The 128,812-nt window shown below is 39.5% G+C and overlaps 4 protein-coding genes across 9 annotated transcripts; 3 read left to right on the top strand and 1 right to left on the bottom strand.

Moving 5' to 3' along the window:
- The first annotated feature begins 7,382 nt into the window (after window positions 1-7,382).
- LOC108877751 (thyrotropin receptor-like) lies at window positions 7,383-19,336 on the top strand. Its single transcript, XM_018667896.2, is given in 11 exon segments — window positions 7,383-8,184; window positions 8,277-8,348; window positions 9,126-9,200; window positions 9,590-9,664; window positions 9,794-9,868; window positions 9,966-10,043; window positions 10,266-10,334; window positions 10,415-10,492; window positions 10,705-10,893; window positions 15,019-16,099; window positions 16,182-19,336. Coding segments are annotated over 11 exon segments (2,163 nt in total). The 5' UTR covers window positions 7,383-8,020; the 3' UTR covers window positions 16,389-19,336.
- A 10-nt stretch (window positions 19,337-19,346) lies between these two features.
- pomk (protein O-mannose kinase) lies at window positions 19,347-30,317 on the bottom strand. Of its 3 annotated transcripts, XM_051078262.1 has the most exons (4): window positions 28,936-29,041; window positions 27,414-27,555; window positions 23,187-23,468; window positions 19,347-21,251 (listed from the first exon to the last, which is right to left on the bottom strand). In XM_051078262.1, exons 3-4 carry the CDS (start codon window positions 23,454-23,456, stop codon window positions 20,481-20,483), a joined length of 1,041 nt encoding a protein of 346 aa, XP_050934219.1. In that variant the 5' UTR covers window positions 23,457-23,468; window positions 27,414-27,555; window positions 28,936-29,041; the 3' UTR covers window positions 19,347-20,480. The 3 variants fall into 3 exon arrangements, with proteins under 3 accessions (XP_050934219.1, XP_018523415.1, XP_018523414.1); XM_018667899.2 differs by lacking the exons at window positions 27,414-27,555; window positions 28,936-29,041 and adding an exon at window positions 29,774-30,317; XM_018667898.2 differs by lacking the exon at window positions 27,414-27,555 and having other exon boundaries at window positions 28,936-29,134.
- On the top strand, window positions 29,425-70,509 carry pam (peptidylglycine alpha-amidating monooxygenase). Of its 3 annotated transcripts, none has more exons than XM_018667894.2 (27): window positions 29,425-29,548; window positions 31,406-31,561; window positions 31,652-31,787; window positions 37,900-38,023; window positions 38,812-38,869; window positions 39,300-39,387; window positions 40,043-40,134; window positions 40,511-40,594; window positions 41,660-41,708; window positions 41,959-42,026; window positions 43,646-43,726; window positions 43,814-43,890; window positions 45,603-45,706; window positions 47,127-47,320; window positions 49,994-50,053; window positions 53,352-53,627; window positions 57,299-57,428; window positions 58,686-58,802; window positions 58,937-59,009; window positions 59,292-59,502; window positions 60,899-61,102; window positions 61,683-61,798; window positions 61,904-62,000; window positions 62,152-62,202; window positions 63,098-63,346; window positions 65,962-66,021; window positions 67,576-70,509. In XM_018667894.2, exons 3-27 carry the CDS (start codon window positions 31,693-31,695, stop codon window positions 67,752-67,754), a joined length of 2,937 nt encoding a protein of 978 aa, XP_018523410.1. In that variant the 5' UTR covers window positions 29,425-29,548; window positions 31,406-31,561; window positions 31,652-31,692; the 3' UTR covers window positions 67,755-70,509. The 3 variants fall into 3 exon arrangements, with proteins under 3 accessions (XP_018523410.1, XP_018523409.1, XP_018523411.1); XM_018667893.2 differs by having other exon boundaries at window positions 63,098-63,355; XM_018667895.2 differs by lacking the exon at window positions 53,352-53,627 and having other exon boundaries at window positions 63,098-63,355.
- Window positions 70,510-84,403: 13,894 nt separating this feature from the next.
- Window positions 84,404-111,052, top strand: LOC108877809 (endophilin-B2). Of its 2 annotated transcripts, XM_018668005.2 has the most exons (11): window positions 84,406-84,782; window positions 86,384-86,525; window positions 89,705-89,833; window positions 92,225-92,358; window positions 92,537-92,629; window positions 94,318-94,380; window positions 98,997-99,020; window positions 99,147-99,236; window positions 101,517-101,617; window positions 106,232-106,454; window positions 108,189-111,052. In XM_018668005.2, exons 1-11 carry the CDS (start codon window positions 84,720-84,722, stop codon window positions 108,294-108,296), a joined length of 1,170 nt encoding a protein of 389 aa, XP_018523521.1. In that variant the 5' UTR covers window positions 84,406-84,719; the 3' UTR covers window positions 108,297-111,052. The 2 variants fall into 2 exon arrangements, with proteins under 2 accessions (XP_050934212.1, XP_018523521.1); XM_051078255.1 differs by lacking the exon at window positions 94,318-94,380 and having other exon boundaries at window positions 84,404-84,782.
- The last annotated feature ends 17,760 nt before the right edge of the window (window positions 111,053-128,812 follow it).

Raw genomic sequence — 128,812 nt, 5'->3', positions numbered from 1 at the left:
TTGGCTCCAGCCCCCCCGTGATCATCAAATGATAAGTGGTACAGGTAATGAATGGATGAACACTAACTCTGGCCAACACCAATAATTATCGCTCTTCTTGTGTTGCTCCCCCTAATGACTTTTTCAAACATTTTTGTTCTATTTTTTTTTTTTAAATAATCCTTATATTTCTGTCCCCATTTCAAAATGTATTCATTTCTGTGTGACTTTAGTTAATAAAGTAGTTCCTTATTTGGTATTTTACATAATAGCCCATTTTATTTATTTATATTTCATTCATTCACTAAATTAATTTCATTTTCCTTTTAATTATATTTTACACAAAGTGCCCCTACACAAGAATTGCCTATGGCTGCTTTTCTTTAGTTGTATTCATATTTTGATAATGGACAGCAATCATGAATGCACTCTCCACCTCACTAAATCTTGTTTTGTAGTGTTTTTCAATGCACGGTTTTCTCTTCAGAAACCTTTAGAGACATCTGTGTCCAGCTCTGTGCTCTCAATCCACTCTTCTACATCCAGCCTGATTTTTTAACATCTCTTTTGTCTTTCTTCAGGTCACTGTCTTAGCCCACTGGTATATCTCTCCAGTTTTACCAAAATAGTCATTATCTGATAGTACTCGCAGGGGAACACAGCTATGTTGTTTAGGAGAGAAAAAAGAGACCCAACTCTGTTGCCATCTAATGTATAGGCAGTCTCAGAGCATTTATGTAGTTGATTAATCTAATAACATCTATAATGCGCTCCAAGACTGCTTCTGTGCATTTGTTGTCTGTGAGGGAAAAGCTTTGAAGAAAAGCCTCAACACAACCTTTATGCATGTTGCTGTTCTCATGCACTTTCAGTGTCTGGTAACAATGCTTCCAGTCTACTGTTCGCTAGTCTAGACAGCAGCGTTGTGTTGATCCTATCTTCATGACTGAAGGGAAATTTTTGAAAACTATCAATTTCAGTGGAGTGTGGCTGGACTCTCTTCTTCTCCAGAGTGGAGAGGCAGGGGGCAGGAGAGTTGTGAGTACCGCTGTGTTGGAGTTGGGAACGAGAGGGTTGCGTATTTGCTACTTAAAGTTAATGAGGGGAAAGCCCGGGCTGTTGTGTGTGCTTTATACACCAAACAACAGCTCGGAGTACCCAGTCTGCTTGGAGTCTCTGGATGGTGTCCTGGAAAGGGTTCCACCTGGGGACTATAGTTTCTGCTGGGGACTTCAATGCTGACGTGGGTAATAATAGAGAGACCTGGAGGGGCGTGACTGGGCCTCCATGATCTAAACCTGAGCGGTGCCTTGTTACTGGATTTCCATGCTAATCATGGATTGGCCATAACATGTTTGACCATAAGGTGGTTCCCAAGTGTACTTGGTACCAGAACACTGTAGACCTTAAACACAGGACATTGTGTTGTGGAAGTTTAGAAGTACACAGCTAGGCAGTGGATACATAGAGAGCCACTAGAACCTAGTTAGTCAGTCTCTCTGGTACTAGTGCTCCAACACTGGAGTGGTGGTAGGCAATGAAGAAGTAACTATGAGGATGTTAAGCAGCACCATAAAAGTTGTTCATATGACTGACCATGAAAATTGCCCTGTCCTCTAGCTTCCCATCATTCTCCTGCCATTTTATGGAGCTGTGGTGCACCAACAAGTCAAGCTGGTAGTGAGAGAGCAGATGATGTCTATGGAGAGATGAATGTTGATGTAATTCCTCATTTGGGAGCAAAACATGCAGAGTAGACTGAGGCCAAAAGTCCAGAACTGCACAAAGACAGAAAAAAGCTCAAAATAAGTTGATGATGTAGTGCTTTATGCACAGCAATTAAGAAATGTACTCCAGACACTTGTTTATATACAAAGACAGGGAAACACTGTTCAATGGAATTCAGATGGCATATGAGAAATAGGTGGTGGAGATCCTGTAATGAACATCAATACCTTTATAGCTTGTAAATTTCAGCAGACTCACTCCAGAAAACCTTTTTCTCTTTGGACTCACATATGACAAGTCATTTGGACATGCCCCAGTATAAATGCCACAAATTAATTGTCAACAACAATAAATATTTATCATTGCATTAATTTCAGATAATTACATACAGACGGGAAAAGAATAGATGCATTTCTACTCAAAAGTAGCAAGAGTGTTGACTCCAAATAGAAGCTATAGCCCACCTGTGTCAGTGTGCGACACTGTGCGCAGTTTGAGGTCTGGTAACATGACACAAAAACAGCAGTGTTTCCCCTCCCATTGTCTTGTTTATTTCAAATGACCTTATACTACTTGAAACATTATTGCATGACCTCTGTAGATGTGTGTTTGTTAATATCTGGATGTAAGAGTATGCTTTTTCTGCCATGGAAAGTTAAAATGTGTTAAGTAGGTTCATACAGTCATTAATACATTTAATAATACATTCTTACCTTTACTTGTAGTAGTTTCAGTTGGAGTGTGGCAGTGGTGTGTGTGTGTGTGTGTGTGTGTGGGGATCACCAGAGATTCCAAAATCTCTGGTGATGAAGTCACTGAAGCGATGCATGTGTATTGGCCATGTGATAGACTGGCAGCTGTTTTACGTTGTGTCTTGCCTCTCTCCCAGTGTATGCTTCAAAAGGATAAGCACGTTGGAGAATAGGTGAATGACTTATTGTCCATAGCAGCTCTGACAATTGTGTATACTTTTTTGTGATGTGGTACATAAACATTGCACATGAACATGTTTTAAGCAAAATGTTTGAGAAGTGCTTCTGTTGTAATTGTGTTTCTGTTGTAGGTTTGTATCTGCAATGACATCCTCAACTCCACTGTCTCCAGAGTCCAGGACTACTCCTGCAACTCCAGGGTCTCCTCCATCAGAGATGTCAGCCCCCTCTCCAGCCTGGCCATCTCTGTCCCGTCAGTGGCTTTAAGCCCCTCTGGTGAGGAGGAGTGCCCTCTGCTGTTGTCGAACACCCGTCAGCTACATAAATCCTCCATCCGAGATGAACAGAAGAGGAGCTCTGCCCACTACAACCACGGTCATGTGGCACATAGCTTACCACCCAGCCCACTGTTTACTATGGAGAATGTTAACTACCAAGTCATAGGTGACCATGACACCACAGCTGCCAGCCAGGAGATCTCAGCATCACCTGGAAAGATAATTCATACAAACAACAACATCAGTAACTGCAGCACCAAAAGAGCAGTAATCACCAATGATCATGTGCCTCATAATGTGGTATCCAGTGGTGACAGCATGCTAGTGAGTGAAACAGAGGAGCCTAAGGGGGAACACACAGCTTTCCTTCTCACAGATAGCACTACAGCCCTGTTGCTCAGGGCTATGGACAGCAGCAGGACTAACCCAGCATCATCAGATGATGACATGCAAGTCAAATCATCCAGTTCCACCACCTAACAAGATCCAGTTGCTGTGTAAGGTAAAAAAGAAATTGCTGAGAATCCTTTATGGTGAGAAAAAGATGAAATAATCACTATTAAACCTTTATTTTCTATAAATTATTTGCCGTGTAAAGACTTTTAAAGATAAATAAAAAATGAAACTTTTATTTTAGTGATGTAGTGAATAAAGAGTTTTATATTAAAAAAAATACAAATGTGTTCATGTCTTGTAGGTAAAGTGCCATACACTAGTATGAAGCAACGGTTCACAGTATATTTCAGTGCAGAAAAATATCAATGGTGCCTTTCTGTTTGGTATGCTTAAGAGAACTGCAACATTGCATACTGGGCCGTATATTCATCATCTTAATCTTCCAGTTAACGATCAAATAATAACATGCTGGCTGCCTTTAACGTCCTGAAGTTGTAACTGCCCACTGACATGGCAGTTTGGAATTAAATCTTATGTGTTCAAGGTGCATGCTATGTCCTTAAATGCTGTGATGGAACACTGAGCAGTTGATGTGGTTTCCTCTGTAGCCATTTGACCTGACGGGTCATTTATCTGATGACCTGTGTACTGATTCTGGGCTTCAAAAACACCTGGACCTGGACTGATCTTTATGAATAAATGATGAATCAACTCATTACCTGCAGTTGATGAGAGATGTTAGAGATCATAATGTTTTTTTCATCTCTGGACTGCTATGCTATAGATAACCATCTAATCTGGTATCCTACTGGTGAAAGAATATTATGACTGTTAGGAAAAGGTGCAGTCAGTAAAGTCTGGCTCTTTAGTGTTACTATTAATGTCACTTATGGGCTTAATGTAATCCCATAGATGAAAAAATTGTTGAGATTTGATCTGCATTTTCACGTTTACAGTTTCAGTGTTAAAGGGGTACTGTGATGTAAGGGTCAAGCTCAGCGCTACATCCTACATTTCTCATTGTGCTTGAGATCCTTTTTGAAACTTTCATTTCTTTCTATGCTGGCAGGTATCCACATCATCACTGAGTACAAACTGACTCAGTTAAGGTGGTGCTACCAAAGACATGACTACTAGAAAGAAGACCAGCAAATATATTACTGATTGCATCTTTAAATTTAAGAATATCTACAAAGTGTGTGCTGAATGAAAGACTGAATATATGGTTCATTTTGTCCTGTGTAAAGACATCCATATGTTCCTGAGTAATGCATTTTGTGGATTAAAGAAATTCCGAAATATATACATGATGGTAAACTGCTTTGTTCAGTCATATATCTGTGGTATGATAGGCATTTTTTTTTTCTAAATTTGACTTGTTACAGTTTCCAAAGACAGCGTGTATGCACTTATTTTTTCAACTATTACTGCTTGTGTTCACATGTCCAGTCTCATTGTATGTGTGATTTAAAACAAAAACAAAAAACAGTTTTGACAATGTCTGCTAACATAAACATAATTTATGAAACTCTGCCAAAGACTGTCACCTTAGACTCTAGAATAAACAGACTTATGAAAAATAAATTAAAATAACCATTATTGCGCTCTGTAATCAGCTCTAGTTTCTTAAAATGTATGTATGTAGAATCAGCAGCTGGCTTAGCCTATGAGTAAGTATGATGATGTGCTGCCCCAGTGTTTTCATGGTAGCCATACTTCTGTATTTTATATTTACACTGAGATTATTTCTTATTTATTTGGTAATTCTTGCTAATTACAAGCATTAATTACTATGACAGTATATGGCATTTCTATTTTAACAAACATGATTTAAAAAATCTAAAATATATATAGCCATCTATTGCACATGGTTATTAGTGCTAAATAGAAAATAACTACTTTTAAGTGTCATATTTTGTCACTTGTATGCATAACATAACTCACAATGTCTTGCCTTTAGGTCTAGGAGTGTCTTCAAATCATGTAAATACACCATGAAAACCTTCAGCGCTGTTGTTTCCTATTAAATATTAAATCAGTTCTGTGTTTTGTGCCTCACAGTGTCAAAATATTTCTGGTTAAAAAAAAAAAACACTTTGCCCCTCTGCCTTATCACTGAAGAATACATTCAAAATCAATCTTGTGCAGCTGTAATGATAAAGACAGTTTATTAAGTTTCACATTGATCTCACATAGTTAGGGTTTTAGCCCATTGTTATTATAGTGGCAATATCAGAAACTATAATGATGTATATGTACGTAACACATTGTGATAGGAAGTCACTGTATTTTACAGTTAAAACATCTATTTCTACTAATACAAATTAATACTCTTGAATTACGCAAGTAATGTCCAATGTGATCTAAAAGGGCTGCTAGATATGATGGTGTTTTGTTTTTATTCTGGATGGAGATATGCAGAAATATTGTAATCTTTCCAAATACAGATTATGTTATGTCTGACAGCCCCATATGTTAAATATTGTTTCATTTTGATTATTGTTTTTGTTCTGTTCATTCATGTGCATAAATAAAGTAATTTGTGAGCACAAATTAGTAATTTGTTAGTAATAACATAAAAAAACCCCTGCTTTTATGGCCTTTAGGTCATCTTATCTGATGATTTGCTGATACATCATTAATTAATTGCAAGTCACTGAAAGCAGCAAAGTAATTTGGAATTGTGGAATTATTTGCATTAATGTATAAGTTTGTCTTAAAATTTGGTCAGATCTTCATTTCAGTTACAGTGATGAACAGACACAATTTATTTGAACTCAAATCATTCTATTGTCCTTGTTGATGTTGAATATGTCATTCAAACATTCACAGAGTAGGTTGGAAAAAGTATGTGAACTGCCTGACTAATGAAACAAAGCAAACCTGGAGTCCAGTCAATGGAACCAGGCTGGAGGTTTGGGTTAGAGCTTTGTCTTGAGAAAACACTGAAATATTTTAGTGTGCTATTAACAAGAAGAATCTGCTGATTGAATGAGTCATATCTCACAAAGAAAATATCTCAGTATCAAAAATTTGTATCAAGAATTGCTGATTTGCATAAATCTGGAGGTCAAAAAGTAATCTCTGAGAGTTTAGACATTTGTGGTGCACAGAGAGAAACTGCTGCTCTCCAAAAAGAACATTAAATGTGCCTGATTTGCCAAAGAGCTGCTTTACACTGCACAATGCTACTGCGAAAATGTGAATAATGAAACTAAGGTTGAATCATTTGGGAAGAAGACATAGCAGTACGTATGGTGTAAATAGAGCTCTGCATAGCAACATGAAATCATCATTCTAACAGTGAAATACAGTGGGGGAGCATCATGATTTTACTTTGCTGCCTCTGGTCCTGGACAGCTCACCATCGCCAAGGAGAAAGTTAATGAAGGTATCATATAGAATAATGTCAGGGTGGCTTTCCACCAGTTGAAGCTCAGCATAAGGTGGGTGATGCAACTGGGTAATGACCCTAAACTCAAAGTTAATCTGCTACAGAATGACTTCAAACAAAGAAAATCCTCCTCTCAGACTGACCTGGACAGAGCCTTTGCCTTAACCCAATAGAGATACTGTAAAATGAGATACTGTAAAATGATTTAAAGATAACAGAAGACAAAGCAGTTCTGTAAAATTCTTCCTTAACGCTGTACTGGTCTGAACCAAATTTACCAGAACCACTTGTCTGTCAAAAGTGATTTGACCAGTTACTGAATCCAAGGGTTCACTTACTTTCTTTACCAGCACTGGGAATGCATGCTCAGTAAAGACACTAAGGATTATAAATGTGTGTTATTACAGTGCATTAGGAAAGTATTCAGAATTAAGTTGCAGCCTTATAAAACAAACAAACAAACAACCCACCCCCCCCAACATCTTTTCCTCCCATTAATCTACAAGCAATACCCCATAACGACAAAGCCAAAACAGAATTTTAGAAATGTCTGCAAATTTATTAAATTGAAACTGAAATATCACATTGACATAAATATTTAGGCCCAATTTACAATAGTCATGAACCTCTACCATGTTGGTAGCAGTATTCCACTAGTCCTCATGGGGCATGAAACAGCCACATATTTGAGCATTCAGTATCAAAGTGAAATACCAAATTCACACTACGCAAACAGGTCCCTAACAATACCCCACTCAACGCAAGTAGTGTCTCATTAGCGTACTGCTGCTAATCCTAAAGCTAACCCAACTGATACACACTACACTGATACACACTACAGAGTTTTGTGTGTATCAGTGTGAGGATACTGGGGCCGAATGGCCAGTCTGCTCATGAGGTGCACACTTTCAATCTACTAAAACCTCTCCCAGTCCCACATAGAGCTGATATTCTAATCAAAGGCTAAAACAAATCAGCAGCATTAGCTAACAAAAAGGTTTGATTTGATCAAGTATTACCAAAAAGATGATTTGTTCTTACATCAGTGGAAATGAATTAACACCAATCCTATTCATCTACTAACAGGTCACATCATAAAGTGAGTACCATTGGTTGCTGACACTAAAGAAAGGAGGTATTACACAAGTAGATGATCAACATATGTTAATCCATTTTATTTTGAAGGTACCAGAAGTGCCATCTTGCTACACTTCCACTTCTGGCCAAAATCCAGGACCGCCCAGTCTCTTTCTAACCACTCTCACTGTGCAGTGTAACCGAGGAGTCTCCACCATCAGATCACCGCTATTACAATGAAGGCTGATTTGAATTTGCTTTTTTTCATCTTCATTACTGTCAAGGTCACTCTCCCTCTAGAATATTGTTCAACTGATTGCCATTGTGACTGGAACATCCACAGTGTGTCATGTTTTGGAGCTGAGGTCATGCCTGTTTTCCATTCCAGCACACAGGAGGTGTAAGTAATCACATTTTTTCAACTCTGATTTCAGCCTGTGACTCTATTGAATTAAGACTGAAATAACCCAAGGCACTTTCTTCCTGTTTCAGATGGCTTGTTGGGTCAAAACTTTCTTCTATTCCTCAGAATGCCTTTGCCAACTTGAACAACATTTCTCACATGTAAGATTCTCTTTTTTTTACCCAACACTAACCCCTTTTTTCCAAACCAGTGTAATTAGCAAGAAAAGAAAATGTCGCAAGAAAAATAAACAATATCAACATTAGTAAAAGCAGCACTAAAAAGTACCTCCACCAAGGCTGTCTGTCTGTCTCTATCCAACACAGTGGAACTCTTCATAGGAGAAAGAAGAAAATTACAATTACTGTACAAAGCCAAAAAGCCTCCTATATGCTTTCTTAATTACCATGCTACCTTTTGCTTCATAAAAAAACCAAACAAAACAAAAAAACCTAAAAAAAACAAAAAAAAACAAACAAACAATGCAAGACCATTTTGTATTTTTATCGTTAACCTAAGATACTTTGTTCACTGAGCTTTGATCTTACATGTGTTCCAAGTTGGGTTCAGCTGCACAGATTGTTGCAAATTGCTATTTTAACTTGATGTATCTCACCTGTAAACTGTGCCTCATAAGATTTGGTCATTATCATAATGCATGTCTCCAATACAAAAACACTCATAGCCCTTGTGAACCCAAAGTCATTCAGATTAAGGTATTACCCTTCTTAATTAAAAACTATAGAGGAAGGCAGATAGGTATGGCAGACCTGGTGTGAATTTTGTTCATACATTAGAGAAAATTATAATATAATTATAACATTCTCTTGTTCTTACATGAGGCTCAATGAGTGTAAACCACTGCAAATCTAGAAATAGCATTAGTCTCTAGATTCTATTTTTTATTGTATTTTGTTTGTTTGTGTGTGTTTTTTCAGATACATCTCTGATGATGATACTTTAAGATATCTTGAGAAGCATTCTTTCCACAACCTGTCCAGGGTCACCCACATGTATGTAACCTTTTAGCAGTGCAACCTCATTGTGATTAAAATGAAACCTGCTGCATATGCCACCATAAACACACAGTGTAGTCTTTAAAGAAGTCTCATATCATGCTGCCTCTGTCATACAGTGATACTACCACAATACTGACGACAATGCCATATCACATTAAGCTATTGAACATTTCACAGTAAATAAACTGTTCAGAACATTATGTGTAATGGCCAGACTAGCGTGAATTAATCTGTTGTGAACATTTTTAGACAAAGATGCATGATGAAACAAAATTACTTATGATAAGTCAAAATGATAAAATGGTGAGTCCAAAAATCTGTTTTAGTGACTCAAAACTTTGAGATCGCAAAGTGTGTGTATATGATGTGTGTGTGTCCAATAGACAGCTAACTGGGATGAAAATACTGTCATACATTGACCAAGAAGCATTTAAGGATCTGCCTAATTTAAGGTACCTGTAAGTAAAATCTAATTTTCTTTTTTATAGTCTTAGCATATCAGAGCATATATTTTCACAAGAAAATGAAGTTAGTTCTAAAAGTATCCAGCATGAACTGGTTGTTGACTGAGATATGTTTCAATACAGTGGAATCACCAACACAGGTCTCACCTCCTTTCCTGGGCTACAATATATTCAGTCCAGCCAAGAGGATTTTATATTGTATGTAGCATTCAAATATACCTAACTGCAGTATCTTTGCTGATATTTATGAATTTTTAAGTGGTGTAAAATATTTCATGTTTTACCCTTTTAACAGGGAGATAGTGGAGAATGCCTTCATACAAGTCATACCGGCTAATTCTTTCTCTGGAATATCTAAGAATGCTCTGACCATGTGAGTAAGATTTAGTTGGTCAATTGTTCGAATGTCATTGTCACTGACCCATAGGCATTGAAATGACATTTAAAGTTATGGCCTCACTTCAAATTGTGACTAACTGAAGAGTCAGCCACAATTTAACAGTAGACGTGGAGCTGATATTCCTCTTTTTGGAATAAAAAATATTGTATGGAAGGTTCATAGAATATTCTCCTTTCTCTCCCCCCTACTTTTTAGAATGCTGAATAGCAATGGCGTGAAAGAGATCCAACGTTATGCCTTCAATGGTAGCAGACTGGAGGAAGTGTATGCCATTTTGAATTATTGCAGTAAAACAACAAAACAGACATTTGGTCACATTACTTCATCTATTCTCCATCCTTCAGGTATCTTCACAGGAATGTGGACTTGGAACAAATAGATGAATTTGCATTTTATGGTGTGATTCACGGCCCAACTCACTTGTGAGTAAATTACATGTACAGAATTTGCTACAGAAATTAATGCTCTTCAGAACACAGAAAAAATTATTTGCTTTACATTTTCTTACATCAAATAATATTTTTGCATTGGCTATCTTCATTTGCCACTGCAGCACAAAATGAATTTGGGTACAGGAGCAGCTTTAGCTTTGTGTCCAAATGAATGAAACTTAACTCTTTGTCTGTCTTTGCAGAGACCTTTCAGAAACCAAAGTTAGCTCTTTGCCCTCAAGAGGTATGGAGACCATTGAAAAGCTCCAAGCTAAAAACACTTGGGCCCTCAAAGCACTGCCCCCCCTTAGGGCCTTTTTCCATTTACAGAGTGCTGAATTGACCTTCCCAAGCCATTGCTGTGGTCTAAAACTGTTGAAAAGATGGAGAGGGTAAGTAAGAGAATAAAGTGTTGTGAAATATTTTCCCACTGTGGTTTCTTTCCCTTGTGTATTTGTCCTTTACATACCAAACTACCTCAGGCCCACACTAGTGTATGTACAGGTATGCTCAAAAGCTAAAAAAAGTCTATAGAGTGATTTCAGTGAAATGAAAACAGAGTTAGTTTTTCAGCATTGTAATTATTTTACATTTAAACATTAGACTGAAAAAAAAATCATGTGCACTATTGATTTCTTGTAGTCACTTTACTAACAGAGTTTCAGTCTTCACTCTTCAGATGTTCAGTTTTTATTGAAAGTGTTTTTGAGAGGTGTTGATCCAACTCTATGATAATTTTTGAGGATGTAGCATGTGGTGCTGTTGAGTTGTACTGTATTATTCAGAGATGTGTTTTTTTATTAGCTTACCCTCATGTTATTGCACACATCTGTCTGAATGTAACTCTGTGAGTCATGTGCACCACAGTCATCCACAATTTGCTCTTAATCCAATTTGGGGTGCACACCTCATGACAGTGTAAGTTAACATAGAAGTCACAACTGAAGGATACACCATCATTATTTTTGCATTTAGCATGTTGCCAGACCCAGCAAGCACATATTGGTCACATGACATGGCAAGTGTATTTGATTGAGGATACTTGTCATGGTTACCAAGTGGTGCATCAAATCAGCAGCTTCATCTCTGCTGCAGCTACTGATTTGGCTTTCTTACATAATTGTGACTTCATCCTGTGACTTTTGTTTGCACAGTAATCTAATGTGCTTGCACATTTACTATGTGATATATGGTACTGCTGTGTTCTTGTGTTGTTGCTGCTTGTGTGCTTCCTGATCGTAATTCATTAAAAGTTAACAGAAGTTACCAAATGCGGACTATGAGAGGAGTCATGTCCAAGTTTAACCCCCTGACAAATTTTTCCTTTGATGAGGAGGGACAGTGGCCAGACTGGAAACAGTGCTCTGTGAGATTCAGACAAAGAGGAAGGTGCTGTGCAGGTTAGCACCTTAATATATGCCATGGAGAGTAAGTCAGAGAACATATATCACTTGCTTACATTCACTGATGATGATCACAATAAAGAAAGAACTTTGAAAAGTACTAGGAAAGCTAGATGAACATTTTGTGCTGTACATACGTGTGCAGAGGCTGGGAAAGAAAGCTGAGACTTTTATCAGAGCTTTGTATTAACTGTGAAACACTGTGACTTCAATAAGAGCAGGGATGAGAATATCAAGCGAATACTCAAAAAAGATGTCTCACAGAAGCTGCAGCTGATGCAAATCAGCATGCAATAGCCCCTTTTACGCATCCTATTCAAGAAGTATTACACTGTTATTCCAGTCAGTCAATTTATACATGGAATCGATGCTGCAGCCTGACATGCACCTCCCTAGACATGTAATATCACAACACAGTAAAGCAGAACCCACCCTGTGGTGTAGAGGGTGAAGAGAAAGGGAGAGAGGAGGGTTCCCTGAGGAGCCCCAGTGTTGATGATCATTCTGTCTGACATACAGTGCTGCAGCCACACATACTGTGGTCTGCCAGTCAGGTAATCCACAATCCAGGAAGAGGGGGGCATCCACCTGCACTCCTGTCAGTTTCTCATCCATCACAGCCAGTCTGATGGTGTTGGATGCACCAGAGAAGTCAAAATACATGACCTTCACAGTGCCAGTGGGCTTAGACAAGGTTGAGCAGATGATGATGTCCTTAACTCCTAGTCGGGGCTGGTAGGGGAACTGGAGGGAGTCCTATAGTGGTCAGACTGTGGGCCAGAGTTGATCCAAAATGAGTCTCTCCATGGTCTTTATGATGAGTAAAGCAGATGGGTCATCAAAGCAGTGGAATGTCAAGTTACTGCTGGGCTCCACACCAGTTAAAATTGACACAGGAGCTACTGTGAGGAGACTTGCGGTCCAAAAGACTACTAGAGCCTGAAGATATTCCATTGGATAGCCCAGGTGGTGAGCTGCAGTGCATAGGACAAATCCAGAGCAAGGAAAGACTCACCTCACTTCTCATGTCGTTTGTGTACGCACTGCGAAAAGTTTAGTCAGCAGGCTGCTGTCTGTTAAATTGGATCTTGTGAGCAGAGTAGATGAAATGTGTGCAACTGGAGGAAAGCTACAGGCATATGGTGAGCTTGATTCTGTGAGAATACAGTTTAGGCAATGCTCAACCATATGCTGTGCACATAGTTAAATGCTTACTCCTCCCTATGCTGCTAAAGGTAATGGATTAGCTTCTGAGGATGGAGACAAATGGCATCATAGAGCAAGTGACGCAACCCACTGATTGGTGCATGGCCATGGTACCCATCTTGATCAGTCGTTTCTCCACTTGATGTAGGTTTTTCCAGATCCAGACAGCTGTAAGCTCACCAGTTTCATTTCACTTTTTGGTAGATTCATTTTCAACTGGCTACAGAATAAGCGGCACACCTGAAATCTTTTAGAGGTAAATGATGAAGACCCTGCAGGAGGTGTTCAAGGATGACATCCTCATCCATGGGGCCTTAGAGGAGGAGCATGACAGCCGCCTAAAGAAGATAAACAGTGCATAGAGATGACAGTTTTGAAGTTCAGCTGAGAATAGTGTTCCATCAAGCAGAGTCAGCCATGGTTCTTTGGGCATCTCATTGATTGGTCTGGCATCCAGCCTGACCCAGACAAAAGTGGAAGTTATTCACCAGCTGTCACCACCTGCATACATGAAGGAGTTATAAAGGATACTGGGAATAATGTATTATCTCAGAAGATACTTCCCTAACTTAACAAGCTGCTGTATGAGCTCCTGAAAAACAAGAATGCAAAGAATGCACAACAAACAGCCTCTGAACACATAAAGGAGCTGTTGACAACTGCAGCAGCACTTCCTTACTACAATGTGAACAAGTCCACTGCTGTGTCAGCTGATGCAAGTAGTTGTGGATTCCTCTCAGAGGCAAATACACGCTACACCCAGATAAAAAAGTTAAGTCTGGCTGGCATGTGGGCATGCAAGAAGCTAACTAACTACATGGAAAATTTTCATAGCCTGCCGAGAAGAGGATAGGTACAAAAAAGCTTAACAGGCTCACTACTTCAACTGCCGTCATGGAGCCCTTACCTGCTCCATGATCCAGAGATGCTGTATCCTCCAAGTTGGATCTTGAAAAGTCATGGTCTTTGCCAGCAGTGATCTCAAGCAAGAGCACTACTCTGAGATCCTTCTTCATCATGACTCAGCAAAGAGCAGAGCTGTGGCAAAACCACTACACACATGACAGCAGAACACTGTTCAAGACATGCAGCATTGCAGACAAGGTGCCAGCTTATGGACAACATGGGAAAGAAAGAAGAGAGAAACTACCAGTGGTGGTGTCCATTTCTAAACCCCTCTGATGCGCGCCATGTAGTGGAGTATGCTGCAAACCAAATTTTTTCATAGGATGGTGAAAGCCTGACCTGCCCTACTCTGCCTCTGATTGGCTAGTACTTGTTGGTTGGGTTAGTTAGGTTTGGGCATGAGGATAGATGATTGGTTAGGGCTGGGGTAAGAATATCAGGATAAGTTTGTCAGAGGCAGAGTAGGGTGGGTCCTGCCTTTGCTTTGCCACCCTTGGGGGAAAAAAAAGACTACTCTGACTATGGTGATTATTATGAGATTCAGTTATTCTTTTTCCATAATGAGATTTTTTTTTTTTTTTTTTACCTGTTCTTACCCTTTTTCAGTCTATATTAGAAAATAACATCATAATATTATCAAAATTCTGCTGTTTTGAAATAATGTTCTGTTCTAATGTTCTAATGAAACTGTCTATTTATTGATATATTTGGATGTGAAAATCCTTTATGCTATCTATATACTATGTATACTCTGTATCTGCATATTTAATATTTGTAAATATATTATGCTTGTTTACAATTAGAGGAGTTTGTTGACCTCACCTTCATAGGCTCTCTTTATATATTCATGATGATGAAGGTCTGAGGACTGACACCTTGTTAACAGTGACTACAAGTGATCAAGGGCCTTTTTCCCCTAATTGTTAGTTTTTGATCTTGGCCACCATAAGACTGAGTAGTAGTTCATTCTCTGATCAATTATCCTTATTATCTGTGTTAAAGACACTCTGAGGCAGTTATTTGCAACCTGACCCGGATTGCTTTGGGGAAACGGCAGGAATCCTCTTCAGCTCTCTCTAAGGGGCATCCGGGACACAAACATCTGAAGGACAGCTTTGGTCGTCCAACTGCTGGCACTACAAATCACAATCATTACTCCAGTGGCCCTATTTATCCATCTGAACAGTCTGAAATTGAGGGTCTGTTTTATGTGGATTTACCTACAGAGGATCTCAGTGAGGGTTTTGACTTTGCACTGTGTAATGAACTTCACACAGATAATCATGAACCCTTGTGCACCCCCCTGCCTGATGCCCTGAATCCATGTGAGGATGTGATGAGTAAAGGCTTCTTGAGGGTGTTAGTCTGGGTGGTTAGTCTGTTAGCCATATCAGCCAACCTCCTGGTGATGTTCATCCTGCTGACCAGCCGGCAGAAGTTGTCCGTGACCCGTTTCCTCATGGGTCACCTGGCATTTGCAGACCTCTGTATGGGGATATACTTACTGTTCATTGCATCTGTTGACCTCTACACACGTTCCCATTATTACCATTATGCTATTGCCTGGCAAACAGGGGGTGGTTGCAATCTAGCAGGTACATTATCAGTATTTGCCAGTGAGCTATCTGTGTACACATTAACTTTAATCAGCCTTCAGCGCTGGCATGCTATCTTCTATGCAATGAGGCCTGACAGAAAAATTAGGTTACGCCATGCAGCTGTGCTGATGCTGGTCGGCTGGTTTCTATGTGTGATTCTTGCACTGCTGCCACTGCTTGGTGTCAGCAGTTACCAGAAAGTAAGCATCTGCTTACCCATGGACACTGAGACAACTGCTGCCCAGACCTATGTGGTCTCTGTCCTGATGATTAATGTTGTTGCTTTTATGGTGGTATGCTTATGTTACCTTCACATCTACTGTATGATGCACAATCCCCAGCACCAGTCCAGCAGATGTAATACCAGCATGGCCAAACGCATGGCTGTTCTCATTTTCACCAGCTTTCTGTGTCTGGTTCCCATTTGCTTCTACGGCTTGTCTGCAGCTTTCCACCAACCACTGATGACTGTCACAAATTCCAAGGTGTGACTTCCTCTTTATCTAGATTTTTTAAATGTCTTTTAATGTGTGTAACATAAAGGCTGATCTTTGTCTTCCCCCACAGGTGCTGCTGGTGCTTTTCTATCCTCTCAACTCTTGTGCACACCCATTTTGTTATGTTATCCTTACAAAGGTATTTCGCCGAGACCTCCTGATGTTGCTGAGACGGATGCGACTGTGCCAGTAGCAAGCACACTTCTATTGAACCCAGCTTGTTAGTATTACAACTCACATATACAAAGAGATAGTGTGTACTCTGCAGAAACGTTGAAGTATGGGAATCACCAGGCTAGAGGATGCTCTAAAATTGTTTTTGAAATTTGATTAATTTTTCATGTAGTTTTGAAGAGCAACAATTGTCCTTATACATGAATGCCACTGTAAATACTAACACTATAGCATATGATGCCCTGAGAACTCTTGAACCATTAATTTCTTGTATCAGTATACCTGAATACCTTGATAGAGGTGGTTGTTTGCCATTCCAAATTGATGAAAACATGTAGGTAACAACGGCAAAAGCTTAGGCTTCAGCTGGAGGGGAAAAGATGAATGCAAATGTGTCTAAAATTGCACAGAATATGTAAAGATCAGGAGCACTCTAAAATAATAGTGTGAGAGAATTTTCAAACAATCACTTCCACAATCATGTTTTGTCAGGTTTGTGGAGGTGTGAGCCATGTTCTGTGCATACAATCGAGTACAACTCCATGAATGCCCTCAAGGAGAGAAAGTCTGCAATTGTAATAAGATAAAATTTAGTTTTAAGAAAGCTTTAAAAGAAGACATTGAATTTGTTTGACAGCTGAGGGCCCAGACAGCAAAGGCCATGTCATCTTTAGTGACAAGTGGAAATTTCGGATTTGTTGCCAGAGAATTGCCAGAGAATCTCAAGCAGCGATCAAACTCATGGGGAGTTAGCAGATCACAGATAAGCTAGAGTCTGACCATTCAAATTTTAAACACAAGCAGTAAAATCAATTCAGGTAACCAGTGAAGGGCAGCAAGCACTGATGTGTGGTCACTTCTCTTTGAATGTGCTAAAAGCCTGGCAGCAGCATTATGCGACAGCTGTAATCTTTGGATATTTCACCTACTTATACCAATGCAATGTAAAGAACAACGCCAATAATCAAGTCTGGAGGAGATAAAAGCATAGATAACCTTTTCTAGATCTGCAGATGAAAGGAATGACCTGTTCTACACCTGTGGTAAATTCAACTAATTGGACAGCACTTGGAAAGACAGATCTGTCTATATAAGGTCTCACAGCTGACATTGCATATTAGAGCAAAAACCAAGCTACGAGGAGGAAGGAACTGTCTGTAGAGCTCAGAGACAGGATTGTGTCAAGGCACAGATCTGGGAAAGGCTAAAATTTTTGTTTCGCTGAATTGAAGCTTCTCAAGAGCACAGTGGCCTCCATAATTCTTACATAGAGGAAGCCTGAAACAACCGGGATTCTTCCTAAAGCTGGCTGCTGACCTGGACAGATCGCCAGTCTATCGCAGGGCTGACATTTAGAGACAAACACCCATTCACACTCAGATTCACGCCTACAGACATTTTAGAGTCACCACTGAAACCAACCTGCTATGGATTGTGGGAGGAAGCCAGAGTACCAGGGGGGAACCCACACAGGCACAGGGAAAACTTGCAAAAGCCCAGGACAAACAGGGGTTTAAACCCAGAACCTTATTGTTGTGAGGCTCCTGTAAAGCTGTCAAATTTGATCAAGAAAGGTGGGGGGGCACCTAAGCTAAATTTCTAGAGTTATAGCAAAGGGTCTGAATACTTGTGTCAATGTAATACTTCAGTTTTTCAAAATATCTCAAATCTTGCTTTTGCTTGGTGATTGATGAGGGAAAAAAATTATATTTGAAAAAAAATGAAGGGGTGTGAATACTTTTCTAATGCACTGTACTGTTGCCTATTGTCCATGTAGCAATGAAAATCAACATTATGTCTGCCTATGATTTATCCCAGGAATAGAATGCATGTAGTACAGGGGACTGAGAATAGACCCCTGGGGGACACTACAAGTGGAGCACGAAAGGAGGAGGAGTCTTCCAGCTAGAACTTGTTAAGAGCCAGATATGAGATGACGATGAGATGTCTTACAGATGGCTTATTATAACATCGTGGTCCACACAGAGTCAGAGGCTGAGCTGTCGTCTAGGAGAACTCAAATAATGCCTGTATCAGTGGCATGCAATAAGTCATTGATGAACTTGACCAGAGAAGGGTCAGTGCTGTGCACAGAGTGAAAATTGAGATTCAAATCCTGATTCACCTCCAACTTTCTAAAAATAAACAGCGATAAGACTGAAATCTTATCGGCACCAAATCCACTCTATCCAAAGTTGACAGCTTCTCCCTCACAATTGACAATTCCCCAGTTTCCCCTTCCTCCCAAGTTAAGAGTCTGGGTGTCATCCTCAATAGCACATTATCGTTTCAATCCCACATCAGTAACATCACCCGGTCTGCATACTTCCTTCTACGCAACATTAATCGACTCCGCCCTCCCTCACCCATCATGCTGCCTCCATCCTTGTCCACAGCCTCATCACTTCCCGCATTGATTACTCAACTCTCCCCTCTTTGGCCTCCCTCAAAAGTCCCTCCATAAGCTCAACTGGTCCAGAATTCAGCCGCTCGCATTATCACCACAACTCCCTCATACCATCACATCACCCCCATCCTTCAGCAACTCCACTGGCTCCCAGTTAAACAACGTATTGAATTCAAACTCCTCTTGTTTACCTTCAAAGCCATCCACAACCTTGCCCCTCCATATCTGTTTGACCTCCTACACATTACCACCCCATCCCACTCCATCAGATCTTCCTCCTCCATCCACCTCATTGTGCCCTCTGCCCATCTCAGCAGCATGGGGAGCACAGCTTTCAGCCGCTCTGCTCCCCAGCTCTGGAACTCTCTGCCACCAGCCCTCCAAAACATCGACTCTCTTCTGGTTTTCAAATCCAGACTCAAAATTCATCTGTTTAAGATTGTCTACTCACTTTAACTATTCTCACTGCAACCTCACCACCCTACATTTCTTTTATATTAATTTTATCCATTGTTATGTTATGTCATTGTATGTTAATTTTATCCATTGTTGTTTTATTGCTTATTGTACAGTGCTCTTGAGTGGCCAGAAAGGCACTTATAAATAAAATGTATTATTATTATTAAAATTAGACTGAAATAAAAAAAAAAAAGAAATCAGTTGTGTGGAGACATTTTTTCCCCTAAAATCTTACATATAATGGGTCTAAATTTATTTAGAACAGAGGGATCCAGGGAGAGCTTCTTTAGGAGGGGGTACACAGTGGCATGCTTACAGCTGAAGGGAAAAATGCCAGTAGACAGAGAGCAATTAAGTGCAAAGTGCAACATGATCTGCATCAAAATTAGTAAAACACTAGAAATATTTTACAGATTAATAGTTTTGCATGCTTGTTTTCTGTATTTTCCATAGTGTCCCATAGAAGGATTACTAAAAGGAAAAGTAAAAGATCCTGTCACTCACTCCTGTTATCCCCAGTAAAGCTCCAGGCTATTACACTTTGTGAACATTTTATTCAATGTTTCAGCAAGGCTATGCAGAGACATGTCAAAGTAAGTAAAAGTATTCTTGACCAAAAAAAAAAAAAAAAAAGATTCACTGACAATACATGCCTTCCATCAAAAAGGCCAACATAAAGTGCATATCTTTGTTAAAGCTACTGGTATAACAGAGGCATGGTGGATGAAAGTGTTTTTTATGAACAAACAATATGAGATATGACTATACCTGACCATAAAGGAGATGGTAACACCGAGGGTCCATTTACCCTTTACTATTTACTGCTGTATTGTCCACCAGTCTGTTCTGGTACTGTCAGAGGAGAAAGCTGAAGTTACAAATACTGTGATGAAACTTGTCAAGTTTCTCTTTTTTTTGCAAATAAAGTTTTTACTTAGTTTTTATATAGCCTGCCAGCGCAAGTTCAAAATTTTGATTGGATATACCTGGTGGTATAAGAAACCAATCTCCTAATGAACACAGCTGAGAAGATTCTGGCAATGGCCAATGCAACCATTCTCTGATCATTTTAATTATTTGTTTCCAAGAAGGAGAAACAAAGAAACAACAAATTTAACTGGTGTATAATAACACCTATGGAGATCTGACCACCCAATATCTGCCAGCATATTTTCCCATTTATCTGTTTCTATGTTGGAGTTCAGATCTCTTCACCATTCCTTGAATTTTCACAGTTACCACACACACCACCACCACACTATAATACTGTAGCTGCAACTTCTATGAACAGAAAAGAAATACAAATATGGAACATTGTGAGTCATTATTCTACAGTATGTCTCTAAAGCCAGCACTGTCACGCACCATGCTGCTGTAGACTGATTTGTACACCTTTAAAACATCCAGAGCTGAAGGGCGGAGCTTAGGATCGTCCTTCTTACACTCCTCATGGATCTGAAAAAGATGGAAGTGGACTAAATCTCCTCCAGGTACCCTTCCCATCAGGAACCACGTAATGTCTGGGATCTTCCATATATCTGTCTTCTCATCATATTCAGGCATGAGATCGTCTGAAAATGGTTTCCCTTTGTCTCTGAATGGCCACAGCTGCTCTGGGGCCACAAAGTCCCCAGTGAGCTCGCGGTGGCCACATTTCACTAACAAGCCTCGGGATGGGTCCACCTGAGGCAGTGCATCCAGATCGTTCACTACCAGGTGAAAGTCACTTGTCAGCAGAAACTGGGAGAGTGTTTTCTCCAGGCTGTTGGAATCGCACATAACCCGCCGCCCAGCTGGGCTGTTATGGAGGTAATGAAGGATGGAGACATAGTCCATAGACAGCCTCAGGCGTGTCTGCCATGTGTTATGTTGCTGGTGCTGCTCTTGTGCAAATACAACGTCCAAGTTAAGCAATGAGCCATGTGGGTGGTGCTCTGTGACCACACTGTGGTCTTCAAGGCAAAACCCCACCAACTGCACCACCTGGGGGCTCTGCAAGGCCTGTAACATGGACAGTCCATGGAGAAAGTCCTCCAGGTAATCCACAGAGGACAGTTTGGACACAGCCACCTTCTGAGCTTGCCACTCAGCCAGATAGACCTGCGGAAAGAAAAGTGGATGCTGAGGCTAATAAGTCAGAGTTAAGGCTACACAGGACATACTGACCAGTACAAATGACAATGGTTTTCATGCAACATTTTTGTATTCTTATCTTATTCTTAAACTGTACATAATTGCTGTAAATGGCTCATTTCAATCTGTACTTCAGGAGGAGTGAATTCATAAGATTAGAGATTAGATCAAGTACAACTCGGAGTTATGCCATGTGCAAAAGTTTGCAGATGACACTGCTATCGTGGACTGTATCGGGGTGGACAGGAGGAGGAGTACAGGAAACTGATCCAGGACTTCATCACATGATGCGACTCCAACCACCTGCACCTCAACACCACCAAGACCAGCGAGATGGTGGTGGACTTCAGGAGGCCCAGGCCTCACCCGGAGCCTGTGTGCATTAAAGGTGACTGTGTGGAGTTTGCACAGACGTACAAATACCTAGGAGTGCTGCTGGATGATAAACTGGACTGGACTGCAAACATGGATGCTCTGTGCAGGAGAGGACAGGGCTGACTGTACTTCCAGAAGCTGGATTTCTATCAGACTGTTGTGGCGAGTGCCCTGCTCTACACAGTGGTATGCTAGGGGACGTCTGGACAAACTGATGAGGAAGGCGGGCTCTGTTGTGGGCACAGAGCTTGACAGCCTGACATCTGCGGCAGAGGGACGGATGCTGAGCAGGCTCCTGTCGATCATGGACAATCCACTACATCCACTGCACAGCATCATCTCCAGACAAAGGAGCAGCTTAAGTGACAGGCTGCTGTCACTGTCCTGCGCCACTGACAGACTGAGGAGATTGTTCCTCCCCCACGCCATGCGGCTCTTTAATTCCACGAGGGGGGGAAAACGTTAATGTCAACTGCTCTGATGGACTACACGCTACATACATACACACACTGTACACCATGCACCTTCAATATGGCATTCTGTTTGCACTGGACTTGAAGTTTCTTCACTGTGTTTTTTATTAGCAGTGTTTTAATTATTATTCCCAGTATTTACTGCATGCCTTCGACCTTTTATTTTATCTTTTAAGTCTGTTGATGCTGCTGGAACTGTGAATTTCCCGTGCGGATTAATAAAGTATCATACCGATGATAAGGTGTCATTCTGCTTCATTCAAGGATCACAACAGTTGTGACTACTCTGAGAAGTAACTGGTCAGGTGTGTGGAAGTGAGAAAGTAGAGCTTGAGTCTCTCTCAAACCTAGCCTCTTTTTGATGCTTTAAACAACGTTTTGTGCCACTTTTTATGTGACAGTTACTCCAAACAGTGACCTGCATAAAGTCTAGACTTTTAGAGTGTGAAAATTATCCTGACTACTGAATTTAATGAGTTGTCATATGCCCACAAAACAAACAAACAAACAAACAAACAAAAAACATGTTGTCAATCCTCTCAGTAAAGTGGTAGCCATGATGCACATCACACTGAATATTAATTTTAGAAGTAGGTTGTTTTTTTAGTTCTATCTATTTTAGTGAAATTTAGTGTTATACTTTGGCACTAGTCAGTCACACTCAGGAGAGATTTCTAAATAAATAAGTGAATGTGACAAGTTCTATGGAGTCACTGGTACACAGCACTGAAAATCTTGTATTAGTTTGTTTGTGAGATTTCTGCATGTGATAACTGTTCACAGAAAAGAAATACAAATATGGAAAATCACCACAGAGCTTTAAATCAGCCAATGCAACTAAATAAAGTATACAGTACTGGCCCCATTGTAAGACAACCCCAATGCAGAACACCAGTTTTTTTAAGAAGAGAACTTTCTGAAGATAAGGAAACAACATAGAAGGATATAAATCCTGCATTAGAATAGGAATTGGCTTGAGGTTGTCTGTAGATGTCCTTTTTTACATTGCACACCCAATAATCTCAGACAACCCACAATTGAAAAGACCATCTACCTTCTTAACAGCTCCCTGGCCAATCAGCTTCAGCTTTCGAACTTCTGCATTTATCTGTGAACACTGGAGCCAAGGGGTGCAGTTCTTCATTGTCGCCATTTTAAAATGTCGAGGCACACAGCCTACATGAGAGGACACCAGCTGCTCATCAGTCTGATACACAGAGTCCAGATATAGGTAGATCAAGGCATTGCTGAGGAGCAAGGCGGCAAGGCACACGACCACCACCGGAAAACCTGTGGAAACAGTACTGCTACTGTTCCAACCCATGGTGCTCTGTATCTGAAATGGAAAGAAAAGGTATAAGAGGATAAGTACACTAGGTGCAGCTCAGAACAGGCAAAAATAACTTAAGACCAGACTGAAAAACAATATTATGCTGCTTCTTCTGGTTAAATGCTTCAAGCCTGTTGGAATTTTTAAACAAATGGATCTCTGCTTGAAGGCTGTCCCCACCAACTGCCCAGTGGAGCCAGAAGAAGTCAATGCCATCAAAGGGACACCCAGAGTGGGCAGATGGTCCTGTTTCCATTGGGGTAGACAGGCAAGATAACATTCTCATAACTCATACATAGGACACATCAGGACAATATGCACAACCACACACTCAAATGACATTGAGTTAGGGCTGGGCGATAAAAGAAAATGATATATATTGTGATATAACTTTTCCTCTATAGATTTGTAAGACAATAATATAATGATGGCAGCACTCTGCTTGGCTGTGGCTGCACTGGCTCGTGATAGCATCTGAGATTTAATAACCCAGTAAGTTCACATAGTTTCACTGTGAATCTGCAGCGTGGTCACTAAACTAAATCAGTGCACGACCATCAGGAAATACTAGTTTTGGGTGAATCCAGCAGTTTAGGACTCGTAGATGCAATTACTGTGGACCTTCTATGTAGCCTTGGAGTGCCAAGCCGGCTACAACGAGCGGCCTACGAAGCAGCGAAGCCTCATATCAGCAGTGCACACCAGTGGAGGAGATGGAGACAGTGTGACAGAAAGCGGGAGCGGGGATGTTGAGTGAGGCTAACAGCTGAGCTAAAGGCTAACCCGTGTAGAGTGTCACTTCCTTCCATCCTGCTTTTGAATGTCTGCTCCTTGGAGACTAAACTGGACTACCTGAAACTGGACTTATCAACAAACATGCTGGACCTGGCCTACAGCAACATCAAAGAGGCATTCAGGACAGCACCCCGCCCCCACCTTGGCTCCTCAAACCATCTTTCTGTGATGCTAATTCCAAGCCCCTGCTGATCAGGAGAAAACCCACTATGAGGCAGGTGAGGGTTTGGCTTGCTATGGAAGCATTACAGCAATGCTTCGAGTGCACAGACTGGGACATGTTCAAGGCAGCTGCTACGGACAAGCATTACACATGGGTGGATGAGTATACTGAATCTGTGTCTGCGTACATACAGACGTGCATGGAGGATGTTAGTGTGATCAAGAACATCTCCACACGGGCCGACGAGAAACTCTGGATGACCAGTGAGGTACGAGCAGTGCTGAAAGCATGGAACACCGCTTTTGAATCTGGCCACATGGTGGCACTTAGAACAGCTAGAGCCAACCTGAATCGTGCTATAAGAGTTGCAAAGCGCGCTCATGGTCAGAAAGTGCAGGACTTCTTCCATGACCCCATGAACACCGGACAAATGTGGGTATTTGAGTCATCACAGACTATAAAGCTACTCCTTCCCCCTGCGAGAACAACATCAACTTTTACAACGATCTCGGTAACTTCTTTGGGAGGTTCGAGGCACTCAACACCACTCCTGCGAGGAAATCTATTCCTTGCCTGGATGAGCAGTCACTGAGTCTGGACACAGCTGATGTCCAGAGAACCCTGAGGAGAGTTAAAACTTGGAAAGCAGCGGGCACCGACAACATACCAGGACAAGGAATGTGCTGACCAGCTGGCTGGGGTTCTCACAGACATCTTCAAAACCTTGCTGAGCCAGGCTGTGGTACCATTATGTCTGATGTTGGCCACAATTATACTGGTGCCCAAAAAACCCACAATCTCCTCCCTCAATGATTACCCCCCCCCCCAGCACTCACCCCCATCATGATGAAGTGCTTCGAGAGGCTGGTAAAGGACCACATTGTCTCCAGACTCCCCCCCACATTTGACCCGTACCAGTTTGCTTACCGTCCTAATCCACAGAGGACGCCATCTCCTCTGCACTCCACCTGAGCTTAGAACATCTGGAAGGGAAGAACACGCACGTGTGGATGGTGTTTCTGGACAGCTCGGCATTCAATACCATCATCCCACAGGATCTGGTGAGCAAACTGGCCCCATTTGGTTTCAACATCCCCCTGTGTAACTGGCTGCTTGACTTCCTCACCAATAGACCTCAGTCGGTGAGGGTGGGCAACAACATCTCCAGTGTCATCTCCCTGAGCACCAGCTCCCCTCAGGGCTGTGTCCTGAGTCCGCTGCTGTTCACCCAGATGACCCACGACTGCTGTGCCAGGTCCACTACTAACCACATCGTGAAGTTGCAACCAAGGAGATCATCGTCGAACTCAGGAGGAGCCAGCCAGTCACATACCACTCCTCATCAATGACACAGCAGTGGAAAGCACCAAATTCCTGTGGGTGCAGGTAACAGACACTCTGAACTGGTCCCATCACACCGGAGCTCTTGTAAAGAGAGCTCAGCAGAGCTCACACTTTCTGCACCAGATGAGAAGAGCACACCTCCCCCCTCCAATTCTCACCACCTTCTACAGAGGCACTATAGAGAGCATACTGACCAGCTGCATCTCTTGTCTGGTCAGGAGCCTGCAGTGCCTCTGAATGGAAGTCTCTGCACAGGGTGGTGAGGACATCGGAGAAAATCATCGGGACTGCACTTCCTCCCATCCAAGACATTGCAAAGAAACACTGCCTGACCAGGGCTCATAACATCAGCAGAGACTCCTTACACCCCCACCATGGACTGTTCTCACTTCTGGCCTTTGGTAAGAGGTTCCGCAGCAGGTTCAATTACAGCTTTTTTCCACAAGCCATAAGACTGCTGAACTCAAAGTGAAATCCCCCCATCCCTTCCTCACACACCCACACGCACCTACACGCTCCATGCAATAATAATAATAACAACAATACACATGTACAATATATTTAATATATTTCTGTTTTTATAGTATTTTATACAAGTATGCTTTTTTTTGTTTACCTATTTATTTTCTTGCACCATTCCATTTTATGTACAACATTTTCTGCTCTGCACTATTTGAAGCCAATGCAACATAATCTCCTTCTGAGGTACACTGTGTGGTGTAAATCTGAATGACAAATAAAGTCTGTCTAAGACACGGTTGACGTTGATAGAACTCATTCCATCTATGTTTTGACAGACAACAGGAAAGCCAATTATAATGAGAATGTGCCACGCCAAACCAATCATGTGGCTAGAATAGATTCCAGCCACAGCAGGTTAGGTTGACGCACACAGCACAGAGTGCAGGAGGAAGTGCACTTGCTAATGTTTATTTTCATGTCTGGCCAGTTAGATTTAATCAAAAAAAGAGAGTGTAAGAAAAATAAAAACTACACACAGGGTCAGGGAGTTCATCTCTTCTATAAGTATGCATGGTTACTGAGGACATGGGAGGAGTTTTTACTACTCTGATATTAGGTATCCAAGTCCAAGCAGTAAAGCATCCAGTATGTTGGTTATTGATGCTGATTTATGAATGGGAAGGATTATTTGGGAACAGAAGGAAATAGTGCCATTCAGTTAGTGTAGTGTGGATTGATGAGTATATTATCATCTCCTAGGGCTGCATGATTAATCGTATTAAAATATAAACCCAGAGAGAGCGAGTGACAGCAGCTAATGACAGTGTGAGGCCAGATGTTGTGTTAGGACAAATAAAAACGGCTAAATGAATCCAGAAGAAAACCCCGCTGATGGCACTGTGCTTGTGACGAAAAACAATTAGCTAGTTAATTCTACCATTTTCTCTTTTTCAATTCTTTCTCTCTCTCCCTCTTGGCTCAACCAGGTATTCTGTGACTTTATAATATTTCAGCAGCGACAGTAATATTCCCATGGCGGGTTGCTCCTACAAAATGTGTATAGCAAAAACACTGCAGACAGACTCCAGTTGGCCGGTTTTAACTCGTCTTATCACCGGTAGTTTCCACTTTAGAGGTGTGGATTCTCGTGGCGGGCGTGCAGTTGTCAGCATGCATGTAGAACTCACCTGACACTGGAGCGGAGAGAATCAGAGTGAGTCACAACAGAAGTCATCTCAAGGGACTTTTCATATAGAGCAGGTCTAGGCCGTACTCTTTAAAATGTGGTCTGTCCTATAGCAGGCACTAATATATCTTCTGTTCCGCTTCCTTGTGTGTCGGGTAAATTAGTGCAAAAAAGATGGTGAAAAAAAATCATGAGAATCATTTTTTCCAGAATCATGCAGCCCTACTGACATAAATATATGCAACAGCTTCGAAAGTTAGCAAGTCTAGCATCAGTGAAATAAATACACTGTAGACTTGGTCATAGCTCAGTTATCTCAGTCGCTTTTAACTTGTCATATCAGCTTTAGCTGTGTGTGTTCTCACAACGGGCATGCAGCTGTCAGCGGAGAGAATCCAAGCGAGTCACATTGACTGCATCACGCTGTCGTTTTGCCCTCCATTTTAATCAATTATCTAACTCCACAGTTAGCTTTGTGATTTGGTCATTTTAACACCAGATCTGGTTGTAAAGTTTATAGCCTGTCACTCTGTTGCTCCTGCAGTGCCCTGTGTGTGAACTGTGAGGCAGCTAAGAAAAAAGCATGCATCTTGCACGGCTCTTGGCACATGGTGACATGTATATTCTGTTTATTTTGTTTGGCTCTTGTTTCTCTTTCTTCTTGGTTTCATTAGTCCCTTTTAATTTTAATTTAATATATATTTGGTGTTGGTTTGTGTGCTGCTGCTGTAACAAAGCAATTTCCTGTCAAGAACCAATAAAGTACCATTGTATTCTAACAACTCATCCACTGACATTCTGTGAGTTGAATCAGGGTATTCTTGACTTATGCATCAAATAGCCGACATTGGGGTAGCCCTAAAATTGAGGTGGTACCTTCACATCTCACTTAGGAATAACCTTTAAGTTTGACAGAAATAGTGATTTGATTTATATCATGATATATGTCGATATCGACTGATATGAAACATGGTATCGTGATATGATGTTATCCCATATCGCCCAGCCCTACAATGAGTGAACAAGACAACCCAAGTAGTCTGAAGCTGAATTGACAGACACATTTTATGTCAGGTGGTAATCGACGGAGACAGTCTGACTGTCAAAACAGTTTTGAGACAACTGTAGTACATTTCAAAATGTAATATAATATTGACATTTCAAAATGTATTAAATATTGACTTTTGTCACATATTTGGAACAAAAAGAACTCCATACTATTGAGTCTAATTAAACAGTGATGACTCTAAACGTTCGTGCAAACTTCATACCGTTAATCATCGCTGATGAACCAGGCAAAGGAGATTAAGTTGATAGATAACATTGCTTTGCTTCAGAAATTACAGTGACTGAGATCTTTGGCTTTGGCCGTGTGCGGTCCTGTACGGGGTATATTGTTCTGTTCTGTGCAGGCAGGACTCGGTGTGCACAGCAAGCTAACGTCCAGCCAGTGTAAAGCAGTAACACGGGGAAAATGATAACTTAACAACCTCAAAATTATTTACAGACATTTACTCACATACCTGCCGCAACACGGGTTCACATGGTGTTAGAGTCAACGGACGCTTTTTGACGACAACAATCTGTCCACCACTAGCATGAGTACAACACACGAGCATGGGATTAAACCAGCTACCAAATAGTCGGATGGAGAAAACACTTCCTGTCACGTTCACAGAATAAAAGCCTCATAATTTAGCTCTCGACGAAAGTAAGCATGGTATTATTTTGCATTCGTTTCCATATGTAATTTGTGAGAATATATACATATTTAAAAGGCCTGACCTGAACTACACACACACACACACACACACACACACATATATATATATATATATATATATATATATATATATATATATATATATGTGTGTGTGTGTGTGTGTGTGTGTGTGTGTATGTATATATATATATATATATATATATATATATATATATATATATATATATATATATATATATAGAGAGAGAGAGAGAGAGAGAGAGAGACGTGTGTGTGTGTGTGTGTGTGTGTGTTTACGTTTACAATTTTTACTTTGAAAAGGTGGAAGTGTGGATGTTACAGAGTCTAACCAACGACGCGCAGGTTATCACGTAAGTGCAGACGATTGAAAGACGTCCAGCAGCTGCGAACAGGTACCATTTTCTCATCAAAACACGTCTGTTTCTCTTTCTCTTTAGCTTTTTAATTTAACGTGAGCAACAGACATCTTCACTGAAAATGATTATAACTTAGATTCGAGGCGGTGTTAAACCTGTCAACACATACACCAACGCACAAGATGGCTAACGTTAGCTCATGTACAATACTGATAAGACAATTAAAATGACAGTGAAGGAGTTAACCAAGTTACAGCAAACCTGTAACCGCTTTTTATCATCACCGTCTGCTTGCCTGGAGGGGTCTGGTGTGTGTCTCTGTACCGTAGCTGAAGGCTTAGCGCTAGTTAAAGATGGCTATTTTCTCTTGTCGCTTCCTGTTAAGTTCAGGCGTGACATCTGTTTATCCTTAACAGTCTTTGCGGTATAAAAAACAAAAACGCCATTCATTTTCAACATATTCACATTGATAGCATTTAAACACGTTCTGTGCTCAGGAGTACTTTTATCTCCATCTTGGCCTATGCAGATTTTTCATTTTCTTCCCTATTCCATCTTTATGCTATTATTGGCATTGACTAGCTGTTACTACAATAATGAAAGCGACAGCAGTGCATATCGTAAAGCTTGAATGTTAAGGTGGTTATAAATTGAGTGTCAGGTGGCTCTAAGAACGTGAAAATGTACAATCAGAGACCCTGCTGAAATACGTGCTGTGGTCCATGAGTGGGATGAGCCCTGTTTCCATAGTTTCATTTATTTCCTCAGAGGGCTTTGATGTCAGAGCAACACTGCCCGTTCATACTCCTCCTCTTCCTTGTTATTTTCACCTTACTCTGTTAACAGCGATGAGTCACCAAGCAAGCTCATCTCAATGATTTTTCCTTTGCCGTTTATAAGCATCATCTGGGTAAATGTTTCACGCAGCAGCATGCACGCTGATTTTGCTTACTGTTTATACCGTCGCTGCTGACGGTTAAATACCCATAGGTGTCTTAGCTCATTACAGTATTTTAGTAACAATACAATAAACATGGCTGATATATAACATATATATGTTAGATTTTTCTTTGATTTGTGCATCAGTGTGAAAAAAAAAAATTTATTAGATATTAAATTTTCTGGATTAGACAAAAACAGATATTCCCTTTGGCCGTTTTATCCCTACACAGGTTATCATTTTATTTTTCAGTAAAGTTACAGTATTACAGAATGAATATTGCAATACAAAGGATTTTACTATGTTTGCTAATATCATCTATCATTTTCATGCCTGACCAGTTAGATTTATTCAAGAAAAGAGAGTGTGAGAAAAAGAAAAAGTGCACACAAGGACAGGGAGTTCATCTCTTCTATAATTATGTATGATTACTGAGGACATAGGAGGAGGTAGGTATGGTAGGTTAGGTATGCAAGTCCAAGCAGTAAAGCATCCAGTATGTTGGTTATTGATGCTGATTTGTGAATGAGAGGGATTATTTGGGAATAGAAGGAAATAGTGCCATTCAGTTAGTGTTGTGTGGATTGATGAGTATATTATCATGTAGCATTGCAATGTGTCTTACATGTGTAACATTCACGTAAATGTTCAGTGGAAATGGTCTTAAAATCAAGCAGGCGATAGTTCCTAAAGTTTCATGTCTGACTAAAACCTGTTCCAATGAGAAGGAGCATCATACATAAAAATTGTGTGTCTTTCTCAGTGCACACCTTAAGAACCAGAGAGACGATGGGGGCTATAGTTAATATGGTATATTTTGAATGGGCTAACCCTATTAACAACATGTAAATAAACAAAATGCATTGACACAGTCTGCTGGGTTCCATGTCTGTGCTGAATATGCTGTCACATCTTCTTGGCAATTAATTTTTAACACATACTCTTTTTTTCAGGTGGTTGCCCAGACAGACTTTTGAACCATTTACCTGCTTGGAGGAACCAAGGGTAAATTGCAGTCCAACATGCTAGAGGAGTGAGGTCCAGCAGGGATACTACCTTTACCTTCCCTTATATCTCTTCTCCTCTACGAAGCTGAGCAAAGGCAGCGGGTGAGACAGGCACTCTCTTGTGCAGTTTATTAACCTAGTCTTTTTCCGGGTTACAGGGCAGTGCTGACATCTACTGTTTCACATTTGCAGCCCAGACAGCAGCAGGAAAACACACTGTGACAATCACAGGCATGATGGGAGTCCCTGTGCTCTGTGTTGTGGTGCTAGCATTCATCTGTCAGAGCCACAGCCTGGAATTACAAAACCTCCTGTACGGGTCCAAAAGGTAAGAAAAAATAGATCATTTTGCCTCGGATAGAATGAATTGGAGATGAAAAATGTAGTTTTGGAAATGTTTTAGCCATTTACCTGTTCAGAAATATAATTGACCTTAAATCTTTGTTCTTAGTCATCCCTCTTGTTGAGATAAATGCAAATGTTAAAATGGCAAATTTTTGTAAGCCAAGAGTCTTGTAACCTTCTGTTATCCACATCTCTACCTTTCTGCACATTCATAAATAACCAAGGATGATAGAGCTTCTAGTTGTTCAAATTCTTGTTTGCAACAACTGTTTTGGACAGATGCAAAACTTGACATTTTCCACTCAAGTTTAATTCAGATGATGATGAATCTGACCAAGCATGCTCTCTTCAACTTGCTGTCAAACTACTCAGTTCCCTGTTTGAATGTGCAGTCAAATTGGGTAGCGATGTTCACAAGATGTTCACAAGAATAGGACCGGGGGATAGAAAATTAACATTACTTATATACGGTGCACGAAATGTGTGAAGTTTACTTATATGATCCATGCACAGTCGGCATGCTTGCAGTGGACTCAGATTTTAGGCTGCATGGAGACATCCACACAGGGTCAGCTCAAACCCTTTGCGGATCTAGGGTCTCATTAATAAAACAGGGTGTAGGATCTATACTAAAAGTGTACGTACGCTGAAAAGCTGAAAATGGCAAATGCCACATAAAATCGGATTATAAAACCATGTGTTCTCCTGGAAATGTGCGTACGTGGATCAGGCTTGTGTCCCACCCTCTACACAACCACATTTAATCATAAATGGTCACTGCAAAGCAATCACAGCAGCTACTGAGAGGAGGTAAAAGAAGATTTTTTCTGACACAGAAGTCGAGGTTGTTGTGGGTGAGGTGGAGGTCAGAATGGACATATTACTTAGTGATCACAGAAAAGGGTCACAAGCAAAAGTAAAAACTGAGTGGCAACATGTTGCTGCTACGGTTACACCTGAGCTCACATCACTGGAATTTAACAGAGGCTTTAGGCAAAAAATTCTAAAGACTGTACGTTGTTAATTATATCACACACCTGTCGGCTAATTCCTCCTGGTGACAGCCATTTGCCAGAAACCCCAGAGTGCTAGTACCCGTATTTGTACTGGGATGGCGTGGTTCCATTGGGTCGGTTTGTCTAATCCTAGAATCCAAATCGTATTATTATTTTTATTATTATTATTATTTATCGAGGGAAATCTTTGTGGTGCCTGAATGTGCGTTCCCTCCTAATTCTTCCATTCATGTAATCTCCTAGCAGTGTCAGTGCGTCCATCAGCATACGCATGAGTGTCACCGTATTTATATGTTTACAACAGTCAGACTGATCTTTTCATGCCTTGCCAAATGATCATGTCAATCAGTTATATCCCCCACCCTGACATATCATTTGAAAATCAAAGTTGGTGTGAACACAGTTTCTTTATTTATGGCTCAGTACAAGTGTAAGTATAAGTAACACTGCTGGTCTGAATGTTTATGATAAGCTGGATCTATAATTGATGTCTGATATTATGCCAAATTAAACGTGTTAAAGGTGTCATTATTCAATCTGGTTTCAATTCACCACATTACCATCTCCCTTACCAGTTTCTACTACGTATGCATGGGTCAGAGTTCCTGTACAGGTGTGCACATTCTTCTGTCAAATTTGTTTTTATAGATCACAACTTTTGAGAGGAAAGTTGCGTACACCTCTTTCAGGCCCTATTTTGTGCTTACGCAATGGTTATATATGAGACTCCTGGGCACATTTACAGATGCATACAGAGCCAAATAAACGTGAATTGGCCTTTGGAGAGGTGCTTGACATCCTAAAGGCCTGTTCTTCACTTTTCCCTCACATTCAATCCCTCCCAGTAACACAGGAAACAAAAAAAGCTCCTTCTTTCCTCCTTCTTCTTGGGGCGGACTGTAGGTAGAGCAGTCGCCCACCAATCAGAAGGTCGGTGGTTCGATTCCCGCTCCTCCAGTCCGCATGCCAAGTATCCGCATGCCCCAAATGCCTCCGATGTGTGTGTCATCCGTGTGCGAATGTGTGTGTCTGTGCTAGACTTACTTGTTCCACCTGTTAACATCCTAATACATCATGTTTGGGTGGGGATTAAAAGTCTTGCTGTCGCTGTGTCTTAAGCAAAGTGATCCAAGATGCTTTCGCTTCAAGTGACCATGTATAGCAGTTATACTGTGGTGATGAGTCATTTCAAATTTGCAGAACTTGGGTCTCTGTATAGAGCACTCCCACACTTTAGACAGCAACAGCACTGTTTATATAGAACAAGTGCTGTATGAATGTTTGCGTGAATGGGGTGAATGTGTCTGTAGTGTGAAACGCTTGGAGTGGTCGAAAAAGACTCGAAAAGCGCTATATAAGTACAGTCCATTTACCATTCTTTGACAAGCTAGCAGCCATTTTTAGCTTGATCGCAACAGCAGGGACAGCCCTTGAAATGCAAATGTCTGTGAATGGGTGAGTGACAAGAGTCAGCTTGCTGTTGGACTTTTCCTGGTTGCCGGTACTAAATCATAATGATTTGGTGCATAACAATTCTTATACATCATCACAGAGTACATGATGGTGTCACCATCTGTGTGTTTGCGTTCTTGGAGGATCCACTCCACATAAATTTGTGATTATTTTTACATGTGGTTTGTTTTGTAACAATATTTCATTGCTGGTGGGCACTGAAGGTTTAGTCTCTAGTTTTTCTTCCAAAGACTGATTTTCAAATTGTGTGGTAGAAGATAATCCACTTTGTTAATGGTGAGTGCTGTTGCTGTCTAAAGTGTGGGAGTGCTCTATACAGAGACCCAAGTTCTGCAAATTTGAAATGACTCATCACCGCAGTATAACTGCTATACATGGTCACTTGAAGCAAAAGCATCTTGGATCACTTTGCTTAAGACACAGTGACAGCAAGACTTTTAATCCCCACCCAAACATGATGTATTAGGATTGTTAACAGGTGGAACAAGTAATTTATGCACTGCTAATGTTGCACCATGCGCAGGGCTCCAGACTAACTTTTTCCTCTTGTAGCACTGGCACACCTTACTAAAAATTTTAGGAGCACCAGCTTCTTAAAAACAATTTGCTATTTGCAAATATTAACCAGCACGCCGTGGCAGTGTTAAATGTATTGGGAGTCTGTGGACAGTTATTGCAAATATCGCTTTTCTAAATTCTTGATGAACAGTGTGGTTTGACTAAGAAAAGGTAAAGGACAGTAACTTTGACTTTTTGTTGAGTAACAAGCATAGTCCTCATCAGCTTGAGTTAATACTTGTGACGGGCAGTTTATCATTTATTAATCATAAATGATAAACTGCCCGTCACAACCCGACCCAACCATAGAACAGGGTTGGGGGCGTATTTGCAAGTCGCACTGGTGCTCCTACTCGTAAAATTTAGACGCACTGTCTCCAAAATGGTCTCAGAATGCGACTAATTGGTCGCAATCTGGAGCCCAGTAGAAGGCCTTGATGAAGCCAGAGACCTGAGGAAGACCCCCTGCAGTCTATGCATGTATTGGTGATACTGACGTGGATTGGGTTTAGGGTCCCAAACCACTGGGCCGCAATCAGAAATCTTCAGCCAGATTCAGGTGTTCAAAAATTATCAGGAGACGGCAGTATCCAGCAGCAGAGTTTATTTGTCGACAAAGAAACCCAAGAACCGTTCAAAGTGCATAGATGATACACTTGAAGAGCTCCAAACTGTACTGGCTCATGTTCCTCTTTTTATACAGTTTTGGCTGTGGCTTTCCACGCCTCTCTGGTCATTTTATTGGTTTGTTAAATATACACCATTAAAACATTGGTTGGTCTAATTGTCCATCCTTGGTCACCTCATTAAAGTACGCTATTAGCTTATCACCCAAATTCCACTGTTTTCTGGAAAGCACTTGGGCTTTTCTTCACTCCAGCTTACATGGTCATGGCAGGGCAGGCCCTGTCCTCTTTTGGCCTGTTCCCTCTCTGCTTTACACCATTATGTTCTGGCTTGTCCTGGTTGTATTTTTAAAAAGTTATCTTTTTAGTAAGTTATCTTTTATTTTTACACTATTATTTCCTAACTCTTCCTTGTATCATTTTTTTTAAATTATTTGTCTTTTTCACACTTTAATATGGATTACACAAAGTATGCATTGTATGCAGTGAACACTAACATCTACTCTCACATGGTGAAATTTAACACACACATATCACATGTTTTCTTTGAATCGTACAGTAAATATTAATAATACCATTTCCACACAATAGCTTATTGCAGTATTCTCTCTTTTGAGGCACTTCACTTTTTGCACTTCACATAGCTGTCGACAAATTATACACTACAATACAACACCTGTCAACTTCACCTAGGTGTGAAGTTTGGCTTAAATTCAAATTCTGGCTTATCATTGGACAAAACCCACCGGATTCCCTGTGACATGGATGTGACACCACCAGGTAATAAGAGTTGACTAATCCTACTCCACCGTGCTTTTTTCCTGTGTGCTGTCATTGCTGCAATAGCTGAAACTTTTTCCTTTGTCCATTCAACTTTTTTTTAAAGGAATGGAGTGTTATGAAATTAAATTTCACATGAATAGCGACATTGGAAATTTGTTTAATGAAAAAACTGCTAGTGTGTTGAATACTTATTTCCCCCACTGAACATAGCCCATGAACTGTCCTTTACCAGTTAAAAAACCAGTATCAGGTCTGACAAATGCCAGTTCGCCTGCCCTGTTGCTGTGTGGTAATAGAAGAGAGTTCACCATATTCCTCTGGGGAGAGTAGAATCTCCCTTCCTAGGTTTTGCACGCTCCTTTCTTTTTCCTCACTAACCCACAACTACACACACTTGCCATTTTCTCAAGTGGTAGATCACGTTGACCCTTTGGTTTCTCACCTCTTGCGGTTGAGTCCACCATCTTGAACTCTGCAAGACATCCCCAACTACGTGATCTCAGTCGCCATCTTCCCTCTATCCTTCTCCACACACACACATGCCGTGTGTTACATGTATGCTGGCTTGCCTTGATTGCTTGTTGTATAGTTGCGGTCTTCTGCCACAGCATAAATTGCCATATGCTGGATTTCATTGGAACATAATTAAGTTTGCCTTTTCAATTGTGTCCAAACCACACAATTCTACCCCTGATTCCTATGTTATGCTGTCAGTTTATGTTGTTTATCCTGCAGAAAGTCTCCACTCTGGGCCTCAGATGTGCTGCGATGTCCAGGTGGTGTATAACGCATCAGAGTTCATCCTGACCCATTGGACCTTGGAGCTCCTGCACTATTGGCTTCAGATTGGCTTATTTCATTGCAGCATTTACTTTCTGCCACATTTGGCAGTTCTAAGCAGCTGCACTACCAGTTTCCTGCAGTTCTGTATGGGATACTCCGTGTGTCACTCTCAGTTGATGAAGTAACATTGATATTGGCTCTTGCTCTGTTGTATTTCTTGCTCTCCAAAACTCCCATTCATACAAGTATGGCTCTATGAATCCATCGCATATAATAATTTCTTCTTGTGTGTCATTAATTCATACACCTCGTATTGATCAGACTGTGTCCCAGACATTGTACATTTCGCAAAGAACTTATATTACAAAAAAAGGTTGCAATATGTAGCATAACATATGAGGGAAGCAGTATAAACAAAACCATGTCCAAGCATGCACAGTGCCTTACAGGAGCTACTCTGAAACCATTGTTAGTCTGTGGACCTGTTGTCAACCAATGCAACAGTGACATAGTTTTGGGACAGCAATAGAGCTATATGGCACAGAGGAACAGGTTCTGGATACACAGAATATTTGTGTTAATATTTGTGATTAGGATAAATTCATTGTTGTTTTTGGGTTGGTTTATTTAGTGCAGCAGCTCAGTGTATTGTCAGTGCTTTGGACTGTCAGCCAAACACATTCTTTAAATGAAGAAGGGCTGGTAGATATGAACTTAAAATGTATTATATTTTTGTATTTTTGTACATATAGATTGTTGTGTCTCCAGACAAGACAACCTTATACTGCTGTGTTTACAATTTATAACTGTTATAGAGCTCAAAGTAAACCACTTTGTTCCTATATTCCTCCCAAAGGTCTCAGGAAAATGTCTTGTTGGATTCCAACAACTGTGTGTCCAGGACTGAGCAGCAGCAGGTCCTCACAAACTCTCACAACTTTTCTGTGCATATTCGGATGCCTGGTGTTACCCCAGATGGGGTAAGTCTGTTTCTTTGAAACATATTCCTCAGAGGATATTATGAATTCTTTGACTTAAAGAGTGTACTCATCAATAGTCTGAAACCATTAATCCATTAGTGAATCTATGAACATCTGTATTTATCTTGATAATTGATTAATCATTCATTCAATCAATCATTTCTTCTCATAATAAACTGAATATCTTTGTACTTCAGACTGTCGGTCGGACAAAAGAATAAGACATTTAAAGATATCACTTTAGACTCATGTAGCATACATTGTACATTTCGCAAATAATGAATGGAATTGATAATGAATGGAAATAGTAATCATTAATTGCAGCCCCAGATGGTGTTTGTTTCTCTAGGAGAGTTGGAATGATTCAAATATCCATCTGAACACACACTTTGTAGGGAGCTTTTATGCACAAAGTGCTAGTGCTGTGTGAGTTTTGTGAGCTCAGTTTGAGTTTTTGTTATCTTACAGTTAGTTTCAACTACAGAAATGCTTCATGGGGCCCAGGAACCATCTGATGAATCCAGGAACCTTACCTACATTTGGACCAAAGAAAAAAGAATGTTTTTATTTCCTCAGCCATAGTTTGCTGTTCTGAATGTCACCCATCTCTCAAATATCACACATGTAAACTGTGCTCATAACTTTATTTTTTACTTTATTTTATTTTTGTTACTCCAGATAGTCTAAAATGAGTGCACCATAACGTTGTGCTGTTCAATAGTGCAAATGAGTGACTGTTCTCTATTATTCAGTAATGAATATCATCATTGTTTTCTTAAATGTTTCAGTCGGACACTTACCTGTGCATGGCATTTCCTGTGCCAACTAATCAAGATGCATATATTGGTGAGTATATCTTCTTTAAAATATTTTCAGTAGACAAACATATGGTATATAGACCTGTTCTAAGTAGAAGCAGTAAAAAAGTAATAGTATTTACATTGTAAAGGTAAAAGAAGCAGAATAGTGGTGGCAGCAGAAGTCCTCTTGTGGGATATGACTGCTGACTTAAATATAATTTGAAGTGGTGATTGTCTTTCTCCCCTTCTCCAGTCAGTCTGTGATGATGACACTGTGGTGTCTAAATGTTAGTCTCTTTGGCATATGTTTGTTCTTCAGTGAACTTTGCTGTTCTTGAAATGAGGGGCACATGATGCAACCCAGTATGTGTCTGAATTTGCTTAGACAGCAAATCTTCATACTCAAAAAATGTTGAGTAATTCAGTGCAGTTCTTTAAGTATGAAATATTTTAACCAGAGTGCTTTTCTTCCTCAGTGGACTTCATACCTCATGCCAGTATGGACACAGTCCATCACATGCTCCTGTTTGGCTGTCAGACTCCTGTCTCCACCAGCAGCTACTGGTAATATCCAACTTGAAGTCACAGCTCTGTGTCTGAAAGTTTTTTTTTTTTTTTTCCATGCATAGTAATCACTACAGTGGACAGCTATAAAAAGCTGTTTTCTTGTACATGCATGTGTTTTGATGCTAGAATTGCACATCAGCCAACACATGTTGCTCCAAACACTGCCAACCACTGGCCATTACGATTAATCATCTGTCCACATCATGCATCACTGGCTATATTTCAACTACATTTCATACTATCACTGTGACAGATAAGATAATCCTTTATTAGTCCCACAGCGGGGAAATTTACATTGTTACAGCAGCAGCAGGCATTGTAAAAAATAGAAAAAGGCATAGATATGAGTAAAATACCAAACAAGATATACACAATACAATATTATAAAAATATAAACAAAAAAAGTGTGTGAAATGTAAACAAAATAACAATATACACAGGACCTTATACTAGGGATGCACAATAATTATTGGGTCTTTTTTATGAAAAATATGCCATTTTTTATTGGCCCGATAATGAAATTTAATCTGATAAATAGACCTGATAATGGAGCTGCCAATTCTTTATGGAAGTACCTGAACATATAGACATGTCAGGTGTTTGTGTTGCTCTGTAGTTCACTTTGTGAACATAAGGTGGTTTCTGTCTCCAGGGACTGTGGCAGTGTACAAGGCACTTGCGAGGATGAAGCCTCCATTATGTATGCCTGGGCTCGCAACGCACCTCCTACTAAATTACCCAAAGGTAAGTCTCTCAAAGGGTTGGCTCACAATTACCAAAAGTCATATTTATTGACTGACCTCAGGTTGCATCTAGCCATCTGGAGAGTTTCACTGTGAGGCTCTGAGATTTTTATCTCCTCACCAATACATGGAGGGAAATGGAAATGATTTTGTCCATCTTGCATTATCTTAAAGGAGCATGTTTTTTCCAAAAACAGTTACTCTGTATAATCCATACACTTCAATGCTTACAGTTTTCATAGGGACTATTTCTTTAGTAATATTTTTTTTTATGCACAACAATATGTCTTTCTATCTTTTGTTTCTCACTTATTTACATCTGTATGTGGTTTCATGTCTTTTTCTAAACTCTGCTCTTGTCTCTATTATCTCTTCAGATGTTGGTTTTAAAGTTGGAAAAAATTCAGGAATGTCCTACTTTGTACTGCAGATCCATTATGGAGATGTCAGTTCTTTCAGAGGTGAGTCCTAATGAAAGTTAAAAAACTGACATTTATGGTTCATAGAAATGATTTCATCATTTAAATCAAGTTCCATTAAAGTCTGGAAAGATCCAAGAGAGCAAACTCTCCACATACAACAAGTGGTGCGTGTCAGGGTCAAGGTGCGTGTCAGCAAGCAGGAACAAAAAGATCTTGTTTAATATTTTTTTCCCTCAGCTGGAGCTGTCATATTTGATTTCTGATATTGTGATATACTTAGTTTAGTTAGCAGACATTTTGAAGAAGAAAAGGAGAAACAAAAGATTAACAAGACCAAACATATTCCCTCATACACATCTAACAAGTAAACACAGCTAGCTAGCTGTATCCTCTGAGTTTTCTATAGCTTAGAATCCATCTTCCATCCACCAAACACAGCACCTCAGGTACTATAGGTCAACGTTCTTAAAATCTTGTTTTGTAGGGAAAAGCTAAGTTCATATCAGCTTAAATTTTCATGGAGAAATTCTAATTCATTGAATGATTAGCTTGATCTCTCCCTCATAGAATATCTTTTTTTTACTTGAACTTTACAGGCTTTATAACTATATAGAACAGGTTGCTTACAGACCCACCCCAAAAATACAATAATGACTTTTCATTTAGCTCCATCATCAAGTCACATTTTCTATTTATACTACTTTGGTTTACGACCAAATACCTGAAAAACTAATGATGTTCCCATTGGCCTTACTGGTACTATGTGTTCAGTGATAATTAGCAAATGTTAATATAGTTACATGCTAAATTAAGATCTGTTTCCATTTAGCTCTAAACACCACTATAGCACAGGGTTAAAGTACAGCAAGAACACCTGTATATTGTAATTCAGTCCAATACACAGCATCAAATAGCTTTTAAATAAACTTGAAATCTCACTCAGGATCTACTTTGTTGTGGTTTTAAATTTGACTGCATCATGTTAATAATGATTCTCTAGCATATAATTTGCTTCCATTTATGTCATTTATGTAAATAACAACTTTGGTGATTATAGTGTTCATTCAGAAGTGGCTTTTTGATTTAATTTTTTTTGTTCTACAGACCATCATAGAGATTGCTCAGGACTTACCTTAAGAATGACATCCAAGCCGTAAGTGTTTACTCACAAGCATCAACTTTGCACTGAACGCTGAACTAAGAAATGTTATCGGAGGCAACTGTGAAGTTTTTTGCCTGTTGGGTATGAATAAGAAGCAGCACGATGTTAAGCTTGTTCTTCTTGAGCATGAGGAAGAATGTACATATAGATAACTTGAAAATAAGAAAAGCCATTAAACATTTTGATTAAAACTTTAGATCTTCCCAACCTCTGACTTTTGCTCTATGTTCCCTCCTCAAAGGCAGCCATTCATTGCTGGCATATACCTGCTCATGTCTGTGGACACAGTTATCCTTCCAGGAAAAAAAGGTATGTTTGGTATATTTTTCATATATATGTATGTATGCTGTAAAATGACAATGTCTTTGTTGTTAATGACACTTGCCTTTATTGTTTACTAAAGGAAAAATGATCATCTGCACAGTAGTGCTGTCATTCTATGATCATGATTAATAAGAGTCAAAACTGAAAAGTCTCCTCAATATTCCCCTTTACAAAATATGTAACCAGAGGAAATTTGTTTGGAATTTACTTAAATTTGAAATATCCTGACGATTTTGATGGTCCTCCAAATTGCTAAAGATGTTTTCACTATTCCAAATGATGTTTTAAGCAATAAACTCAGAATCTGTGTGTAACATCTTCTGCCATGTAGAAAAGCACTGAAGGTAAATGACAATTCAGTTCAATCTATCCTGAAATTATGTAGGAAAGTGAGAAGAGGCGAAACTCAACATGCAACGTGTTTTGTACTTTCTGAGAGGTGTGTGTTTGCACCTATGTCTGCCACATGAAGCCAAATAGGCGAAAAGACACAACCCTGTTTCTACTCCACAGTTGCAACTGCAACCCAAAATCTGATTATCTTCTCCGTTGTCACCTGTGCTCTTCAGAAGAACTGGCTTTTAAGTGGAGTACCTTGTCCACAGCATTATCTGACATAATTAGTAACTGAAATTCAATTATGTGCCTCGAGGTAACTTTTGTTGTGATTTGGCACAATATAAATAAAAACTGACTTAACTTGAATCAGAGCAGTAATTATTTTCAGTTGTAGACGGCATTTACACCACACTTTTTTCCCAGAACGACCTGATCCATATGTAACATAGACGCCTCTCTACCAGAAATGAATAAGGTTGTTGGGTGCCAGACAGGTGAGGTCTAAACTAACCCACAGGGTTCAATTCAGTTTAGTACAGTTTGTATGTAGGTGTGTGAATATGAATGGTTTCTGGTTCTGGTAAGATATGCGGTGAGCATAGGAGAAGCCAGGAGAGTTTGGGTTGTGAAGGGGACTTATCTGTGGGTGGATGGTTGATGTGTCCTCTGATCCAGCGAGAGAAGCCTCAGAAAACCGAGTAGGACAGGTCCAGCTGCTCCAGGGTTCCCATCTCTCCTCCTACAGTCCATATTTGATCCATGTTACTAGTCCTTTTTTCCTTTGTCTTGCCTTAACGGCAACACACAGTGTTGATGTATGATGTGCATAGCAACACCTATGTCTTGTGAAAGCCCACATGTTGACATACGTCAGTATATCTGGTTATGTCACTGTAATATATCCCACTGCTGACACTGCTGCACTAAGTGATATGGCCAGTGTGTGTTTCACTTTATTTAGGCAACATTTTCATCCAGCTTAATTGTGTTGAGTCAACATTAAACACTGATGCATTTTCCTTATTTTGCTTTGTGGAGGAAGATGTTTAATTAAGGCAGTTAAAAATATTATTATGCAAGTAAGTTACAAAAAAAAAGAATTCAAAAATAAATCCATATTTCATGTGTAGTACACTTTCCACTTTCACATTCCACATTCAAATGGTGTTATTGGCATGCTTTAAAAGATAGGAGGGATAGAGAAGGGGATGCACAGTGATCACAGAATGGGCTTGACTTGACATCCTTTTATTCTTCCTTGTTAGTTACAAATGCAGACATCGCCTGTGATTACACTTCATATCCCATTTACCCATTTGCCTTCAGGACCCATACACACCACCTTGGTGAGTCATACCAGAGAATTTAAAAGTTCATTTCAGAGTAACATTTGTCAGTATCAGTGGTAGTCTGGATGTATATCTCTGTTACAGGTAAAGTTGTCACTGGCTACAGGATCCGAGATGGGAAGTGGAGTCTGATTGGAAGACAGTCCCCTCAGCTACCACAGGTACATTATAACAGAAAACAATCAAAAGATGACATTTTCACAGTGCCTTCATATCTGTTCACTAAATATGGCACTGGAGTTGACAGCCTTCAGCTAAGTTTAATATAATGACTGGAAACTTTGGAAACAGCTGGCCTGACTCTGCCCGAAGGTGTCAAAATTGGCCCACAAACACCTCAAAGCTCACTAATCACTATTCATATCTCTTTGTTTAATCCATACAAAACCTTTGTCTGAATTGTGTTACCTTTGGACTAAGACAGGCTAGCTATCTATCAAATAAATAGGAGAGTATTATGAACCTTCTCATCAAGTGAAAAGGTGATGTTAAACTATTCCTGTAATCAACAATTTTGATAATTGATAAACAATTTAAGTCATTTATCAAGCAAATTGCCAAATATTCTCTAGTTCCAAGTTATTCAATGGGATGATTTTCTATGTATCATTATAATGGCTCAAGGTGCAGTTAGCATATTGTGCTGACAGTCTGCTGAGTGTTTTGTTAATGTGTTTTATGTGATGCCAATGCCAAAAAAGGCAGACAAAAAGCTCCCAACTGTATCTTTGTAATATGTTTGTGACATATAACAAATATTATGTGCACTACATATACAACTTGGGACGGTCTTCAGATGTATGGATTAATGAGGCTGCTAACTTGCAGTGATAGCATGTTGGATCAAAGTCATATTTTATTTGTGATTATCAAGACTTTCTCTAACTCATGTTAGAGCTGCTTATGCAGTCTCACCATTAATGGGATTTATCCTGAATGAACCAATTACCAGTCTGTGTAAGATTCTAAAACTCTTATATATTTATGATGGCAGAATGTGATGTGTAAATATAAAAGCCCAAAGCAGAGTACAGTGGTAAGAAAAAGTAAGTGAACCCATCTGCTTTTGTGATAAACTTAACCTAAAATAAGGTCAGATCTTCATCTAAATTACAATAATAAACACAACACAATGCATTTTAACTGTTTAAACACAAATTATTATATGGTTGCATATTGAATAAATCATTCAAACATTCACATTGTAAGTTGAAAAAGTATGTGACCGCCTTGGCTAATGACAGGAAAAAAAAGCTAATTGTAGTCAGGAGTTAGCAAACCAGCCAAAGACAACCCTTGTCTACAACACTACTGGTGAAAGGTTTCTTGGTCTAATAAAACTAAGGTTGGTAAAAAATGGCTACTGCATACAATCATGAAAATATCATGACAATGTTAAAGTTGAAGGTTGGAGGGAGCATCATGATTTGGGGCTGCTTTGTTCCTCCTGGGGCTGGACAGCTTGCCATCATTGAGGAGGAAAATTAATTTCCAAGTTTATCAAGATATCTTACAGGATAATGTCAGGGTGGCTTTACACCATTTGCTCAGTAGATTTTGGGCGATTATAAATGTTTGTGTGTCAAGCACGTTTTGTTTGTCTGTACTTGTGAGTTAAATGAAGAGCAGATCACATTTTATAACCAATTTAATGCAGAGAACCAGGTCATTCCCAAGGGTTCACTCATCTTTCCTTGCCACTATATCTGTAATCATCTATAAGCTTGTCAAAGTTGCTCCTGGTTCTTTAAAGAATTTATAATTATCAGGTTAGATTTACATTGTGACTGATAAATCTGAATTCAGTCAAGAATATATTGATCATGAGAGTGGGGTTTGCTCATTTTTCAGCTTCGATTGTGTTTTTCTCCAGGCTTTTTATCCTGCAAATAAGGAGGTGAATGTGAAGTATGGTGACACCATTGCTGCCAGATGTGTGTTCACTGGTGAGGGAAGAACTTCCAAAACTTACATTGGGTGAGTTGTCAAACCAAGTGCACCTAACACATGGTTGCAACACATGATAGATTACATATAATTAAAAGAGCCTTTTAATTTTCTATGGTTTTATTTGAGGTTGTATTAAGACTATTTGAATAATAGATGAACTCTGTTTGTATTAGAATATAACTTTTTGGGAATTTGTCAGCGGTATATACAAGTATTGTGGCTTTATTTCAGTCACAGTCCGTTCCCCTCTGTCACACTTTGTGTTTCTTTACACTTGCTGTCTGGTTGCTCATGTAGTGTGCAACTTGCTCTACAAGCTGTGTGTGCCACTGGGGCATTCAGATGAACAACAGCCCTGTCTTTAAAAGAAATATAAGGATCTATATTGTTGGGATTGTGTTGTTTCAGTTATGAGATAATGAAATACAATTCAAGAAGGCCAGTTTGAGAGATACATACATGGCTTTTAACAGACACCAAACTGCACAAACACTGCTCAGTTGTTTTTTTTTTAAAATACTGTAGATTTTACAAGTTCACCATGTAGGGAAAGTTACAGGAAAATTAGTCATCAATTTCTTGGGCAACCCCACCCATCCCTCTATGATGAGTATGATGAGCTGTTGCAGATGGGGAGCACCTTCAGCCACAGGTTTATCGTCCCCAAGTGCAAGATGAAGCAAGTCAGGTGCACCCTAGTGCCAGGAAGTGCCTGAGATCCTAGCCAATGCCTGTTACTCTCACCCTAGATGGGTGCTGTGTTAGTGGTTACTCAATAGATGAGCATCAGTGACTTGAATATGAGCAGCAACAGGAAGCCAGTGGACAGTAATGAAAAGTGGAGCTGTTTTTGGCTGATTGAAGACCAGACATGCAGCTGCATTTTGGACCACCTGCAGAGGTTTTACTGTGCATGCTGGCAGTCCTGTTAGGAGGGTGTTACACCAGTTGAGGCAAGAGATGACCAGTGCCTGTACAAGGAGTTGACTAGCATACTCAGTTCTTTCTGATGTTATGTTGAGTTGATTATTTAAGAACTGTGACCAAGATATGAGTGCAAAATTTAACAGTGTTCAACTTGTCAGTGTTCAATTGTCACAGAGTATTGACTGTATCTTTGCTGTGCTATAAAGATAACAACTGCCAGCGGTCTGTATATGATAATATATTGGCCAGTTTGTAGAGAAGATCATAATGATACAGATATAACACTGCTCCTCAGTGATTACATAAAGATCATCTTTCTTTTTGCATATACAAACAAAGACAAATCAGTGCTTCCCTTGATGGACAGATAAAGCACTGCAACCAGACATGGTTTTTAGGGGTGTTAACAAGGCAGTTCAGTATGTCCTCAAGAGGGATCAAATATCAGGCACATGCAGAGCATGGCTACTATTGCAATGTGATGTATTTATCCCCATCTACTTTTCTGTTTTGTCTGCAGTGGCACCTCTGATGATGAAATGTGCAACTTCTACATAATGTACTACATGGACAGCAAACATGCAATCCCCTACATGAACTGCATGGAGACAGGCTCCAAAGAGTTGTTTCAACATATTCCAGCTGAGGCCAATGTTCCCATCACTGTCAGTCCAGGTTATATGAACTCTATGATGCATATGGAACACTCAACAGGTACAAATTTGTTTATGTTGCATACCTCTAACCCAAAGTTATTTAATGAAGCATTTTTCCCTTTTGGATAGAATATGAATGTATGTTAATGTAAGACTCAATCACACTTCTATTTGCTATGTTTTATGTCACCTTGTGTAATTCAGTTTACATACAGTTGAGTCCATAAGTATTTGGACAGTGACACAATTTTCCGAATTTTACCTGTGTACACCAACGTTATGGATTTGAAAAGAAACCATCAAAATGTAACTAAATTATAGACTTTCTGCTTTATTTCAAGGAGCTTAACAAAAATATCACATTAACCATTTAAGATTTACAATATCCCTCCATTTTCTGAGGCTCAAAAGTAATTGGACAATTCAGTTTAATGGCCAGATGTGGCCTGTTCATTTATTTCATGACAAATTAAGAAGATAAAAGGTCTGGAGCGAAAATGTTGAATTTGAATTTGGTAGCTGTTCATGGGAATTCTCAATATGCAGTCCAAAGAGGTGTCAATGCAAATGGCCATCATCAGTTTTTTGTGCACTGATGAGCTCAATAACACCAAAAGTCCTGGAAAACCATGGAAGACAGGTAAAGTTGACGATTCTAGAATTCTTTCCTTGGTGAGGAAAGATCCTCTTCACTACAAATAGCCAGGTCAAAAACACTCACGAGGAGGCAGGCATATCATTGTCAAAATCTACAATCAAGAGATACCTAAATGAAAGTAAATACAGTGGGTTTACCACAAAGTTGAAAGCATTGATAAAAAGAAAGCCAGATGAGATTTTTGCCAGATTCTTTGAACAAATGAAACCAAGATTAATTTGTACCAGAATGATGGAAGGAGAAGCGTATGGAGAAGGAAAGGAGTGGCTCATGATCCAAAGTGCACTCAATCTGTAAAAGTACTGTAAAAGCAACCAAGAGCTTTCTTCTTCTAATGCAAGAAAAATGGCAAGAATAATTCCACTGCAAAAAAACGAAGTGAATGTGACCCAAACAACTACAGACCAGCATCCATTCTAAGTGCTCTTTCAAAAATAATCAAAAGAATTATACAGGGACAGATATATGAATACATTTCAAATTGTAACCTTTTCAGTTTGGTTTTAGAAAAACCCATTCTACTGAAACATGCTTCCTATATTTAACAGACCTCATAAGAAGAGAAGTAGATGGAGGGAAGTTTTGTGGTATGGTCATGCTGGATTTGCAGAAAGCATTCGATACAGTGGATCACAGCATTTTATTAATGATATTAAAAGCCATGGGCTTCTGTGGGTTGGCCCTGAATTGGGTCAAATTGTGTTCAGATGGTTGATGTAACTGGGGCTCTCATGAGACGTCATGGTGCGAGAGGATAGTATACTGGGCCTGTTATTTTTTCTACTACATATAAATGACTTAAAAACAGCTGTTTTGTGTGATCTCTTTTTACATGCTGATGATTCAAAATCAAAATCACCATAGTTTATAGTCAAAGTCGGAGAGTTCCACATAATTGCTAAAGACCATGTAAATAATCTTGGTTGCTTTTTAGATAGGCTCTTATCAGGCATAAACATGGTCTTAATATCCCTCACTAAGATAAATAAAAGAATAGTTTCTAGCCAGAAAAGCTTCTTTTTTTGGACAGTTCAGTTCATCATACTTAAGCAGGAGCACTAATTCAAAGTCATTTTGATTACGCTGCCATCTCCTGGTACACTGGATTATCACAGCACCTCAAAAATAAATTACAAATGTTTCAAAATAAATTAATAAGTTAAATATAAGTTAATAAATTATTAAGTTATATTAAAGGTTCATCCTCAAACACATCTTGATCCTACACATTTTAAAAAGCTTAACTCGTTGACAGTGGACAAAAGTAATATATGTACAGTTGCTATAAATATGTGATTAACTATGTCATTGATAAGGGGCAATCATAGCACAACAAATTTCAAACCTTATCGAGTCAATAGCTTAATGGGCAAAAATACATTTCTCTATAGTGCAGCAGTAAAGTGGAATAATCTGCCCACTAATTTGAAAGTGAGTGTTTCACCGAATTTGTTCAAAGTGATAAAATGAAATTTGTTTAAAGAAATGGTCACAGAGTGCCATGTTTATTTGTTTGTTTGTTTTTTGTTGTTGTTTTTCATGTGTTTTTTCTTTTTTGTAGATTGTTTTGTTTTTTATCACGTGGAGCGTTACGATAGAGGACCACAATGAAAATAAGCCATCTGGATTTATTGTGTTTTAACCTTCAATGTAATGACTGCAGTGCAGTCATTACATGCTTTTCACTTACTGAAGACACAAAGGAAGGCAGAAAGACCCACAAACAAGCAGCAACTGAAGGCAACTGCAAAGGATCTTCATCCAGATATTAACAGTAATCCTTATAATTATGTTAGTTTGTCCAAGCTCTTTTGAGCCTTTGAAAATGTAGGGACTATGTACAAAAATGGCTGTAATTCCTGAATGGTTATTGAGTATTTTTGTTAATCCCCTTGAATTTAAACTGAAAGTCTACACTTCAGTTACATCTTGATGGCTTTTGTTCTAAATCCATTGTGGTGGTTTACAGGGACAAAAGTAATGAAAATGTGTCACTGTCCAAACATTTACATGAACTCTAATTTACATTTTTTAAAAAGAACCTGTCTAACTAAAATTTCCCCCCCTCCAAAGATCATCAAGATAACAGAAAGCTGTTGGATGCAAAAAAGGCAGAGCAGATTCTGGATCAGGGTAAGTTCAAGAACAATGAGCTGCACCACTGGATTAATACTGTAACTACATTAGGTTTAAAAGTATTTAACCTTGTGGACATTGAGCAAAGTTTTTTCACTACAAAAACCCATTTCCCTTAAATTCTTACATTTTCTGTACCATTTACTCGTAACTGACATGTCAGCCTCTGGGCCAGATTTCCTAAGGCTTTTGTCTTAGGTGCGGATGTGATGCATTCTGCCCTATATGCATGTACTGCATGTTTCAAACAGTTGCTGCAGGCTGGAGGTGCAGTTTGTGTGTCATTTTTGTGAGTGTGTGCAGTAGGGTAGGGTGATATGGTAAAATTTTTAACTGACCTCCATCAGTCAAACAACCAGTGGTTGCTGACATATTCGCACAAGTGTTTGGAAAAAAAATACCTTCACCTTATCCTCTATCATCTTTCATCTTTAATATGAAAATCATTTTTTACTACTCCTACTACTCCTCTTTAGTTAAACAAAATAAATCACCTTGAGATCTTTGGTAAGCAAAAATCTGTGGACAGGTTATTACTATTAGTATTATTACTTTGAATTCTGTTTTTCAGGTTAATTATTTACTGAGTTGACTTCTCAAGGAAGCAAACCCTTAAATAAGCAAAATAAAATCACAAAAATATCCCCAAAACATCTCCCCCAAAAACAACCAGAGACGGATGATTTTCATCCAATCGTTCAACCTTAGTGTGCATTGAGGGTCTCACTCAGGATTACACATGCATTTAAGGAGGATCACACAAATAATAAGAGATACTAATGATTGTGCACTCCACTGGATTTACCATGTGACCATGCTATTTGCGATTCTCAGTTTTCCTGGCAATATTCTCTACCTTGGAAAAGCAGACGTAAATGTGGTGGACGGGAAGAGCTATGATTTATATATAACCAAAACCTTATTATTCTAAACAATCCTGGAGGGAGCAGTTCACTATTTTCAGGCAGAGAACCAAGGCCTTGGACATGACTGTCATCCCAGCAAATAAAATTAATTTAAACAAACAAGAATTTTAGAAGACAGTATTGGTTCATTCTAACTAGTGTGTCATCCACTTAGCAGATGGAGGTCCATTTCATATTGGACAAGAAACCCACTAACATCTGGCTTTCATCTTCAGTGGGAAAGGGTACAATCAGCATTTGCTCCTGGGTCAAACTACTCTGATGTAGTCATTGGTATTTATTGGCATTTATTCTGGTTTGATGCTATGATGCGCATCAAAGTTCCACATGTTGGCGTGGAACATTTATTGGATTTTCCAGGGTTCTGTATAAAAGGTACAAACATGGAATCGGGGGGCATTGTTGTTCTTCCTTTAAGCTGACAGCAGAGGTAGTCACAGAACTGAATGGACTGTGTAAAAAGGGGAGCCAGCATGGCAGAACAGAAACTGTTGTATCACACATCACGCCTCTGATTCTGCCATACCATCATGCAATTTATAATCACACACTGCACTATACTTTGTTTGGTTCAGTGTGAACAAGCAAAGGCAGCATAATGAGGGTGTAACTGCAATATAGCAGGATCTTTGTTTAGAAGAGACGTATGATGGGAGTTTGGGGGTGGGAGTAGGAACAGTGTAAGCCTGTAGCCCCTTTTGCAGAGATTTCACAATATTAGCGTTAAGAGGAGCCTTGAATATGTTGCCTTTGCTTGTTTACACTGAACCGCACACAGCCAGCTTTAGACAGCTTGCTGACATTGCAGAATCAGAGGCATGATGTGTAACACAGCAGACTCAGTATCAACTCTTGCTTTTACACAGGCATCGCTTTGGCTCTGTACTCTGTCTTGCAGTCTTGTCATCTCTATGGGGCTCATAGAGTATAGTTTGGTCTGTGGCTTCAGAAAATGCCTGTAGTGTTTCATTAGCTTCTTGTGAGTGTCCTGTGTAAACAACGACATGTTAACTCCCTCGACAGATTTTATGGACACAGACAAGCTAACAGTTAAATGTCCGAGATACAGAGATGCTCTTTCACAGCAAAATGCCTGGGATCACCATCTGTTGTTCACAAGCACCGCAATCCCCCACTTGTTACCACACCTGCCTGCAGTCTCTCTTGGTCTGTACAGTCTGAAAGCTGGTGATGGTGGAGTTGGAGAGTTGCATGTATTTTCTGTGGCCATGTCTCAGTAGAGTACATAATAGTCAAGTCAATTTTATTTATACAGCACAGAATCACAACTGAAGTTAAATCAGGGCACTTTTCATATAGAGCAGGCCTAGACCATACTCTTTACAATATTTACAGAGAGAAACCCAACAATTCCCACCATGAGCAAGCACTTGGAACATCTTCTTTAGTTAACGTTCTTGCTTGCAGCATTCTGAACCATTTGAAGACTTTTAGTACTAGCATGTGGCAGGCCAGAAAACAAAATGTAATAATAATCAAGTCTTGATTAAACAAAAGCATGAATTAGGATTTTAGTGCCTGCCGTGAAAAGAAAGTATTAAAAAGAAGGTTATCAAAAAAGGAATGTGTTCAGCTTCTGATTTTGATTTACATCATTTGATTTACATCAATCTCCCACAGGCCTGCCTCAGAGCATGTGTCTCCTCAGTAAACCAAGGTGTAGACCTCTTTGATTGTTTAGGTTTGGTGGTTAGAAGTGCAAGAGCTGTGTTGAAGTCACTGGTACAATTTAAAGCAGGGCAATAACTAGCTGTAGTGAGAGGAGCCAGGACTACCTGTAATCTGTCACAAGAGTTAAAATTTACATCAAGAATGGAAGTTAAACTGAAAATAGACTTATAGATATATACAATATATAATGCCATGTCCCCACCTTGTTTAGAAGCCTGTGTAACATGTGCGTTGGTATACTCAGGTGGAGAAGCTTCATCTAATGGTGAAAAAATATATATTTGGTTTAAACCATGTTTCACATTGGCCAGTCATATCCAGATTATCCTGAAGAATCAAGTCATCTATCAGGTCTTGTTGAGGCTAGAGTTATCAGCAGTACGACATGAAAAGATTCGGGTAGATGATGTCTTAATAGGGATGAGACATGTAGTGCGTTCACATATTGATTGACGGCTGTGAGCTAACACTTCTTTAGACTCAGCTCTGTTGGCTCTGTCATGGACAATAAATATATACTGTGTTTTATCTTTTCTACATCACTCTCCCAATGATATATTTCACCAGCCTTCCTAACAACACCATTGCTTTTGCCTTGTGAAGCAAGACTTTGCCTATAGCCTGCAATCTCCTTGTCCTTTGTTTCCACTTTTTCCTGTCCTTCTCTGTCTGTGCAGGTGACCTCTATTCTTTTATGTCCAAGCTGCTAGGCCAGAGTAAGGACATAGTTCACATTCATAAGTACAAACCCAGCAAGATGCAGAGAGCCCAGGCTGAGTTGGTGGCTCAGATTGATAGTTTGATGCAAAACAAAGACCTGAGCTCTCCCAGTGCCACACTAGCCTTCCAAACCAGGGAGGATCCTATTTTGGTGAGGGACAGAGTCCACAAATTCCATCAACTTGAGGCCACGGCCAAGCCCCCAAGAAGCAAGCTGCTAGCTGAAGGACAAGGTGGGTCCTGGATGCTATTTTTTTGTTGTCAGTGGTGCTGAAAACATCCCCTTTTTTTATTTGCTTGGTCAAATATTCTTGGACTACCACATATATATATGGCACGTATGTTTGGACACCCCATTTAGTTTTTGCATGCAAGTTGTATTAATATATATTTTTTAAATGAAATAATTAAAACAAATGAAAAATAAATGTATGGAATAGAATGCACACCTTAGTTTCTTCATGTTTCTTTTTTTTTCTAGCTTGTGCATCTTGTATTTCTTCCTCATTTCTGTCATCTTTCTCCTAATCTCTTTCACCATTGTGATTCATAGATATGTTACTCAAACCAATCTCCACCAATGCAGTCATGTGTTTTTTCAGCACTGTGCTATTTTCAGTCTGAATGTCTGATAACTCATTCATGTGCCCCATGAACAACTGCGTTGTTTGCTCTGGCTTCAGTGTAGTAGGTTGGTTGCTTTGAAGGAGGTTATTTTTTTACAAACAGACAAAAGTAATGTTTACATCCAGCGTTACTCACCAAAACACTTTAATGTATTGTTGAAGTCTAAAAAACTTTTTGAATTCCTCATAAAACATTTGCATTGATTTTTTCTTTTTGAATTCTGCATTGTTTACTTAACACCCATGTTAACTAGACAACAGTTCTTCTTCTCTGCCTTTGTTGGTTCATATGCATTGCTGCATATGGTAGCATATTACAGAGGAATAGTGTGAAACCATTGGCAGGGATGTGAATTGCATCATCTGCATGTGCGAGTGAGTCCTCCTGTGTGCACCAGACCAAAAAAATGGGGAACCCTCTCTGACATTCAAAGGTTCAACACAGTTCTAACACATGGAGGTCACTAGTACAAAAATACTCTTTGATGTATTTAAACAGAACCTTTTAAGCCTTTTTGAACAGACAGAGGGGGATTTGGTAAGGTGGTCAAATCTACCCATTTCAATTGTTGGTCAAGTTAATGAAGTTTTTATTCTTAGTTAAATGTATCCCAATTTCTATTCATAATAACTTCTTTAAATATGTAGACAAAATAATCTCTACTTTTATTTGGAATTAAAAAAAAAAAAAAAGTTGCATGCAATCAATGTGGGCAGTCATCAACCTTACTTGCCCATATGTTCTGGCACTGCCCAACAACCTATTTCCAAAACTTTTTCCAGTTGCTATCAGACATCACAGGAAGACCTGACAATCCTAATCCATTTTTAGCAGAGTTAAAGTCATAGTAGGTCGTTCCAAGCACATTGTATCAGTCCATCTGTGTATTTAGGCTGTGTCCCCTCTCTCTTTATGTAATCCCAGATTTACTCCATGATGTTCAAATCATGGCTCTGTGGGGGTCACATTATTTGTTGAAGGACTTCTTGTCTTAGAAGTTAGTTCTTTATGTCTCTGGCTGTATGCTTGGTTCTTATTGCCATGCTGCAGAATTAATTTGGGACCAGTCAGACGCCTCTCTTATACTGTGTGAAGGATGAGTGTTTTAATGTCTTAAGTACTTTACACTGTGCTGTATATACGGAAATATGTAGACAACAGAGTAAGCTATAGTAACAGAGAAAACTGTCCCTTCTTCCCAGGGCTAGAATACCTCAGGAAGGTGTTACTTTGCACAAGGGCTGGACGATATATCGAATCTGATTAATGCAGATTTTTGTTTTTAAATTACGTAATAAATGCCTAAATTACAAAAGTGAGACAAGGGCTGTCTCTGCTGTCACTCTAACACCAGCAATTCTCTGTAATTAAAACAATAACATGGGCTGTCCCCATTCTCTTGGAGACACCTGCATGTCTGAGCTTTGTTGGTCAACAACAAGCTTGATGAGAGGCAGCCACAGCCGCAGAAGACGAGGAAAGAATACCAAATAAAGACTGTCATGTTACCTCAGTGACATGGAAATTGTTTAGCAAAGTCTGATATGGAACAGACCACCGTGCTGTGTTACGTTTGTAAAAACTGCAGTGTTCCCGTACATGGGCTCTATTCTACTACTAATCTGTATGTGAGGCATTTAAGGCATCTATAAATTGTATCCACAGACAATAACCTGGGTCATAGCCTTCCCCTCTAAATTGCATGAGTGTCTGCATACACATCAGTCACACAGCACACCACCCACAAGTAAATTCCCAATCTGTGGGAAACTGTTCCATTAGAACTGAAAGTAGCAGCACAACAAACCTGTTCCAGCACTTGGAGCAGTGTTAGTCTCTTCAAGATTCTAATGCTAGCTTCCATCCCAATTCCAAAAGCACAGCTAAAAAGCAGCAAACTTGATGATGAATAATGTTTTTTGAGTACCAGTTTGACCAAAAAAGAAAAAAAAATTATATCAATAATGGTCCATAATACTGAGAAGATGATTGAGATTTAACTTTCTGGCCATATCACCCAACCCTACTCAGCTCTGTATGTGAGTCTCTGTATGTCAACAGTTTTGCAAGAGTCTGCCAATAAACAGCAGTTTCATAATGAAAGGACCTCAAAATGATGATGAGGTATACTACATCACAGGTGATATGACTGATGTAGAGTCGATTTCTTTTATTCTGTCTTATTCTGTTTTAGGACAGAACATGCTCACAGCAGATGTGTGGTCTGAATAAATATCTCAAAATGTATAAGTGTTTCTTTTTTTTATAAGTCTAAGTAGCTCTTACCAGTACCTCCACTCTGGTTTCATTGACTGGACTCCAGGTCAAATTAGCACATACTTTTTTCAGCCTAATGATGTATTTAATATGGACACAAACAAGGACTTGTGTCTTAGTAGTTAAAATAGATTGTGTTTGTTCATGATGGTAACTTGGATGAAGATCTGATCATATTTTATACATAAATGGAGATAATTCCAAAGGATTTTTTCTACTTCCCAGTATCAGTATTGACATCAGCCCCAAAAATCCAGTATCAGTCAGGCTCTAAAAGTGTCACAAAGTATTGTCATATTCAAGCACAGTCACAAAGCATCTAAATGAGATGAAATGTGTTATGCTGTAAAGATGAAAAAGTCAGAAAGGACTGACACATGTGGGACAGAGCTGTAAAATGACACAGCCAGATTGTGTGGACATAAGAGATTCCGCAATTATTTCTGGCACTTTTCACGCAAACAGCACCATGGGTTCCAGGAGCCTGTTCAAAAATATGGGTTGTTATTACCATATTTAAATGATTATCATATCTCATCCTCTCTATGATGGAAGGTTTTTCAACCTGCTTTCAAGTGTGGCAATTTGGCAGATACAAACCTTTTTTCCTTGCGATGAGGTTAGAAGAACATATCATACAAATTAGTTATTTTCAGAAAATAGTTATTTTCAAACATATCCCGTCCCTTCAACCTTTCAAGTACAAACATTCATAGAACCCAAGAGCAGAAATCCAGTAGACTTTTTTGGTATTTGGGAAGGGTAATGCAGTGTAGCTAGTATACCAGAAGCAAAAAAAAAAAAAAAAGACCTTAGGGAGAGATACAGTAATCAACAGTAGAAGGACATCTGTGTGTGCCTTTTTTGTTAACAATTGACGAATGCCAGGGATCACATTTGACACCATGTTGGAGAACCATAAGTAATGAGTTTGTGTGTGTTTGTGTGTGTGTGTGTGTGTGTGTGTGTGTGCGCGCGCGCGCGTGTGTGTGTTGTATAGACTACCATTTGGAGCAAATGTCAACATGGCCACAGAGTTCTCTTCAACTGGGTCAGGTGTCAGGACTTGCCATCGACTCAGATTCTAACTTGGTCATTTTCCACAGAGGTGACCACCATTGGGGGGCCAAGTAAGTTGCTTTTGTTCATGTTGTATCAGTTTTCTGTTAATACAGTCCTTGAAACTGCAAAATCTTAATGTACATTGTTTAAATTAAGGGATTAAATTAGGGATTTTTTTTTTTTTTTTAATCCGACGGCCAATAAGAGATCAGTTTAAAACCCGCTCTCATGTAGTCGCGCCTCTCTGTCTGCAGTCACTACTCTGTCTCCAGCATTGTCCCACCCACAGCACCATCTGATCTGACATCACTGCCAATTAGCAGTGAAAGTTTATAAGAAAACTTTATGAGAGATGCTGCTGACCCTGGCAGCTCCCTGCACTTTTTGTTTTTGTTTGAACTTAAAACAAAGATAAGTGAAAGATAAAATAACATTTCAGTTATATTGAAATTTTGGAAAACTTTATTTACTGTAGAAAACTTTAGGGAGCTATTTATTTGTTTAAGTTTTCATTTAACTTTATAAGACATGCTGCTGAGCCTGGGAGCTCCCTGCACTTTTTGTTAGAATTTTAAAACAAAGATGTCTATTGTCTAAGATAAAATGTTGCAAATCTGAAAAGCTGTTTAATAAACATATGCTTAAAGGCATATAAACGAAGTGTTGGAGTTTGTATTATTCCAAATTTTGATGCCTATATTTTCACTTTTACTGCAAATAAGTATCGGCTCCAGATATTGGTTATCAGCTTCCTTGACTACTAATAATCGGTATCGGTATCGGCCCTGAAGAAAACATATCAGTCTATCTCTAGTTTAAATGGAATGTAAGTTGCTCATAGTGAAGGTCTGATAATCTTACCATGGCATATGGACAAAAATGACTAGACAGGTGAAAAGGGGCCACTCTGTGCAGATTGAAAGAATCTGTGATGATCATCCCCATATTGTCTCTCCAACTGAGCTGCCATGTGCAACTGACATTAGTAGCTCGCTACTCTTTATAAACCCAAAAAAAACAAAATAAAAATCACACTTAACATTGCTAATAAATAAACACAGCCTTGGTTAAGAGAAGCACTGTTACTGAACTATCCTTTGTTTCCTTTGGTTTATCTTTGTCCTATACTAATAGTGAGGTGACAATCAGTGGGTGGCAGCACACTTAGCAGCAAGCTTTTATCAATGTAGCTAATATAGCATTGATGTTAGGTGGATGGAGTTAAGGAAAAACAGTCCAAATGTAGACAAAATGAATGTGAAAAACTCATATTCTCTCCCTTAGGATTTACAAATAAAATCAGCCATTTTTTGTTTGTTTTTCAGCTCTTTTAACAGCCAGGCTAGATACCAGCAGAGGTCCCTGGGTCCTATCCAGCAGTCCACTATTTTGGTTGTGGACCCTGCCATAGGCAACATCCTGAAGGCTTCTGGCAGAAACATGTAATTGTATTGTGCTTTAGTTTTCTTTGTTATGAAGGAGAGTGCTGAGCATGAACACAGATACATTTTGTTCTTTTGTTCACACAACCAGAGTGACTACTGTCTCACGATTATGCATTCTTGTGATTTTGCAGGTTTTATTTGCCTCATGGAATAACCATAGACAAGGAGAATAATTACTGGGTCACTGATGTGGCTCTTCATCAGGTAAGATACTCAGGCCTGATTACATTCAACAACCAGCAGAGTAGAAACTCTGATCAATATATGACATCGAGAAATATATTTCTTCAACAATTCATAATGAATCGAATTACTGAATCATTTACATGTTGTTTACATTTGTAAATTGTTAATAAAACTTAAAAATAATTGTTATAGACCACTATAATAGTTGTAAGTAATTTGTAAGCAGCAGGTCTGATGCTTAAGTAATCAGAACAGACTGAGGTTTACCAATGAAGACTCACCCCTCTGTGCACTCATCAGGTGTTAAAAGTGAGCAGCGATGGCAGCGACAGAACCTTGCTGGCACTAGGAGAGGCTTTCACACCAGGAAGTGACAACAACCACTTCTGTCAGCCCACTGATGTGGCTGTAGACCCTGAGACTGGGAACATCTTTGTATCTGATGGCTACTGCAATGCAAGGATACTGAAGTTCTCTGCCGATGGCAAATACCTGTCTGAGTGGGGTGCAGGTAAGAATCCAAAACACAAACACGTACACACACATGCATGAATATCTTAAAGCATGTTAGACCAGGGGCCAGTGTAAACAAAAAATTACTTCAGTTTTATGTAACACAAACATCCACAGTTTCACTTCCAGTAAAATCATCAAATGATTGAGTTACAAATGTCTCATGTCTACTTATCATCTTTCCAAATTAGTTTTTGTCACCTCTATATGTAGGATTTGAAAATGTGTGAGTGAAAGTATAATAATAAGTATAATAATCTAAAGAGTATGGTCTAGACCTGCTCTCTATGAAAAGTGCCTTGAGATGACTTTTGTTGTGATTTGGCACTATATAAATAAAACTGAATTGAATTGCATTGAAACAAGCACACTGCATCAACTGAATATGAACAGGATATAAAATAATATGAAATTACAGTGAGAATGGGTGAGAGTGGTCTCTCCCTCTCACTCTCTTTCTCCCTCTCTCTTAAGCCTGGATTTCCATAGGGTTGTCCCTAGACCCTTTAGATCCCAAGTCATGCTCCCAACCAGTCTTAAATACACTGATATCATAGAAATACTAACAGTGTCTCTTTCTGGCCTGTAATATATCTGTCAGCTTCTTGTGCTATGATTAATAACACTCTTGTCCTGCCACCTGTCTCTATGCAGATTTCTGTCTAGGTGAACAACCTCCGTTTTTTTTTTTTTTCCAACTTAATGTCAACTCATTCCCTCGTCATTTTTAGTATGGCTCTGTGATGCCACAGTGTTGTCAGCTGTAGTAATATTTTTTGACAACCACTAAATTTGTTTGACAGCAGGTCTTGTAGCTCTGCACTGTTTCTTTTTGCTCTTGGGTAATGTTTTAGTGAATGAAAATTGCATACAAATGGAGCAAAACAGGAAACCTTACATAGGTATTTGAGGGTGTTGGTAATGCTAATGATCTAATCTCATTAGATTGCCTGCCCATGTACACGTGGCATTCACCTGGTTGAAATGACTGGTTTACACAGTTAAGAGAGTTTGGTTAACCAGACAAAAGCAAGAGATGTTTAGGAGAAGAATACAAAAATGTTCCTCCTTGAGGCCCACTGTTTTTGGAGTTGAACTAAATATATGTCAAAAGGATTAGCAACACTGCTTCAGTTTACTTAAACTTTTTAGCTGAACTATAAATCTGAAATACAAGTACTTTTTAGCACTTTCAGCTTCTTGCATAACATACTACCATAAATTAATGTATTGTGACTAGGGTTAGACCAATTTGGGATTTCCAGTGTTGTTGTGTCATTTGTGTAATAATTTGTAATGTGATAATTAAGTAGGTTTACACATCAGTGGCAACAATGCACCACTGGACACAGTCTGCACATATTCAGCCATCTTGTCTTTTTTTCTGACTGAAGGCTCATCAGACAGGAGGAGGCGCATACCTTTCCGGGTCCCCCACAGCCTGGTGTTCCTTCCTGACAGACAGGAAATTTGTGTGGCTGACAGGGAGAATGGACGTATTCAGTGCTTTACAGCTGAAACTGGAGAATTTGTTAAGGAAATACAAAAAGATGACTTCAGAGGGGAGGTATTTGCCATCACTTACAGCCCTGCTGAAGGTGAGTTGATTGACTGAGCTGGCCAGGGCCATTCATCTCATCTTGTCCCCTTGTCTTTATTTTTTCCATTGCTCAGTTTTAATGTGACAAAATGTAGAAGTGCCTGTAGAAGTATTTAAATGTTGTGTTTTATATTCCTATTAGGGAAATCTTGCATTATTTTCCTCCTCAATACCACAGGCCTAATGAAATTTGAAGAAAAATTTAAGGGGCATTCCAACAATTTTTACACATCAGTTTCAATTTACTCATCATGTCCCTCAGGGGTCTGGAAGACTTTTGTGAAGTCAGAGAAAAGAACCCTGATGATGTCATCAGGCAGAGATGTGGTTGAATTGCATTAATGGAGTTTGATCCATAATAGGGGTTCCACATTAGGATGTATTTGCCAGAAATGCTAGAATACATCTTTCATAAATGCTTTTATTTCAAGGATTCCCTTTATATTGGGGCTTAAAAATTATGTGTGTGTGTGTGTGTGTGTGTGTGTGTGTGTGTGTGTGTGTGTGTGCGCGCGTGTGTATGTGTGTGTGTGTGTGTGTGTGTGTGTGTGTGCGCGCGTGCGCATATGCATACGCAGATGGGTTGATCTTTGCAGTAAATGGGGAATCTCCGTATCGCTCTGCTCCACTCAGAGGTTTTGTCATAAATTATTCAACCAAGGATATTTTGGATACCTTCAGCCCAAAGAAGGAGGTAAACACACACATCATAAATGCACACTTAGAAATGGTGACCTGTCAAGGCCCAGACACAAACAATTCAGCCTTGTCATTCATTTGTATTTTCTTTCATTTACAGGAGTTTAAAATGCCTCACGACATAGTCACAACCAAGGACGGCAGTGTCTTTGTTGCGGATGTAGGCAGTAAATCAGTCTTCAAGTTTACCACTGAGAGTAAGCTGAGCTTCATTTTTTATTTATGCTTTATTTTCCTTTTTGTGTGGCTTTGCAGATAAAATATCTACCTGTAATTTAACCTAGCAGTATACATATATAAGCTGTATCCACCATTGCATTTAAAAAATCTTTCATCTTAATTTTCCAGAGCTACATCGTTCTGTCAAAAAAGCTGGAATTGAGGTTCAAGAACTTGATGGTGAGTACTGTTGAGTTTTAGAGTTTCAGACTGTATATTCATCATTGTTAGCAGAAGTACTTAATGCTGATAAGGGTCTAGCTGATGTTTGTACAGCATATGACACACATAAGAACACCTGCAAACATTGTTTTCTGTACAAGCCCTTAAAACAGAGGGGTTTCCCAATGAGCTGATGCACCTCAACTGGAAACAATGCTTTTCAGCTCATCAGGACATGTATCTGTCCCGTTTCTCAATCCCCATTTAGCACATCCTCTCTACTATATCTGACCACTTCTTTCTGTATGATGCCCAGTGTGTACTATAGGCATCAAGCAGTGCAACACAGTTGATGTGTGCTGGCATTTACAAACGCTCTGTCTAAAACACACTCCAACAGTTGGAATATTTTGAAAATTGCTCTGCCCATCTTTATGGTAATTTCATTCTCAGTGCAGTGTGTGTGGTGTACAGGTGGGAGGAGAGGGGCAAGGAGGTGGAGGGTTAATTCAAATAAAGAAGTGCAAAGGTGATTGTTGGTAGTTGTTGAACAGAGATCTTAGAAACAAGTATGAATTCTAGATGACTGGGACTGGGGCTGACATCAGTCCAGAAATATAAGGAATATGGCAGGTTTTTTTCTGGTACTGCAGTGTAATCATCAAAGTCAGACATCAAAAGTTTTGATCTTTATAAGTATTCTATTATTTGATTAAAAAAAAAAAATTTGCAGTTTATCCAGAGAGAACAAAATAAATCATGTGTTGGCTGTGATGAAAATGGCACAGCCAATGAGTTATCTCTCACGTTGGGCACACCTATTATGTGGCTGATTGTGTGGCTTCATTGTAATAAAAAAAAATGAAATCATGGAGTGGAAACCCTGATAATCATAACATTTCGCTCTGTGTAGAAATGGAGATGTTCGTCCAAACTAAGGCCAGGCCAGAACACAACATGTCGAAGACAGCAGCCATCCAAGAGAAGCAAACTGTGGCTCAACAGACTCAACCACAGGAAGAGGCAAAAGAGGAGGAGAAGAAGAGTGCAGCAAAGCCAAACAGAGAGGAGGGCATACTCCCAGCCATCATCACCACACTGCTGCTCATCCCTCTGCTGGTGGTCATCTCCATAGGACTCTTTATCTGCTGGAGGAGAAACAGTATGTATGGTAATAAAGCCAAGGGGTAATGTACTGAAGAGGGTCCAAAAACTTATGATACTGGAAAACATCACAAATAAATAGAAATTGGGCCACACACTTCCATAAGACAAGATTTAAAGGATAGGTTCATATTTTTCATAAAAATTCTACTCTTGACATAAAACTAGTGCAACCAGTAGCACTTTCAATGTACGTATGGAGATGTGAGTACTGTTTTTAAAGCAGAATGTGAACCTGGTATATGAAGGTAGGAAGAAGACAGGACAGTGGCATGCTGCGGAGAGCACAATATGTTTTTGTTGAGACTATGATGGACACAGAATGATAACCCTAATCACCCAAGTATTTCAGTTTAGTTTCTGCACCAATGAATTCTGCCTGGTGCTAAAAACACATTGATGATTCAGTGTTTATCAGTGACAGAGTTAATCTTAGCACCTGATTTTCATTTAGCTTTAGTCATAGTATTTTTACGAAAATGCATGTCAATTTTGGTCATTTCATTTTTGTCTGTATTCTATTTTTAGTCAACCAAAGCTAAAAACATTTTAGTCTAGTTTTCATCAGTACCATGTTATATTTTTATTTTTTGTCTTCTAACCATTTTGAGGCTATAGCTCTTGCCATCTTTGTGTACAGTTACCATGGTGAGGTGTCTATGTTGCTCTGCTCTGTAGTAATACACAGGCCTCAGTCAATCTAGTTAGCATTTCCAAACTCTGTTTTAATAAAACCATTCTCTCTAGTCTAATCTAGTATTAGTAGTAGCCATTGCTGCTAACTGCAGCTGCCTGTGCTGTTCATTGCAGAGCAGTGAGTCTTTCACTAAAATACTGTTCATTTCCAGGATGTAGTTGAGAGGAGGCACTCAATCATCTGTGATATTTATTTTGCAAACCTTAGCCAACTGAAAGCAGCATTAAAGTCACATCTACATTCACAGCACTTGGTAGTTACATTAACTTACCATGATATAAATGTTTATGCACTACTTGCATGTTGTTATAGTTTGTCTCAGTTGTTTTGTTGCTGCTTCTTGTGTAATTCTCAGTTCATTGTAGATGAATTTGGTTCATGAATCAGTTTCCTCCATGAACAGGTATCATTAGGTAGCATAACTGATAGAGACAGGAGTTTTAAGCTGTTTCTTATTAACAGTATTGCAATACTTCAAGCAGTATGTCTATATAGGTTTGCAGTCATCCTAGTCATGGTAGTCTCAAAGCCTAGAGTTGAAAGCAACTGGACTTTTATTAGTTCTTGAAGACATTTCACCTCTCATCAGAAAAGCCTCATCAGTTGTAAAAGTTGGTTTGGAAGGCTGAGGTATTTAAACCTTGGTGGGGTTGTAGGTCATCCTCAGAGTTGTTGACCCACCCTGCCATCATGTGAGTCCTTATGATCACATGGGTCGAGGTGTCACACCTAAATGGTTAAATTCCTCAGCCTTCCCAACCAACTTTTAGAACTGATAAAAGTTTTCAGATGAAAGGTGCAACATTTTCTAGAAACTAAAAGAAGTCCAGTTGCCTTCAGCTTTAGCAGTTAAGACAACAGGTCAAGCAGCTAAATCATCTCCTGAATCAGAGTTCATTTGTTGAATGTCTTTCACATTCATAGGCGAAAAAGTTAATACATTTTCTCATAGGTTATTTAGCCTGCAAAAGAGAAGGAAAGTAAACGGAGGAAGAGGGACACAACACCAAGAGCAACGGAAAAAGGAATTAGCAGATAGCAGAAAACGAGGAGGTGGAGAAAGTTAGTGCAAGCTGAACTGGCTTTTTCTCAGTTCTGGCTTTTGAAGCCAGCTTGCTGACATATCTTCTGAAATGTCTGATAAAATGGCAACAAAAAGTAAATGGTATAAAGACAAAAGGCCTCTTTTGGATCAGAGGGCTTTAGTGAGAAAGCTGCAGTGCTAAGTAGTTGCACAAACTACAGTGTTTGAGGAAAGCACTCCTGTATGCATACAGCAGTATTCGAGAAACCTACAAAAGCTTTTGTGATCTTAGTGGGTTAATTCATGATTAGCCTGCACTTTGCAAAAATTAAAGATATCATTTTACTGGAGCAGTTTAGGGGTACAGTGCCATGTAAAAAAAACAAAAAAACATCAGTTTAAAAGAGTATGAAAAGGTACACTTAAATGTGCAGCTGAGCTAGCTGAGGTGGCTCACAGTGGTATCAATCTACACGATTTGAATGTAGATAGATAATACAATAGAATGTTGGCAGGCGCTTCATTGGCATTAGAGGAGAAGTGACAGAAACAAACAAAAAAAAAAAAAAAAACACATTACTATTTCATGTGTCAAAGCATCTGTATGTAACCATATTTATCCTAACACAGGTCATTTACAGAACAGAATAAATGAAATGGTAATATGAAGTGAAGACATCATCGTAAAACTTGTTTACCTCACTAAGATAAATATCTGAAAAGACTTTCAGGGGCTGCTTTACTCTAAATAAAATGCTTTTCCTAAAAGTAAGAAAATAACAGATCAGAAACAGAACACATTACTCTGCTTTGTATGCTTTGTTTTCCTTTGTCCTCTTAATGTGTGGTCAGCATTCAGCTAAATATTCTAAATATTGTTGGATATTTGCAGACCAGTGTGAGGTGAAAACTGAACCCAGCTCTGTGGGAGGGATCCTGGGAAAAGTAAGAGGTAAGCCATTTATGATGCTGAAAAAGTGTTTAAATTAAAAATGTTACCCGTGACCTGTGTTACACCCCTTCCTCCCTATTTGACTCATGACTATAAGTGTACTTTTTAAATTAGCAAGCCAGTACTTGTAATATGTAAAATACTTTAAACTCAACTTCAGAACAATCACTGTTTTCCTATACAACAGTGCACCAGTGCATCCTAGATTTAATAGGGTAATACTGGGGCTGAACATTACTTAGGTTGTATAAAAAATGAAAATGATATGCAGGCAGACATAGAGTAGCTCGGCTTGTGAGGCTACACAACAGTTAACATTCTTCTATGAAGAAAACTGCATCTGGACACTTATGACCACCAAGTACAGTTACTCAACTACTGTACTGTCAAATTTGAGATACTTTACCTGAAGATTTCCATTTATTTGACAGATATAGTTAGTAGTTACGTGGCAGATTGCATTTTTTATACAAAGCATATGATAAGCTTGTAAAATATGATTCGATTATTATAATTTAAATTAGGGATTTCTCAATCAGCTATGTGTATTTGCTGACAACGAGTCCAGTCTGATACTTGCATTTACTTAAATGTTAATTGAATATGTAGCTGACACATTGAAAGAACAACTGTAGCCTCTTTCATCTTTTCACTACTTGATTTCACAACTGAGGGTCATTATTCAAAATATTAACATGAAATCAACAAAAGTTTAATGAGGAGAATGTGACTGACACTAATGTGATGTCCACACTGTCTGAGTGGGGGGAGTGAATGAACAGTGCTTTCTCCTACCTCAGCATCCATGGCTGACGTGCCCACTGCCTCAAGTATGTGTTAGAGTCTGTGTGTGTTCACTAATCACAGATGGGTTAAAAGCAGAAGTCGAATCTCCTGTATGTGTAAACATACTTGGACAAATAAAGGATTCTTCTTCTTTATTGTGCTGAAGTGTTGCAGAGAGATGTTTCCTTTACCTCATAAACAATCTGTGACTGAGCATGGATGCTGCCTGCAGGAGAGCACTTTAACCAGACACACACAAGTTTAAGGCCTACCATCAGGTTACTTACAGAATTAACATTAATAAGCAACAGCAAATTACTAGTTAATGATGTCAAAATAACCAGAGAAAGTGACGGACAGCATCTGCTAAAAATGATGCTTCTACTAAAATTCACTCACTCTGTGAAATTTTGTCTTATGTATGCAGTGAAATGCTTGTATTGTAAAGCCCAGCTATCATACAAGAGAACAGAGGTACAACACTAGCAAACTGAGGTGGATGAAACACATGACCGTAAAGAAAGAATCATCTCTAGCTTAGACAACCAAATGGTATAAAGTAAAGTATAAAGTCAGCCTGATTTTATATATTGTCAATATGAATATTCAGTTGAAATGTACTCTTGTTTGGCCAGTTTGAACATTGAGGGCACATTTCTTCCTTAATCTTACATAAGAAGGAAACATTTGTCTTTGAAAAAACTTGAAAAAACTCATCTTGTTAGTGACAAATTATTTTCTCCTCTGTGGTGTTTCCTCTCTGGACAGGTAAAGCAGTGGGAAGTCTGAATCTGGGGAACTTCTTTGCGTCCCATAAAGGTTACAGTCGTCAGGGCTTTGACCAGCTGAGTACTGAAGGCAGCGACCAAGAGAGGAACGACGAGGATAGTAGTGACTCCGAGAATGAGGAGTACTCCGCTCTGCCGCCTCCTCAGTCCACCTCTTAGATGTTCTGGGGCCAGCCATCATCCTTCTGCTTACATTGCCAAGATGTATGTTATTCATCATGTGTGTAACTGTTGTGTTAGCTGCCAATCTTATTGTTTATGTATTTAAATATATACTGTATAGAAAAATAATTTGGCTTATTTTAGAAAATTGATTTAATCTATTTAATTTACCCGTGGGCTTGACACAGCCTTGGTGACACAATTCACACATACCATCATAAAAATGTTTTTCCCCAAATCAAACTAATTTAATTTTACTTTTAATCATGAAGTTTCCCTTGTCTCTGGGATGTTTTTGAAATGAGTATCAGTAACGTCAAGAAAATTCCACAAAACTCTTGAAATATGTTTTGGAAAAATCTGAAAAAAAAAAAAAAAAACTCATGGAAATCTGCCAAACTTCACTGATTGACTTTTTTAGATGGGGAATTTCTATGCCTGAAATGTGATCAAGTATTGTATTTTTATTTATTTATACTCAAAGTGACCTGTTTGAAAACCTTAACAGTTCTTGTTTTCATGGCGGGACTATGACCAGCACAAGCAGCATTGTGACAGTTTGGTACTTTCCTGACTGTGACATTGACTTTTCTACTGTATGGAAAGTTTCTCCTACAGTTCATTAAATCTCTGCACAGACCTCAAGGCAGCAGGAGACATGTTGATAAATCTGCAGTACCTGATTGTGCCATACCAGTACATAGTGCCATTACACATGGCCAATCACTATGTTTACCTTACTTACAGGTTGCTACAAAATGACCCCACTCAGCCCCCACATCCATCAGACTGCTCATTTATATTTGGCTGTATTGCCTGTTGTATGAGGGAGATGTCAGATTACAGGGGCTCATGAATCCTGTGCATCTACTCCTTTCCATGCTTTTAGGAGAATTGGCATTTCATATGATATGATGTGACCATAGACAGACACAAAGCATTTTTTCTGATGTGTTTTTTAAAGTAGTTAACCCAGCTGTAAGAGCAGTGATGTGTTTGGCTTGAAGTGTATTTGTGAGTCACCACATCTTCCAGTCCACATTTACATGAACCACAATAGCAGGTGGAGACACTCACACACATCTGTGCACCACTTTGTGCTGGTCTCTGTGCTTGCTCCTTTAAAACAAGAAAAAACTGTAAACTGCTGTTGTCACCTGTTTAGTGGTTGAATGTTTATTTTACTGTTAAGTGTTTTGATTTTGTTGAGTCAGAACTGGACTTAAACACAGTGTTTTCCTGACATTTCAAAATCTGCTTATATATCAATTAAGCAGGATCAGTTATGGAGATGTTGCAATTTTATTGTGATTTTTAAAAATGGTTTAAGAGCACTGATATACTGTTCAGTATATACAGCTTAGTTTTACTGGAAAAGTCCTCCATCCATAAATTTCTTTCACATAGTAAAGCTACACACATAGCATTATTTCAACAGAATAGTTTAGTCCATGTTTCAGATCAGTAACATTTCACTTGTAATTTTGTGCCTTTTCATGTCTGTATTTTGCCTTTCTTCAAGACCTGCCATTACAAAATGTATCACAGGATGAAAACAGCTGCTGCTAGTAGAGCTTGTATTATATAGATTTTTCTTCCATTCAAGTGAACAGAAAATAGATATTAAGAAATAGATATATCTATATTTATGTGTGTGTATGTGTGTGTGTGTGTGTGTGTGTGTGTGTACATGTACACACTATGCCAGTCAAACATTGTTCAACAGCCAAATCTGAAGCACTGTAGCTGTTAATCCATCAACCTTATTAACTTCAGACAGCATCCAGAAACAAGAAACCGCAAGAAGTGAGGAATGTACGTCGTACACAGTGTAACCATCAGCCTGTTTGCAAATTTGTAGCTCCTAAAAAATATGTACCTGCTGTTTGAATAGTCTGCACTGCATCAAACTTTGCAGCAAACTTTGTTTATTGAGAGCCATTATGCACAGGTCTAGCAGCTGTTGAAAAGTCAATTTTCAAACTGGAATCATTATTTAATCTGCAGCTCAACAAAGTTAGCTCACAGGTTCACAGCAGCTGTATTATGTAGGACAATACTGATGCTGGATTAGATACAGTATCAGGAGTTACACAGTAATAAAAGGTCTAGGGTCAGGATTTGGATGAAAATTCCAGTGCATTTTTTTTTTTTCATCTTAACCATTAATTAGGTATCTGGATCAGCAAAATCAAGGCAGTATTAAATAAACTCCTAATCATTTCCAGGAAAGTCTGACATTCCTCAGTTCATGCTCACCTTTCTTGTACTGACTACTTAAAATTGTAATTATTAATTGATCTCTTTTTATTTTTATGAACTACTACTTTATGAGCAGAATGTCTGAAAACTGAAACTATGGTAGGAAATATGTCCACTCAAACCTACGTCACAGTTCAGAGGCTGTCAAAGTTATTCAGTGAAATCTGGTCACAACAGTTAATATCTATTTGGTGAGAGGAAAAGTGTGTTGTTTGTCAATTCCATTCTATATTCTCAGGTTTCAATTCATTTGCTTCATTTTTAATTTCCTATTTTTAAATTCACCCTTTATCCTCAGACCTTCTTTAAAGCCAATTTGCCATGTTTGAATGAATGATTTCCTTAACAGCATGCCATAGAAATTGCATTCCTGATGTTGCAGTCACATGTTGGCTCTATGATATTTATTGTAACACACTGGTTTTGCTGCAAGAGTACTATTTTAAGTAACTACGTTATTTGTGTAATAAAGTGTCTGCAAAGCATCACAGCATTGCGGTGGTGTATTTATTAAAATCAGCCATCAGAGTACCAAACAGTATGCCAGTATTGCTGGCTTTGTGCCGTGTGTGTGTATACACACACTCGACACCTTTTAACAAGTGTTACAACATACTGTACAACTACAGTATCTTTTGAATTATATTTCAATCGTCCTCATTTTCCAGTGGAAAAGTGTGGCCACTGAATAAACAAGCAACAAGCTTCACACTGACATCACCGGTGGCTCATGAGATTAAGCGTAATAAGCTGCTTTACGTTGAGAATAGAAACAATAAGTGGAGCAGTCGGAGACGCACAGACAATGTGTACGGAGCTGACTGTCTGCCTGCCATTCCTTTTCAATATCTGACTTGAAGAGGTTTGATAACATCTATCAAGACGAGGCATCAAAAGGTAAGTCAGTTGTGTATTTGGGTTTCTGACGGCATTTGCAAAATAGTATGCACCATTGTACTTCCCAAGACCCAAGCTTTTTCACATCTAATCAAATAACACAGTAACTTTCCATCTGGATTCTTTGATTTGCAAATTATTTTCAAAGCGTCTGACAGTCGCTTTTTTTCTTTTGCATTAAGAATGAAATCTGTGTAATGTGAACTTTCTCACTAGATCATCTATTTTCTCAAGTGTTTCCCATAAAATGTATCAGTGCAAATTTTAGAAACTTTGCTGTAATTATTTGACAATAAGATATCGCTCAGTGTGATCTATTTATAGCCAGTGTTCATTCAGACAGCATGAATCCTGTACATCTGACCCGCTGCTTAATCAGGGATCTATTCAGATCTATTCAGTCAGATGGCAGGAGCAGTACAGGTGTTTGAAGAACATGTCAACACAGTCATGTTAGTTTAAATACAGCCGCAAAATGTGTGTAAAACATAGAGTTAGACAGTTACAATTTATATCTTTAAATATCTTTAATATTCCTTTTATCAGTGTTGTGGACATAATTCAGCCCTCAGTCACTTCTATAATAATATATTGTTATTGTAGGAGTTATGAATACATTTTCAGTGTTTCCCCAAATTTCTCTTTGGCATCATTACAAATTATCTCTTTAATGCTACTACTGCTGCTACTACTAATAATAATAGCTGTAATAGTATTGGTGTTGTCATTGTTGCTATTTAACCTCTATTGATCTATCTGGGATGTTTTCACATCCATATAAAATTGATAATTGTCATTTCCCATATTAACAGGGAAATCCCAGAGTGCCCAGATAAAAGGTGGTAGTCAAACAAACTAACACTCATTTCCAGTTTATCTGAAGCCCAGCTGAGAACCTCCTTCATTTCCTAATTTCCCAAAATTCTGTGCAAATTTAGATCACATGAATGTGTAATCTAACAAATGTGTGTTCAAGTTTATATTTAACACATCAATTATAAAGTTTATAAAGGCAAAAACCCTCTTTCTTTTCTTCAACTTGTCCTGCAGTGGTTTTGAGACTGTGCTAGATTTAAGAATGAGCAAGAGGGGGAGAAGAAGAAACAGCAGGAGGAAGAGCTCCAGCAGCAGTAAACGTGAGTTGGAGCTTTGGGTGAAGGGGAGGGTACTGTGAGGTTAATCTTGAGCTTAGCTGAGTCACATTTTTCCCACACCTGCACACAATCTGCCAGTATTTGGGCTTCCTCTGACCAGCAGAGGGCTAGTGATGGCTACTGACTTGTGGGTTTTATAGATTAGATTTTATAAGGTTAAAATCATGTTGGCCTGAACGCTGCTGTCCACAGAGCGTGTCTTCAGTCAGCCTGCCATAATATTGAATTCACCTAAATAAGTTTGAATGAGAACAACATCTTTAACATGTTTCATTTTCAACACAAACTTAGAAGAGTAAATATAAATTATGAATGGGTGATATGGTGAAATGTTATATCATGGAATACATTAATATTCCAACATGGATGTATGTTGAAATAAACCTGTGTAAACCTTATGTCTGTTTGGCCACTGCATTGACAGAATGTTACATTTTAGACTAAATCCCCACATATTCCAAAAGATATACATGCATTCGGAAAGTATTCAGACCTTCACTTTTTCACATTTTGTAATGTATGCTAAAATTTAAGAAAAGAATAAAAAATTCTCTCATCAGTCTTCACTTTTAATGGAACAGAAAGTTTTTTATAGCTTCCCCCAGATCTGTGCCTCAACACAGTCCTATCTCTGAGTCCTGCAGTCACTGTTTTTTTCTCCGATATACACTGTCAACTGTGAGACCTTATATAGACAGGTGTGTGCCTTTCTGGATCATGTCCAATCAATTGAATTGATCACAGGTAGACTCCACTAAAGGTGTAGAAACATCTCAAAGATGATAGAAGAAGAAAGAAGAAAAATGGGAGGAACCTGAGCTAAATTTCAAGTGTACATATAGTATAGTATACATAGTACTTTATTTTAGACTGCAACACAAAAATAGTGCAGGGGTCTGAATATTTTTGATGAATGCACTGTAAATTGTATCCTGATTTTAATCAATTTCACATAAAGTTTGTCGGGGGGGGGGTTGTTTTTTTTTCAGAGAGTGTCTCACCATACATCTTTCAAAAACAAAACAAAAATAATAATGTTAGCTACAAAGATGACATCGTTGAAAAAGGTGAAACAGACTCACTTCGAAAGGAAAACGCTCTGTCGGGATCTGAAGATGAGGAAAAATACAACAATTCTCCATCCAGGGAGAAAAGGTTAAAACAAGATCATGTGAATTCATTTCCACACCAAAAGAGTATTTATACAAAAACAACAGAGGACAAAGAGAAAGGAGTGAAGATAGTAACATCTGTATCTGTCAATGACATGGAAGATTCATCCTCAAACATCATGTTTCAGCAGTTGCATCAACCCTTGTCTGAAAATCCAACCCACACATCAATGGCAGTTACTAACATCATGAAAATTAACTGCAGTGGGTCCAATGTCAAACTTGAGATTGAAGAAATTTTACAGCTTAATACTTCTGATATCAAGACCACATTTGTTTTCATGAATGAAAATGGGAGCTGTGCTGACACAGTTTTTAAGAACAAATGTGAGAGCATGTGGATTTCAAATAATGAGTCGTCTGAGCAGCCAACAGAAATTATGACCAATCACAATGGAAATCAGAACACAAATTACAGATTTACTTTTAGCAGCACGAATAACCAGTCTCACACTGATGCAAAATCTGCAGGTCCAACAAAAATATGGGACAGTCCAAACTACTGTCAATGCTGCAATAATTACAAACAACAAATATCAGCAGACTTTATGTTGGCAAATCATCCATCAAGCCCATCAACACAGTTAAATGTCAAACCTCAAGAGAAGAGAAAACATTTTTATAAAAGCTTCAGTAATGATCAGCTCTGGGACATTCCTCCACCACAAGAGTTTGCAGATACTTTAGAGGACCTAGCACTCGACCTTGCTTGCTGCAGGATTGGTACTTGTAGTTCTGCTGACAAACAGCAAGAGCAGTTTCAAACAACACAAAACATAACCCGGATTGAAGAATCTGCACGCTCTTTTTCTGTAGAAGAGGACAGAGCAGATCTGGCACCTTCATTTGATCAGTTATCAGAATCTGACAACTATGAGCCCATGTTCATGGGATCCTCCTTGTGTACCAACAGGTCCAGCTTCACCAAAGAATTCATCAGCTGTCAAAAGAGAAAATCCTGGATTAGAAACAACAGTATTGCCACTGTAGAACACAGAGCATGTCCTTTACCAAAGAAAAGACGCCAGACATTTCCTGGGATGTCTGAAGGCCTGGGATTGATGCAAGAGGATCTTTTGCTGCCCTATAGTGAATCTTTTTCCTATTTGACCATGTGCTTGCTCCCTCTCCAAACTGAGAGGTTAGAAAAGTTTCACCCAGGTAATGGCAAGTCCTCTGCATTTGGAATAGGAAACTATAATTCTTCACAAACTAAGGGGAGTTCAAAACCTGTCCCAGAAATGCCAGACAGCCATGATGGAGAGCAATCATTGCTCAGTCCCTTTTGCATGACCAGCTCTGAAGATAATCCCGACGATGTGTTCACTGCCAGTGAACAATGTCGAACACAAAGCAGCATCACGTGCCATTGTAAAGACTTAAAACAGAGCATTTGTAAAGACATGGAAAGTCTAGACACTGATGACTGTGAATATAAAGTAGATCAAAGTGAATTAGCAGACAGTGGATATGACCAGGAAATTGGGGAAGTAGAATATCACAGCCCAGAGCCCCTTACAGAGGAGGTAAGTCGAAGAGCTCTTTCTATTCAAATCATCCCCCCATCCTGCAGTGGCTCAGAGGAACATATTCTACAGCATCCTGTCATAGTATTCCAGAACAACAAGGTCGAAAATGCAAGCCAAGAGGATTCAGTCTCAGTTCTACCCAGACACACAAACTCCTCAGTTATGGCAACAACTGCTAATGCACTCCAGAAAAGATTCCTGCAGATGACGTCAGGTACTTTGGAAGACCCCTGCATGTCCCCTTTACAGGACATAGATGTTCATTCATTAAACACAAATGAGGTGACAAAGGAGCTTGAATCTAAACCAGAGGATTCTGACAAACATGCAGTTACTGCCTCCTGTTTTGCCAAAGATTCTACAGACACAGCAAAAGAACATCTCAATAAATCTGACAGGGGAGATAAACTGATTGTATCAAGATGTAAGTTACAGTAATGTGTCTCAGATACTTTCAAATAAATAATGAACAACTGATTTCAGCTGAATATTTGCATGAAATGCATTTATGAGTATTACTCATCATTTATAGCTACCTTAGAGGCCAAGGAGCATCTGAAGCCAGTGATTCATACAGACCCAGACAGCAGTGGCTCTGAACACTGGGCCAAGAGACGAAAGCTCTTCAAGGAGAGTAAGCAGTGGAACTCTGCTGGAGGAAGCTCCGTTACCAGTGACATCACAGAGGATTCAGGTAACTTTAGACCAAGCTCACATTTTTCACATTATTTCAGTGTAATTTTGTGTTACTTTTATTTCAGTGTGTCGTATATTGATATATACTCCTGTATTTTTTTTCTAGTATCAGAGGATACCCGCTCTACGGACATGACAGTTCGAGACAATGAAGACAGGGGGTTTTATATGGAGACTTTCCATTCTTCAGCATGGATTTACCAAGGAGATGATGCAGGCTCAGCGGCCATTCCTCCCAGCCTTAACACAAGAACTCGAGCTGTCTCAAGTAAGCTGGAGATCATGTGATTTTTAAGAAAATGCACTTTATTCAGCTAAATATGGTCACAGTGGAGTATTGACACTCAGAAGTCCTTCAATGGAAAATTAACACTTAGTAGTAGTTCAAATACTGTACACAGAACAAGTTAATACATATGTATCTTCTACTGATCCATTTTACACTGTATTACGCTGTATCCTCCTCTCCCAGTTCGTGAGAGGACTGTCAAGATCAATAAGGGGACAGGAGAGTATCCTTGGGGCTTTCGAATACAGTTTTCTAAACCCATTGTGGTTACAGAGGTCGACACAAGTAAGTGAATTCCTACATTACAGTGTTCTCTCATTTGCATGTAGTTTCTGAACTGAGAGGTTTGTTTTTTCACAATTGTTAGTACCCAGGTAAAAAAAAAAGGCTGTCACCACCCCACATAACGTTGTTAAAACCTTTAGTCCCCTCCACTGCTGTACATGCATGTGCTCAGATCAAACTGTTCAAATAACAAAGGTCATGCTGTCTCCAGTCTGTGTTCACTTTACTCCTGCAGCCTAAGAATGACCATTTTTACACCAAAACTACGAGTTATGGCACATAAAGCATGCATTGTCCTGAAATATGAATCATTCCTTATACTTTGAAACCTAATTTCACAATTTGTTTCCAACACTTGCACTAAATTGCATCATTAGCCACTATCATGGGAGAAAATGGAGCAATTCTGTAACTGCAGTCTTGTCACTATGAAGTTGCCAAGCAACCAGAAGAGACAATTTGTTCACTAACTATTTGTTCCAACTAGTTGGAGTCAGTAGTTTGTTATTGCAAGTGAAGGTCTTTTCTATGTAAGTAAAATTTTGAAATTTTTCATTCCTATGGTTTTAGATGGGGCTGCTGAAGAAGCAGGGTTGATGGTAGGAGACTATGTCCTAGCTGTCAATGGAATTGATGTCACCAGCATTCCTCATTCTGAGGCTGCAGATTTGGCCAGGCAAGGTACACTACTTCTAGACCTGGGTTATATTCACGCACCACACTCGTGGCCTCGAACCACAAAGTGCTTTTATGTAGCCATTGTTTCACAATGCTCTGAAACTGTCAGAGTGCTTGGTTAGGCTTTTAATCATGTCTGAAATTAACTTTGGGTTTTTGACATTTTTCCTTAATTAGAATATTGTGATGTTGTTGATGTTGTAGGTCCTGATGTTCTAACACTGACCATTGGGTCAGACATTGCTCGTGGTCCTAACACCCCCCGGCCAGCATGTCGTGGTTATCTTCATAAACGTACCCAGTCTGGTCTGATTAAAGGCTGGAGAAAGAGGTGGTTTGTCCTGACACATGACTGCTGTCTTTACTACTATCGACACAAACGGGTGAGGAGGGAACAGTCATCACCATCTTATATTCTAGTTTCTGAAAACACAAAAATTAAACATGAAATGTCCTTTTGACCTCATTACAGGATGAGGGCAAAAGGCAGGCTTTGTCAGCAGTAAAGCTTGAAGGGGCTGAGGTGGGACAAGATATTTCCCTAGGAAAACCATTTGTGTTCAAGTGCCGTCCTCAGTCTGGCAACCGAGTGTACTTCTTCTGTGCTACTTCCAACCAGGAAATGAAAAGGTATGGAACAAATAAGAACCTTTGAAACCAAATATAGTTTCAAGCACAGCTCCAATACTCAGTTGATTAACTGAATAACTTAAATAATTACCTATAAATTAGAAAATTAATTAGTAACTATATAGATAATTAAATCATCATTAGTGTTATTCAACCAAGTACTTCTTTATGTGTTGAGTTTCAAATGTCAACAGTGATTTGTTTCTGAATTTTTTAGCAGATGCACATCATATGTAAGCTATATCTTTATAATTATAGGTGGCTGGAAGCCATGGAGAGAGCTATTCATCCCCTAGCACAGGTAAAATATAAATCTGTCATAACACATAAAATAGTTATAGAATTGCATGCTGTCCTGTCTGTAATATGTATCACAGAGGTGAATTACAATGAATGTGTTAGGCTCACACTAGCTTGTCACTTGTTATATTTAGCTCTCAGGCTAACACAATCTCCTCAATTAACACTTGTGTTTTAGAACCACGTGTGGGTGGATGTCACCAGACACAACTCTAATCTGCCACCGTTGGCTGTGAAAAACCCAGAGTGTCTTGGATTGCTTCATAAAATGGACAAAAACAAGGACATATGGGTTCAGCACTACTGCATTCTGAAGGATGGTTGCCTCTACTTGTACAGCAGTATCCGCGCAACTCATGCACATGGTATGGATCTATGTCATGTTTCAAAAGCTGACATCCAACATGGTAGTTAGAAGTTTTGATATTTTTATTGGCAGTTCTAAGATGACAGATTCTTTCAATGACCCTTGCTAACAATTTAAGTTTTATAGTGTGATAATCTCTAGAACTCCATTCTTCCAAAATATATTCCATCATTTGGTGATTCGATGATGTCGGGAGAGTGCCAACTCATTGGTCCGATCTGCCATAGGTGTTCAGCTGGATTGAGATCTGGTGAATGGCCATATCTTACGACTGATGATGATTCATTAGGGGACTCATGAGTTCATGGGGAACAGGGGAGTAATATTTAAGAGGGAAGGAGAAATAAATTATACTCAAAGTATTGTACTGTACAAATTATTGTACTGTAAAGAAAAATAGGTACATACAGTACTAGAAACACAATTGAAATCTTGGGGAAACATTGTGTTAACAAGCTTGTTCTTACTGTCTAATTAATGGGTAAAAAAGAGAGAACAGCCACACATTATTTTACAGCTGGTGTCTGGCTCTTACTGTGTAATGTAAAATACACATTTGAGTTCCTCTCATTAACAAACATTATTGTGGTGTGGGGGAGAAAATATAAGACAAAACAGTTGTGCTTAAATTTTACAGGTGTGTCGTCAGTAGTCCAGCTACAGCCACACTCCTGGAATTTATTCTCACGTTTTCAACTTAACCATATGATTTGAAATAAGGACAAGTCAACAAATGAGTCCTATACATTTAACTAGCTCTTAGCAGGCACCACGTTCACCACTGCAGCAGTTCATAACAGACAGGCTGGAGTCTAAGTTTCTCAAGCGCACAGTTACAGAGGGTTTCTTTTGCCATCTGTGGAGGAAAGACTATAACATAATGATGCCAGGTGACATGCAGATGTAAGCATAGCAAATCTTTTATGTTTAATGAAGAACCTATTCATTATTATTTTAATCATTTTAATCACGCTGTCTATGGGCTGTAATATCAAATGTCTCTTTCATACTTTAGTCTCATGTAGAGATACAGTAACTTTGCCAACAATGTTCACGTTATGTATTTGTGGTGTGTTCCATGTAGAAAGGTCTTTGCTTTTAATGTTACTGAGTGCACAAACCAAACAGACCTGCATCACATTTTCACACCTCTTTTTTTCCTGACCCAGTTTTTTTTATATACTGAGTACTATTTTCTTTCATCCAATTCTTCACTGAATTTTCATAAGAATTACATTGGTGAAGTAAATACTGGAACAATTAATTATATAATAATCAGTACACATCATCACCTGTGTCTTCAGGGGGGATCTACTTACAAGGGTACACGGTGCGAGAGCAGCCCTATGGATTCAAGAAATCCACCATTGAGCTGAAACCGCTGTCTGATGAGTTCAAGACTTTCCACCTCTGTGCTGAAAATCCCAACGAAAATAAACGGTGAGGATCTGACTCCATTTTTCATTTGGAAGCTTTTTACAATAGAACCTTTCTTTGCATTTCCATTACATCTTACAAAAGCCAGTCAGTAGCTCATAATCAAGTCCTGTACAATAAGTCAGTTTGTTGTTGTTCTTGATCTTTCTATAATCTTTTAAATGTGTTTTTTTTTTTTTTTTATCTCCACAGTGATTTTCTCTGGTACATAGGTGCATTGGTGGAAAATAATTATGTATATTTACTCAAGTACTTAAGTATAATTTTGATCAGTACTTGTACTTTACTTGAGTATTTGCATTTTATGCTACCTTCACTCCCCTACGGTGGCCGGGAGGTGCAAACCAACAAAGCTTGAGACAAATTTACATTTTAAAAAACATTTTTACATATCATAAAACACAATTACATTACCATAACACATTTACAAGTCGCCGAGACAAATTTACAAGTCCCAAAACAAATTTACAAGTAACATCAACCAGAAAGGGAATGTACCAACTCCGGGGTTGAACCGGAAGTGATAATGAGGAGCGGCCAATATGAGTTGTTGTCGTTGAGTTCATGGTGACCCAAGATGGACAGCAATCGAGTGATGTTTTGCCCGTTTTGTGGACAACATATGAGGCGCTTAACGCGGTTTTGTTTCCCGTGTGGTCGGCCTTTAGAGTGTTTAAGGGGCATGGACCAGACCAACGGACCAGATATGCTGCAGCAGTGCATAGAATATTTTAATGAGGGACACTCGTACGCTGTAATTGTGGACATGATGTCATGTTTACACGGTGTTCACATCAGCTTGAGGTCTCTGAAAAGCAAACTGAATGGAGCTGGGTTATATCGCCGAAAGGATTACTCCTCTACAAACGCCATAATTAGGGCCATCCGACTGGAATTTTGTGGACCTGGACAGCTGTTTGGCTACCGCACGATGTGGCAGGTATTCAAACAAAAGTACAATCTGCGAGTGAAGAGGGATCACGTGATGAATTTGCTCCGGGTGCGAGTGGAGAGCACGCAGAAGGTTTATCAGAAGAACCTACCACTCCATGGGACCGAACTATATGTGGCACGTGGATGGTTATGATAAACTTAAGCCATTTGGTTTGGCTCTTTCCGGCTGTATCGATGGATTTTCACGTAAAGTGCTGTGGCTTGTCAAGTATTGATAAGCTAAAACAGTCAGCACAACCTACCTGGATGTGTTTTCATTCTTTAGTCAACCAATAGCACGCTTCATTCACATACTTCAGATAGCGACCGCTATGCTACACTTACTTTGTTTAGCATTATCCGGCTGTTGATATGTCCCCTGTGCGTTTGGTCCTTCTGTCTGGTCTGCGCCATTTAAAAACTCTAAAGACCAACCACACGAAAAACAAAACCGCGTTAATCAGCTCATGTGCTTGCCACAAAAAGGGCAAAACATCACTTGATTGCTGTCCATCTTGGGTCACCATGAACTCCATCAGTGACAACAACTATTCATATTGGCCACTCCTCGTTATCACTTCCAGTTCAACCCTGGAGTTGGTACATTCCCTTTCCGGTTGATGTTACTTGTAAATTTGTTTTGGGACTTGTAAAAGTGTTTCGCCACTTGTAAATTTGTCTTGGCGTTTGTAAAAGTGTTTTGCATCTTATTAATTTGTTTTCTAAAATGTAAATTTGTCTCAAGCTTTGTAAAAGTGTTTCACATTTTGTAATGTTGGTTTGCACCTCCCAGCCACCGTACTCCACTGCATTTATTTGACAGCTTTAGATACTGGTTCTTTTCAAGAAGAAGAAGATTTTACACAAAAACAAGCTTTTAAAATACAACACATTGTTAAAGATTAAACCAGTAGTTTCCAACTATTTTGGCTTCTGATGTTTTACAAAAAGCAGTGCGTGGTCATGGTCACATTTCAGATATCTATGAACTGCTCACAGCTCCACCAAGAAGTGATTTTTTTTTTTTTTACTCAAAACATTTCACATGGTTTCATTTCAATAGATGTTCAAATGATCCAATATCAAATAAATAAATAAATTAAAAAAAATCAAAGATTACAGCAAAAGTCCAAGAACTGAAAACAGATTTGTGTATCATTAATCATCTCAGGACCCCTCAGATTTATCCTGTGTCCCTGTATATAAAACAATAATAGTTTTATATGCAAATATAAGTAGTTCAAACAAGCTCAACCAGCAGCTACAACAGTAACATGCCATTTACACGCTAATGTTTAGTATTAAATCTAATTATGTCATTTATAATCATTTATCAGTCAGAGGTACAAAACAAGCACTTACTTTATACTTTTAATAAGTACTTTTATTAAGTGTGTTTTCATGTAGGACTTTTATTTAAGGTATCTGAATACTTCACCGCCTATGTTCATATACAATTCATCAACCATCAACCTAAATGTAAAATCTCAAAATGTTCATGCTTACATATCGACAACACTGGAAACAAAAGCATGACTGATGCTGGTATGCTTTTATTTGACTGGTCCATTAATAATACATTCAAATAATTTCTGGGGAATTGGGTTTTACCACTTTTATCCCAAAGTTTATGGAAAACAATGGAAAAAAAATTCAACCTGTGACATTATGTTTTGGGCTGGGCTGGATATTAAATCTCAGTACTTATTTGGTACAGACCAAGATATGAATGTAGCACTGAGTATTAAGAATGTAAAATGTACTGACAGCTGACAATGAATGTCTGCTCAGGTTCAAAATGTTCACTTACTCTTTGACCAGATAGTTCCTGATTCAATGAAAATTGTAAATTTAATATATTTAAGTAGACAAAGTTCTCTATTCGTTATTGGTACAGAAACTTGGGTACATTTAACAATACAGTTCATATAGTGATGAAAGTACCTGTTGAAGATGCTGTTATGTTGATGTTTCTCATGTTCCTTGCAGATGGATCATAGCTATCAAAGCATCAATAAAGAAATGGCTGCCTTTACATCAGGCCCTTCAGGACTACATGAATCGACCAGCAGAAGAGACCAGAATGTGAGACACAGCATATCCTGTAAATACAGCTGTCTGACTCACTCTGTGGCTGCTGGACAAACCTCCTGTTTACAGATTACTGCACTCTGTGCTACCACTTTGCTATGGAGGATAATTCCACTCAAGGCAATTGTGCTGCTAAAGACAGTTAGGCATGCCCATAGTCTGTGTCCCTTTGATTTACAGTTCAAAGCTCAATGGCACTCCAGAGTGAAAAATAATAAAGAGTAAAACACTACTTTATATTGTGCACTTTAGCTCTCCTCCATTAGATTCTTTTCCTTTTTGATAAATAATTTTTACTTTAAATTAAATGTACATTTTTGATTCACTTTTTAAACACATGTACCTTTACCTATGACCTAATAATTCTTATATCAAAAGTAATTCACCATTGTGTCTTTTCCACTTTTTCTCTGTGAAATCATCCCTCACACTCTACTTCACACAACATTCCTGTCTTTGGCAGCAAAACCCTAACACTTTACTTAAGCAGTAATAAAGTTATGGACTGTTTGGGACATCATTTCAAAGCACCACATACATACTGTGTTGGGAATTCCCACTTCTATACTCATTCTATATTACAGTTCTTGTGCTTTTGATACTGATTTTATGCACTGTAAAACATAATAATGGATCAATGCGTTAGCCAAATAAATTCCACAATCAAATCTGAGTGTTAAACATAACTGCTCTTTATTCCCCATAACTGCTAACAGAGTGTGCAAAATATACACAAAAATACTTCAGTGACATATGGGAGTTCTGTAACACTGACAAAATTAAAATTAAAATATTTTTTAAAGTTTTTAAAGTTTGTTTTACAATATTTCTCACATGTCCATATGCACAATGAAAGAGTTATCATAATTATCCTCCCATCCATACTGCCCAGAATTTCTGTTTTGCATTTTTGATGCAGACCTCTAATGTGATGAGCAAGTTTAAGATGTTGTCTAATCAAAATATCCCATATTTAGATTTTTTCTCACCTGGACCCCTGAAATACTCAAGACTTTGGTATCAGAGCCCCTGGCACCAACTTTACCAAATATAGCCAGTTTACATGAGCACTGATTTTTACTACTTTTACTACTATTTTTCTACTGAGGTCTTTTTAGGCATTAAGTCAAGTAGCATCAATTTCCCACCATGAACAAGCATTGGGCAACAGTGGCAAGGAAAAACTTCCTTTTAAGAGGAAGAAAACACAAGCAGAACTGGATTCAGGGTGGGTAACCATCTGCCTGCATTCACTTGACAAAACAATCATCCTGCATATTGATTTGCAAGATGTGAAAGTGCAGTAGCATACATGATAGGCCAGTAGATGGCAAGGTAAATTGATGAGTTTGCAGCACAAACACAGCTCAATTGTCTGGCATTTTTGTTATTGCTCTTATAATAGCTAAGTGAAGTCAACAGTTTATTAAGGTAACTTCTAAATGATGAGAAAGTATCCTTTTATTTTGAATTCATTGTGTTCATGGTGGCGTATTGAGGAATGAATTGAGTCCACATAATGTTTTTTTTCCTTCAAGTGTAACCAGAGGGTCTCTGTGGCATTTTCCTCCCAACTAAATATTCCACCCAAACAAATGAAGATTCCCATCTTTTGGAGATATCTGGGACCTCCTCTCCAGCTGTTTGTATGTGTTCTTACTTTACTTGTTCATTCACTTATATTTTAGTGTGTGTGTGAAGCACATTTTACTGTGTGTTGCTTGAGATTTTATGTAAATGAAAGCCTTACTCTCCAACGCAGTGAAGGTCAGTTGTGTTTGTTGTGCTCAAAGCAAAAAACTAAATCAGACTGAAAACAAATCATCATTATTACCATCACTATCACCATCATCATCATCACCACCAGCATCATCATCATCAGCAGCAGCAGCCGCATCGTTAATCACTCTGTGTAATCTACAGGACGCACCTTATTAAGTTTTCGCTGGAACTGCTTTGTAGTGAAAATTGAGAACGAGAATATGGATGTACCCATGTGCCAAGGTCATGGTGGAGGGACAGGACATGCTGCAGGGTGACAGGGTGACAGGGGGGAGTCGTGACTTCGGCCCCGTGTTGTGGGCTCTTTAAACGCAGGGCGGAGAGCAGATTTCCGATCGTCCATGAAGAGGATTACGGCTTCAGTTCTACGTCTGCTGCTACATCATCTCAGCTGATCCGAGGATTTCCTCTACAGGGAAACAAACAAGCCCTGTCAGTCTGCGCGGCTCAGTCCCACACCATGGATTTCAACGTCAAAAAACTGGCTTCTGATGCCGGGGTCTTCTTCACCCGGGCGATGCAGGTAAGAACACCCCCCGCTGCACACCGAGCAGTCCGCAGTTATGCGTAGATTGATTTCCCGACACGCTGTAAATACATCCTGCATGGATGAAAGGTGGCTGTGGGCCATGATGCTTGGTTTATTCTACACACTCAAAGCAGTTTCTAGTACTTTCGGTCATCACTGTGCAGATTAAAGCAGGTATATTTTGCGGTGTATTTTGAGGAGACGGTCAGCTGTAAAGCGATAAAGGCTTGTCAAGCCTCGATCCATTATTGATGACTGTGATCGAGTGTATTACCCATTAGACAAACAATACAGACTCCTCTGAGGAACAGACGACAGGGGGCAGTATCCTGTCATATTCAGTATCCAGTGGAAGCAGACTCACTGGAGTTCATGAAACATTTCACCATCCACACACATAAACAACGAAACTCACTCTGTGACTGTCGTCGAGTAAACGGTCGTAGTCTTGTATCATTAACGCAGGCCACTTGTATCGATCATCAAGGAAGATTTTAATCACAACATTTTACAATTGAGTTCTTGCTATAGGCTCTGTGACTCGCATAGTACAAATTAGTTAGCTCTGAAACAACTGTTTTTTTGCTTGATTGATTAATTATTTCGTCTTGTCTTGCACCTTTCTGGTGCCCAACCCATATGGACTTACAAGACACTGAACAATTACCATGGTGGCTTGGTAATAACAGTTAACCTGTGTATTCTTTGCAAGAGGGGGGTTTAATCAGGGAAGTGTGACCCACTCAGAATCATCTCTTGAAGGGAGCTGAACCACAACCTCACACAGCAGCTGAGCCACCACAGTAGCTGTTATTTATGATAATCTCAGCATTAGCATCTTAATGCAACCACTGAGTTTCAGCACTGACGTCAGTTTACTAACACATGGATCAGCTACTGTAGCTTCATTTCTGCCATGTTTGATAGAATAAGTGGAAGTTCAGACTGCTTCTCTAGAAACACGACAAAGAGCCCAAGGTGTTGACCTGGCCTGCAAACTCCCCAGATTCCAATCTGACCCAGCATCTGTGGGACCTCCCTAATACCTGACCCATCAGGGCATGGACATGGGACCTCAGTTTATGTGGTGTGATGGTTGCACTGTCCTGCTGGAAGAGGCCCCTGCTATTAGGGAGTGCCGTTGTCATTAGGTGGGTGGTACATGTCAAATTACCATCTAGACAAAAACCAGAACTCACCAGAACATTCTATTGTAACGAGATGATCAATATTATTCACTTCACCTGTCAATGGTTTTAATGTTATGGCTGATCAGTGTATTGTGTTCCCTTTAAAGAGTAACTGAATCAGCAGCTGGAGACCTTGTTTCTGCAGACCTTCAGTGGTTTAACTTCTCACCTCAGTGCACTGAAGTAGAAGTGTACTTCAGGGTGTGTCAGTTCACTGTGGCATCACTGTTGGGTTTGGTTACAGGAGTAACAGAGAACACGTCTGATCTGCATCAGTTATATTCCATCACATTAAAGTAGTGCTGAAAAGCCCACACATGTCCACATGTTCCTGACAAGTCAGCATATATGTATACTCTATGTTGTTCCTCCGCTGTGCACTCAGGCTCCTGACTTGTCTCCTAGTTCACAGAGGAGAAGCTGGGCCAAGCTGAGAAGACAGAGCTGGATCCTCACTTAGAGAACCTGATCAGTCGTGCTGATGGCACCAAGAACTGGACTGAAAAAATCTTGAGACAAACAGAGGTGCTCCTGCAGCCCAACCCAAGTAAGTTCTGCTCAGTCTGTAGGAAGACATGTGACCTCCCAACTAGAATTTACATCTCCTCACAACTACAGTCATTATTCCACACAGTCCCAGTCCCAGAACCAACAAATGACATGGATGGCTTTCTGATGAGTCAAAAGTATATCTGAATAAGAAAGAAAAAAAATTGAAAATGTAAATAAGTCTGATGCAATAATGGTGGTAAAAAGAAATGAATTGTATTTTTAGGTTTTTTGTTTGCATGACCTCTAATTATTTTACTGATTAAATCTAACAGAAAGTCACCAACATCGTTCATTTTATCAAAAACATTATTCATTTTATTTTTTGATGACCTTTGTCACCCCTGGGACTCCACAGCTGTCTGAAACATGCTTTTATCTTGGTTAAACAGGAGTTCTTTTGAAATTTGACATTTTGAACATAATTTTGTCAATAATGTCCAACATTTTTCAATTGGTCATCCATCTGCACAGAAATTAGTCACACATGAATAGTCACAGACCTTCATAATGGATTCTGGTTGTAAAGTCTAACTGTGTATTTTTTTATCCTCCCATGCTCCAGTTGACCACACTGGTAAGTTTGTGAGTGCTGTGTAAGGGAAGACTGTGTGAACTCACTACTCAGTTCCTCCTCAATATTATTGACCTCATATGACCTGCTGTACATAGTAGCATATACACTCCTACAATATACCTACACTTTTTTGACCAAGGTTCATGTATGATCTATTGTATCATATCATATGTTTGAGGTTTAGTCCGCTGCACAGTGCATGGACTGACTTAGACTGTAGATACAGACAGGTGTTGAATTACTAATGACCCTCTATGCAGGAAAACACCTGCCAGCACTTGTTTGCTTGGATACAGCCAATGCTGCCTTCAGGGCTGCTGGGAACTGTAAAAAGCCAGTGGACAAATAACGGTTTCAAAACATTTGGCAGCATAGAGAAAGAAAGGCGGATCAATAATTAAGTCCTGGGCCCAGTCTGGGGCTCAGGGACCACCTCTGCGTGTGAAAATTAATCTTAATGTTCAGTAAACCAGCTTTTAGCTTGCTGCTCTTTATAATTCATCTTGTTGGGTGGAATTTAGCTTTAAGTATACTGAGTGATTTGTTTGCTGCTGGAGGCAGACGTTTCTCTGAAACTCACCGTAAAAGAATGGTTCCTATAAGCTTCATGAATATGATTGACATTCTGTCATTACCCTATCAGAACTGCTGGATATAAACATGTGTAAATCATACAAACTATGATAAAAAGACATGGAATCTGAAAATATTCCATAGCAAATAACAAAGTGTCAGTGTTCATGATAAAACTACAGACTTAAAAATGAACAAGAACAATAACAACTTGGTGATGCAGCATGTGGTTCCTCCTACAGGTGAGCCTAGGTCATCACTAATATTAACACATATAAGAGTACAGTTATGCTGGGATCTGACTACACAATTGTTTTTTTCCTTCATGATTGTCACCATGTCAGATTAGGTAATCACAGTACAAGCACACTACAAGTTTCACCTCGACTAATCATTGTTCAAGTCCTTGATGTGTTTGACATGAGGTGCATTCGAAATCGACCTCACCTGACTTGATGGTCAGTTTGAACTGCTGCTGACTGCTGGAGAGGCGTATAAGACTGCAGTCAAATTGGACACATTCAGGCATTTCCTGGGGTGTTACTGGGCTGACAGCTGACTTTTGTGGAGAAATGTATTTTTGTCCAGTAGGCTACTTGAAATTGAAACTGAGCAACATTTTCAATTGAATTGAAAAGCCATGAAATTTGTGGAGCTACCTTTTGTTTTCTAGCAATGAGCAATATTTAATCAACTAACTTGGTGCCATATTTTTTAAACAATTTTGTAAGTGAGCAACATCTTAATGTAAATGCTTCTTTTTTTCCACCATTAACCAGTTAAAAAGTTAAGCTTTTTAAAATGTGCAGGATCCAGGTGTGTTCATAGATGGACCAGTAATATACCCCATGTCAATTTGTTTTGAGCTGTTTGTCATTTGTTTTTGGGATGCTGTCATAATGCAGTGTACCAGGAGATGGCAGCATAATCAAAATGACTCTGTACTAGATCTCCAGCCATGTCTGAGGACTTGAGCTGAACAGAAAGGAAGCTTTTCTGGATAGAAATCCTTTCACCTCATAGGAACCTGTCTTAAATGCAGTCAAGATCATTTACGTTGTCTCTTGTAGTTGTATAGAACTTTCCAACTCTGACTATAAAATCTAGTGACTAATTTTATTTTAGAACCACAAAAAAGGCCTCAGTTTTTCTCATCCAGTTGTTTTATCTTTATGCGCTTCTGTTAAATTGTACAAAAGTATAAAAATGTGGGGTAATATTTTTGTTCAAAGATAGAACATGTTACTCAGTGAGCATCAGAGGTGTTGGTAGGTGAGGTTTGTTATCTTGACATCTAACTCTGGACAAGTAAGCCTATTTCCAAAAAAATATTTATTGTTCCACCCTGTTCTCTGTTGTTTTGTTGACTGCAGAGAATCAGTAAGTTAGTGCAGTAATCAGTTAGCTCATGATGTTCTGTGCTGATGGGCTTCATACAGAAATTCCTCCCTACTATATTGCAGGAATTTGTTTTGTTTCCAGTCAGTGCACTAATAATTCAGGCAGTGATTACTTTAAGTCACATATACAAATACAGCTGCACAGTGAGTCAAATCAACACGATGTGCCAGCTTTAACAGATGTGTGATAGTTAACATATGAGTGAAATTTCATCTCAAGGCACTTTATAGCAACACATAAGAAAGGTATGTTGTTCCACTATAACATGTGGACCAACACAGGAAAAGTGGAATAGCAGACTCTCAGCAGGTCATTAATGTTAGAAAGCTTCATCAGAGCAAATGTGGCTAGTTATTATAATAGCCAGTAGAAGCCTAGGGCTCAGAGCTCATCTCTAAATGCATATCTGTCAGGTCAATGTCAAGAGCTTTGCAGCAGCTTTATTTTCCAGAAATAATCATTAATTCAGTCTTTGGATGTTCATACAGAAGTTCTAACAGTTGCCATTTTGTGCTGATTATTTTGATTTAGGCTCCTAAAACTCTGACTCAAACAGGCACAACCACTATTTTTACATCTGGTGTGTACGGTTTCACAGTGGTCTCTTTATCACGTCATGTTTCCAGGTGCTCGAATAGAGGGGTTCATCTACGACAAATTTGACAAGAAGCTACCCTCCAGGATGACCAACCCAGAGCTGCTGGGCCAGTACATGCTGGAAGCTGCCAATGAATTTGGTCCAGAGACACCATATGGTCAGTGGAGCTGTCACTGAAACCGATACTGCTTCACTTAATGAGACTCTGAGTTAGTGTCACGCAGCCACTACCATCTACTGTCCTGATGAAGTATTAAAGGGCTTGGGTGTGATGTGATTGTGAAGCAGCTTTCTCTCTATTTGCAATAGTAATTAAATAGTTTACAGACCATCTGTAAACTGCTAGAACATTTAACAGCATTTATTTGGATGTAATGAATAAGACAGTAGACCTGGTCAGTCTGTACCTGAAAGTGCTGTTTTTCCAAAACCATGTGGGATCAAGTTCAGCTTTCTGTTTTGATAGTGTGTATGTAGTTTAGTAGATCATTGGTATTGGATATTGATATTGGAGTCCACCTTTCTCACACAGGATTCAGAATGCTTATCCACATACTGGCGATGCACAGGAAATGTTCAGAAATCACTGGTGCATTTGCACTATTCATGTAATGCAGAAGACAACATTCAGTCATGAGTTCATTCAGTATTACACTGTCAGATAACACAGGTGGCTCTCTTCCTTATTAAAGCAATGTGATGTGGTGAATCTTTAATCATTGCACTGGATTGTTGCCATCAGTATCCACAGATGTTGTCAATTCAACCAGGACTGAATGCTTAAAACTACAGTAATTGATCATGTTGGTCAGTTGTGGGCTGTAGAAAAACACAACATTGAAATTAATATTATGAACTGCAGAGTTGGGCACTAACTCTCTGTGGTTCTGACACTAAGAGGCAAAAGAGTCAAGATGTGGTCATTTGATTGATTGTTCAAAATATTTGTTGGCGTTACTTTAAGGAGTTTACCTTCTGGAGCTATCACATAAAGAAAATCTTTAATGATAAATAATCTCTCCAGCTTTGTTGACTATCAGTCATTAACTGTTGGTCCACCCTCACAGTATAACCCAGCAGCAGTCTAGAGAAACAAGTGTCTGTAAGGACACTGCCTCTTCCCTACCATCATCTGATCATTCCATTCTGAGCGTTTCAAACAAAAACAAACTGGTTCTCAGCTGGAAGCAATAAATATCAGGTGTTCAAACACTGACAACATCAGTGGGCGTGTCACGTTCCAAAGGGAGGATGGAGATGGCAACACTGGAGAGGGCCTGTGAGGGTCTGCCAACAAATATCTGTAATAACACAACTAATGCCCTCCATCAGTGATGCATCACTGATTACAGTGGTTCTGCTTAAAACTGGTGGAAATGCAGGCTGGTTTGCTGGATCCTAAACAGAAATTATTCAAGAACCAGAGCTAATTTGATGGAAAAGAGGTATCAGTTGCATTCAAAGAACCTCAGGTGATGAATATGGTTTTCAGTTGGTTACATTCTTTTGCTGTAATTATGACTCAGTATGAGTCAATGTCATATTGAGGAGACAGAGCTCACAGCACATTTACAGAATCTATTAGGGATGTAACGATACAAAAATCTCACAATACGATGATACCTCAGTAACAAGTCCACAATATGGTATTTACTGCCATATTTAAAAAAAAAAAATATGGCAAAACAATCTGTTTAGGCATTCATTTTGACTTTAAAAACAGTCAGTTGGTTAATAAACTGCAAAGAACAGTCAGTAATATTCCCCGATGTGTCTGACAGTGACTGCGTATTGTTTTTTGTTTATCTGTCTCCTTCTCACTCTCTCATTTGGTGACATGGGGAAACTGAAATGCTTCCACATGTCAGATCTAAAAGATGCTGGGGCATCCTCAGTTTCAAAGGCTTCGTCTCTCTCCCCTGCTCTGTTCTCCCTCACCTCCAACACCAGCATCTGCCTGCTTCACTGTAGATTTGAAGAGGGAGTGAGCACAGCGCAAAGGATGATGGTCTGTGTAGTTCTAATTTCTCTTCGCTTTGCTCCACCACGGCTGTAACTAAACTACAGTTTTGCCTGGAAGACCTATCATTTGTTACTGTCCAGGTCCATGACAGTATCGAGACACTTTTGCTCTTGCGATATCGTGAGATTGACAATACAGTTACATCCCTAGAATCTCATGAAAATCATTTGTTTTTCTCTGACTGCCATTCCAGACTTGATGTAGCAATGACAAACCTCTAACACAAGTTTATGCCTTACACAGGTTTTCCCATAACATTGACTCTGGATCTTTGTGGTCCCCATAGAATGGCTTTCCATAATTTTGGTGGCACCGTGGCCTTCAGGCCAAAATGTCCAGTTGAACAACCGGAAAAATATCATCAGTCAGATAACTCAGCTTGTAGTTCTCTGCAAAACACAAGTTATCTAGGTCTTCAAGGAATCCTGTTTTAGTAATATGTTTACATGAAACTTTGTACTTTGTCACTAGCTTTCACATAGTGTGTAATACAAGTGTGCATATGTGTATTTGTGCCAATTGTAGGTAGCACCCTGATAACAGTGGGAGAGTACCAGAAGAGACTGGGAGGGGCCGAGCGTGAGTTCCTCCAAACCTCAGCTGCCACCTTCCTCACTCCTCTACGCAACTTCCTGGAAGGAGACTGGAGGACTATATCAGTAACTCTGACTGACTGATCAATTTACTTCAACTTACTACACCTCTGACCTTTGTCTGATTTTGTGCTGTTTTCTATGAAATGGCTGTACTGTTGAATGGATAGAAACCAACTGTTGTAAGGTTTGTTCCCTGCAACAGATCCAGTGTTTCTGACTGGATCCATCTTGTCCTTTGCAGAAAGAGAAGCGACTTCTGGAGAATCGACGACTGGATCTTGACATCTGCAAAGCACGTCTGAAAAAAGCCAAGCAGGCAGAAGCCAAAGCAGCAGTGAGTTTCATCTTGTCACTGTTGTTGTTGTTGTTGCTGCTTTCCCCTGTTCTTATTTCCCCTCCAAACAAGATTTACAGATTTAAGTGGTGAGAGTGCAGTAAAAGATGGTTAAGTTCTGGGATATAAAACTAAAACAATGCAGGAGTACCAGGCTACAACCTGCAGAGCAGGCAGGGTTTAACATTGAACCTCTAATCCCACCAACTGTGATTTGATTGGTTTAACTGTCAGATTTGCATGTGTTGTATTTAGAATTTTGATCTCTTTTTTCACACAATCACATGATCAAAATGTGCTCATTTAAATAGCAATCTGCTATGTGATCACACATCATCTACACACTCTCTGACATACATACTGGTGTTGTTCTCTGTACCACACTGTTCTCCAAACACCAGCCACACTCAGTGCTCACAGCTGGCATCCATTCACAATCAATGATTTGATAGTTAAACCAATCAAACCACTGTGGGTGGGAATAAACATTCAGTGCTGAACACTGCCATTCTGCAGGCTGCAGCCCGGTATACTTGAAATATTCAGCTGAAAGATGTTAAAATACTCATCTAGCAGAACTGCTTCACTGTAAGTGGCCCCTTTCACATTACATGTGTCTATTTAATCCATTGTTAACATAAAATAATTGCTTATTGCAGCTTAACCAATAGTCACATAAACAAAACCAGATGGCTTCATAGGAAGAGACTCATAGGAAGATAATGGATTAGCACATTTCTAAATGCAATATTTTATTGGTACAGATCCTTGTTAAAATATGTGCAGACAGAATTGAAAAAACTGAAAATGAACGTTAAAGTTTTATTTAGTCTTTTTTGACATTAAAAATGTAAAGCAGATAAAAGTTAGGTAGTAACACTCAGGTAGAGGACTGGTGACATAAACTGGTGAAATGTCATGGGCCAGAATGACACAATCAGCAAAACACCTCAACTATCAAGTCTTTATAGTCCTATATCACAAAACAAGTTCAGCTTTGTCTAACTCTCTTTGGTTTACCTGGCTTCCTGGGTTTTTAATCCAGCCATGAGTATGTTCATTTTAAAAGGGCAGAGCCATAACATCAGAACCAAAGTCCACAGTTTAACTTAAAGAAAGAGTAAGGAATATTATACCGGAATATTATACAGTATATACCTTGTGGTTGGTGCTTAGTAGTCTATAATGAGTATGGATTATCCACAGATAATCTGTTTATTTTTACATGGTGACCTTATGGGGAATTTGTGTCATCATGATGGATAAACTAGATTGAATTAACAGTTCAAAGTAAAGTTAGCCTGTTAAATTCTGCATGGATTTTTAAAGCAACAGAGGGTTTTTTTCTGTACAGTTATCTCTTTGATCCCATTTAGTCTGTCCTCTGCTGTGGGGGGGTGGGGGCTACTCACAGCATGGTGGTCATGGCTAGACATAAAGTACAGAGCCTTAGTTCTTGTTCAAAGTAATCAATGAGTCTATAAGCAGGGTTTTTTTTTTTAAGGAAATAGCCAAAAAATCACCCCCCCCCCCCCCCTTTGAACTTGTTTTAAATGATCTGCACTTGCGTTTCTTCTGCTTAGTTTTCTTTATGTCTGTATTCTTTTGGCTAACTTTTTTTCTGCTTAACAACTGTAACTGCATGACTGTACCAACATTTGTTTCCCCCTCCCTGCTCTTATTTGTAGGCTGCACCTGATTTTCAGGAGACAAGGCCTCGAAATTATGTTCTGTCTGCCAGTGCATCAGCGGTAAGAGTCCCAAGAGAAAGACATGGCACACATGCAGGGCCTATGTCTTTAGCCCCTTTTACACAGCCTGTTCAAGGCGGGAATATAGTGCCATTACTCCACCTTGGTTAAGGATTAAGCTGCCCTCTGTGGTTCTGTGTAAACAGACAAAGGTATCAGAGGGTCTTAACACCAGTAGTGCATGATCTGTGTGTAAAAGGGACTACTGAGCATTAGCTGGGCTAACATGCTAGCACTTAAGTTACTTAAGTTTTTCTTTGCCACTGTCGCCTAGTGCTGCTCATGGTGGGATTTGTTGGGTCTCTCTCTGTAAATACCTATTTTAAAGAGTATGGTCTAGGCCTACTCTATATGAAAAGTGCCTTGAGATGACTTTTGTTGTCATATGGTGCAATATAAATAAAACTGAATTGAATTAACCTAAGCTGGATGTCTTAGGACTGTGGGAGGAAGCTAGAGTACCCGGAGAGAACCCATCCAAGCACAGGACTGCACAGGAACATGCAAACTCAACACAGAAAAGCCCTGGGCTCAAACCCAGAACCTTTTTGCCGTGAGGCGACAGCGCTTATTCTGCTTATTCTGCCATTGACAAGTTTATTATTGATTATTAATGTATATAAATGCATGAATGTTTAAGAAGAATTTTAATGGTGTAGCTCCTCAAGGTGGAGTTGTTGGGTCATTTAGTGCATAACATTGCATCATAAGTTATTGGAACTATAGCTGTAAAAGAAATGAAGTATCAAGAAACATAAAATGGAAATCCTCAAGTAAAGTCCAATACCACAAGACTGTATTAAAGTATAGAGCTTGAGTGGATGTACTTAGTTACTTTCCACCAGTGTTATTGACCTCATGTCTACAGATACTGGACTGCTACATGGTTACTGTAACTAATCTCAGATAATCAGTAATTATTATTATTATTATCAGTGACCCTTTTTATTGTGTCAATATGAATTGAGGCAGATATGACACAATTTCTGTGTATTATTATTATTATTATTATTATTATTATTACTGTATACTGGTTTAGTGTTGCTTTCAGATGATAATATATGGTGGAACTTTAGGCTGTTATTAAAATGATTTGAACTGCAGAAATCTGCTCTCATACTGGATCATAGAATCACCTGTTAAACCACCTCCGCAGCTGGTTTTATTTTAGATTATCATTGGTACATGGTAAATGGACTACACTTATATAGAGCTAGTCATATCAACCACTCCTAGCGCTTTACACTACAGGTCACATTCACCCATTCACACAGACACTTATGCCGTGCTTGTTCTACATATACACGGTGCTCTTTCCCAAGTTTAAACCTTAAACTTCAGTCACGACACAGCAACAGTCCTGACAGATTCAGTTGATTTTTAGATAAAGAAAAAGTTTACATCAAATCAGAATTAGGAATAAGAAAGTTACACTGCAGTGAAATATCATCATATTTTATGTATAGTAGTTGTCTTATCACAGTGAATGGATTTTTTTTTAAATGAACACATTGGTCCTGTGTTGAGTTAAAAGGTCTGATGCCTGACTCTCAGTTTGTTCTCTTTGTGTTGGCTCTATAACTGAACCAGCTGCAGAGTGGCTGGGAGAGCTGGGATGTTATGACGGATCCCACTGTGTCAGAGCAGAGGAAGGTTGTACATGTAAACATCTGTTAGCAGTAAAATAGAGCTAGAATTTTGACATTCTGTGCTGTTTATTTATGGTGGTAGAAATGTGAGAGCTTTTAGTCATTCTCCAGTGATTTAGTCAATGTTCTGTGGCAAATACTGTTTTCATCCACCTCTTCTCCTGTCCAAAAAGCCCCAAGGTCACTTTGCCATTCCATCCTTTAGTTCCTAAATTTAGTTTTGATGTAGATATGGTCAGGTAAAGGCAGAGACAGATGGGGGTGGGGGGGTGTGTGTGGTGTGTATGGTTATTTGAAACCTATGTTTGTAACATTATTATACATTATGAAACATGTTTAACGTTTAACCTTGTCGTTCATCCACGCAGTAACTGTGATTTCCCTCATTGTCTCCAACACGTATCCTTTTCCAGTTTATTTTTGAAGTTACCTTATATGAACACATAATCAGAAACACTGAACTGAAACACTGAACACTTTTCTACTTGCAAATATTCATTATGTAAAGTTGGGGGGCACAATACAACAAACTTTCATTAGTCTTCAGCATGTGCAGGATGTAGCGTATAGATCAATTTCTGTTCAGGCTGGTGGCCAACGACAGCCACTGTAAGACACAAGCATGTCACATGAGCATTTACGGTACATTCAAGGTCAAATCAGGCTCTGTCTTTATTTGACAATTTTAATCACACCCATTCTTTGAATAGAATGCTCTTTGTAAAAATCACAACAATACACAGTAATTTTGACTAAATTACAGTTTACCAGATTAACCATCGTAGGCTAAAATCTTGAACACTGTAGGCGAGGTTGAAGTTTCGTTTAAACAATCACTGTGATCTGAGGTGTCAGTGACAGCTCATAACATTTCAAAATAAAGAAAACAAAGACACAGCTATGGCCTTCACAGCCACAGCAGCACATAAGAATAATAGAGTTGTGAAGAGTAAAAGTGTAGCTGCAAAAACCCCAATCATAATCATAATCATAATCATAATTGTGGGGTAGCAGTACTGAATAAATGGAACAGGCCAATTGAGTTGCAATACTTGAGTGACTCCTTCAGTTTAATTTATTACATTTCTCATCATTGGTTTGGGATCTGGGATTTTTTTTTCACTTACATTTGACAGCAACAAAAAATCTTGTTTTAGCCAGTCTTTAGTGGTTTAACTCATTCTGCTACTGTGGTGTAGCATTGTACTCTAAGATGTGTCAGTACACTGATACATCACTGTTGGGTGTGGTTTTGGTTGCAACAGAGCACACATCTGTGTTGCCTGAGATACAACAGACTCTAAACTTTCAAGTAGATGGGGCAGTCAGCACAACTTCTCTGGATTTTTAGAAAAGATATAAAACTAAATAAAAAATAGACTTAACTTACTGTTTTTCTAAAATGTTACATTTGTTGAGCTGTTTATTATTTCATCTTATTTAGCTTGTGTATGATATACAAAATTAGAGACGTTCATGAAAAGAGCCTCTGTCACAATGTGGACACAGCCAAAATGATAGTGTTTGTATTAGCAGGGCTGTTTTTAGGCATATGCAAACTATAATAATCTAATAGACACTGTAATACTTCACATCTTGAAAGTATGAGACCAAGGATGTCCTGAGCCAATCTGAAGGCTTTAGATGGCAGCCAGGCAAGTCATTTTTGATTAATGTAATCTAGGTAATGATTATGCCAGATGTTTGCTCATGGATGCATGCATGATTACATGTTGTTACACAACAACATCTTCATGCCTTATGTGGCAGGACTGTCGGAGAAATTCAAAATAATTTTCTCCAAACACAACATCCCGGTGCACTTCAGATCCAACAACACCCTTAGACAGAAAATGGTTCATCCCAAGGACAAGACATCCAAGCATAACCTCACTGCATTGCACACTGCACATTAGTGCAGCCACTTATAACGTAATCCTGAAATCCTTACCCAGGTGATTTAACCCCCATTCACACCTGGAGACATGAGACCCTAACAATTCACATAACGACAGGGTGGGTTAATGACACTCAGGACCACTTCCAAGAGTTTAAATACCTGGGACTACCTAACCAGTTTTCAGAACATAGGAAGCCTTTCAGATTAGAGGTGAAACGTCTTCAGGAAACCTAAAAGAAATCCAGTTGGCTTAGGACTACCATGACCTGGATAACTGAGAATCTACGTAGACATACAGTATTTCAGTGATTCTGTTGGTTCTCCTGTTGGTCGAAAACTTAATTAATTTCAAGAGATTTATTTCACAAAATCCAATACAAAATATCATAAGAAACCAAATCAAAGAAGAGTTGGTATTCACATAAAAGAAATTTGGATGCAGAGCCATTCAGTTGTCAAACATACCTTAACAGCTTTATTAAGGTGTATTTTGGTTCAGTGTGTGCTGCAAAAGCTGTGTAATGCAGAAATTAATATTGGATCATGAAACACGGTAAGGACATGTGTAAGTGAAAACCTGACGCCTGAATCGTAATCAGAGAACCATACAGATATATCGAAAAATAGGTTTTTATGCTCCATTTGATTATGAACAAAACCGAATTAAGCTAAAAAAAAAAAAAAAATCACTAAAATATCCATTGGTAGGTAGCTCTAGCAAAGCAGACTGTGTAAAATCAATATACAGTATGATCTAAATGAATTTGTTTTAAAAGAATAGAAATTAAATTGTTGCAATTAAATAAAATAATCTAGCCAAAAATAAAGTCTGTATTTAATTGTTAATTCAGAGTTGTTTGAAAACTGACTTGGGATCAGGGGTCAAGATCAAGTTAACTTGCTGTTAAACTGGTTAGATTAAACTAAACCCAGTTTCTGTAAAATTTTCCTAAATTTTGTTTATCTTGTTTATTCCCCTCAGGACAGACAGCTTAGGTTGTTTGATGTTTGAGTCTGGAGAATGGTTCATGATTGTTTTCTTTCTGTTCTCACATTGCTTCTCTCAGCTGCTGAGTGAGGAAGTGGACAAGGTAAGTATCACTGGTTAAGATAGTGTCAGGCTATCTATGTTTGTGTCTAAATGTTCCATTAAAAACAGGACGTGTTGTTAGGGCCACTTTAATACCTCCTTCCTGTATTTTCATTTCCACCTACAGGCAGAGCACGAGCTTCGTGTTGCTCAGACTGAGTTTGACCGACAAGCTGAGGTCACCAGACTGCTGCTAGAAGGCATCAGCAGCACACATGTGAGTCTGTGACGCCAGTTGTGTGATGGAACACTGTTAGTCAGACCATACTGTCCAGAATAATGATAGAGGAAATGAGCAACATGAATCATTGTATCGTTTATCCAAAATATTGCAGAGATTTTCAGAATCATTGAGAATTACTGAACACATTCACTGTCTGAAAGAATGTTACCCAGGAGCATTCCATGCTACAACAACAAAGACAACAAAGAATCCCTTACACATGGTAGGCTTATTATAGGGTGATTCCAGCATACAGTATTTTAAGAGCAGATATTTTTTATTCAGTGGATTTTGTTACGTTTGGACAGAACTGCTGTGCACCCTTACCTTACATGTCCAGATGTGAGAGTGATACTGATCTCCTCATCTAACTCTCTGCCAGTGAATACATGTTTTATTTCCAAAAGTTTTAATATTCTGAGCTAGCATAGAATAGCAGCATAAGGTATAGCTCAGGTTTCAGCCAAAATGGCAACTCTGCTCAGGTTGACGGTGGGGGAGCAGCAGCTAGACCTGGATCTATTTTTAAAGTGGTGAGTGAAGTCATGGCCAAAACGATGAGTGACTTAGTGTCAGATATGAAAAAAGAACAACCTGAATTTCAAGCTAGCTTTGGAAAGGATATGAAAGCAGGGCAGGACACCCAGACTACTGAAATCAACAAGAAAATTCAAGACACAACAGGTCAATTTTGAGAGAAAGTGGCAGGAACAGAAAAGACGGATATTAGAGTTAAAGACACTATAATCCAACTAGCACTGCCCGACAAACTGGAATGTCCCTCCTGATGTAACAACATTCATATTACCAGAAAATGTTGAGGGCACATCCATGCATCTGGGTCAGTGGTTCGACCCCCAGCTCTTCCAGTCTACATGTTTAAGTATCCCTGAACAACATGCAGAACCTTAAATTGCATGTACCATAGGTATATGAGTGGTTGTGAGAAGCACTGTATCAGTGTTTGTGTGAATGGGTGAAGTGAATGTGACTCATAGTGTGAAGCACTTTGAGTCGTCATTAAAAGTAGAAAAGTGCTATGTAAATGCAGTCCATTCCATTTTATAATTATTTGTAGAGGAAGACAGAACTGGGAGACTCTCTGGGCTCACATCTGGGAAAAATAAGAATTGAAAGGGCTGATCATGCCACCAGCTGGCATACCACCATGCTCAATGATGGTTGGGTTCCTGCACTTTACAACCAAGTAGAAAGTCTTCCTTTGTCTTCCTGTTTCTTTTGTCTTCCTGTTTTATTTTGTTACCTCCTTTTTTCAGTCCAAAGTGTGTTCCATTTGTAATCATTGCATGAGTCTATATAGTCTTTTGTTTTCTTTAAGTTCTTTCTTAAAGCAAGTGTACTCCTTTCTCTTCTATTGCACCTCCTCAGCATATTCACGGTCGGAATTTACCCTTCTGTCTTGCATGTAGATTTTCTTCTCCCGGGCAGTATGCAGGACTTTCTCCTGGGATCATTGTCCTGTTGCATGACCCAATTCCAGCCAAGCTTTAGCTGTCGGCTGTCGTTTGTGCTTATATGCTGTGTTTGGTTTTTGCCAAATGTGATACTGTGCATTATGGCCAAACATCTCCACTTTGGTTTTCCTGGCAACCCATCCAAACAAGCCAAATTTTTATACACAATCCATGCAAAATATGATTTGCACCACCCGTCTGCAGAAAGACAATTGGCAAAAATACTGGAAGAAATTGGACTGTTACCCATATGAAATGAACACTGATTAGATTTTTCCCATTCTCTTCTCACTCTCATTAATGTTTGTTAATGATAAGCAAGAACTGATGTTCTGTGCCCCATGTTTTTCTATATTACACAAGAAATGTTGTAATTAAAAAAGTTTTAAAAACATAAACTGAAAAAAAAATCTTCACATTTAATTACAGTTTGTTATTGTTCTTTTTTTCTTCATACATTGTTTTATGCACTCACCTGTCAGCCACCAATGAACGTACCAATGGAAGTGACACTTGAAGACTGACAGTTGTGAAAAAGAAAAGAACTGGAACATTTGTAGGAATATTTTTATTATGTTTTGCACATTCACATGTCAGGAGGCACATGTCATTCAAAGTTGTGCTGGATACACTGTGTGTTATTACATACAACCATTTAACAATGAATTCCAAGGAAAGCAATTGTAGAACCATTTAACCATTTTGGATTAAAATGAGGAAATCAGTATATTTAGTCTGTGGTTGTGCACTGGTGGGTATTGCACTTGTACTGAGTTAATCTTTCACATTTTCTCCTTAGCTCAACCACCTGCGTTGTTTGCAAGATTTTGCAGAGGCTCAGGCCACTTACTACGCCCAGTGTCATCACTACATGCAGGACCTTCAGAGGGAGCTCAACAGGTGAGCATTCATCACTGTTGGCAGCTTGAGCTGTAACATTTGTATGACAGAAATAGATTAGATTAGGATAAGAACAACTTTTGTTTTCAGGGACATTGTAAAAATTTAAGCCATTTAATGATGACACAAATGGAAGTATATCTCAAAACCACATGCTGCTTTTTTGGGTCTCACAAGGGAAAATATATTTCCCAAAATATTTTACATGAGATTACATTTGAGATACAACTAGGCATGGGTCAGTATGAGATTCTCATGGTATGATAACCTTAAGCAAATATATCAATTAATTGCAATTACAGCTCTAAAATAAGTCTATATAAGTCATTTAAACCTGCAACTCAAGAAGCTCAGAACATAAATAACTGAATTCTTTTCTGTGGAAAAATAACACAGAATAAAATTAAAACATATGCAGTCTCGTTTAGAGAGCCTAAACCTACAGTTCAGCAATCTCTGCTCTTCTCCGCTCTGCAATGTAACATTAGTGGATGTTAGCTAGTTAATTGTTATGTGCTGCAGTACTAAGCCTGTGGTATTTATTTCACTTTATTTTCACTTAATTTGTGAGCTTTCGGTCTATCAGACCTTCGTCAGAGTATACACAACTCAGCAATGAGCAGACAGGCCAAGATACCCAGTCACCTCCTAATCACTGGTGGTATGCAGTACACCTGTGTCATCCCTGGTGATTTAGAGAGGGGTGGAGCACAGTGAATATAGAAAACAATAAGAAAGCACCTTATACTGACAATATTCATTTATAATTCCATCACATTATCATTGAGGCTTAGATCATAACATATCAGTGATATCCAGATTAAATAAAAAAAAAAATCTCAAAATAGGATAAAGAGCTATGGAGAGATATCAGTCATAGGCCATCATAAACCACAGACCTCAAGACAATAACAAAGACAAAATCTTAAATTACATTATACTCGTATCAAAATCCTCATTGAGGCCCATAGGTTGAAGTGCATCTAAAGTGTGAATCCAATATAGCTCCCTTTGACATATCTTTCTTTCCATATCTTTCTCTCTTGGCAGTACAATGTTCAATGCCCTGAAATCATAAAGAGGAGATAGGGAGTGAAGATTCATTGAAATGACGGGATAGTTCACATCATTGCATCTGATGGGGCTCTTATGTTCTCTGATCCTTTGTTTTAGCATACGTGTAGTTTTCCCTATATATGTCTTATGAATCTATACAAGTCTACATGGACATTTTAATTGATAAATTACATTCTCTGTGCTGTATGTGATATAGCCCTTTATAGGAAAACTGCCCGATCTTAGATGTCTAAAAACAGAGGTTTTATATGTATTGTGGCACTGGGCACAGAAGCCACATGGGTAATTTCCATCTTTTAAAGGGGGGGAATCTGAGAGTCTGTTTTGGATCTGCCATAATGTTTGCCCGCACAAGCTTGTGTGTAAATTAGGGCTTCTTTTATAGACTGGGGGGGGGGGCTCCTAGAATTGCTGTGCTAATACTGGGTCAGAGGTCAAAATAGGCCAATATTTTAGAATAGTATTTTTGAGGATATGGGCCTGAGGGGTGTATATGGTAATACAGGAGATGGACTGAGTAAGTGAGTAAGTGGCTTGGTAAGCCTCATCAATACTCTGTAAAGAATAGCCTCTGTTGAGAAAGCATTTTTTTCATTGTAACAACTTTATCAATAAATTCTGCATTAGAATGACAAAGGTGTCTCAGTCATAGAACTGGCTCTTAGGTAAACCATATTTCAGAATGCAACAGTTAGAAAGAATGTATTCCTATCTGTTTCTTTTTGATACAGAGTAGTGATGAGGCTCCCATTATAGTACTCTATCCACATATCTAGGACACATGTTTATGGTCATATTCTATTGAGAACTTGAGGTCAGGGTTCCAACTGTTAAGGAGATTAAAACTCAGATGATGTGCGCAGGGGGATAGTCTTCCTGACTGTACCATTTCAATTGGGACAGTGTAATAGTAGAACAAAAGAATGTGAGAAAGAAGAGAAATGAAGAGGAATAAATTGATTTGCACAGAATAATCGACTTGAGCACAAGAAGAAGATTGCAACAGAGAGCAGCAAAGCGTGGCCTGTGCGTTTGCTGCGCAGAAGAACCCCCCCCCCCCAAAAAAAGCAAGGTGTACTGTACCTAATGAGCAGCCTAAATCAGACAAAAGGAAGCAAAAGGCGGTGTACCATAAAGCAGGGTGAATGCAACAGTGATGCAGAGGAAAATGCAATTGGGATGCAGGAAGATGCAATAATGCAGGGAAGGCCATAATGTGGGGAATGCAACAGGGATGCAGGAAAATGTGATAATGCAGGGAGAAGGCCATGATGGGGGAAATGCAGCTGGAGCAGCTGGTGTGGTAGGGACTGGAGGAGCAGCTGCCCGTTCCGTGTGGAAGAAGAAGAACGCCGACTGAAATGATAGCGTTCTGAGATGAGGAACGACAGATTCCCTGGTTTATAAATGTTGCGCTTGTCTCAGGTCTCTTTGAGTGAGCGGGGGCGTCTTGGTAGATACTGACGGCAGCACGCTTTCCGGCTCACGAAACTGAGAGAACAACGTTGCGGTGCTGAAATGACAGCGGAATGACAACGGAGAGAGAGAATATTTTACACTGTGCTAGCTTATAGGTGATTGGCTCTAGTTGGGTGTGTCAGGTTGTGACTGGATGAAAACAGAATTGGTAGGTGGGGCTTAGAGATAGCAGGAAACAACTTCTGATTCAGCTGGTATGTGCAGATAGACACTCTCCCTGACTGAACTTTCGCTAAGCTTCATTTCAGTTTGAGGACCATATATAACTTGCCTAAAATGGGACTTGTATCATATTATAGATATCATATATAAATACAAATCTGAGACCAAAACTAATGATTGAAGTTTTACACAATATAATCTTTGAAGATCTCAAAATCTCCCACTTGTATTTATTTTTACAATAAGAAACAAAAACAGAAAAAAAACAGAAACTTACAATGAAAACAAAAACAAAGTGAATCACACCAAAAAATGAAAACCGTCAACAAGAGTCCAGAACAGCAATAACTAAAAGTAACATCTGTGAGATTCATCAGTTTTTGTTTTAGTGACTTTCTGAAAGAGAATGTGTATTTGATGAGTTTAATGTAGGTAGAGACCGCACCAAACAGAAGAAGCTCTATAGACAACATACAGTCTGTTGGTGGACATTATCAGAGCTCAGTATATACTAGTTTAAAACACAAGTGCGGTATATTATTCCAAATGCCCCTTACCATCATGAACATGTCCTCAATCTGATCAGACCAAGAGGGATTATTTAATTTGGTTTCAGTGCTCAACACACAACATCCCATCTGTAGACAAACTGAGTGGAGCTGCTGCAGCAAGAACATTCCCACTACCAAACACAATGGGTAGGACATTTAGTTTTGGCAAGTTTTTTTTTTTTTTTTTTGTTTTAGCACTAATTTGTTTATTCTCACCTATTTTGTAACACTGAGCAACATGACATGCCAATTCTCAGCTCACCACAGCGATACTGTCTGGTAAGGCAGTGTCACTTTTGATGTATTACCAGCACTTCTAAAATTATTTTCAGCATTTTTATTAAATGATGAATGTGAAGTATCTATTACTTACTTTAATCCACCCAAAGATGACTTCACAGAAAGTCCATGAAATGATTAATATATGATATATGAGAACAGCCTTGGAGGTGATCAAAACTAAAAAGTGCACCAGAGATAACTTAAAAACAAACTATATTCGAGTCCTAATTATATTGATTATTATAATTGATTATTATTATTATTATTATATATTGAGTTTAATTGAAATTGTATTTATTTGCACAAGTTAAAATCAAACAAATGGAATAGAAATAAAAATCAAGGGCTTATTCATTACTTAAGGTAGGAGTGAATCTGTGTGTTTGTTTACAAGTATTTCATGAAATGATTTGGATGATTGCCCTTCCTGAATAATTAACCTGTTTGTGAGCCCAGTGGCAAAAAAAAAGAGATTTGATTTTGATTTTCTGCTAATAAGCAAATGTTAGCATGCTAATAAGCTAAAGTAAGCATGCTAAAGTAAGCATAAACATAACCTGTTAAACACCAGCATGTTTGCATTGACACTATGAGCATATTAGCATGCTGACATTAACATTTAGATGAGAACACAGTTGTGCTTGAATATAGTCTCACTGAACTGCTAGTGTTCTTTCCAGCTCAAGTTCTCATTAATGGTGATTCAGAGGACAAATAAATCATATGTCTGATTTTTTAAATATATGATATCATCATTTTCAAACATGAGAAAAGATGACAAAAAAATCTGAGTATGCAAAAGGAATGCCAAAAAATATAACCAAATACAGAAGATGCGTCAGAATACAAGGACAGGAATTCAAAAACAGGCAGATATCTCTATAAAGACACCACACAGCCCAGCTTCCAAGTCTGTTTTCACTTTTTTTCACTTTTAGCATGAAACATGAAACAATGATACATGTCTGGATGTGATCACTATCTCGTCTTTTTGCAGGATAGCATAACAGCCTCAAATAAACAAACTAGAAATCTACTCATTTGTCCTCCAAACTTCATGCAGATGTGCTAATGCTGTCGGTGCCGTCTGCCCCAACCCTGTCTCGTCTGCTTTACTGTCTGGACCATCATCTCCTGGGGCCACAGTTTCGTCCTTGTCCAGCCAAAAGCCCAGCTCACTGGCTATGGAGCAGATGCAGTTCCCTGCCACAGGCACCAGAAAGGCCAAGGTGCTATATGACTATGACGCCCATGATGCCAGTGAGCTCTCCCTCTTGGCTGATGAGGTACAGTAGGAAATTCTGACTCATCCCACACAAACGTCTCCATTATGCAAGGAACAATGTCTGACAAATCAGGAAGCAGTAAGAGTTTCCGCTATATGACTGCATGTATCGCACACTAAAAGTATACTCACACACTGAACATTCCTGCCTCTTCTTGCCTGTAGGCTGAAAATATTTTTAAAAAAACATCAACGTCAGGTTTTCATGTGGATCTATCAATCCAGTTTCTCAATGCAGGATCACAAGGGCCTGGGGACTTTCCCAGCATACACTGATACAGCAATATGTACATTGTAAAAATTATTGGTTGCTGTTTATACCAGCCCTGATGTGATCTGTTCTCAGTGCAACTTATAAAAGATGAGAGACAAAATCATAGTAGCAAAAACACATTTTAACTTCAGCTAAAACTTTGGCTGAGGTTTCAACATTGTGGGTATTTATAAACATGTTAAACCAGTCTCTTAGGATGGATGAAACTTATGCAGCTACCAGTGTAATACCATCCATGCAGCAGATATGGAATCTACACAATGTATCTACAGATACACATCTACACAGAGGAGCTAGGGATAAATGAAAACACCTGTGTAGGAACATCCTTGGTGAACTACTTTATATGTGAAAACAGTAGTAAATAGCCTTTTGTTTCTTCAGAGGGAGCCTGTGTGATGTCTGACAAATGTGATGTCACTTGGGTCAGCATCAGTTGGCTCTGATGACTACAAGTTTGAAGATGAAAAAATCTGGTGGTGTGGAATTAGAAAGACATGAGCTTATCAGACCTCTGTAGCCAGCTCCTCATCTCTGGAACAACAGATCACAGTGAATGTCAGCAGCATGTAGGGAATGATTTTGACATGTAGTTGTGCCCTTCCAGTGCTGACTCTTGCTGCCCAGTCATTCACCAGTTGCACCTTAAATGTGAAACTTTGATTTGCAATAGAAAAGGTGTTCTGACATGAATGTCAGTCAGTGTATCGGCTTAACAGCTGGACCCCAGAACAGACAGAGAATCACACACAAGAGCAGTTACAGGAGTCTTTAATTCACTCAGTAAGGAACAGAGGGTGGGGGGAGATGGAGGAAACTGGGTGGATGGAGTTCTTGATCCTGAGGCAGAAGGAGTCCTCAAGGATGAGAGGAACTGAGTTGAATCTGAGGCAGAAAGTGGGTAGTGGAGTAGACTGAGGACATAGGAGAAAGTTGTATAAGAGCAAGCACAATAATAGTTTTACACTGTAAGTTTTTCACTAGAAAACACAAGGAGTTAGGCCTGAGTATTACTGCAGTAGGAGAACGGACTATCTGGCAAAGAGTGGAGATCAGACCAGGGTCTTAATACTGCAGGAGATGAGATGTACTTTAATTGTGCTCACTCTGTTTCCTGTCCCATTTGCTTTCTGGTCTGGTCTTACAACAATAATTGTCCAGACACTAATTAGAGGAAATGGAGGCAGATAAAGTAGACAGGAGAATGAGACAGATGAAACCATGGGGTCAGGAAAACAAAACACACGCACACACACACACACACACACACACACGCACACACAGGGATTAAAGACGTAATTGTCACTTCATGTGCAAGATATTGCTTCCCTGTTTCCCTTTCATCAAGAAACAACCTCATGAATTTAGGGAATATTTTCTATTTTGATAGTTCTATTTTGGTAGAACATTTTTTGCTATCTGCCCTTTTTATCTTAAAATGTCTTCCTTTTTTTTCTCCAGCTCATTACTGTATACACCGTACCAGGAATGGACCCTGATTGGTTGATTGGAGAACGGGGAAATGAAAAAGGCAAAGTCCCTGTCACCTACCTTGAACTGCTGAGCTAATGGACCTATCAGCAGGACACATACACACACACACTTGCAAAAAACTCTATCTACTATCATCTGTGCATTTAGTACACTTAGTGTATTTTGAACCGTGGCTGTCTGAAACACTTATGCAAATCTGTCTGTTGGTTTCTATAGTTTCTATAAATATAGATGACTAAAGAGAGGAAATTGCAGGAAACACTTGTGATTGTTTGATGTGGCCATGTGGGTCATTACAAGTTTCCTCTTATTCCAGTTATTTGTATCCAAAGTGTGATAAGCTGCACTCTCTCATTTTTGTTATTTTGTTTTTGTGAAACTCAAGTCTTGTCAATCTTATGTGTGTTTTATTGCAAAGCATTCAAGAGCCATGCAAAGACCTTGTATAATCCATCAAAGGATAATTCAGATTTATTATTACTTGGGTCTTAGTTTTGTTATTTGGGCTATCTTTTGTATCTGTTATGATAATGTAATACTCACCAAAGTAATTGCTGAGATCTGGGAACACAGTGACAATGAAAACTTTAACAGGACAAGAAACACAGGCAGTCAGACAGACAGGCAGACAGGGTTCACTTTGGCTGTCAGCTTAAACAGCCAAAGTGAACCCGGAATGTCTGGGTCCTGCTTTACATTTGTAATGCAAATTACAAAGTCTTGGAAGATAACCATACTCAGCAGTATATCAGTTTGTGTAGATAATGATTTTATGGTAATATTTATTTTTTAATGGCCCTTAACAAACACTGTTCCCAGAACCCCGAGACCATTGTGGTTAAGTGTCTTCAGCTTGACAGAATGAGTGGAATGGCCACGGCCATTTCAGACATGTCTGTAGTAACAACAGGACATGGAGCAGTAAAAGTTTGGAAACATGACATCTGAAGAGAGCATTCCTAGATATCACTGATACAGAAGAAACAAGTAATTCTGATGTAAGTGTTGCTGAAGTGAGAACTGTAGTTTCTTTTTATGCTAACAAATAAGATATTTTAGCAGATGTTCATTCATCTGCAAATATGGATCACACTCTTCATTTTGGAAGACAAACAAACCAAAAACAGATGAAACACAGCAACAGTCAGAGTTTGCACTCAGTTACAGAAGTAGTAAAGCAGTGACAAGTGTGTGTGTGTGTGTATACACCATGGCAAGTATAATAGATCAAAGTATAACCACACAGTTGGTCTGTAAACTATGATGGAATTTTATGGCAGATACTTTGAGTAATAATTTTTTTACAATTGTCCTTTATTTTCTCTTCCAAATAAGTTTGTTAGATCTGGAGGTTTATTGTCAACCTGTCAGATTGTCTCTCTCCCTGTGTTTGTAAACCCGTGTGACACCTTTTAGTAATGCTCCCATCAACATCTTAGCAATTAAAGTGGTGAGTAAAATTACAGTTTAAAAAACTGACCCAGGGTGTAATAAACCAGAAGTATCCTTTGTAGGATAATGTAGGGGATAGTTGTGATTTCTTATATCTGCTTGCTGCCACTTTCATCTCTACAATCTCCAGCTGTGATAACAAAACTTTTTTTCTGTCTCATTATCTTTTCTTAAAACTCAGCAAAACAATTTTAGTACATCCATCATGTGCTGAGAAGGGCTTTTAACTAAAATGGAATAGAAATTCTGAATATTTCTGATCTTCACCCTTGCACTGCAACCCTCATAGAACTAGGAGCATCCATACTGGGAGACTTGGAAGTTTCTGTTTCAGTTTTTTAAATATGGAAGTTAATTGGTAAGCTCAGCATTTTACCAGTGCAGTGGCACTATCCGTGGACAATATACAGTGTGTGTTTCTATAGAAGCCCATTCTGGTGATGTGATCATGCTTAGTAATCATGTTTTATTGGTTGGTTGACATTTTAAATGTGAATTCCTGAAATGTTATGCAGACACATAATATAAATGTACTTCCTCTGTTTCTCTACAGCTCAGTTCATCATGAAATCAAAACTCAAAGTATAAGGATACAAAATGATGCTAGCCTAAAGAAATTTTTAAACAATACTAATAAATAGATCACAGAGGCAAAAAATTATGAGAATGTGGGTGGTGAAGGTGGAGAGAGATAGCAGCATATAGTTAGCAGAAGTCCCAGAACAGCTAGCTAGCTTTGACAGCTGACAGACAACAGCTGAATGGTACACACTGCTCCTTTATTCTACAGTGCTGAACACTTACCATACAATGCCAGGTCTCCATGGCTCTAACATTCAGTACATGAACAGTAGGATATAGTAATCATAACTTTCACCAACCCTCTTCAGAGAAGGGCACAGGCTGGTGGACATCGATCAGTGCACCATAGTCCAACATAACAAAACAGTGGAAGGCACCAGCTGTGGCGCTGTTCAGCATTACAGTAGATCCACGTTACCAAACTCTTGACTAGCCTTACTATATTACACTCTGTGTAACTTCCTTAATAAATGTAGCAAGAGAAAGTTAAAATTACTTGACACTGAGTGATTTAGTTTGCTGTCATCAGAGTTGACCTGACATGCAGAACTGATGTTCAGGAAAATAGCTCACACTCATCAACTTGAAAGAAAGTGGAGTTTTGTGTGACCCTAAATGTTTGTGTGTAACTATCTACAAATGATGTAAGATGCTTGTTTGGATGGTTTACATAATCAGTAACAGTGCAATAAGTGTGAGTCACAGCTGTGTGTAAAGTTGTACCCCTATCAAAAAAGGCAATTCCCAGTGTGATTTCACGGTCACTCATGCTAATATTAGAACTGGAGTACACAGTAGTTAAGTGTGTCTGACATCACTGACATAGATATTCCTGGTTCCCAGAGAATGATACTGAGCATGTGACCCACTAACTTTTCCCCTAGGGCCACCCTTCCCATGATGGTCAGTCATTAAAGTTACAGTGAAACATAAGTTATAGCACCTTTATCTCCACTAATGTGATGTATTTCCTGTGTGAAATGCAATATCTCGGCAGGGTTTAGTTATGATGGATTTGAATCAAATCCTTTGATCTGAGTGAATATCTCTGAAGCAGTCAGTGCCACGTGTACCACCCACCTAAACACTGTTTTAGATTAAGCACACACTGCCAATAGCAACACTCCCCAATGTCAGGGGCCTCCCCTAGCAGGATAATGCTCCCACCACACCACAAAAATTGCTCAGAAATGTCTCGAGGAACATGACAAAGAGCCCCAGGTGTTGACCTGGCACTCAGACACCCCAGATCCCAATCTGACCCAGCATCTGTGGGATGATCCAGAACAAGTCAGATCCATGGAGGCCCTATCCCGCAACCCACAGGCTGCCATCTGCTGCCAATGTCCTGGTGCCAGACACTACAGGAGATCTTCAGAGATTCCATGTCCAAGCCCCAACAAGTCAGAGCTGTTTTGCCAGTATGAGGGGGACCTATGCAATATTAGGCAGGTCCCACAGGTACTGAATCAGATTGGGATCTGGGGAATTTGGAGCCCAGGTAAACAGCTTTGTTTCTTTGTTGTGTTCCTCAAGACATTTCTGAGCAGTTTTTGTGGTGTGTTGGGAACATTATCCTGTTGGGGGAGGCCCCTGACATTGGGGAGTGTTGTTGCCATCGGTGGGGTGTGTGCTTGGTCTGTGACAATATTTAGGTGGGTGGTATGTGACAAAGTAACATCCAGATGAATGTCAGGACCAAAGGTTCCTCAGGAGAACATTGTGTTATAACGAGATGATCAATGTTGTTCACTTCATCCACCAGTGGTCATAATGTTATGGCTGATTGGTGTATATCTCCTACTATGATACTCCTATGCTAACTACCCACTAGCTAACTCGACACATTAGCACATTGGCTACCCAATAGCTAACTCACCTGTTAGCTAAACCACATGAATATGTGGTTTGGGTTAAAATAAGTACTTCCTTAAGATTAGAGGACAGTTGTTGTCATGGTTACAATAATAAAAGCATGGTTAAGGTTGTGGGATTGTCATGGACAAAAGAAACAATGTTGACTTTTGGTATCACACAGAACATGAGCAGCAGTCTGTGTGAAAGTTCTGTGCTTTATTTACCCATCCATCTACCCAACCACCTCCTAACACAGGGTTTCTTGCTCGTCATACTCTGTCACCTGACTTCCTCCTTTGGTCTTGTCATTATTACCATGGTCACCTAACAATAACACGTGACAATGGGTCATGATAAGTGTAAAATGGTTAAAAGATGTTAGAAAGGAACTAAATTTCAGGTATGCAGAGACGTCGTTGTCATTTGAATAGTTCAATTCATTGTTGGTTAAGAAGAAGGTTAACTACGATAAAAATAGATACCCCAATAAATATATTTTTTAAAATTTTTATTTCATTGTGTCTAAAAGCTATTAAAATGTATGTTTCACATTGCACTGCTTGTTACTGTGCTAGTGCTATACTCTTACATGCCAATAGAGGGCGCCTCATGCCTGTGAGGAGCATGATGACCCCGGGAGGCAGAAACTGCAGAATAAATCCTGCAGTTTACCGCTTGTGAACGTTAAATTTGTCTGCCTCTTTGTCTACACGTTCAGGTGGGTTATTATTTCTCCTTAATGCATGTATGTCTCCCAGAACATGGGACAAGCGTGTATGAATTTGTTGTAAGGGTTAGAGTTTTGTTTTTGCCGTGCGTGTGTGGAAAATGGCAGGTTGTGATTTCAATACTATGGATGTATCTGATAATTGTTAGCTTAGCACGTGTGGTGCATGTGAACATTGCTGAGACACAATGAGAATTTGTTTTTGTTTTATTAATCAAAGTGTGAATATAAAATGTGTTGCAGAATAAATCCTGCAGTTTACCGCTTGTGAACGCTAAAGTTATCTGCCTCTTTGTCTACACGTTCAGACCGCGGCAGTGGGGTTGAAGATCACGTCCCTCCCTGATACCCCTAGGTCAGGAGGGTAATAATCTTGGGGGCTCGTCCGGGATAGCTCCAGCATCTGATGACAGCTAACCCATTAAAGAACCTGACTTCAAGTTCCTGAACCAACGTGGTACAGCGGTGAAGAAGATGACTACTCTTAAAGAACTGCGAAGAGGGATCCAGCGGAAGCTCCACCAGCTGATCATCACCGCTAACTCAGAGGTGCTCTACAAGCTGGCAGTATCCATCAGGGATGATGTAGAGGAAGATCTACCAGGGGATGATGCTACAGATGTGGAACTCTATGACTTCATCATGGACTTTTTGAAAAGTGACAAGTTGATAAGTCGAGAGGACCAAGGGATGTCCAGCCTGCTAATCTTCAATGACCTCATCACGGAACTGTATCCACCTCCAACAGCTGCAGAGGAGCTGCATCAGCCCATGGAAGAAACAGAACCCATTGTGGCACCTTCAGCAGTAGACATTAAGACAGATAGATCACCAGTGGTAGTCAACCAGGTAACTGATGTAATTAAGTTGACTGATGTTGCTGCTTTACTACCTCGTAGAGAGTTCAAGATACACAGTGGACAAATTTCTGACTCTGAATCTGATGTAAGTTACAGTTCACTGTGCAGGCAAATTGATGAGGGGTTATCTGAAAATTTCACAGAGGCAGAAGTAATTCGTACTGTCTTGAAGATAATCAGACCTGGTACTTTTAAAGACATGTTGATGACAAAAGATGGGTTAACCATTGCTGAACTCAAACGTTTTCTCAGAGCACACTTACGAGACAAGAGTAGTGCAGAGCTATTCCAGGAGCTTAGCAATGCAAAACAACAGGAAAAAGAAAACCCACAGCAGTTCATGTACCGGTTGATGGGCCTAAAGCAGAGAGTTCTGTTTGCTTCACAGCAGGGTAGCTCAGAGTTCCAATATGATAGCAAACTTGTCCATGGAGTATTTCTTCACTCCTTGTATCAGGGAATCAGTGAGAAATATACATACTGCATGTCAGGCGCGACCTCAAACCTGTCATTAGCAATACTAGTGTAACTGATGATTTTATCTTAGAAATAATGACAAAGTCAGTCAGTGAAGAGGTGGGGAGACAGGCATGCCTAGGTCAGACACATAAAACAAAAACAGTTACTGTGAATGCTACTCAACAGGGAGAGAGACAACATGCAGCTCAGCCTCCAGCTGAGGTTCAAGCCAGTGTTCTTCAAACTAAAGCTGAAATCCAGGCGAACCGCACTGCTATTCATGAGCTGACAGCACATGTCTCAGCCTTAGCCAAAACTATTGAGAAGGTTCTTAATCCCAGCATCAGCACTCCTGAGCCGTCACAAACTAACTCAGTAAGTACTGTGCAGCCACCCAAGTGTGCCACAAAGGGAAAATGTCAGCCATGTGTAGCCCAAGGGAACGCAAACTGCAACCACTGTTTCAGGTGTGGCCAGGAAGGACACAGAGCTGTCGGCTGCCTGTCCAAAACCATGCCCGCGGGAAACGTGAGGAGACCAGTGACCAAGCAACAATCTGCGTCCCCTGTCACAGTAACCAGACAGGACTCCAATACACCAGCTAACAACCAGTCACCATCAACACACAGAGCAAACAAAGAAAATTGTGTTGCAAAATTGATTGGCAAAAGATGTATGCTTACCTGTTACCTCAACGATGTAAAGACTGATATGTTACTGGATAGTGGAGCTCAGGTGACCATAGTGGGAAAGGACTGGCTTGAAAGACACTTACCTGAAATCAAAGTTCAGTCACTCCAAGACCTCCTGTCAGATGTTCCATTAAGAATCACAGCAGCTAATGGGACTGATGTACCCTTTGATGGGTGGGCTGAAATACTACTGGAAATCAAAAGTACAAAACATGGCCAAGTAGCTATCCAGGTACCCATGCTAGTAAGTCAGAGCTGTGTTAGTGGCCTCGTACTAGGGTTCAATGTGATAGAAGAAATCATCCTAGAGAGTCTTAAAAACCCAGGAAGTGTCAGTCTCAGTGATTTACTAGCAGAGGCATTAAAGCTGCACCGAGACACAACTGAAACCATGGTCTCAGTAATCAGTGGGACTCCAGCCCAGGAAACACCTAAAAATCACACCATCCGAGTAGGAAAGAGAGGTCTCACAGTCTCAAGTGGCCAGATATGTGAAATTAGGTGTCGTGTCAGATCATGGCCACAAGAAGGAACAATGTTATTTGAACCCACCTTGGACAGTGTTTTACCAGAGGTTCTAGAACTGTTCCCTGCATTAGTTGATATACCACCTGGTGCCTCCAAAGTCATAAAAATTCCAGTTTGTAACTCCACAAAGCATGACATCTTCCTGCCACCAAGAACCGCTTTAGGCTGTATGGAAGAAATTATTGACAGCAGACCAGTGAATCTCTGTTCAGCTTCCCAGCAACCAGCTAAGTCAAGCAGTGACATACATGTGTGTACAGCACAAGTTGGTCTAACAAGTGACACAGACAGTGAGAGAACCAGCAGCCCAGCTGAGTCACCCACACAACAAAGATGGCACCCTTCAGTTAATCTAGACCATTTAGATCAGCAACAGCAGGAGGCTGTGCGCCAGATGCTTCATGAGGAATCTGATGTGTTTGCAAGAGGAGAAGGAGACATAGGCTGTATACCCAACTTACAGCTGAAAATCAATGTTGTGGATGATAACCCCGTCCAGAAGTGATACAATTCTATACCTAAGCCCCTTTATAAGGAAGTGAAGGAGTATGTGCAGAATCTCCTGGACAGAGGCTGGATCCGCAAATCAGTGTCTTCTTATTCTTCCCCTGTGGTTTGCGTCTGAAAAAAAGACCAGAGTCTGAGACTGTGTGTGGACTTCAGAGGGGTGAACCAAAAGACTGTCCCCGATCGTCATCCACTGCCACGAATCCAAGACCTCCTTGATAGTCTGCAGGGCAACACCTGGTTCTCCATCTTGGACCAAGGCAGCGCGTATCACCAAGGGTTCGTAAGTGAGGAATCAAGACATCTCACTGCTTTCAGTACACCATGGGGATTGTATGAATGGATACGTATTCCATTTGGCCTGACAAATGCCCCTGCGGCTTTCCAGAGATGTATGGAGGGTGTGCTGGAAGGGATCAGAGATGAATGCTGTGCCCCATATCTCGATGATGTTTTGTGTTACTCAGTGTCCTTTGAGGATCACATACACCACCTCAGAGAAGTTTTCAGCCGCATGAGAAAACACAGCATAAAATTGAGACCAACCAAATGCGAGCTGTTTAAAAGAGAAGTCCGCTACCCTGGCCGACTGGTGTCTGGAGAAGGGATAAAAATTGACCCACAGGATCTGGCAGCAGTAATTGCACTTAAAGACAAAAAGCCTCACACAGTTGGAGATGTCAAATCCCTGCTGGGCTTTCTGGGATACGATTGTTCGTTCATCCAAGACTTTTCCCGCCTGGCAAAGCCGCTGTTTGAACTGTTGCAAAAACCCACTGACACTGGTGAGAGTAACACACAGAACCAGGCAGGTAAAGGTAAAGGCAGAGCAAAGAAGGGAAATAAAGGGCAGCTCCCTTCAAAAACACCCATCACATGGAGAGCAGAGCATAGGGATGTTGTCACCAAGTTAGTGGACAGGCTGACTAATCCACCTATCCTAGCTTACCCAAACTTTGACCTCCCTTTCATACTGCACACAGATGCATCCAATGAAGGGTTAGGAGCCGTGCTATATCAGTGTCAGGACAATAAGCTGAGGGTCATAGGCTATGGCTCAAGAACTCTTAACACCTGCTGAGAGAAATTACCACCTCCACTCTGGTAAACTTGAGTTCTTGGCTCTGAAGTGGTCTATCTGTGATAAGTTTCGAGACTACTTGTATTATGCCCCAACATTCATGGTATACACAGATAATAACTCTTTGACTTATGTCCTCAGCACTGCCAGACTGAATGCTGTCGGACACAGATGGGTTGGGGAGCTGGCTGATTTTCATTTTGATATCAGGTACAGGCCTGGGAAAATGAACACAGATGCTGATACTCTCTCCAGGTACCCTGTGAATTTTCAAGAAGACATGAGAGAGCACACAGAGACAATGTCACCAGAGCTTGTGTCTGCAGTCTGGCAAGGCAACAAAGCTGTTCGAGAGAGTGACGTACCGTGGGTTGCAGCCTTGCAGCTCAATGGCGAGGATACAGATTTTTTGTCACCTGAGAGTATTTCCTGTGTTAAACCAGAAAATATGGGTGCAGCCCAACAGGAGGATCCAGTCATCAAGGAAGTGGTCTCTTTAAAACTTCGAAACTGGACTCCCAATGAAAAAGACAAAAGAAACATGATGAAAGAGACGAGGAGACTGCTATATGAGTGGAATAGGCTGGTGGTGGATGGTGGGATTCTCTACCGACAGAACAGCACAAGCAGCTTGTCCTCCCAGAAAAGTTGAAAACTATGGTGCTGAAGACTCTGCATAATGACATGGGCCATGTTGGTGCAGAGAAGGTTACCCATCTGGCCCGTGAGAGGTTTTATTGGCCCAACATGCAGCATGACATAGAAAACTATGTTAATAAGAGATGTACATGTATTAAACAGAAACGTCCCAGTCTCCCACAGAGAGCACCCATGGGACACATCTCTACCAGCAGTCCATTCGAGTTGGTGTGTATCGACTACCTTCACCTGGAGCAAAGCCAAGGCTATGAGTACATCCTGGTACTTATTGACCACTTCACACGCTTTGCTCAAGCATATCCAACCAAGAATAAATCAGGCAAAAGATATTCCAAGACTTCATCCCTCGCTTTGAATATCCTGAGAAACTCCACCACGATCAGGGGAGGGAGTTTGAGAACAGCTTATTCAGCAGGTTACAGCAGCTGGCGGGTATCAGTCACTCACGCACAACACCATACTACCCACAAGGTAACCCAGTGGAGAGGCTGAACCATACACTCCTTCAGATGATGCGTACGCTGGAAGAGGAGAAAAAGAGTCAGTGGAAAGACCATCTTCCCCGTGTTGTACATGCTTACAACTGTACGAGGCATGAAGCCACCAACTTTTCCCCATTCTTCCTTCTGTATGGTTGACCTCCACGCTTGCCTATTGACTTGCTGTTCCCACCCAAAAGAGAGGCTGAGATCTCTGATCGGCAGACTTATGCAGAGAAGTGGGTGGAAAGGATGCGTTCTGCATATGAAATAGCAGCAAATAACAGTAACAAGTCCTCAGCCAAAGGAAAAAAAACAGTATGACAAAGCAGTCAGGGGTGCCATTCTTCAACCAGGTGACAGAGTGTTGGTTAAAAATCTGTCAGAGAGAGGTGGGCCTGGCAAGCTGCGGGCCTATTGGGAGCAGGTAGTGCACCGTGTTGTGGAGAGAGTTGATAATGGTCCAGTATATAAAGCACAACCTGAAAAAGAACCCAAAACACTGCGGAACCTCCTTCTGCCAGTTAATGAACTGCTCCTGGAAGAAACACTTCCTGCATTTTGTCGGAAAGAGAGGACAAAGACAAAATACACACAGAAACAGACAGTTGCCACTACACATGAAGACGGCACAGAGAGCTCTGATGAAGAGTACACCTACCAGCCGGTCCCATGTTACAGAGTAATGAGATCACAACCAACAGTGCATCATCATACAGAACCCTGCTCTCAGACTGAGCAGAGGCTAAATGTCAGAGCCTGTGAGTTCCACCCTGCTGGCAGTGAGGATATGGACACCCACGACCAGGAGGAGAATGCGCCACAAGACAGGATGGGTGAGGATGTCACAGTGGAGGATGAACATCAAGCAGAAGTTGAAGCTGTCAGAAGATCCCAACGGTCAGCCCAGCCAAGACAGATATTCACCTATTGCACGCTGGGACAGCCATCTTATCAGCAGTGGGATGCAGGAGTGAACTCCCTAATGCCAAGTTATCCTCTTCTAGGCCAGCTCAGTAATGTTCCTATTCCATACTATACACCCCCACACCCTTACTACTTTAACTGTTTCACCCTGGCATATTAACATGTGATAGGCTCCAGTACAGCTCTCACTGTAGACAAATGTCAGGAGACATTCAAAAAAGTGGGGGAGAGTGTAAAATGGTTAAAAGATATTAATAAAGGAACTAAATTTCAGGTATGCAGAGACCTCGTTGTCATTTGAATAGTTCAATTCATTGTTGGTTAAGAAGAAGGTTAACTACGATAAAAATAGATAAAAATTTTATTTCATTGTGTCTAAAAGCTATTAAAATGTATGTTTCACATTGCACTGCTTGTTACTGTGCTAGTGCTATACTCTTACATGCCAATAGAGGGCGCCTCATGCCTGTGAGGAGCATGATGACCCCGGGAGGCAGAAACTGCAGAATAAATCCTGCAGTTTACCGCTTGTGAACGCTAAAGTTGTCTGCCTCTTTGTCTACACGTTCAGACCGCGGCAGCGGGGTTGAAGATCACGTCCCTCCCTGATACCCTTAGGTCAGGAGGGTAATATAAGCTGCTGTGCAGACGACTCATTGATTTATTTTTCAGAAGAGGACAGTCAGATAGCTGCAGATAGCTGCTTGATTTGACCAACAGAAACTGCTGAAACCTCATGAGCTTCGGATAAACTTTTAAGTAAAGTTGAGCAAAAAACAAAGACTGTGGATTTGTCCACAGACTTACATAACATATACTGACATAATACATAACTTACATCAGTCTATCAGCATGAATGCATTTTTCCACTTAACTAGCAGAGCCTATGATTATTAAGTTCACTTGAATTCTCAGTCATGATCGCCATCATTTCTCTATCCCCTATCATTGCCCCCTGGTCTATCCCTCTCGCAACCACAGCAAATTCATCACTGTTTTTTGCCCTATTGGCATTTTTGAGTGTAGTTATCATTGCTGCCTCTAGCAATGTTTTGACATTTGATGGTCTTTATAATGTACTGGATACTTGAGTGTTTAAGTCCTTCTTTACCATGAATATAGTAGTTTGACAAAATAATTTTACCTTGTCATTGAGTGTATCAGTCTTTTTCCAGAGCTTTCCACTGTATCCTGTTTCTTTTCAGCAGTTGGAGTTGACATGAATGACAACCAGGCAAACTCTTTCCACTCACGCAAATCATGAGAAAACAGCTGAATGCTCCAGGAAAAGCTTGTAACTGGACCTTGAGATTCAAATAGTCAGGACATATAATTGCCCTCAGTTCTTGTTATCCTCAGATTTATGGTCACTGGTTGGATGTACAATAAACATGCATGCATGTTACAGTAATATGATTGTCTGCCTCTTGAATATCCACAAACACACAGCACTGATGTTTGACTGAAATTTACTTTTTTTATGTTCTATTAAAGAATTAATGAGAATAAATTTAACATTGTCTATTTCTTAGCTTAAAGGTAGTATTAGGTTGAGTTTTTTTCATTTTATGGCACAAACCACACAGTATTATCACCTAATAAGATTTATATGTCTAATGTGTTAGGAAGCATTTGGCTACCTACACATTCAGCACAACTATTTATTTGGAGTCATGTTTCTGGCCAACTGATGACTGCAAGTCCAAAAATCATTCTGTTTTAGCTCTGTTTTGGTCTCTTTCTCTCTTTTTGTCCAACACTATCTGTATCGTTAGATAAAAGATAAATGAAAAATAGAGATTTTTTCAGGTAAACTGATCCTTTTTGTCACACACAATCAAATTTGTGTTAATTTTGCCACAGATTTGTGACAAAGAAGACAATGTGTGACAGTTTCACACAGGATTACAATAACTGCATTTGCAAGAAAGTGTCAGTTTAGGTGAAAGAATGCATAAAATGTTTTCCCCTCCAATAGCCCATATTTGTTGGGTCTGGCCATTATCAGACTGATATCATCTAATCTGAACTGGGCAGTAGGTGGTTCCCAGAGTTTCCAAGAGTAGAGTGGGAGGCAGAGCCTTCAGTTATCAGGCTCCTCTACTGCAGAACCTTCTTCCAATTTTGGTCCAGGAGGCAGACACCCTCTGTATCTTTAAGAGTAGGCTTAAAACTTTCCTTTTTGATAAAGCTTATAGTTAGGGTTGGCTCAGGTTTGAACCAGTCTTTAGTTATGCTGCAATAGGTCTAGTCTGCTGGGAGATTCCCCATGACACATCAAGCTTTTCTCTCTCTCTCTCCGCTCAGTATGGATTCATATCCCATGTTACATGTTACTAACTCAATATCTCCCCTTTTCCCGTAGTATTGTGCTCTTCTGTCTCTCTCTCCTCTTCTGTCACTTTCTGCAGGTATTTCTGCTCCTGGAGCTGTAGCGTCTGACCTGCAATGACAAGCCTCCTGCTGCTCCTACAACTCCACTCAATACCTGCTGCTATAATTAGAAATTACTTGTACTGCTAGTTTTATTGCTACTTTTGCAATCAATACTTTAATCACCTCTATCATTACTTCTACTGTAAAGTAATGATAGTAGTTTCAGTTCTACAGTATTACTGGTATCACTTTACATCTTTTACATGGAACTCGTGTTAGGAACATCATTGCTATGCTATCAGGAGGTAAGAAACCTGGAGTATGAAGATCATATCACATTTTATGATCACATCAATGCTGAAAACCAGGTAATTCCACAGGGTACACTGACTCGTTTTTGCCACAGTATTATTTGTAGGTGTGTCATCTTCAAATAAGAAAACGTATATGTAAATATTGAGACTGATGATCACTTATGATCTGTGTGTGGGTGCATCTGGAGATGTATGATATTCTAAATGGCCAGGCCAGATTTGATTTCCAGAAACAGACTGGATGACTACCACAAATTGAGTGATAACAGGTGGAGAGACAGTGGAAATATGGAGAGATGGCGCATAGGGCAGTGAGGACCAGCAACTGGAAAGAGGAACCCAAATCAAGCTATAAAACACTCGAAAGGACCAGAAACCCCAGGGGAGCTCGAAAGAAGGAGATGAGAACACTGATGACCATCAGATGACAAGTGTGGAATGTGTGTGTAGCAAGAATTGTGCAAACTGCATGACTTGAAAAGTCATCAAGCCAAGAAATGCATAGAAGCAGTTGCTCAGGTGCACCTGAGCATTTCCTGCTAAGACACAAGAGGATACAGGCCTGGAGTCACCCCAGACATTTGTGCACCTCAAGCTGCAGGTCTGAGCCTAGCATCAGAACAACAAGTTTACATGGCCCTTTGCCAGCAAATCAGAAATGTGGCAGCAATTTGATGAGGATATGGGCAGGATCCTGGAGATACTTGTAAATTTCCCCATTGTTTGACTAATAAAAGATTATCTTATCTTAAAGAGGGATGCAGACAGGAGACTCAAGTATATGTCAACAATCATTGTCAGCTTGGCGGCTGATTGGTTTGGCTCAGAAGAGAAGCATCAGAAGAGGACCATTTAGGAAATGAACCAAAAGGCTGCGAAGATCAGTCAACTGGGGCAAGAACTGAGTTTCCTAAAGCCCCAATTCAAACAGGCAGCAAAGGAAGGGAAAGTCTCTGTCAGTATATCACAGTAACCTCTGCCATTCTGTCCTCTGAAGGCTCCAGTGCACCTCACCAACTGAGGAAGAGCCATATGGAAGAGAGGGAGGCAAGAAGCATTTAGAATTTATTGCACACCTGTAGTTTTACCATGCAACTGTTTGGGCACAAATGTAGAGATCTCCAATCTCCCCGAAGGAGCAGATTGACCGGCATCTCTGCCACACCTATACAGACATGAATGGGACAAAGACATGGGCTATTGCAAGTCAGTAATAAATCCACTAGCCCTGGATTTCACACCAGCAAGCCCAACTGGAAAGATATCTAGGAGCTCATGATAGCAGCAAGAACAAGCTCTGCCCCTTGAAGCAGTGTTGAACCTTATGGTATATAAGGGGTACCTAAGCTCCTACAGCTGTGGAAAAACTTGAGAGGGCCAGAGTCACTCAACAAAGGAGGTGGGAAGGAAGAAAATGCCAGGGATCACTGAGCAGCTCAGGACAAGCTCACTACTTTGTGTAGAGGGAAGGATATTCTTATATACTGCAACCTTAAAAGCCTGTGGTGTATAACCTGTTAACATTGATAAACAGATCAGATCTAAAATAGAAGTGTTAAGTAAAGGTAAAGCATCTTTGAACAGCCTACATGGAACAGAGTCCAGAAGATGGTTTAGATGAAGGAAGACTGAACTCTTTGCCATACCAGCCAATTAATCTCTCTCTTCATCTCTCAGGTGGCAGCTGAAGCTGGCAAATCCACCATTATAATAGCAATTTTCTAAGATGCCAGCACACCTGGCTTTTAAAGGGAATGGGAGATGGAATGCTGATCCTGGACTGTCTTTCCAGGCGATGCATAATTCCTCTCAGTTGGTGTATTGCCATTTCCTTTACAGCTTTCGTGATGTCTGCTTTAAAGCACACATTTGTGAATTGTACCACAGCCTCCTCTGATTCACTGATTTCTTTTTCAGAGGGGCAACAGTGTTGAGTCAGCTGATCTAGGGTGTGATTAAAACAGTGAGAGGGTTTGTATATATAATGATGTGACATTTTTATTATGATTTGTCTATTAAACACAGATGTGTTCAGTCTTTTTTTTCTTTGCATTCATAAGCTCTATATGTTTCTGTCTCTGTTTCAGCAGGTTACATGAAGACAGATCAGTGTCATCAAATGTAGTGGAGGACCCTGTAACAGAGTGTATAAATTCAATTGAACTTCAAGCACAGATCATGTTTGTTTGTTTGTTTGTTTATATTGATGCTGAGTTATGCAGCAATAATGAAATTAGTAAAAGTTGGGTGTGTAGTTTTCTAATGCAGAAAGAATTTTTGTAGGTATGGCTGGGTTTAAGGGAATAAAACTGTATGATGTCATTTGGGTTGTACTATCCTTGAGCTTTTATTATTTATATTAAAAACCAGACAACAGAAAATATGTAGCTGTATTACCTGGTAGCAACCTTTACATGAGGTGGAGTTCTGTATTTGCTCATGTTTCACTTAATTCTTTGGATCCATGTAATTTTAATTGATTATTTTAATGAAGTTAATTCAATTAATTCATTCATAATGGGATAACAGTGCACACTTTTAGACAGTCCCCATCCTTGATGATATGCACTTAAACACTCATACACACCACATCCAACAGAAGTAGGAGTGTGAAATACGCGGGCAGCTGTAGCCACGTAGCTAAACGTGTTGAGGTGTCACTGGGCAAGACAATGGATCTCAAATTGCCCCTGATGGTCAGACCAGAACCTGTTAGTAGCTCACTGTGGATGTGTGTGTGTCAATTGGGAAAAGGGCTGAACTGTACTGCGTCTTAGATAAAGATAAACTAGATAAACTATGTAAAAACAACCTTTTTTATGAAAGAGTGTTGCTGAAATTCTAATCTCCACTATATATGTATTTCCTACTGGGACAAACCCCACAGAGTTTTAATCAGCTGTGTCTGTCACCACTGGCTCTCTGTACTTTCTGTCAGTCCTGTGGCATTCAGAGCTGTGTCCGTCGGGACATCTTCCTCCGTAACACTGTCTCTCGAGTTTTCGTTAACATTTTTTCTTTTATTTCGCTCCTACTCTCAGTGTACTGCTGCACACAGCTGCTGTACTCAAAACATTAGCACATGTGCTACTCCTGCACTCTGTGCTGTGTGCGTCAACCTAATAAGACAAGTCTCTAACTATTCAAGCCACATGACTGGTTTAGCATGTCGCTATTTTCATTATCATTGGCTTTTCATATTGTCTGTCAGAACAGGTAGAATAAGTTCTACCAACAGCGTTATCCATCATGTCATATATGTCTATCGAGGAGAGGTTCTATCGCAATATATATATCGATATCGTTTTATTGCCCAACCCTAACTGTGAGTAAACTTTTGCTGAATAGATTGTTTGACAGACTACTTCTTGTAAACTAAATCTAAATCTGACATTGTTTAACATTTGTCTCTGCATTAAGACAAGTCAGTTTGAGGGTATCCTCACAGACTGAGTTAGTACTCGTAAACAAATTCACCTTAATTATTCAATTAAAAGTATTTTTCAGTGTTTTTATTATGAAATATAGTAATACAGACATCTTTTATTTTATTTTTATTTTTCAATTTCTGTTTTATGCTTAAGGTATAATGAAGCCCTAAATAGCATGACGGTTATAATGTTCCATTGTAAAATCTCAAAGTGAAAGCTTTACAGAGTATATTGAGAATAGCTGAAATATACTGAGACTTCAGACTGTGTAGATTTTCAAATGTGTTATAAGTATTTCACTACTGATTACCACATAAACACCACAGATGCATGTGTTTACTTGTTAATTCAGTAAGGACAATTAGACTAGGACGGGAGACTACGGAGGCTGCAAATGCACATGACCTCAGAGACAGAAACTGCTCTTATAAAACTTATTAATGACTTGAGGATCAACAGAAACAGTAAACAGATTTCTGTTCTAGTACTAGTGATGTGTCATGCGCAAAAGATGCGGCTCTGAGAGCCGATGCTTTGTAGTGAATCAGAAGAGCCGGATCCCAGTTTTTTTCCTTTCGCTGCTTACCTCAGTGCTCAGCCTGAGCTCTGCGCAAGGCAGAACTTTGTTTTGATTGGTCAGCATCGCGGCCAATCAGATGTGAGGATATAGGATCATACCGTTATGTGAAAACAGGCGCTCCACTGAAAGCGCCCCCCTCTCTGTCTGTCTGTCTGTCTGAGCGCCTCCCTCTCTCTCTGTCTGTCAGACAGACAACGGTGAGGAGAGTGTGTGTGAATGCCTCGTGTAGTTGCGTATTGAAACTATGAGTGACACCCGAACGCGAAGCAGCATCTGGCTGCAGTTTAAAGATATTGGAAACAACAAAGCAGAGTGCCTTCACTGCAAAATGAAAATAACTTTAAGAGCAGGTTCCACCACAAACCTGCATAGACATATCAGAACTGTCCACCCTACAGTGCAGTTAGAGGAGAGAGGGCAAGCTAGCACACCGTCTACTGATCCTGGTGTGTCTCAGCAACTGCAGCAGCATCTACTGGCTTCCCCACACATCCAAGTTTGGTTCTGTTCTGTGGATTTATTTGCAGTTTTGTTGTTAATTTGTGCAATAAAATGTTTGATTAAAATATTAAACAAAAGAATGGTTTTGTAACAGAATAAATGCACAAAATTAGGCAATTATAAGGCTTCTCATAAAAACACTGAACATGAAAGGGTTTTCAACACACAAACCATTAATTTTTGCAAAGTTATGGTAAAATAAAGGCCTACAAAAAATCCTAAATTAAGAGCCGTTCAGGAGTCGAAAGAGCCGGCGCTTCTTTGGGAGCTGAGCCAAAAGAGGCGGCTCTCTGAAAAGAGCCGAACTTCCCATCACCATCTAGTACTCTTTCCCCGGACCCTTCTATTCAACCTTTCCCTCTCCCTTGGCTATATTTTCAGCCACGTAACATTAGTTATCATAGTTATGCTGAATGCTAGCAGCTCCTCACTGTCCTCTGATGACTTGTATCATTTCTGTGTTAGCCTGACTCAGAGACAGTACAGCATGCATTTGTCATGAGAAAGAAAAACCTGGACTACTTCCAACTAAAACAAATAGACTGCAACTGCGGCTTTTCAGAACAGTGTAGTATATGATGATGATGATTAATGTTATTATCATTGTGGAGGCCAGGTCATCTGATGCAGCAGATAACCCGGTTTTGAAATGGTTTGGGGTGAGTTGGACTGCAGATTGAAGGCAAAGCAGCTAACAAGTGCTCAGCACTTCTGGAAACTCCTTCAAGACTGTTAGAAAACTGTTCCAGGTGACTACCACAAGAAGCTCATTGAGCCAAGAGTGTGCAAAGCTGTTATCAGAGCACACAGCAAAATCGCCATTGTTAAATTTTCAGTGTTAATTGAAATTAACAGCGGTCAGTGTTATTTAACACTTGATTTATCACAACTAATGCCCCTAGAGTAAATTCCTGAAAGTGTGTGGCTGGTCATTGCAGGTATGTCAACATGGGTGGCATTGTGGTGCAGTGGTTAGCACTGTTGCCTCACAGCAAGATGGTTCCAGTTTGAGCCCCAGTTCACCCAAGGTTTTCCTCTGTGGAGTTTGCATGTTCTCCCTGTGCCTGTGTGGGTTTTCTCACAGGTACTCCGGCTTCCTCCCACAGTCCAAAGACATGCAGGTTAGTTTAAATGGTGACTCTAAATTGCCCGTACACAGCAAAACCGCCAGTGTTAATTTTTCAACTCTTACTGTGTGTTGAAATAACTGAGTGTAAAAAAGACAAACACTTTTAAAAGTGTTAATTTAACACTGAAAAGAGTGGACACATGTAGACACTTTTCTCAGTGTTAATTTAACACTGGTGATTTTGCTGTGCAAAAGGTGGCTACTGTAAAGAATCTAAAATATAAAACATATTCTGGTTTAACACTTTTTTTGGTTCACTACATAATTCCATATGTGTTCCTTCGTAGTTTTGTCTTCAGTATTAATCTACCATGTAAAAAATAATAAAAATAAAGAATAAAAATAAAGAAAAACAATTGAATGACAAGGTGTGTCCAAACTTTTGACTGGTACTGTGTATAATTTTACAGGCTACACAAATGTACACAAAAGGTTCAAAAATTAATGCCTATATGAAACTGTCTGACCTATTATTTTTCTCAGTTAGAAATCTTGAGGGCATTGCTTCATGACTCAAACATCTGTGATTAAGGGCTCCACCAGCTCACCCACATTTCTTGTGTTGCAACTGTAGAGTTGCACCAGTTAGTTTTAATTTTTACCCTGCATTGAATAATATCAAATGTACCAACTTGGAGTGCTGCTCACAAGGTTATTCTTCCTCTCTTCTATTTACTTCTTCCTCCCACTCACAAGTCAACTCAGTCGTCATTTAACAGGTTTATGATGGCATAAGCCAAGGGATTGCCTCTGTGTACATATAGCTCCCAGAGGCGCAGAACAATGGAATTCATGAAATCTAAAGTCTGACAGCGTGCACAATTTCATCTTAAAATTTTATTTGAAGTTATCATTTTCTTTTTTAATCATGTTTCTACATTCAGGTCAGGATAATAAAAGACACATTTCAAAAAATGAGACTGTCCTCCAAATTAGATCAACAGAATCAGTGGTTGCAGCAAATGATGTATTTATATTCAAGTGGCAAAGCCCTCTAGTGGCCGTAGTAATTATGACAGTAGCAGAGGAAAAAGTGATGTTGTTTAACAGCAACAAAGTCCATATATGGGAAGAGAATGGGGTGGATAGATGAGCCAACAAGATATTAGACTTTCAAATGGTACAGCTCTGCTTGTTTCAGGCTTCCACCCAAGAGACAAACTTGTTTTCTTTAAAGCATGACTAACTGACCTATAACCCACACCAAATGTAGTGGTTTTTGTGTGCAAACTAAACCAGAGTCTATAGTGATTTGTAACAGTTCTGGTAGGTCCAGACAAATATTATCCTGCTGACAGGGTGATCTCAGTCCAAGTTTCAAGTCACATTTGACTCCCCACAAACCTACTTTTCCCCAGTTTTCTTTTGGTCAAGATGATTGTAATTTACATGAAGTTTATAGAGCTGTTTTTCTAGTTTAGTCGTATGTGCTACACATACGCACACACA

Source organism: Lates calcarifer, linkage group LG2 (genome assembly GCF_001640805.2).
Source record: "Lates calcarifer isolate ASB-BC8 linkage group LG2, TLL_Latcal_v3, whole genome shotgun sequence".
Lineage (NCBI taxonomy): Eukaryota > Metazoa > Chordata > Actinopteri > Centropomidae > Lates > Lates calcarifer.
The sequence above is the reverse complement of the archived record's forward strand: the minus strand, read 5'-3'. Positions and strand labels throughout refer to the sequence as shown.

Excerpts from the sequence above, each read along its gene's own strand:
- LOC108877809 (XM_018668005.2), top strand. The coding sequence starts at position 84,720 with ATGGATTTCAACGTCAAAAAACTGGCTTCTGATGCCGGGGTCTTCTTC. Across the intron at positions 92,359-92,536 it reads GAGACTGGAGGACTATATCA|AAAGAGAAGCGACTTCTGGA; the intron begins GTAACTCTGACT and ends TGTCCTTTGCAG. Across the intron at positions 99,021-99,146 it reads TGAGTGAGGAAGTGGACAAG|GCAGAGCACGAGCTTCGTGT; the intron begins GTAAGTATCACT and ends TTCCACCTACAG.
- pam (XM_018667893.2), top strand. The coding sequence starts at position 31,693 with ATGATGGGAGTCCCTGTGCTCTGTGTTGTGGTGCTAGCATTCATCTGT. Across the intron at positions 40,595-41,659 it reads AGATGTCAGTTCTTTCAGAG|ACCATCATAGAGATTGCTCA; the intron begins GTGAGTCCTAAT and ends TTTGTTCTACAG. Across the intron at positions 57,429-58,685 it reads GACCACCATTGGGGGGCCAA|CTCTTTTAACAGCCAGGCTA; the intron begins GTAAGTTGCTTT and ends TTTGTTTTTCAG.
- pomk (XM_018667898.2), bottom strand. The coding sequence starts at position 29,031 with ATGCTCGTGTGTTGTACTCATGCTAGTGGTGGACAGATTGTTGTCGTC. Across the intron at positions 23,469-28,935 it reads GTGAACCCGTGTTGCGGCAG|ATACAGAGCACCATGGGTTG; the intron begins GTATGTGAGTAA and ends TTTCCATTTCAG. Across the intron at positions 21,252-23,186 it reads GCCAGGGAGCTGTTAAGAAG|GTCTATCTGGCTGAGTGGCA; the intron begins GTAGATGGTCTT and ends TTCTTTCCGCAG.